The 138863-nt window shown below is 46.4% G+C and overlaps 2 protein-coding genes across 8 annotated transcripts; one reads left to right on the forward strand and one right to left on the reverse strand.

Moving 5' to 3' along the window:
• The first annotated feature begins 23432 nt into the window (after positions 1 to 23432).
• Arhgap17 (Rho GTPase activating protein 17) lies at positions 23433 to 75332 on the forward strand. 2 transcript variants are annotated; one of them, XM_059267275.1, is made up of 20 exons: positions 23433 to 23468; positions 27339 to 27443; positions 31133 to 31206; positions 32824 to 32935; positions 33149 to 33225; positions 35397 to 35508; positions 39778 to 39846; positions 40003 to 40084; positions 45408 to 45535; positions 46952 to 47063; positions 47825 to 47906; positions 49976 to 50056; positions 52832 to 52945; positions 56340 to 56431; positions 57621 to 57777; positions 59300 to 59533; positions 62563 to 62732; positions 67943 to 68425; positions 71018 to 71066; positions 74480 to 74592. In XM_059267275.1, the coding sequence occupies exons 2-19, from the start codon at positions 27369 to 27371 to the stop codon at positions 71023 to 71025; spliced, it is 2262 nt and encodes a 753-aa protein (XP_059123258.1). In that variant the 5' UTR covers positions 23433 to 23468; positions 27339 to 27368; the 3' UTR covers positions 71026 to 71066; positions 74480 to 74592. The 2 variants fall into 2 exon arrangements, with proteins under 2 accessions (XP_059123258.1, XP_059123265.1); XM_059267282.1 differs by lacking the exons at positions 67943 to 68425; positions 71018 to 71066 and having other exon boundaries at positions 74480 to 75332.
• A 4092-nt stretch (positions 75333 to 79424) lies between these two features.
• On the reverse strand, positions 79425 to 120783 carry Slc5a11 (solute carrier family 5 member 11). Of its 6 annotated transcripts, XM_059251182.1 has the most exons (15): positions 120655 to 120783; positions 118178 to 118249; positions 115971 to 116075; positions 114452 to 114511; positions 107428 to 107532; positions 105993 to 106098; positions 102250 to 102330; positions 95401 to 95606; positions 92635 to 92770; positions 87245 to 87352; positions 86808 to 86958; positions 84032 to 84200; positions 81995 to 82210; positions 81222 to 81390; positions 79425 to 79628 (listed from the first exon to the last, which is right to left on the reverse strand). In XM_059251182.1, exons 1-15 carry the CDS (start codon positions 120781 to 120783, stop codon positions 79426 to 79428), a joined length of 2016 nt encoding a protein of 671 aa, XP_059107165.1. In that variant the 3' UTR covers position 79425. The 6 variants fall into 6 exon arrangements, with proteins under 6 accessions (XP_059107165.1, XP_059107177.1, XP_059107171.1 ...); XM_059251194.1 differs by lacking the exon at positions 107428 to 107532; XM_059251188.1 differs by lacking the exon at positions 102250 to 102330.
• Positions 120784 to 138863: the final 18080 nt, after the last annotated feature.

A 138863-nucleotide genomic window follows, 5' to 3' on the forward strand; every position in this document is an offset into this window, starting at 1 on the left:
TAATTAATGCTATGTTGAATGCTAGTTGGGAAAAACAGTAGCCACAATCGATGGCTAATACCCTCATATATGGAGCTCTCAATTGAAAGAACACTGGCCTAATGAGCAAATAAACAGAAGGTTCATAGCTGCATACAGATGACTAGGACTGGATCAAACTCTTTCTCTCTCTCTCTCTCTCTCTCTCTCTCTCTCTCTCTCTCTCTCTCTCTGTCTCTGTCTCTGTCTCTGTCTCTGTCTCTCTCTCCTTTTTGTTGTTTGTTTCCTTGAGATGGTCTTGCTCTGGGTGGCTTAAGTGTGGTTGTGTGGTCTTGGCTGGCCTCAAATTCACAGAGCTCTGTCCACCTCCTGTCTCCCAAGTGCTAGATTAAAGGCATGGCCACTGTGCCTGCTGTGCCTTTCAGAAACGCAAAGCTTCAGTTTTCACCTGTAAAATTGGCCAAGTTCAAAGTAATGGTATGCTGCTGTCGTGGGATGGGGGCGGTGAGAAGCTGTGTCATACACTGTTGGTGGGAAGCTTCACTCTGATCCTTTGTCTGCTCTGACCACAGTCTGTCCCTTCTCAGAGTCCCCTTCCCAGGCGGTTCCCTCTGAGCTTCTTGTGTGTCCTGAGTCAGTCACGCTATTTCCTCTTGAACATCACTTTCAAGACTCCGTCCAGCCAGCCTTCGTCTCTCACCTCTTCTGCAGAGTGCCCGCCTCTGGCATCTCTCCTGTACCTGGGATGTGGAGGGTAGCCAGAAAGACAGTCCAACCGTGCAGGTTGGGGCTGCCAAAAACCTCACCGCCTGCAGCTCTACTGCCTCCCCATCCTTGGCTTCGTGCCCAGTCCGTTTTCCCCAGTGCCTTTGCCAAACTTTCACTTTCTCACAGCTGCTCCACCCTCCCCAGGCACACCCGCTCCCCTTGGGTTACCTTCCCAATTTCCAGAGAAAACTGGAAGTCCCACTGTTGGTCTCAGGGTCTGGTTGATCAGACTCTGTTCTCGTCATTTGGGCAGGTGTGTCTTTATCCTCCCGCCTCCCGAGGTACTGACTCACTCTTCTGCGCAGCCCCCCTCCTACAGAACTCTGTCTTCTCAGTGGATGACAGTTCTTCCCGCCCTTCTTGGTACTGACTTCATCTTGGCCTGCATCTTGAGCTCTGATACCCATTTGGCTTATTTTTGTATCCACAGGATCGAACAAATACTGTTTTAATGAGTGAATCCCAAACCAAGTGGAATTAAAATTTTGTTTTGATTTGTTTGTTTGTTTTGATTTTTCCATATAGAACTCACTCTGTAGACCAGGCTGGCCTCAAACTCAACAGAGATCCACCTGCCTCTGTCTCCTGAGTGCTGGGATTAAAGGCCTGATTGATGTGTTTTGTGTAGTGTAGTGTAGTGTAGTGTAGTGTAGTGTAGTGGATAGTCGGTCCAGCTTTTTGACCTGGAAGTACCACCCCTATTGAGGCTTCAATAACTGTCACGCCTACAAGGCGGAGCCAAGAGAGGACCCAATATTCCTGGTGGTCTAGTGGTTAGGATTCAGTGCTCTCACCGCCACGGCCCGGCTAGCTCAGTCGGTAGAGCATGAGACTCTTAATTTCAGTGTTGTGGGTTCGAGCCCCAGGTTGGGCACCAGATATTGGTTTAAATATTAAGACAACTCCATGTAGTTAAAAGGGAGGTTTATTTTGGGGGGTAACTTACAAGTGAAGGGATAGGTAACAGGGTCTGGGAAAGGTGAAGTGCAGTCCAACGGTGTTCTCTGGAGAACTCTGCTCGGTCTACTTCCAACATCCAGGATCCAGGAACCAGGAACCAACAGAGCTGGCCCATCCAGATCTCGGGTCTTCAGGGGTCCTCTCTCAGCTCCACCTTGTAGGTGTAACAGTTACTGAAGCCTCAGTGGGGGTAGTACTTCCAGGTCAAAGCTGGAACAGCTACCCACTACAGTTTTGTTTTCGAGACAGGGTCTTGCTATGTAGCTCTGGCTGTGTTGGGACTCATTATATAGACCAGGCTGGCTGGAACTCACAGAGATCTGCCTGCCTCTGCCTCCCAGGTGCTGGGATTAAAGGTGTGCACCACTACATCCAGCTCTGTAGCCTGATCTTTTGGAGGCATTTTCTCAGTTGAGGTTCCCTCCTCTCAGATGACCCTAGCTTTTGTCAAGTTGACATAATACTCTCCAGCACAGCCTCCAATATGTGATTCCTGCTCATATCTTCCACACAGTTGCCTGGAAGAACTTTCTGGAAAATCAGCTATAGTAGTGATAGCTAATACTTAATAGATTTTTACTAGATGTTAGCACTGTTCCAAATATTAGTCATGTACCAACTTGTTTTAGACTCAACAGTCCTGGGAAATGATTGCCGTCACCCCTTTTTATTGGTAAGACAGAAGCACAGGTCACAGACCTGGTCCATTTGTTCCAGAATCTAGAGCCTTGATTACTTTATGTTGCAACAAAACAAAAACGGTTGTTGTTGTTGTTGTTTTTGTGTTTTCTGGGAAGTAGGCACTTTGCCTATGTACCTACTTGAATCTTTCAATTCTGTAAGATAGATGTTCATTCTTCATTTTCTAGTAAGCACAGGCACAGAGATACCAAGTAATATGCTCCTGGTTGCTCAGGTCTTTGGTGGTGGTTGAACTTGGCTCCAGGCTTAACTCTTAGATATATCTCAACCCTACAGTGCCAGTACATTGTTGGGGGCTCGGGGGAGCTGCAGATGCACTTATGGGTGTTTTAGGTTCCATCTTCAGAGTTTTGAAGGAGATGTAAGAGTTCAGGGGCTGGTGGGAAGGAGAGTTCCTGCTTAACATGATCAAGGACCAGCACTGTACCAGAACATTTGAAGATGTTCTCATGATTGCAAGAGAAAACTGTTATCTTATTTGTATAGCATCCAAATAACTCATGCTGGAATGCTACATTTCCCCAGTAATCCTGGAGGCCAAGCACTCTGCCCCCCCCCCCAGTTTATTAATTGACTTCATGGACTGATTTTTGTTTTTGTTTTTGTTTTTTTTGTTTTGTAACAGGGTCTCTAAGTAGCCCTGGTTATCCTGAAACTCACTATGTCACAATGTAGACCATGCTGGCCTTGAACTCACAGAAATCCACCTACCTCTGCCTCCCAAGCATTGAGATTAAAGGTGTGCACCACCACTCCCAGCTATAAATGTATTTTTGACAAAGTCTTAGGCGTATAATGACCACAGTAGCATGTTGCATCTGCACAGTACATTGTCTTTCTGTCTTTATCAGTGCATCTCTGAAACCCAGTGAGGAGAGGAGTGTAGGGCATTGGGGAACATGTTAGTTTAGTAGTTCTCAACCTCCCTAATGCTGCGACCCTTTAATATAGCTCCTCATGTTGTGGTGACCCCAACCATAAAATTATTTTTGTTGCTACTTCATAACTGTAATTTTGCTACTGTTATGAACTGTAATATAGATATCTGTGTTTTCTGGTAGACTTAGGCGACCCCTTTGAAAGAGTTGTTTGACCACCAAAGGGGATGACAATCACTGTGTTAGTTTATGATGATTGGCTAAACATATTTATTTTTTTCTCCCCTGTTAAAAATCTATTAAATGTTATAAAAGATATTTTTTTAAGTTATAGAAAGAAAAAGGAGTGGAAGCCGTTTAGCAGAAGTCCCAGGTGTGCCTATTTAGAATGGGTCACTGGACAAGGAAATCAAGTACAGAGTGTTCATTCATTCTTGGTCCAGATCAGGACAGTAGGACATTAGACATACTTCAGAAATACCCTTATACCCAAGCTTTAACAAAAAGTGGGCAACTAAACAGAATGCAAATTAAAAACTACCCCACTGTTACCTGTTCAGAAGAGGAAATGGAATGTGGACAGAAAATGAAGCAAGTGTTTATATCCTCTCATTTCCCAGGATCCAGGGCTCCCGGATTTGCATAACCCCAACAGCCAGGCCACTGCAGTTACCTCGACCCACAGACAGACACCTCCTTTCTGAATATTGTCATGCTGAGGGCAGTTTTGGCCCCCTTTCCTCCCAGAGATGTTTGGGAATATCTGCAGACATTCTTTATGTGACTACTGTGGGGGAAGGAGAGAATAGAACACATTGTCACTCATTTCTCTGTGGGTAGAGGCCAGGATGCTGTGACATATTCCACAGTGCTCAGGTCAGCCCCCACAGGAAGGAATTACCTAGATCGAAATGTCAGCAGTGTCAGGTTTGAGAAACACTAAAATTCTAAAGAGCCTAGCTGGCTAGCAGCCCGAGCTTCTCTACCTCCCAAGACCTCAGAGACCAGAGAAGGTCAAGTCTTGAGAGTTGAAAATTGGTAATCTTTCAAAAGCCATACCATGCGAAACTCCTGGAAGGTAGATAAAGTCTTTAGACTGTTTCATTGTTCCTTGCGTATCTGCTTGCTTGTTGGCCCTGAAGTGTGATAGCAAGGGTGACTGCCTGAACAGAAGTACCCACTTTGGAACTCCCTCCCTTCCCCTCCCACTCTCGTCTTTCTGTCCCGGAGTCTACGTGCAGCCTCTGTGGAGCTGGCTTGTGCTTTAAGAGCTCTTTGCCATCCTTCCCTAAGAGCCTTTCCCACCCAGAGTAGGTCCCTGTCAGTGCGCTCTTCCTGGCTCCTCTTCATTGGCCTTTCTCTCCCCACTCCAGGGGTTAATGGGGGCTCTCGGAGATGGCCTTCTGGCCTTTGTCTCTTTAAATATGGTGTTTTTGTCCAGTTATTCAGGATGCTGTTCTGTTGTCCCTTGGTCTTGGGGTTTCTGCAAGATAGCCATTATTCTCTTTCTTGTTCCCTGTGTGTCCTTCCCCCTTCTGTCTGCTTTGAAGATTTACTCCAGGTCTTTGATTTCAATAACAGTTTTTATAATACTGACATTTTTTCTTTATATTTATCCAGCTTAGGTTCTCTGGTCTTGTTGGATCTTTAGGTTAATATCCTTCACTTATTTTAAAAGATTTGTCTACTTGTGTCTGTCTGTCTGTCTGTCTGTCTTGTGGTTGTGTTTGGGTGGGGGGTGTCAGAGAGGGTATCAGGTGCCCTCTATCACTCTCTACCTATCCATTTGAGGCAGGGTCTCTCCCTGAACCTGGCCCTGTGTTTCCTTTGTGAGGCTGGAAGTCAGCAAGCCCCAGTGATCCTTCTTTGCTCCCACTCAGAGTTGGGATGACAAGCCTAAATGGGACACCCAGCTTGTTACTGGGTGTTGACACCTGAGCTCCACTCCTCATAATTGTGCAGCAGATACTCTTAGCCACTGTGCATCTCTCCAGCCTCTCCTTAGCTACTTTAGAAAATGCTTTAGAGAACGTTTCTTCTGTCCCTGTGCCCTCATTTCCCTACCAGGGATTAATGGTAGACTTGATTTTGTCCTATAGATCCTGGGCACTTTGTTCTACTTTTTTCTCCCTAGGGTTTTGTTGGGAGAATTCCTGTACATTTCCAGATCCCTCATCTGCTCATGTGTTTTGTTCATCTTCTTACTAACCCCTTTTATGTATTTATCATATTATTTTAAAGTTCCTGCATGATAATTGCAGCCAGTACCTTTGCTGTCTCTGAGTCCAGTTCTGTTGACTGTCATACCGTCTTCTGGGTTTTTTCCCTGTGGTTGTTTGTGACCAGATTCCAGCTGTGTATGGAAAGTGGGAATGACATGCCCCTTCTAGGCTGTCAGTGTCTTCATTTAGCTTGCAGTTGTTTGGGTCTTGCTTTGTTGTTGCTTTGCATAGTCTCCCTATGCTTTGGGCAGTCTTGTGTGTCCTTGCTCTGCTGTCTTACCCTGGAGTTGAGCAGGCCTTGCGTCCATCACTGAGAGCGCTCTCAGCCCTGCTGCCCTTGTGCAGTAGAGGACTGCTGCCTGATACTCGCTTTAAGGTCCAGAGCCCCACGGTGTTTCTCTCAGGTTTCCCACTGTTCTTCAGCAGGCTCTGCATTCCATTGTCTCAGTTGGCCTCATGAACTGATGTATGGTAACGCTGCAAGTCCCCCAGCAGTCTGTTGCAGCTACCTCTGCACAGGACACGGCCAGGATAGGAGCTCTCTCTGAGTTTTCCTGTCTTGCTCTCTGACTTTGGCAGCCCCATGCACCTCAGCTTAGGTACCAGCTGTGGCACTTATACTATCCATTGTTCACGTTTCCAGCTCTCCCATTAGATTGGACCTCAGAAGTCACTTCTTTCAGAAAACCTTTTTTGACATCTGGGATCTGTGTTCAAGGTTCCTTCTATTTTCTAATTTTCTCTGCAAGTGGTTTTGATTTTTTATTTTATTTTTTATCGACAGAGAATTGAGCCTAGGGCCTGTGTATGCTAGGCAAGTACTCTGCCCCTGTGTGACATCCCCTGTTCTATAGGTTAATTAACTTTTCTGTGCCTCGGTGTCTCATCTGGGAACTGAGTATAGTAATAGTGTCACTCTCAAGACTATCCTGAGGCATAACAGGTGAGTATATTAGATGGTTAAGAGCATCACTCTGCAGTGATGATATCCAGAGTCAGAACCCATTGGTGAAACCTGGGCAGGCCACCTCTCTGTGCCTCTGTGCCTATAGGTAAGTTTTCTTACCTATAGAGTGAGAAGAATAATACCTACATCACAGAGTTATTTTGGGCTTAACAGAATTATTTCCACCAGAGCACCTAGGTCACATGGAGCCCACAAGAATGGGCCCAGTAGATAGCTGTCATGGTGGAGAGAATCCAGGGTGCCATGACCTTCCCTGTGGGAGTGTTCATTGCCTGGAAGAAAATCGTTCATTTTCCTCGACAGTGCTCGCACTCTGGTAGGACAGGAGCCATATCTCTTACTCATGGCTCATGGAAGGGAACTAAACAAATATTTATTCAGTGACTGAATCATGAGAGGGTTGTGGTGAATGTGCATGACAGCAGCTGTGGTTGAATCCACAGCCCACTCGTTTCCATTAAGTTACTCTGTGGGTCCTTTTGAGAAAAAAATCCCACATGTTTGAAATGAGTTTTCTATTTTGAATGTCTACAGAATTCTTCATCCACCAAGTGCTCCCTGAACTTTAGAAAAATCGAGTCAAGATTTATAGTATTCCACACCCAGAATTTCCCCATCATCCCTCCAGAGCAGCCTCACCCCGATTTTCCAAGTGAACAGATTTTCCTTTCATTTTGTGAGCATGTTCATCTTGGAACTTTCTGGGCTACTTCTGTGACTTGTTGTTATTGTAGAAACCTAGGTGAGTTCAGTTATTCAGGTTCTCAGTACTGCTCACATCTTGAAACTGTTTGTAGTTGGTCCTGCATTTTCAAAGCAGGTTTGGATATTCTCTTTTTGACTATTTGATTGTAGTCTCTTAAAGTTTGTGTGGGAGTGATCATGCAAATATAAATAAAATGAGAGGCTGGAAGGTGAAGGGCTATATTTTTAGACCATATGCTTAGTTTGTGGTGGAGTCATCAGCAGAATCTGTCATGAGAATAGAAGAGGAACCCAACTTTGTGTTATGCTGAGGTCCCTTCTTTCTGAGGTGCAGAGGCTGGTCACGTGGTATGATTCTAGTGGGTGTCTGCCTCAGCAAGTGAGGATTGGGCTGTAAAGGTTCTTATCACTTTAGTAGTGTATTGGGTGTTCTCATAAAAGATGATAATGTATAAATGTCATATGTTAAGTTTTTAAACTTCTTTTTGTAGTGCTGGGGTAGATAGGAGGACCTTGTATATGCTAGCCAAGTGTTCTACCACTGAGCCATACCCGGCTCCTGAGACCTTTCTGAATGTTAATATTGGCAGTCTGATAGTAAACGGGGAGCTCTCTTGATAGGAATTCTAAGTTTAAGTGGGGTGTGGGGCTTTTTATTGTTTAAACAAAGAGTTTCATATCTCAGGCTGGCCTTGAACTTCTGATGTCCCCACCTATTCCTCCCACATCCTGTGATTACTGGCATGCACTATCACATTTGGTTTGTGTACTGCTTAGAGCAGTGGTTCTCAACCTTCCTAATGCTGCAACCCTTTAATACAGTTCCTCATGTTCTGGTCACCTCCAACCATAACATTGGTTTTGTTGCTACTTCATTACTAATTTTGCTACTGTTATGAATCCTAATGTAAATAGCTGTGTTTTCTGATATTCTTAGGCAACCCCTGTGAAAGGATTGTTTGACTCCCCCATTGTTGTGACCCACAGATTGAGAACCTCTGGCTTAAAGACTCAAGTCTAATGCTTTATGTGTATTAGGTCAGAACTCTGCCAGCTGAATTACACCCTTAGCCCAGGAATCCCAGTTCCGAAGCCATGAGTTTTTAGTCCCCCCACCCCACCCCCATGACTTTTTAGTCCCCCCACCCCACCCCCGTCTTTCTGAAGGGTTTCTTGGGTGAGTAGTTTGCAGCCAGTGATTTGCTGTACTAACTAGACTGTTGAAATAGCTGCTTAGTTGGCACTGGGTCAGTGTTCTTGAATCTGCCTCGAGAGCTGCAGAGGCCTAGTAGTCTCCTACCTCTGTTCTTGTATGCCACAGTCAGAAATTTTGTTTTTATTCAAAAGCTCAAAACCTGGTTCCTTAGAAGACAAGGCTTTTGTAGCCAGAGCCCTGCTCTGCACTGCTGAGTCCTACCTTCCACAGGGCTTTGCCCACGATGCCCTTTCCTAGCGCCATCTGAAGTCTGCAGGGATTGCCTCAGAAGCCTGTCCCGTCCACACAGACCATTACTCTCCTGTGAATGGGGTTGTTTGTTGACATTTCTGTCTTTCTCCTGAACTTCTCGAGGGTGGGGACTGACTCACTTCTGTCTTTTTCCCCCTCTCCAGTTTTTGACATTTACTGTCCTCCATAAATACTGGGTGAATGAATGGGGATCTAAGATCTGAATGCCTTAGGGCAAGTTCATTCTGGGCCTGGTGCTTCCAGGAAGAGTCTGGCTCTAACCCTGTGAACACTTACCTGGGAACTGCCGCCTCCAGCCGATGTTACTCAGCAGCTTAAGATGTTGAGGCTTTAATGGAGGACTGCACTGCACCTCCAGTCCTTCCTCTCCATGTCCTGGTTATTGTGTGCCAGTGGTTCCTGTGGTGGCTTCCATTCCACAGGCATCATCACACCCACCCCTCTGTTTCCCTTGAAAGCTGGTCTGCCCTTGCCCTCTGTTAGAGCTTGTCTTTTGTTCCTAGGAGACCGTTTGCACAGCACCTTCTTCCCGAGAGAAACTCGAATGGCTCAGTAACTTGAGAAGGGTCATCTTTGAGTAAGATGTGGTTTTTAATCTGAAGGGTGTTCAAATTTGTTGTACCCCTCTGGATAGCTGACAGTCCCATGACAATGCCAGGGACCATTGTAAATGACATACGTAATCACAAAGATGGTGTTGGGCTGGAGAAAAGGCTCAGTGTTCAAGAGCACTGGCTGCTTTTCCAGAGGACCTGGGTTCAATTCCCAGCACTCATATGGGGGCTCACAACCATCCTTAACTCCAGTTCCAGGAGATCCAGTGCCCGCTAATGGCTCTGCAGGTACCAGGCACACACATTGTATTATATATAATACATATAGTCACAACACCCACACACATAAAATAAAAATAAATATGAAAAAAACCAGAAAGGTTGTGTTTCTAAATAACCAGTATGATGCTATTTTGTTTCTATCTTGGAGTAATGATGACTACCATTTTAACAGTGGAATGGACACTCACACAAAGTCAAGGGTATCTGGCCCCTCAGATCTAGTTCCTGGTTCCTGTCACATGCTGAATCCCTTCCTTCCCTGAAATGAAACTCAGACTCTGGCGTAGCCAGATTCTTATCACTGGGTGACTTCCTGGAAGAGAAGAAGGCAAGAGTAGTCCAGCCATGAGTCACACATTTGAGATGTACTCCGGGAAGCACTGAGCTGGGAAGAGTATGCTCTCTACCCAGTGTATGGGAGGCTCTAGGCTGGCTCTGTACCTGTAGCTATCCTCTGCAGGGTCCCGCTGCTCTGTCCTCAGGACTCTGCTCTCCCTTGAGACTTCTACTACAGTGTCTCCCCGTGCCAGCTGTGCTGGGGGACCAGCTGCAGAGCTTTTTCTTTAAAGGAAAGGAACAGGGGAGGCAGAGGGCTGTAGAGAAGACACCTGACATTGACTTCTGGCCTCCACATGTGCTCAAAGTGCTGTACACAAGTGCATGTGTGCACATGTGCACATGTATACATACCGTGAACATTTAAAAGGAGGAGGCAGGTAGGATATGCTGCTAATTTTCGGTGGTTCTGTGTTGGGTCCAGGCATGGGGATATTGAGCCATGTTTCCCTTAAGGGCAGGTTCACATCTCAGAAGTGTAGTGTGATTTCATCTTTGTGGAATCATTATGAGCATACTTACACATCTAGTTGGTGTACCTGCTGTGTACCTGGGCTGTGTGGTATGGTCTGTTCTTTTGTTGTACAGCATATCCTATGAGATTAAGTCAATCCCAAGAGAAAATTATCAGAGTGAGAGTCAGTAAATTTGAGATACAGGAGGCTGCTGCCATAGTAAATGAAGAAGTTGTTCTTTTCTTTCCTTTTCTTTTTGTTCTTTTCCTTCCTTCCTTCCTTCCTTCCTTCCTTCCTTCCTTCCTTCCCTCCCTCCCTCCCTCCCTCCCTCCTTCTCTTCTTCTTCTTCTTCTCTCTCTCTCTCTCTGTCTCTCTCTGTCTGTCTGTCTGTCTCTCTCTCTCTCTCTTTCTTTTTTTTTTGGATAGGGTCTCTCTATTATGTAGTCCTGACTATTATAGCACTCACTCTATAGCCCAGGCTATCTTCAAACTCAGAGATCCACCTGCCTCTGCCTCTGAGTGCTGGGATTAAAGGTGTGTACCACCGTGCCTGGCTTAAGAAGTACATTCTAAAATAACAATGAAAATGTAGTTGTGATGATTAGCTTTAATTATAAGAATTATCATAACTTGGCATAAGCTAGGGTCACCTAGGAGAAGAATCTCAATGAGGGATTGTCTGCATTGCTTGGCTTGTGGGCGTTTCTGTAGAGTGTTGTCCTAAATTAATTAGTGTGGGAAGACCGAGCCCAGTGAGGGCGGCACCATTCCATTGGTTTGGGATCCCTGGCTGTGTAAGGATAGAGAAATAGAGCTGAGTGCAGGCAAGCCAGTGAGCATGTGTACATCCGTTTCTTTCTGCTCTTGACTGTGTGTGTTACATGGTTAACTGCCTTGAGTTCCTCTCAGTGATGGACTGTAACCCGGAATTGTAAGCTGATACAAACCTCTGACCTCCTGTCCTTGAGTTGCTTTTTATCCCAGTACAGAAGGGAAACTAGAACAACAGTAAATCCATCAAGTGGTGAGTGCCCTCCTTCATCAAGTCCTGTGCCCTGGACATAATTGCCTGGGCTCTCTTTTCCTGTGCTTGGCAGCAAGGATGTGTTTGCAGCAGCATCTCTACAAATATGTGAGAAATGCTCCCACAGTGCACTGTTCTCAGTGATGGGCTTTTAGCTCGTCTTCTGGGACTCCTTCCCTCTGCATGAGGTTGGTCCATCAGCGGTTGCAGTGCCATTAGGAGCCACACGGTTGTATAGGGATCCTAACAGCCGCTTGTTATACATGCCCAACTCTGAATTCTAGTAAATTTTCCATCACCCTGAGTAAGATCCCTCATGCCCTTTGAGAGTGAAACCTGATAACCATTCCACCCAGCCAACTGCTAATCCACTTACTGCTCCTGTCAGTGGCCTTTTCTGGCCATTTTCAAAGTGCCAGGAGTGGTAACAATTCAGGTGTGGAGCCACTGTGTTTCTCTTTAGTTTTTCATCTCTATTCTCTGGGGCTGGGGTGGCTCACTAAAAACAGTAGACCCCTCCAACGGCTGCCATTTACATCAGCTGTGTGCTAAAGCTTTGTGAGCTGAATTGGGAACTCACTGGTCATCTATAATGTGATTTCTGTGGAAACTCACTTTCCAAAGTCAAGATATACCAGCACCGAGTTAGCTGCTTAGGAGTGGACAGCTGAACACTTAAATTTGTGGTCTTTTGGCTGTGTGTGTGTGTGTGTTTGTGTGTAGACCCTAGAGCCTCTCATATCTCTTCTATACTAGGTAATTGCTCAGCTACTAAGAGACTGCTGGAGACTTTCTGTGTGGTTTTCGGTTCCTCCTGGCCTCTTGTTGCCTTACATAGTAGTAAATAGGTCCCCTTCCTGTAACATCACCCGTAGGCTATGGTGGCCGTGTTCTGTCGGCCTTGCAGCATCCTGTATGTTTCTCACCTGTTCTGACTGCTAGAAGAAAAGTTGCAATCTGAAAATCTTGTCCAGGGCCAGGCGAGTGACACAAACTGCTGACATGGGCTAGGGAATGAGGTACTTGGGGAGTCCTCTAGGACACCACCAAGGAAAGTGCAGTGTGCTGGTGGCAGAGAAGATACCCTGGACCTTGCCATAGGCAAGAAGTTTTGGTGGAGCTTTGAGACTTAGGCCACATGGTTAGAGTAGAGCTAGCAAATAGATTCCATTTCATGTGCCAGAGGGGAAAAGGCCAGCGAGCAAACAGAAAGCTGTGGACACGCTCACATATGTAAGAGAACGATAAAATGTCACTGTTGGGCTTAGTCATTCACTGAGATTCAAATAATAGTCTGAAAAGATTGTTAGGGTTGATAAGGCTTTGTGTCTTTTAAAGTAAAAAGTAAAATAGTTTAACTCCAGTGTAGAGAAGCTGACCAAACAGTATGCCTTGGATTCAGAGTTTAGAAGTGTTAGCTCTCTGCCCATGCCATCGCTTACATCCTTTCTGTATGCTCTTCCCCAGGAGAAGCACCTTCCTCTTTACACCCCATGCATGGGAGCTCCCTGCCCCCCCATATAACCCCTTAGAGTTCTGCAAACTCAGGACTTTGAAATACTTAGTGGATGTATAACAAATTGTTTGATGCTTAAAGTAGGACAGGGGCTTTTATTTTTAAAAATCCAATTAAGTAGATTTCAGATTCCTCTTAGCAGCTCAAGAAGACAGCAGAGCTGGTGAGGGAAAACAGTGAGAACTTAGCCCGCGCCTGCAGCTCTCTGGGTTTTGGAAGGATTTGTAACAGAAGATGATAATGTTGCACAAACTTGAATTTCTAGGGACTGAAACCCACTTTATGTGCAATTGTCCTGTGATTTCACTGTCTGTCATGATGTGTGCAGTGTCCAGCTGTGGAGAGCACTGGGATGCCTTGATCGGCTAGAGCTTCCTTGTTCTTCACAGATAACCAGAATTAAAATCAGTGTGTTAACAATTATTTCAACATTCTGTGGTAGTTCTTTTTCATTACACATCAAAGTGGATGTGTGGACAGGACTGTGATCTTACATCTGAGCATATATACTGAAGGCAGCTGTGTGGTCTCGGGGACAATGGGACGACCTTGATGTTTGGTGTTAGTATTGGTACCCCATCCGTATACTTGCTTACCCCAGTTAGCACATCAAGGCTGGAAATATGAGCCTCGACTCTGAAAAGAGTCAATTTGGAGAAGTCTTGCCAGTGAAATCCATGTGTTGTTATCTATGGTTACTTTTGGCAGCGCTGAGCAACTGTAGCACAGTGTGGTCTGCAGGCCTGGAACATTTCTTTCTTGGTCTTTCCAGAAGAAAATGAGCTGAGTCCTTCTTCATATAGAGAGCTGTCCTGGTTTGTTAATAAATAGAGAGAAAACAGTTTACTGTCTCTGTGCTGAAGGATGGGGAGGTGGAATGAGGAGAGACCTACTTCCTCATTCCATTTTGTCACCACTGTCTCCAGCCCTGAGCTGTGCCTCTGCTTTGGGGCTGTGTTAGAAGTTCAGTCACCGCCGTTCATCGTAGTTAGTAGGCACGTCTTGAATATAATGCAGAATATTGAGAAAGAAAGTAGAACTGAGACTAGCCCCATATACCAGTCCACAGAGTGATGCCAAGAAAGCTAGCTTTCAAGGTCTCTGCTGAGCCCAGTCAAAGTTGCTGTGTGGACCAGGTTGGCATGTGCTTTCTGTAAATGCCCTGATAGTGAGTACCTGGAGCCCTGATGACACACTAACTCAGCTCTGCCCCAGCAGCCATAGGTAGTATAAAGCAGGGAGGCCTGGCAGTGCTCCAGTAGACTTTATTTATAGACCATGTTTATTTGTCCTAGCCTCATTTCTGTTGCTGTGATAAAAACACCCTGACCAAAAGCAGATTGATGGAGGAAAGGGTTTATTTGTTTTGTAATTCCAGGTCCTAGTCCATCCTTGAGGAGAAAAAAAGCTGCGAGCTTAAGCAGATGATCACCTCACATCCACAGTCAAGAGCAGAGATACACGGGTGCCCCATGTTGTCTGCTTATTGCTGTTTCTTTTGCTCTTGGCTTGCTTTTCCCCTTACATTGTTCAGGATCCCCTGCCTAGGGAATGGTGCTGCCCACAATGGGCTGGGTCCTTCTGTATCAACCAACAATCAAAGCAATCTCCCACAGACATGCCCACAAGCCTCCCTATCTAGACATGATTGAGGCGTTCTTCTCAGATGATTTCAAGTTGTGGCAAGTTGAAGTTTAACACCATCACACATATACAGACACACACACAATCATGCATGCTGACATTTGAATTTCAAGTACTATAAAACCTTTACCTCCTCCTCCTCCTCCTCCCTATTTAAAAATACAAACTTTCTTAGCTTTTCTGACTGGCTTTGGCATGCAGATGTAGCTTGCTGAACTCTGGAATAAACAAACCACTATCTAAGACTTGAGGATGAGGTGCGCTGGGTTTAATTTGAATCTCTGCCTCTAATGCTGTGGCTGTAGGCAAGTTACTTCCAGAGCCTCACTTTGCTCATCCTGAAATGGAGGTAGTAGTAGCTGCCACCTCATAGAGTTGTAAGAATTGAGTGAGAGACCAGAGGTGGGGCAGCTCATCAGGGCCTAAGATACACCCAGGAGATTAGCTGTGATGTCTCAGCCACCAGTGGGGCTCTTACAGGTGTCCTACAGCCTTTGTAGAGCTCTTTGTGATATGGAGGTTGATACTCTGGACCTGACTTAAGTCACAGTCAGGTAGACTCCACAGAAAGGTGGAGGACTTGGAAAACACTGCCTTAATTTCATTCAGTGACGATCAGTGCATCTCAACAGGTGATAGCACATGTAGGCATTTACACGCTAGGCCATGAAAACAATGAGGTAGGGCTGAGGGTTCTGACCCGTGAGAATGCTCCTCAGCTGTGTCTGCCTGTTGGGACCTATGTGGGTAGGTGTCATATAGGCGTGATTCCATATTTGTGTGAGTGTGTCATTGAAATCAGGTTCTTCAGCCTTGGCACTGGCCATAAGTAGGATCTGTGGTGGCAAAAGGATGCTTGCTGTCTCGACGGGCGTCCACACCATCATCTCCAGAACCTGTGCATGTGTGACTTGGTTAGAGCAGAAGGGAGCCAAGGCTGTCCACATATGGAGGGGCAATTATACTGGGTTTACAGGTGAACCCATTGTCATCACGAGGGTCTGTAACTATGGAAGGAGGAGGTCACTGACAGTTCTGTGTAGGAGGCTGTGACTGGGAAGAAAAGCACAGAGTACACATTGCATGTTGCTGGCCTGAACAGTACAGGAAAAGGGCCAAGGAATGTGGGTGGCTTCCAGGAGCTGGAAAGGGAAGGAAGTGGATTCTCCTCTGAGTGTCCAGAAAAGAGCCTAGCAGTGCTAACACCTGGATTTCTGCCCAGTGAGCCCTACTTTGAACTTTTGACCTTCAGAATTACAAGATAATACATGTGTATTTTTAAGCTACTCAGTTTGTGGCAGTCTGTCCCAGCAGCAGTGGGGAACTGATGCAAGCTGGTGACTCTGACCCTGGTTCTCTGCACTGATTAGCAGAAAGCAGCTTGCTGGGAAGATTGGCCAACACATCTTCCACTCTCCAGACACCAGTTGCAACCTCCCAGCACGAGCTCAAACTAGATGCCCTCAGGGTGTTAGGGTGGTGGTAAGGTGACAGTCACTTCTGGTTGGGAATCACTAGTTTAAGTTTAGAGCAACACAGGGAAGGATAGATATAATCTTAATACAGCTGGGGCTGGCATTAAACTTGCTATTAGCTGAAGATGACCCTGAACTCCTGATCTCCTGCCTCCCCAGTGTGAGCACTGGATTCAGGCCTGCAGTACCATCCTCATTTCTTTGCTCCTAATTTTTTAAACAGATTTACTTTGAAAAATAATTCCGGGGCTGGAGAGAAGGCTCAGAGGTTAAGAGCATTGGCTGCTCTTCCAGAGGTCCTGAGTTCAATTCCCAGCAACCACATGGTGGCTCACAACCACTTGTAATGAGATCTGGTGCCCTCTTCTGGCCTGCAGTCATACATGCTGTATACATAATAAATAAATCTTTTTTTTTTTTTTTAAAAGAAAGAAAGAAAGAAAAAAAAAAAAAAAAACAAAAGAAAAAGAATGCCCTGTTTGGGTTTTAGTCATTGTGGGTTTTACTGGGGAAGGCAGTCCTCTACTCTATGTCTGCTTTTCTGCCTAGTTCCATTGGAATCTTTTTATTGCCTCCTTTGAAGTAGAAGTTTGTTTTTGGCAGAACCCATGCATCATCCAGTGAGGATCCCTCAGCCCCTGCTGTGTGGCAGGTAAATTCTGCACTCGGGGCAGCACGGGAGGAGTGACTGCTGCTCTCAGAGACCGTATGCCTCAGGCAGGTCAGCAGTGCTCAGGGCTTGGAAGCTCACAAGTGTGCACATCCGGGTCACTCGCCGTGACTAGGAAGCCTGTGGTTCCCATAACAGATGTTCAAGCAAGTGTTTGTGTAGTGGTGCACATCGCAGGAGACAAGGGCAGTTTACAACAGTGGCATTTGGTGTGTGGGTGTCACCAGACATCAGTCCATGATTGCACATGAGTATTGTCAAACCAGCTAGAAGGTGTTTATGCACCACTCTGAGCATTTTCTGTTTTTGTAAGTTGAATGCTTCAGTTTGGAAATACTCATGTTTTTCTCTTTGCCCAGGAAGTGGGCTGAGTAAAGCTTGCTGTTGGCCATAACTGGAGGGCTGAATGTTCCCAGACCTGATCCAGGGACTGGAAAGCATGTGAAGGCACACACAACACTACTCTGAGACCTTGAGAGTTCTATAGGGAGAAATCCTAAGACTTTAGAAAAACTATGGGAAAAATCCTGCCTGGGGAGGTAGTAGTTTAGAGTGATGTACGGTGGCTCAGCAGATCAGAGCACGTACTGAACAAACATGACCTTAGTTTGAATATCCTCAGCAGCCACATAAAAGTCTGTAACTCCCAAAAGGGGGCACAGAGACTAACAGATTCCTGGAGCTTAATTGCCACCCAACCAGAACTGTGACCTCTAGGTCTCATTGATAGAAGACACCTGATGTCCTTTTCTAGCCTCCCTATACACACATGTATGCGCTCATGCATATAACACACACACAAATTAAAAAAAAGAAAAAGAAAAAAAATCCTCTGTGTGGAATAAGCTGTATGTGAATGCCTTGTGAGACGGCAGAGTGGCCTGCATAGGAAAAAACAAGCCTCAGAGTAGCATGGCGAGTGGGAAGTTCCTTCCTGAGTGTTATTGTTTCCAGTTACAGACAGGAAACTTTGGAGTATTTTCAAGCACAGAACATTGGACACAAAGAGGCTCTGACAGTACAGAGTTGAAGTCTGTAGCAAGATGTCTGGCTCAAAACTCTTGCTTAGCAAACGTCTTGTACAATTGGCTTGTTTTGTACAGTTGTTTTTTATTCCCACCTTTAGATGTATTAGTTCAATCCATTGTTCCCAATCTTTGTTCTAACAAGTTAAAAATAATGACAACCAGTCAGAGTTTACACAATTCACATTTACCTTGTGAGAAAGCACTATAGTCAATAAATATAGTACACCTTAGGAAATCTTGCAAATTTTTATAGCTGGTTTTCTTCCTTACTGATTGTGCACTTTGGCCGGGATTCTGAATAATTGCTGGCCTTCCCCAGGTAAGAATTTTACATCTCTGGTAAAGATGAATGCCTTAAGTAATTGTTCCTAAAAACAGAAAGGAGACTGTTAGGAAATAGGAAGGGACCACCAAGAAGGGCTGGAGAATATGCATTGAGTAGTGTAAGTAAAATTGAAGTCTTTCATACACATGTTGGACAGTGTCACCAATACACACTAATGAAAAACAATTGAGCGTAGAGCCTTGGACCATCGTCACCTTGAAGAGGGCAGACTGGCTCATTGGACCATTTTTCGTGGTGAGGACACTAGTGATTCTCAACTGAAGTAGAGCTAGCGCAGGCCAGCAGAGAATCACTGTGTGGAGGAAGCTGTTCATTTGCCAATTACACTCCACAAACAAGATAAGCAATTTAAAATGTTTCCTAATTTCTAGGTCGTTTTTAATAATTTCAGTGAATTCTAGTATCTGACTAAGATCCACATTGATTCATTTTCTAAAAGTAATTTTGTAAATGTAGTAAGAAGTATCCACAAAGACAAAAACAGGCAGATTCATTTTTAAACAGTTTGTTGTTAACTCTTTAACATAATACATGCATGGTATTTCTCAGCTTCCAATACTTTACAGATCAAGTGTCCTTAAATTCAGTCATTTGTTTTTAAATTATTTTATTTTATGTATGTGAATGTTTTGCCTGTATTTATATCTGTATACCATGTGCTTATCTGGTGCCTTACCTGATGCCTGAGGAAGCCAGAAGAGGGCATTGGATCTCCTGGAACTGGAGTTATAGACAGTTATGTGGGCGCTAGAAATTGAACTTAGGCCCTCTGGAAGAACAGCCAGTGTTCTAAACCTCTGAGCCATCTCTGCCATTCCATCTCTAAATTTAAAGCAAATGATCCTAATATTGTAGATTTCCTTTCTATTTTGGGTACTTTGAGGGCTTGAGTATTTTGTTACTCTGTTAGCTTCTGTAGATACTGATAGTTGCACCCATTGCCTTAAGCAACAGGTAATTCTAACGATACAAAGCTCACCATATAAAAAAAAGTAACACAATGGTTGGTTGGTTGGTTGGTTGGTTGGTTTGGTTTTGGTTTGTTTTTTTGTTTGTTTGTTTGTTTTTGTTTTTTGTTTTTTGAGACAGGGTTTGCACCTTTCCTGGAACTCACTCTGTAGCCCAGGCTGGCCTCGAACTCACAGAGATCCGCCTGCTTGTGCCTCCCGAGTGCTGGGATTAAAGGCGCTACCACCACCCAGCAACACACTGTTTTTAAAATATTGGGTGGATGAGCTGTTGAGGTGGTTCAGTCTTGAAAGCTCTTGCTGTGCAAGCCTGAGGATCTACATTTGATTTCCCGAGCACCCACAGAAAAAGCCACATGTGGTGGTTCACGTCAGTGTTGAGGAGGTGGAGATTGCTGACCGGCCTAGCAGAATTGGAGAGCTCTGATCCAAAACAATAAGGTGGAGGTCAAAGAAGACACCTGACCTCAACCTCTGCCTCTCCACCATTTGGGTGAGGGTTATAGTTTATTGATAAATTGTTTGCCTAATTGCAAAGCCCCGAGCCTGATCTTCAACACAACGAGAGAGAGAGAGAGAGAGAGAGAGAGAGAGAGAGAGAAAACTATGTAAGCATGTAATTGTAAGAGAGAAAGACTTGTCACCAAATACAGTAGGTTCTCCCTCTACTTTTCTAGAGGGTCTCCAGCCCCAGAAGCAGCTAGTAAGGAATTATAGCCATTTTATGACAGTGACTTCTATTTGTGTTTATAAACAGTATGTATAAACTGCTATTCATTGATTAGAGGACTCTTGTAGACCCTCTCCCTACTTCTGCTCCGCCATTCTCCCAGTACAGTCATTGTATAGTTTTTGGCTATATTGCTATTTGATATTTGAATTATTAGAATTAATCATTTGTAGCTCAGTATAGTAGTGTATTGTGACTATCTTCCTAATGGGCCTTTTATTTTTAGGGTTTTTTTTTAAAGTTATTACTTGCTTTGTGTTTATGTTTGCTTAATTTTATTTGTCATTATTGTAGAGACCTACAGAGGTTTCCTAGTGAGAACTTACTCAGGGTCTGAGAATCTGAGCTTGCTTTACGAGGCAGGGCTGTATAAGGGGATGATTTGACCACGGGTGTGGTTACCAGGTGTTTGGAAGGGTCTACACTTGGTTGTGTGGTGTGCTTTGATCTAGCAAGGGGGAGGTCTTTTGCCCCGCTCCTTGGCATTGTTATAAAAAGGCCTTTTGAAGAAGGGACCATTGGGTTTTGATCCAGGTCCTCCCGAAGCTATCCTGTGTTTCTTTCTCCTCTTCACTATCTTTCTATCTAAAAGTTTCTTATCCCTCTCTCCTCCTCATAGGTACTATGCTTATAAATACATAAATCTTAAAAACCTAGATCTCCAAAATTTAAAAAAGACCAGTATGATAGTATACCTCTATAGTCCCAACACTTGGGAGGTAGAAGCAGGAGCACTAGAAAGAAGTTCAAGATCATACTAACTGCATAATGAGGCCAGCCTGGGCTACGTAAGATTCTGCTTCAAAAAACAATACCAAAACAAATTTAAAAATAAAAAATTACAAGCAACCAAAAATTTAAAAAGGAATAATTTGAATTGTTTGTGGTGATTGTATTATATTTATTTTTCTGTTTTTGTACTTTCAGTCCTAGGGGTTGAACCCAGGGCCTTGTGTATGCCAGGCTTTATCTAAGCTGTACCAGCCCTCATGTTTGATTTCAAGTCTACCCACAGGAGGTCACTGAACAAGGAAGTGGAGAAAACCACACACAGTGGACCAGCTAAAGCATCCCTCTAAGTTACTTCGAACGCCCACAGTGGGATTAGAACAAGTTTCACTCTGCTTATTTATTATGTGTTAGATGTTTGTTTTGTAAAACAACAGATTTGCTCTTCTCGCTTTTACTCTCTTCTTTTAGATTTGTGAGAATGTTTAATAGGCCTTGGGACTAAGCAGCTTCAGAATTGAAGTAGGTTCAGACCGAAGCTTACAGGGCCCTGTACAGATTTCTGGGTCCTGATGAGAGAGGAAAAAGGAAAAGTTATACAATCCAGGATGGTCTTTTACTAAAGGAAGGACGAGGCTGTTGGCAAGAGATGGGTCTCATGCCAGGTGCTCTCCCTCAAGACTAACCTCAGGCCTCTTTTGAAGTACATGCTTGATCCCCTAGTGTGTGTATGGGGGCTGTTGCACTTCCCTGGCTGGGATGATTACCAGTGTTGGCATTTCAACAAAGTCCAAGCCACTCAAGCCAAGGCTAAGAGTGCTGACTGCTGCTCTGGACCTCCTTCATGGAGTTCAGAGCTCCACTTCTGCTCACTGGGCCTTTGGCTCTCTCTCCAGCCTTTGCTCCTCTGGTCCAGGGAGGCATTTGAATCAGGACAGAGTTCTGGTGACGTGCAGAATGTGGTAAGTGAGCCACTCCTCTAGGCCTCTCTAGGTTAACTGGGGCACTGCATCACACCTGGTGCTGGGATCTTCTGTAGCAGTGCCCATTGCAGTAAACATGCCACCGGCCCCAGCGTAGGCTGGAGGGGCACTGATACTTCTCTCCTTTGCTCACACATGGGGCTGCTCTGAGTTATGTTTTTAGGTCGTTCTAATGGTCTCCCTCACTTTTTGACCAGTTTTTCCTTCTTTTATATTTGGTGAAGACTAAGATTATGCAGCCCTACATTCTGCCATGGTTTATTAAAAAGTCATTTCTGCCTGGTGGTGGTGGCGCACACTTTTAATCCCAGCACTTGGGAGGCAGAGCCAGGTGGATCTCTGAGTTCAAGGCCGGCCTGGTCTACAGAGTGAGATCCAGGACAGGCACCAAAACTACACAGAGAAACCCTGTCTTGGAAAAGCAAAAAAAAAAAGTCATTTCTGCAAGGTATGTGGTACACGCCTTTAGCCCCAGCATTTGGGAGTCAGGATCTCTAAATATGAGGCCAGCCAGGTCTACATAGTTAAGTTCTAGGCCAGTGTTCCATAGTGAGACCCTGTCTTGAAAGTCAGGGAGGGCCTCCAGTTTCTAGTTCATTGAGCCTCTTCTAAACTCCCCTAACTATTCAGAATTTTCTTTTTCCTTGAAACTCTCCTTGTTCATTTTTAATGGAAATTTGATAGGTATTGCAAACAATTTCTCAAATCATTAATTGAAGCACAATCCCAAAATAATACTTTAGACTCTAGTAATTTCAGGTTTTATATGTCAATAAGCAGCCCTGTGAACTGCAAACAGAAGCATTCTCTGCTTGTGACAAAGTACTGGCAAGGACTTTGAGGAAAGAGTGGCTGGTGAGATGGCTCAGTGGGTAAGGTGCTTGCCAAGGGATTGTGAGGACTAGACTTGAGGCCCCCAGCCATCAGGCAAAAAAACTGGTGAGTGTGGTAGCCTGATGTGGCATCCTCAGGACAAGACTCCTTGCTAGATTAACTGGATCCGTAAGCTCTGGGTTCAAGTGGGAGACACTGCTTCAGTATATAAGGTGGAGAACAATGGAGGAAGACACTAGGCATCGACCCCTGGCTTCCACATGCATGTGTACCTGTGCACACATGTGCTTCCATACACTTGGGAACATGGACACATATACACATATTTTGGCTCCTGGCTTCATAGGTTTAAGTCCTTGGTTGCTTGGCTCTGTTGCTTTGGGCCTGTGGTGGCACAAAATATCATGGGAATACAGGCAAGACCTGCTCACTGCATGATGTCAAAACAAAACAAAACCATAAACAAGAGAGACGGGAAAGGGCTGGGATCCCCAAATCTTACCCAAGGGCTGCCCAGTGACCTAGCTTCTCCATCTAGGCCAGATCTACTAAGAGTTACCTTCCTAAAAATGGCAGCCAGCCTTTAGCAATTGGGTCTCTGGGTAGTTTTCTTCAGCTTTGGACTCCAGCAGCCTAGGCATGCCTTCTTCTGATAGCTGGTAGCATCCCATTCTCTGAAGTTCTTCAAATCTAGTAGTTGCTCTGAGCACTGCAGAGAGAACCCTGGCAACTAGCTTTCTTTCCCTTTGAAATTAAAGGAAGAACATTTGCTACTGTGGTGTGTGAGGCCCAAGCTTTGGAGATTTAGGACAGACTTTTCTCATAGGGCTGGCTGTGAAAACTTAGATATGATCATTTTAGTTCCTGAAGTTGAGCCGTCAGAAGATGGTTCTCAAAGCACCGCCTGTGTGGACTTCCATAATGCAGGATCGCACTCTGGCCACACAGAGTCAGTCTAGAATCTGTGTGACCAGCCCTGGAGAAAGGCTGTGAGTGACTCTCCACAGCAGGCTGAGGGCCGCTGCCCCACACCATGGCCTCTTGTGTTGGATTGCTGTTCAGTCTTTTTGTTTGGTTTCGCTTAAGTTGCCCTCTGATGTAAATTTCCTCCTGCCTGTTCGGTTGGAAATCCCCAGTTATCCATATTTAAGTTTCACGGGTTACTTTTCCTGCACTTCTAATTCTGAATTTCATTTTTCCCATAGAGCTGAAAAAACAGAAGTCCTCAGTGAAGATCTGCTACAGGTAACAAAATACATTTTTTCCCCTCCGGACTAGGGATCACATCCCAGGCCATATGCATGCATGCATGCTGGGCAAGCGCTCTACCACAGAGCTACACCACTAGCTGTTTTCTTTTTTAAGACAGGGTCTCACTGCTTGGCCCAGACTGGCCTTTAACTTACTCTGTGCCCTTCCAGGCCTTGAACTGGAGTCCTCCTGCCTTAGCCTCTGATGAGGTCTGTACCTCCAGGCCTGTCAATATAAAGTTGTCTTAAAACCGTCTCTTTAAAGACATGAAATGAAAACAAATGGTAGATCTAGGACTGGCAGTGTGACTCTGGTAAAGCACTTCTTAGCATGCCCAAGCCCTGGGTTCCCAACCTAACAAAGGAGATAGTTCGAAGGGAGGACTTGGGGGCCGGGGGTGACATAGACATGATGAGACTTGGCACTTGTGAGGCCTTTCACTTCTTCTTTCTAGGTGGAAGAGAATAACTAATTAGCATGGGGTTGAGTAGAGACAGAGAAACATGGGGTGGGATGGTGAGAGGAAGGGGATCCGAAACCCTCGGTCATGTTGTGGAGTTCACATGGGGCTAGTCCTGCTCCCAAGTGCCAGGTGTTGGGATGGGCTGGGGCCCGGTCAGTCCACTGGCATGGTGGCCTGGCCACAGGCCTTGGGCAGGCTGCCACCCTGATCCACTACTGTGATGTTTCCCCTGATGGGACAGGTCCTGCTCACTGCTGGAGGCCCCAGTGGCTCCAACCTAGAGCTTTGACGAGTCTCTCTTGTTCATGCTGTTTCTCCCCATCTCTGGGCTGCTTGGGTCTTGGGAGCTTAGGCTTGTGTTGATATGGCCAGATCTAGCATAATCACCTGGAGGTCTGGGACACTTGGTGTTGTCAGCTCAGACCTTCCTTCTTTTTCCTGTCAGGAGACTTTGGCCAGGGCCACTGTATTCCGTCTGTCAAGAAATTTTCCTGACTTTGGTCTTGGAGAAGACACTGGGGCCTTTCATGCTTCATCTCTGTTCACATCTCCCCAACTACAGAAGGCTCAGGGTGGGCGAGCCTCGGCTGCCTGGAGTCTGTGTTAAGCTGTTTGTCCTGTCTGCTTGCCTTGTGGTTCCTTAGCTTACACAGCAGTCTGTCTACTCAAGTGAGGTTCTAAAGACCAAGAGTCTGGCCCCAGAAGACTGTCTATCCATTCCCATGGAGAAAAGGAGCTGGGATAAGTCAGAAAGGGAGCTGGGATAAGTCAGAAAGGGCTTCCACCACAGCCTGTCAAACATCTCAAATTGTGTCAGCCACCTGCAGGTAGAATATAGTCATTTTGGTTTCCATGGACAGATTAATTCTGGATGTCCTCATACAAAACTATGCAACATTTGAATTTCGCTTGTACACATCCTTTTGATGGCATCCTTATTTATTTATTCACTTACAGTAGGCAAGTACTCGGCCACTTAGCCTCATCCCAGCCTTGTCTGTACTTTAAATCCCTCTTGGTTACTCACAGAGCCTTAAACGATGTTAGTACTGTGTACATAGTTCTTATGCTGTGTTGTTTAGAGAACAGCAGCAAAAGTACACACATGATCTTGCAAAAAAATTTTTTTCTTTGAATGTTATTTAATCCATGGTGTTAAATCCATGGATGTGGAGGGCCACTTGAGCTGGGTTTTGGTGCTGGGAATTGAACCTAGAGCAGTCTAAGCCTGTGTTTTCCCTCTAGCCTGGTACATTTTTAAAAGCTCTTTTTTTTTTTTTTTTAAGGCAGGGAGGCTCTAAGTTCAAGGCCAGCCTCTGCTATATAGTCAGACCTTGTCTCAGAAAACAAAACAAGAAAGATTTGTTAAAGAATTACATTCTTGACAGTTCTTAGTTTTGGACATGTATCTTAAATTCATTTTCTGACTTCCTGAAGTACTGTTTGTGTTGGCCAAGTTTTATCTAGGTTTTCATGCTATCCTGCCCCAGTAATATACATGATCTCATTTAATCCTTGAAGTTCTGAGATTAGGCCCTTGTAGCTGAAGGAGGACCAAGGCCTGATGGCACTCAGGGGTAGCTGTCCAGTATTGTTTGTGGGCTGTGAAAGCTTTGCCCCCTCTGAAACACACTGGTTTGATAACATAGACTGTTCTTTGTTGTCTGTTGTTAAGTGCTACAGATGTTTTCTCTCTCTCTTTTCTGCTGTTTTTAATTTGAAGGAGAAAAACAAACCAACAAAAAAAAAAAAACCCAATGGTTTCCAGTGCTAACTCTACTACCAGGTCTGCCTCCAGTTGGCCCTGTGGCCTAGGGTTGAGTTAGTCCCCCAGTGTCTAAGTTTCCACCATTGTCCAGTGAGGATGTTGACAGTCTCTGCCCCATGGGTTAATGAGAGGACTAAGGAGAAAATGAACCAAACGGTGGGGAGCCCTGACATTGGAGCCTGAGAGAGGGGGTTTGATTTTGCTCTGTTCGATACTCCAGGCCACCAGCAATGTATTGCCAGCCTGCCTCTGAGGTAACACTGCCTTCTTCCCCCATCTGTCTGCCAGAACTGCCTTTTATTTTAGTAGTATGGTGGTGTCCCAGGAGGCTGTGAATCTCAGCAGGCAGAGACTGGAATGTATTCCCTGTTGCTTTTCTAATACCAGGCACAGGAGAGTACTAGGTACTTGTCCACCATAGTCAAAAGTAGAAACCTTCCGATCCTGTGGCAGCCACTGGACCAGGCACGTGGGGGAGACCAGTGAACAAAACAGACAGGATTCCTGTCCTCATGGCGTTGACATGTTGGTAAAAAGGTCCAGGGGTCCAGTGATTCATTTGCTCTTGTGGCAGATGGAAACTGCTAGGTTTCTGATGCTCTGACCTGTGGCCACTGTAGATGGGGCGGTGCTATGGCACGTGCTCCTGAATGTCAACTTGTCTACAGGTCACAGTCCTGATGAATGGGGCTTGGACCTGAAGAGAAGCTAATAGTGTCCAGGTACCTTTGAGAAACAGGCACAAAGCAGACTAGGGATCCAAATGTATTCTGCTTTGAATTTGCTGACTTTTCATTAGAATAGAAAGCGTCCCTGAGGCTTGCTCTCACTCTTCATGAGTCATCAGAACACACATTTTTGGCATTCCTTCCTGTAACAAGCAGCCCTCTTTGCCATAAACAGCTATATCCCAGCAGTCTTATTTTCAGAGGCTATTCAAGATGTGTGGGTCCCTGGATCAGTATTTCCTACTGCTGGGTGTCCATTCTGCTGAGGGGGTCCCTTTAAAACAGAAACCAAAACCTATCTGAAACCTAATGTGGAAGAAGATTTTGGATACTGCTCTTGTTTTGGTTGTGCTACATGGATTTTGGGTCTGCTGCCCTGTGGGAAAAACCCCATTGCCCATGCTTCTGGTGCTGCTATTGACTTTTCCCATGTGACTGTAAATAGGAGTTTGTCTGATTGGACCAGAACTTTGATGGTGCTCTGGCCGGGAAACTGACTGCCACTACTTGGCCTCGTAGACATAGTCATGATTGTCTTTTTAGCCTGAGGAGATTCAGCTTTGGAGGGGTCTAGAACATTTAAGTATAAGGAAATCAGCTCTGTGCTTTCCTGGAGATATTGACATCTTGAGGAGTGGAGTGCTCCTTGCGTCTAATAGGTAGAGGCCAGAGATGCTGCTGAACACACCACAGCGTACAGGACAGCCTCCTGCAACCCACGACGATATATCAAGTGTCAGCAGCGAGAACCGTGGTGTGAGTGAATAGGAGCTGTCTGTCAACACCCAAGAGCTGTGAAGTTTCACTGCAGCTTGCTTTTCCTACCTCCATGCACATACCAAACGTGGAAGAAACTAGATTTCTCCTTAAGACCTTTAAATGGCTGTTTGTCTCTGCCTTGACAGATCGAACGGCGCCTGGACACTGTGCGGTCAATGTGCCACCATTCGCATAAGCGTTTGATAGCATGCTTCCAGGGTCAGCATGGCACCGATGCCGAGAGGAGACATGTGAGTATTAGATGCTTCGGGAGCCGCATTCAAATGACAGTTCAGTGACACACCAGGAAGCCCGCGTTTGTGGCTTTGTTAGTCACCAGACATCACAGAAGGAAGAGCTCGGCTGCAAATATCTGTGTCACCCTTCTTTTGTTTCCCACGGCTACTTACAGGGCGCAAGGTTTTCCCTGGCTTGCACAACAGTTAGGATTCTGCCATTATGTAAATTGAGTGGACATTTGCATACACTTGTGGGTCCAGGAATGCTTGCTTTGGTCCTGCCTCCCAGAGACAGACTGAGTCATTGCTTCTGTCCCCACTGCTCCTCTTCCAGCCTGGCTTCTGCACCACAGACCTTCCATCCTTGTCTCCACCCCCCTGTAGCTGCCTTGCTAGTCAGCCCTGTGACTCTCGTTGTGGATATCTTTAAATTCCTCATCCCTACCTGCTCTGTAAGGTGAGACCTGGTTATCATGAATACCTGAACTGAACTGTGTGGGCTGTCATCCTGGTTCCCTTCTGAACCATATTTCCTGCCTCCAGTTTTCATCCTTTCCAGTCAGTCTTCAGTCTGATTATCAGAGTCAGTTGCCAAGGTGGGAAGATGCTGAATATTCTGTGGTGCTGGTAGCATACCTGGACACATGGAGGTGCCCAGAAAACTAGTGGGACCTCTTAAGGGGGTCTGCTGGTTACCATTGCCTAGAGTACAATCCAGACTCTTTGGCATGACTTAAACTCTTTGTATTCTAATCCCATTTTGCCTCACAGCTTCTTCGTTCCTTGCTTCTTCTCATTCCCACTGCAGTCCAGCCACATCATACCCAGCAGTCCTGAAATAAATCTATGTCCTTTACACAGCCATGTCCCATCTTTTTCTGTTGTCTGCCCAACTGTCACTCCTATTCATTAAAAACAAACTGAATTTTTTTTTTTAATCAAATACCTGCTGTGTTCGAGTGCTAGAGATACAAAATGGATAAATGCTCATGGTCTATTTGAGTGATGGATGCCACCATTGAGTAACTGTGAAACAACATAGTGAATAAAATGTGCATAGGATGCTATGGGAGGGCTGAGAGGAGAGAGCAGAGGAAGTAGTCAGGTGGGCTTCTTGGAGGGCTGGGTGCCTGGCTGTGAAGAGGAGACTTACTGGTGGTAGTGGGAACATGCCGGCAGTGGGAGCAAGGGGCTGCAGCCTCATTTCTGAAATGTCTCGTACCTTAGTGTTTTTTCACAACCTCAAGCAAATGTGCCAAGAAAAGGCTCTTTGAAGAGTCAAGAAGAGTTGCCATGACAGTGGTGAGAAAAAATAGGAATCCTCAGGAGAGCATAAACCATGGAGAGGGGCTCCAGGAAACAGATACAACTCCCGAGGGCACAGAAAGAGCTCCACCCCATGGGAAAAGACAAAGGATGGGAAGAGAGATGGAGAGCAGCTTCCTCAGCTCTGTGAGCCTCCGTGGACAGCAGAACTCACGAAGTGAGCCTGTAGGAGCGCCCAGCTGGCCTTCCTGTGCAGTTGGCACATATGTCACCAGTGGAGAGCTTTTCAGTCCCCTCTGGTGACAGAGGAGCTGTTCACCCCTGGGAAGCCTGGTTCTTCTCTGGAGTTTCAGTGTGGATAGATGCTTTCATTAATAAGATGATTCGTCCAGCAGAATTTCCTTGTTTACGTATTCCAGGAAACAGGATCTTGGCTGTAGAGTTAGGGACCATGAATGACATTTACAAAATAGGTTCTTCGTAATTTTTCCCTCCACAGACCCATGGAGTTCTAGAATTGCACGAAGTCTGCCTCTTGATTACTACATTTATCTTATGTTTCATCTCTTTATGAAAAGAGCTCACCTAAACCATGAATTATCCTTAGTTATGCTCATATCTTTCTGTTCTGAGCGCATGGCAGCCAATAGTTGTCTCTTTGTGGTTGCTGGGAATCAAACCCAGGTCCTCTGGAAGAGCAACAAGTGCTTTTAACTGCTGAGACATCTCTCCAGCCAGCGCATGGATAGATAAACTTCAATTCAGAATGCACAAAAGAACATGAGTGAAGTTTGTCCCAGTCTGGTTCCCTCCCTCCCCTACCAGAACCACCACTATTGGATAGCTGTCTAGAAGTACTCCCAAATGGCACAAGCAAATGCATGCAGGAAAGCAGGCAATAGGCACTCTCTGACGTGTGTCCTTTTCCCTGGGAAGACAGAATGAGATGGCTTTGCAGAGTGAAAGCATCATTTTGCAAGCACCATGTTGTTAGAAGCAGCCTCTCTGTTACTTTCCAGGCCTCTTCTACATGTACTCTGAGATAACACCAGCCAGACTGGGGCTCCTGTTGCTGATCACTACTGAGGTCTGCACTTGTGCCCTCTGTGAGGCTCCAGGCTAGCCACTTCTCTGGGCCTGAGTTCCCTGGTCAGATGATCCTGCTGCTGATAAAGAACAGATCTCTGATAGGAAAGTGATTGGCTTTGTGCTTAGAAACACCACAAAGGTTGTTCAGATATTTTTAGATATTTAAAGCTGAGTTTTAGGACTGTCACCAAATCAAGACCCAGATTAAGAATGTTCTAGCCTAAGTTTTGCAGTTGAGCATTTTATTACATTTACTTGTGATGATATTTAGAGAACAAGGTCTGTTCATAGAACACAATCTGAAACTCTGGAATCTGGGGGCTTAGAGCTCTACCTCGGCTGGTAGAGTGCTAGCCTGGCATGCATGAAGCCCTGGTTTCGGTCCCCAGCACCACGAAGACTGGGTGTGGCAGTACTTACCTGTAATTATAGCATCCCGGGATCAGAAGTTGAAAGTCATCCTTGGCTACATAGTGAGTTCAAGGCCAGCTCAGGATCTAGGAAACCCTGTCTCAAAAACAAACAAGGACTGGCAAGATGGCTCAGCTGGTAAAGGTGCTTGCTATCCTTGATGGCCTGAGTTCAGTTCCAGGAGCCCACAAGGTAGAAGGAGAGAACAGACTCTGTCTTCTGACTTCCACATTGGCATTGGTGCAGGGTTTTTTTTTGTTTTGTTTTGTTTTGTTTTTTGTGGGGGTTTTTTTTTGTTTTGTTTTTTGGTTTTTTCGAGACAGGGTTTCTCTGTGTAGTTTTGGTGCCTGTCCTGGATTTCACTCTGTAGACAGGCTGGCCTCGAACTCACAGAGATCTACCTGGTTCTGCCTCCTGAGTGCTGGGATTAAAGGCATGTGCCACCGCCACCTGGCGAATTATTTTTTAATAATTTTAACTTTTAATTAAAAAATTAAAATCTGAATCCAAAATGCCTTGAAATCAAAACCTTTATGAGTACAGACTTTGGACCATTTCACATTTTAGATTTTCAAGTTGGGGATGTTTAGCCAGTAAAAGCAGTGCACATATTCCAAAGTCTAAACATTTGAAACACATGTTGGTCTCAAGATTTCAGATAAGTGATACTCAGTCTCTATGCACCTGATTAATTAGTAACAGTAATAGCAGCAGCAACAGTAGCAGCTACTGAGCCCCTGGTGAGCACACCCCATGAGGGGGCACTCCCCATGTGCTGAACACACCCTGTGTGCCAGGCACCTAAGTTAATTTAGTTCAAGGACAGCTCTCTTCCTTGTGCAGGTTGCCTGGAGGGCAGGGGTACCAAGAGTGACCCGAAGCAGCCTAGTGAGAACAAAACATCAGATAAAAACCCACCTTGTTTTGCCTTACAGAAAAAGCTTCCTCTGACAGCGCTCGCCCAAAACATGCAGGAGGCTTCAGCCCAGCTCGAAGAGTCTCTCTTGGGGTAAGAGCGGTGCTTCTGGGGACCCTTGGCCTGGAGGTGGGGAGGTGGGCAGCTGTTGTGTCTGGCAGCCACCATAGGAATTGGGAACACAGCAGTGGGGGCTCTTTCGTCGGGGAGCAGGTGGGGTGCTGGGGAAGTCTTTCTCTACTAGGAGCTTGGGGGGAATTGGGTGAAAAAGGAGCCATACCCAAGGGGTCAGGATTGTTCCCCGGTGCTTGCACATGAACTTGTGCACTTGCCCATGCCAGTGTAGGCTCAGTGTTAGAACCTACAAGTCCTTCTCAGTCCTTCAGACTCACTCACTTTCACTATGGCCATCAAAACACAGAAGGTGGTGGTGGTCTCAAAGGAATGACTTTCCTGAATTATTTGGTTGTTTTAACTTCAAAATGTTATACCTAGTTTATTTTTATACTAAATATACTTTTATTTTTAATCGACATATAGCTAATTGTATACTTATGGGTTATGGTGGTATGATGTATAATCATTATATCTGGATAATTGGAATGCTTATCACCACATGCACACGCACGCACATGTCTGTGTGTGCATGTGTGTTTAGAACATTTTAAGTCTTTTGAAATTAAAGCCTGTGCAGGTTTCCATCTTTGCTTCCTGTACTATGATTTCCTCACAGCAGTGATGCTGTGTACAAGCCCAGTGCTGAATTCTCCCCAAGTCCTAGTTCACTTAGCCTTTAGAACAGCCTAAGAGGTAGGCAGTACTAATGCTTCCATTTTACAGATGAAGGACGCTGACAAGAGAAGGGTAGGGAGACTGCCTGAGACCACACAGCTGCAGAGTACAAAGCCTGTATTCAAACTGTTGAGCTTGGCTATGATACCACAGCCACCTCTCACCACACCACACCCTTTCTGTTGCCGAATGAGCTCCCTAGAGAGCTGGAGGGGCATGGTGCAGAAGAAAGGCAAGAGGGAGGACTGGGCCACTGGGGTGACATCAACTGTGTATTTAAGGAAAACAAAAAGAAGTAGTGATGTTTGAGTGGCACCGTGTTCTTGGCCCGTGGGGTCAGCCATTTCATGTGCAGTTGAGAACCTTGTCTTTGGGTGGTGTTGGGGAGGAAGCCACATCTGTACTTGGGTAAGCTGAAGACCAAGTTTTGGTGTTAGCTCTAGAGGAAGCATTGCTAAGGCTAGACTCAATAACAGACCCAGAACCACACAGAGTGAGTGACCTTTTGCACATGTTAAAAATTTTCAGGGTATTTTTGAGAACACTCATTTCATCTGACTTGAGAGCCTACTTCTTTGAGTAGTAACCTCACTGTTCATACTTTCTCTCCCTCCACATTAAGTCCATGCCAGAGCTAGTCCCTCCCTCCCTCCCTCCAGCCTCCTGTTCTCAGGTTGGAACCTAGGGCCTCCTACACTCTAGACAAGAACTGCATCAGTTAGCCACCTTCAGTCTCAGTTCATTTCCTTTGAAAGCACAAAGCTGGCCTTGTATTTTAGGTGACAGTGTACATGCGTACATTGTAAAGGCTTTACTGGGAAGTGCTCTGCTGTGTTCCTGTCACAGAGCAGAATACAGCCACATGACAGACCTGCTTTAATGAGTGCATGGTTGTTGTTTGGTATCTTGTCCCTAAAGGAAGATGCTGGAGACCTGTGGGGATGCTGAGAATCAGCTGGCTCTTGAGCTCTCACAGCACGAAGTCTTTGTGGAGAAGGAGATAGTAGACCCTCTCTACAGCATAGCAGAGGTGGGTTCTTGTGCTGCCTAGCAGGGTGGGGATCAGATAGTAAACGGTTAGTGTGGGCCTAAAATTTTAAGTCATTAGCAGCTTTAATGTAGAACTTTGGGAAAGTAGGGGAAGTTTGTATCTAAAAGAAAACCTTTGTAAAGAGGTTATTGCTCTTGGAAGAATTCAGCTAAAATCCCCAGGTGTATCTATGTGGTCTGTTCTTCCTTCCAGGTGGAGATTCCCAACATCCAAAAGCAAAGGAAACAGCTTGCTAGACTGGTGTTGGACTGGGATTCAGTCAGAGCGAGGTAAGGTGATGCTGTCAGGGTAGTGATGAGTGCAGCAGAAGTCTGTCCTGTGATCAGCATTCAAGCCTGTCAGACAGATACCTCAGTCACTGACCAGGTCACAGCCTCTTCCAAGTGTGGCAATGGGGATGTTGTTAGAACATCCTGAACTAAGTGTATTAACAGGAAAAGGCCTGGGGCTGACACTTCCAAGATCACAGCTCTCAAGACATTGGAGTTGAGGGATAATAGACCTGTGATCCTGACAGCTCCTGAGAGCCTCCCCAGGTCTTAAACCTCCATGATCAAGAAGGGAAGGACTCACTGAATGCTGTGAGTTATGGTGGCTCTGGGCGGGGGTGAAGGGGTCTCTGGCAGCAGTGCCTCAGAGAGCAGCTCCTGCTCTGGAGTCTGTGGCTGTGCTGTGCTGCATTTCTTTGTTTCTCAGACATCTCTGAATCAGGACCCACTGATGGGGTGTGGGTGAAGGAGAAAAAAATGTCATAAACCGGTGGTTCACTGTGTCTGGTTTAATAAATGATAAGATGTGTAGTTGTCAAGTGTCACTTCCCACGTGGCAGGTGTCAATCCATCTGTTACTAATTTGATTCCCTACCAGTCCTCCATTTCCTCCTCTTTATTTTCAGCAAATATTGCTTGCTTCCCACTTAGTGCAGAGGCCCCTTGTAACTGCTGGAAAGACTAGGATGGGTCTGATACAAACATCCTCTGTTTCTGTGAAGGGGACTGTTTCACAGAGAAGCTGGGACCAACACAAGCTGTCTGTATGGTTTACTCCATGCCCTAGAGATAGCAGGTGACAGGACCAGTGCTCTGACGGAGAGTTCTGCTGTGTCCTTGTCGTGTATACATGTGTGTCTAGGTCCCTGCATGATGGTGAGACCAGGAGTATGCCCCCTACCTACATTTTTGCTCAGAAGAAAGAATGTCTGCTACTTAATTAAGTGAGGTTGTGTGTACCCTTCACTGTGTTTGACTAAGCAAAATAGAGGGGTTTATTTGTCAGGGCATCAACATCTCAAGCACATGTGCCCTAGGATATCCAACCCTGATTCTTATGTCCATAGTCATACTCACTTAGTTAACTCAAGTGGGTATTGGAGAAACTGAAGTGGCTGAGTATCCCTTACTTGCCTTTACTTGTTCCTGTGGCTCTGCGGTTTTAAAATGGGATCTTAATGCAGTGAGCCTCTGTGATACGTGTTCTGCAAATGATTGTGCCTATTCCTCCTTTTTGTTTTGTTTTTGATGTGCTGGGATTAAAGGTGTGCCACCATGCCCGGCTGCTTGTCCCTTCTTTTACTCCCTGTATTAGTTCTGCAAGGTAGACAGTGTCCATCAGCTTCACCTAACAGACCAGACAACCCAGGCAGAGGTTAGACTTCAGGTCACACAGCTCCATAAGCTGGAACTGCTCCTCAAACAGCACTCCAAATTCTGTGCTTTTCTCAAAGCCAGCACTGGCCGTTTTGCTTCTGTAGACAAGGAAAGCTTTCTGTGCATCATCCTGGCAATGAGGAGTAGGTACAATATGGCATTGGCAGGGCAGGGCAGCAGACCAAGAAGCTTAATAAATTGTTAGTGTCTGTTTTCATGCTGTGTGTGCATACTATCGATATTTAAATTCAGAGGGTCAAAGCATATTTGAAAACCAGAGATAATGGTATAGATCCATTATTCACATCTGCCCCTCTGCTATTACTATGTGTGTCTGAAATGCTTTCATAGCCGCAGGGTTGAAGTTCTAGCTTTTATTGCTAAAAACAATTACAGGTCTCATGATAGAAAGGTGCATTATAAGGCATCCTCAAGAGCAGGGACTTGGTCTCAGAATATAGGGAACATTCCAGATGTGCTTCATGGCAAGGACTCAATGATTGGGCCCTGCACAAAAGAAGTTCCACAGATTGTGTTCCAGCAGTGGCGCTGTGTGACACAGAGTATGCTTGGTTAGGCCACTCCTCAGCACTGCAGGAGTCCCGCCTTGTGGAGAAGCTAGCACCTGTTTTCCCTGCTGCTGTTCTAGAGGCTAAATGTAAGAAGGAGGAAGGCTGCCTGAGTTAGCTTCCATCGCAGGGGAGTCAGGCTGGGGGAAAGGTCTTCTCTTCAAGGCCTGACTCCTGTTTGAATTTGCACAGCTCCTTCTCAGTCTGACTCTTCCTGTTTTGCAGGTGGAACCAAGCACACAAGTCTTCAGGAACCAACTTTCAGGGGCTTCCATCCAAAATAGACACCCTAAAGGAAGAGATGGATGAAGCTGGGAATAAAGTCGAACAGTGCAAGGTATGGGAATTCCCTTGTTGGGGTAGACCTTTAGCTGCTTCTTGTTTTCTATAAATGATGGGCAAAATGTCATGTTATAAATTCTTCAGTGTTTTACTTAGTTCATATCAGAATACTATGAATGGTACTGAAGAGTAGTTTTTATTTTGTTATTATTTTTATTTGTTCTTCTCTCATACATTATATCCTGACCACAGTTTAGGTTTTTTTTAGTTTTTATTTTCTAATACTATATATTATTTTATAATCAAAAAATACATTTTTAAAAATCCAGTTGGGGTCTGGAGAGATGCGCAGTGGTTAAAGAGTACCTATTGCTCTTGCTGAGGACCTGAATTCTGTTCCTAGCACCCACATGGTGACTCACAACCACCTGCCACTCCCTCTCTAGGGAGTAGCACCCTCTTCTGGCCTCTGCAGACACCTGCACTCAAATGCTCATACCCATACACAGCACATTCACATAGCTAACATAAGTATAAATAAATAAAATAAATCTTAGCAATGCAAGTGGGATGTTTAAGGAAAACTTGACTGGGCTTATTTAAAATAGCCAGTTGAGAGAGAGGGAAAGAAACTCAATCTAATATAAAGTTATAATTAAAATGACAGATGGTGGTATAAAGACAGAGCAGTATAATAGTATAGATTTTCTAATATAAACACGACATCTATTATATAGTAAATTGGTCATATTTACTTTAGTAAAGGAAGGATTTTGTTTGTTTGTTTTTAGGCAGGGTCTCACTATGTAGCCCTGACTGTTCTAGAAATCACTATGTAGATCATACTGGCTTCAACTCACAGAGATCCCTGCCTGCCTCTTATTCCCAAATGCTAGGATTAAAGGCATGGGTCACTATTCCAGGGAGGAAGGATTTTTTTTTTTAATGTTTCTATAACAATTGGTTTGTAATTTGGGAGAATAATAATTTTTTCTCACAAAGAAGTAATTCCAAAAATACTTTCAAAAGTTCCATACTGATTAGATTATTAAGTGATATTTTTTTCCTCATGTCTAACCATGTAAATAAACACTCATTCAAATGCTTTTAGAGGCACTAAAGAAATCAGTCATTGGTGATTCTTGGGATCTTCATTTTTTTTTTTTTCCTGCTGTTGCTTGTCTTTTTCCACAAATGATCATTTCCTCATAGATTGTGTTGGGACTCTTACATTTTGGTTTGTTCAGGCCATGTTATAATCCCTCCCTTAAGATAGCAATTATTGCTGGGTGGTAGTGGTCATGTCTTTAATCCCAGCACTTGGGAGACAGAGACAGGTAGTTCTCTGCGAGTTCAAGGCCAAACTGGTCTACAGAGCGAGTTCCAGGACAGCCAGGGCTACACAGAGAAACCCTGTCTTTAAAAAAAAAAAAAAAAGATAGCAGTTATTGATCTCTAAACTGTTAAATACTGACTATAGTAGGTAAAAATGAAAATGTACCCCACAGAGTTGCACCGTAGTTAAAAGGATCATATTAAGCTTAGTAGGTAGAATACTGACCTGGCATGCGCAGAGCTCTGGGTTCTGTCCCAGAACCACACAAAGTGGAGTAGTAATCCTAACACTTGAGAAGTAGAAGCAAAAGGATCAGAAGTTCAAGGTCATCTTGGCTACAAGCTTGAGAACAGCGTAGGTTACACGAGACTAACTCAGAGAGAAAGAAACAAAAAAAGAATGTGAAAAAAAAGTCATATTCAAGTGACACTGCTAAGAGTGTGATATGTTCAGAGGGACATGGATCCACCAGCTTACCAGTAGAGAAAGGCATTGTCTCTGGGGTCTGGGAACTGGGGTGAGTGTCTCATAGGCATTGATCTTTCCTAGACTCAGCCCAGACCACAGACACTGCTCAGTTCTCTCCATGTGCTGATGAGTGAACTTACTGTAATCCTCCCCTTTGTTGGAATATATATAATTCTTTAGAAATACTGTTCTTAAGCAAACTGGACATGACACAAGTCTTTTAATTGCAGCACTCTGGAAACAGAGGCAGAGGCAGGTGGATCTCTGAGTTTGAGGCCAGCCTGACCTACATAGTGAGTTCCAAGACAGCTAAGCTATGTAGTGAGACCCTGTTTCAAAAAAGAAAAGATAGACTGTTGTTATGCCTGATGGGTGTGCAGTTCTTCCTTAACTCATCAGGCTCCATGCTTAACAGTTTTCTGACCCTTGAGCCAAATGACTGCTACATTCCAGCATGGTGTCCCCAGCTTTAGTTTGTGTTTAGCATTTGACTGTTTATTTTTCTTTCCTCCTCTTTCTGGTTAGGAGCAAGGTGAGGTCTCAGGACATCTACTTTCTTGCTTTGTAATTTATTCTAAAGGGATATTTGTTGCTCCTAATGTGCATTTTTGAATAAGAGAGCCCTCATATTATTTTGTGTACCTTGATGGGAAAAATAGAAGATAGTGCATTAAAAAGTTCACTTAAGGCCGGGCGGTGGTGGCACACGCCTTTAATCCCAGCAGCACTCAGGAGGCAGAGCCAGGCAGATCTCTTGAGTTCGAGGCCAGCCTGGTCTACAGAGCAAGATCCAGGACAGGCACCAAAGCTACACAGAGAAACCTTGTCTCAAAAAAACAAACAAAACAAAACAAAACAAAACAAAAAAGCTTACTCAACCTATATGTATAGTTTTCTAATATATGTGTTTCCAACATATATGTAAAATGTTTATAGACACATGTTTAGAAACATTAGAAATATATATTCAAATGCCAAATCTGTCCTTTAAATTTCTGTCCTGTAATCCCAGCTACTTGAGAGGCTAAGACAAAATGATTATAAGTTCAGGGCCAGTCTGGCTATAGAAAGTACTCAGGGCCAGCTAGGACTTCTGTGACTTTCTGTCTAAAAATAAAAAGTAGAAATCAGGTTTAGTGATAGAGAGCTTACCTAGAATGTACAAGGTCTGAGCCTCAATCCAGTGCTGCAAGTTAATAAAAATAGCAGCAGTTTTTACATAAGTGATTAATTTACATTACTTCACATATTAAAAAGGGTCACTACAGCCGGGCAGTGGTGGCGCACGCCTTTAATCCCAGCACTCGGGAGGCAGAGCCAGGCGGATCTCTGTGAGTTCGAGGCCAGCCTGGGCTACCAAGTGAGTTCCAGGAAAAGGCGCAAAGCTACACAAAGAAACCCTGTCTCGGGGGGGGGGGGGGGGGGGGGGGGAAAGGGTCACTACAGAGTGAAGTTCTTCCATTTCTCTTTCTCTTTGCCCAGCATCTACCGCCGCTGACACAGAACTACTGTTTCTAGTATCTTGGTTTTTTCATACATATTTTTATATTTATATGACAATAGAAGTATGACCTTTTCCCCCTTTCTGTTACCCAGACCCCAAATGGTAATAAATGCGAAATTATGCTCAGTACTTTGGCTCTCTAAAAGGTGTACCAGCAAATATCTTGGTAACTTATTTTCTTTTCTTATTTGAGTGATAAAATCCTCTGACAAAAGCAACTTAGGGGAGAAAGAACTTGTTCTGGCTAACACTTGAAGGTACCACTGATCCCATCACAGCCACAGTTAGGAAGCAGTGATGAATGCATGCTGCTGCCTAGCTAACCGTTTTATACAGTCTAGGACCCAAACCTCAAACATGGTGCCGCCCACTTTTAGGGTAGGTCTTCCCACCGCAACCTGATTAACATAATTCTTTGCAGGCATTCCTTCAGGGGTGGTGGGTTGGTGGTGCTTGGATGCCTGTCTCTTACAGGTTTCTGGATCCTGCCACATTGACAGTTAGCACTAACCCTAACACTTGGATTTCCTTCCATGCCAATCTGGAACATTTTTCCGATTCTTTTTTCTTTCCTTTTTTGTGAGTGTGTGGTGAGTTTGTTGAGTGTGGGTGAGGTTGGTGGGGGGCGTCAGAGAACAGTCTTAGTTGTTAGTTCTTGCCTTCCATTGTGTCTGAGGCAGGCTCTGTTTACAACTGTGTAACCCAAGCTAGTTGGCCCACAAGCTCCGGAGAGTCTCCTGTCTGGGCCACTATCTCACTGTGGGAGTGCCGGAATTACAGATGCATGCCTAGTGCCCAACTGCACTCAGGTTCTCAGACTCGGGAGGCAAGTGCTTTATCAGCTAGCCATCTCACCACCTGGAAGTTCTTTCTGTGTGCCGTGCACAGTTGTAACTCGGTCAGTAGACATCTCACCTGTGGCTGTTTTCATCCCCTTTGTTTGATCTAAGAAATCCCAGAGGTTGTGCTCAGGTGCCAGTTTCTTTACTGACGTTAGTGACACATCTTCTCCCCAGGATCAGCTCGCAGCAGATATGTACAACTTCATGGCCAAAGAAGGGGAGTACGGCAAATTCTTTGTGACGGTAAGTCCCTTCCCTTGACTGGATGTTAACTTGTTATAAAAGTTGAATCATTTAAGCTTTATGGAAAGAGTTCATTTTCAGTTTTGCTCAACCATTGTGTCTGTGTCCATCCAATGCTAACGTTACTTTTGTTTTTGAATGTGGGTCTGTTCTCAGTTATTAGAAGCCCAAGCAGATTACCATAGAAAAGCATTAGCAGTCTTAGAAAAGGCCCTTCCCGAAATGCGCGCCCATCAAGGTAATGTAACCTGCGTGTCTGCTGATACCTCCACTCGCTCTGCCCCTGCCTCTGTTCTTCTTCACCCTGCCTCTGCATGCCTCTCCTTGAGATGAAGCCTCTCTGCCTAGCATTTCCCAGCATAATTTCATTCTTGCTGCATTCTCTAATTTCTTCCAAACCCAAATTAACACACTAACGAAGCGTTGCACTTCCAACACCTTCCGTTGAAGACAAACAGCCTCTCTGCTTCTTGTATAGGTTTGAAAACCTCTGCCATCTGATTACCCTTTCCAATCCTGTATTTGTTCCATAGGGAGCATCCATCCGTTTTAGAACAGGTATTCCAGACTTACCGAGGAAGACTTTGACAGGCCAGTCACTGTGATCAGATCACAAGGCCATGGCTGTTGGAAAGGTTCTTTCTTCCACTTCTCTCTCTCTTACCAGCTCTGATATTTTGTCTGCTCTGCTGAAGCACGCTCCCTGGTGTGGAGTTCTGAGTTGGATGTGTTGGCTCTGGATGTGCCAGATCTTGCTGTTACTTCTTGCTGATGTACCGTTAGAATCAGCAGCTACAGGCAAAGTTGTCGAGGCAGGAAGTGTTCTGTCATCTTTGAGTTGTACAGCACTTGTCCCTTGGTGTCCATGAGGGGATTGGCTCTCCAGAACAAAAGTCCCATTTGCAAACACCCTCCACACACACACCCCATATTTTTTTAATCTCTAGATAACTTACAGCGTCTGTTATAATAATGCAGTGCTACATAAAAACAGTTGTTATCCTGTGTTGTTTGAAAAATAACAAGAAAATGAGTACTTACTCAGTACAGATCAGCCTTTTCCAGTGTCTTTTTCTTTCTTTCTTTTCTCTCTTTTTCCCTTGTAGTGCTGGGATGGAACAAAAGGTCATGTATATTTGAGGCAAGTGCTCTGTGCCCACAACCTTTCCAAATACTTTTGGTCTGCAGTTGTTGACTCTGTTCGCTCACAGTTACAGAGAGCTGATTCTAGTTTTGTTTGGTACATAGAGCTGACATTTGTACATCCCCTGTGGAGCCATTGAGCTTGTACTGCAAGGGGACCTGGCCAGGTGCTGAGTGTGGCAAACGTGACTGGACAAGGTGGGCAAATGGGAGGTGTTCACTCATGTGTGGGCAGCTGGGCCCCTAGGGAATGCCAAGTCTTCACCTGAGTTTCAGGAAGCCCTGATGAGTTATTCTGTGTGCCTGGATGCTTTGCACTGTAGAGTTAAGAGCTCCTCTAGCCTGACTGAGTGCATGGGGTCTTGAGCAATCCCAAGTGCAGTGCAGTGTGTCTCCTCCCCTGGCTGTTCCTTTCAGGACAGGCTGCCTGTGTTTCCTAAATCACCCAGTTTCCCAGTCCTGGACAATGTATTGAGTCTCAGCAGCAAGGCTCGTCTTTCCAAGAGACAGACTCAAGTTCAGAGCATTGAGAACATGTCTTTGTGAGATGTCCACTGCTGGTTGGGCCCTACATGGGATAAGATGTAGGTGTCACTCTAGCCTTTGAATGGGGAAAGCTCTGTTGGGAAGAGTTGAGTATTAACAGAAGCAAGAAAGTTGGATTTCTTAGTCATCCCCATTCGGTGTTCTTAGAGAAATATTCAGAAAGTCAGGGGAGCAGAGAAGAGCTCAGGATGTAAGAGGGAAAGCTGGAGTGTGACTAGCATCACTCGGAAGAGGTGTGCTCTGTCTTTTTCAGTCACTCGCTCACGGGCTGCAGTCTGGCCCCCTCACCTCCACCTGTCTTTGTACCTACTTTCTTTTAGCCCGTCTTTTCTTCAGTAGCCTTCTCTCAGAAAGACGTAGCATATCTTTAGGAAAAAAAATCATGCAATGGGATCTTCCTGCCCCCATACCTGGAGGACTCCAATATCTACTTCACTGTTCACCTTCCTACCCATAACCCTTTGCAGTTTCACTTCTGTGCCCACTCCACCATTAAAGGAAATTACAGTTCCCCAAGGAGCAGCGACCTTTTCCCCAAATCTTGGTGTTTGACACAGCCCAGGTCAGCACTGTCTGAGGACCCCTTCTTTCTGATTTCACTCTTCCTTCATGGTTAGGATTCCACATGTCTTTGATTCTGTTCCACCCGGCAGTCAGCCTTTTCGGAGGTCCCTTCTCATTCTTCTGTTCCTCTCTCATTCTCCCCTCTCCTCCTTTTTCTCTAGAAATCCTTCATCTTGACAGCCCCCCCACCCCCCAGCCCCCACCCCCAGCTGCACTATACCATCAGTTAGTTCCTTGGATCTGTGCTCCCTTGCATTCAACAGACCTTAGCACCCGAGACCTCCTACGCCAGCTGTCTTTCCCCCCTTGTCCTCCATTACTGCCCTTTTTTAAACTCAGCAACTGTGAAAGCTGGGAGCCATCACTCTGTCCCCTTGCATACCTGTGACCAGTTCTGGGGGTTGACACCAAGTGCCACCCTCCTGTCCCACCAGCCCCTGCACTCTCATTTCCCTGTGTCTCAGTGCTGTTCCCAGCCAGCTCCCTCACGTGTGCTTGTCTGCTTCCTGACGCCCATCAGCCCCTGCCTCACTCACTTCCTCTGAGGAGCCTTCTCTAACCACTGCGGCCAGCGCTGAGCACCTTGTCTCTGAATTGCTGCGGTCACATTGATGGTCTATACTGGAAGTCGCAAACAGCCATAGCTCATTCCCATTTATTTAAAAATTAGTTGCCACCATTAGGTAAAAAACCAGATTATTTTTAGCAGTCCTGACCTCTTAGCTTCTCTTGGACATTTCAAAAGTCTCAGCACACCGTGCTTTCCCCTGTGGAAACCTCTGTCAAGCTCTCAGAGTGGCTGCAGCCATAAACTCTCCATCCTGACCCACAGACCTGTTCTACCTCTCACCCCCAACAACTGCGTTTGCGACCCTTGTCTATACCATTGATTGCCACATCTTAGCAATATGTCCTGTCTGTAACGGCTGTTACATGTGTGTGTCTTATGTGTCCTTCACAGTCTAGTTGTTCTTACTGTGAAAGTGGGGAGTCCTCGTGAATTGTGTGTGTCTGCTGCAGTACTTGACACATAGTAGGCCTGTTTGTTGAAGGCCGGGTCTTGAGCTGGAACTTGCCTTTGGAGTTGTATCTAGGTCAGAAGTTCTCACTTGTTCCCTCTGCTGCTGACACTCCAAAGTAGGTGGGAAGCCATACTCTGCTCAGTGTTTACCACAACATTCCAAGAGAGGACTGGAGTGTGGCCATCTCTCAGTGTTATGGGGGTCTCAGTTCTTGTCTTCTCAAAGGAAAGTGAATCATGAAAAGATGAAGCAGAAGCTTATTTGGGAGGACAAGCACTCCAAAGAGAGCCTGCAGTGCAAAGGCAGGGAGCAACATGGTGGGCCCCATGTTATTGGCTTTGAAGTTTTTAAATGTTAGGAAGTAGGTGGCACACTGGTGGGGAAAGACAGCCCTTTTCTCATCCCAGACCATGGTGGATTGGGCCTCCCTTTTAGGGTTCTTTGTGTGATCCGCTGGACAACTTCACAGAGGGGCAGAGATGCAGACCCTTTGTCGGTGCGTGCATGTAGGAGAATGGCCCCCTCCTAGTGTTGCATGTAGCAGTAATGACCCATGTGCAGCCTCAAGGACATGTCACCACGGGGCATTCTGACTGACAGGAGACACAGCCACCAAATGCTGCTGCAGTTCTCTTGGTTACCTCATCCCTAACTCCCTTTTAGATTGTTCAAGGTCCGTGGTTGAACTCAAGACTGTCAGTTAAGATATTCTGCTATTTTAAAAATGGAGATTTTTTAGTGTGAGGGCCGGGACCATAGTTTTACAATAGACTACAGAGGCAGGAAACAGGACTTGGGCAGGATGTTGAGCTCCTTCCTCCCAGCCTGTGTCTATCTCCTGTTGACATCAGCATCCAGGGTTGGACATGTTGTAGAGGTGATTACAGGTGTCATATGCAAAACTCCCAAGTGCCTCGCGTGTATCCACTAAGAGAGTGGTCACATGACCATTTGGAGCCTGATTGGCCATCATTGCTTCAGGTAAAAGGGACAGAGTAGTCTCGGTAAGATCGAGACTTCTAAAGAACTGTCACAGAGCTCTGTCTTGTGGCACAGGACAGGCCCTCTAGATACTTTTTCTGTTAGAAAGTTCCCTGGGCCAGGGCTAGGACCTGGCGAACAGCGAGGAGCTGAGAGTGGCCTATACCTTGGTCTGTGTTTTTATCCACTGCCTTCTGTCTCCATCCCTTTCTCTCATTTTTCCTCACTTCTTCTTGCTGTCATTTTAAACTTTTAAACATTTTTTAGGCCTGTGCATCTGTGGCGTTTTGTTTTTCTCCCTTCCTCTCTACGAGGGTGTAAGGGGCCCCGTCCCATGCATGGAGGTGAGAGAAAAGTCACTGGACAGTCCTGTCCAGATCTGGCCCTCCAGTGGCAGGGTGGTGATGGGAAGGCATGCAGCAGAGGCTGGGAGGAATGTGTACTCTTCCTTAGCTCACAGGATCATATGTTGGTTCTTTCTTTGGTGTCTGTGTGCTTTCCAGGCAGCACTAGATCTCTGCAGTGCCCACGGTGGGCCAGGCCAGCTAAGCACCTCATACTCTAGTTCAGCACGTCCATGTTCCAAATTCTTCTCTGACTGCTTCATTGTGCATGTTTCCATGGAGCTGCCTCCGATCTGTAATGTCTGAAGTAAGGCCTGTGACCCAAAAGTCATAAAATACCGTTGTCACCATCAGCACAGCCTTCAGCCCACGCTGCTTGGGAACCACATACACCAAAGTTTTTCTTCTCAGAGATTTTGAAACTTGATGAGATTGGTGGAGAGTACTGCATGTCACAGCGTGTTACCTACTTTGAGTTCATCTTGACCTTTTTTGGTCTTGTCTGATAAACATGGCACCCCTCTTGGGAATGCTAAGGGTTATCCTTTCACATGATGGAGTTTCTTTCTTGAGGCCAGCACTGCTGTGCATAGCTAGAGTAAATTTCTTTTCAGTAAAGACAGTGTGCTCAGATGTAGCCTGCATTGTAATGCAAGGCCTCTGGCTCCACATGTATTGATGGTACGTGGTGCAGATCCAAGGCCACCATAAGTATCTCCCCTAGACAAGTCGTGCCGTAGAACATGCTAGGAGCCTCTGTCCCCCAGTGATTGTCCCAGCCTGACACATGGTCTGTGCTCCCATAGTTGGTAAATGACAAAAGCTTCGCAATTTCTGGGTGTTTCTCCTCTCCCCAAGCCCCAGCCACCAGTCTACAAGGGAGCCCTTTGGTGCCATGGAAGGAAAATCCCCAGAGATTCATGAGGTGGCCAGAGGTCTTACCAACTATTTCCTGCTCTAGATAAGTGGGCAGAGAAACCAGCCTTCGGGACACCCCTGGAGGAACACCTGAAGAGGAGTGGGCGTGAGATTGCTCTCCCTATTGAGGCCTGCGTCATGTTGTTGCTGGAGACTGGCATGAAGGAGGAGGTGAGGGGCACCCAGGTCCCACCTGCCAAATCATTTGACCCTCTTCTGTCCAGATCACCCCCGATACACACACACACACTTTTATTCTATAGCCACTGTGGAGGTATAGACCATTGGCTTTCAAACCTTTGTCCCCATGATCCATATTTCCCAGTGAGTCCCAGGACCCTTATTTAGTAAATGAAATGGGCCTCCCAGAACAGGTGCACTTGTTCTGCTTGCCGTGCACTCTGACCTTTCACCGTCCTGCCTCTTTCCTTTCCATCTCTGCTTATGATTTGAGACAATGCTCTGGTGGCTGAGAACATCCGTGACCTCTTGTTTATGACAGTTTTGCATTCGTGTGTGCTGTGCAGTGGTTCTAAAGGGTATATTATGTATTGTATTTTATGTGATCCATACCAGAAATACTGGCATGAACCAAGCAGGGCAGCTCTTGTTTCTCCTCTTACATAGAGGGAAGCATGCAAGGAGTTCATGCCAGGGCAGAGCTAGATTTAAAATGCAAAATTCTTTGTCTTTTAAAGGATCTTTTGTTAACCATGTGGTGGTGGCGCACACCTTTAATACCAGCACTTGGGAGGCAGAGGCAGGTAGATCTGTGAGTTCGAGGCCAGCCTGGTCTCTTATAGAGTGAGTTCCAGATAGCCAGGGCTACACAGAGAAACCCTGTCATTAAAAAAAAGAATCTTTTATTGAAGTCTCACATGCATACAGAAGAACAGAGGCTCTGTAGGTGAACAACACAGTGATTTTTCACAGATAAAACCTTGGTGTCTAATCTGGCCCAAATTAAGACCGTCCTGGAAGCTCTCATGATGACTTCTGGTACCTAACATCAACTTTGAAAAGCCCCAGTCCATGCTTCTCAAAGGGGCCTGCTTTTGCTCTCCAGGAGAGTGGCGACACTTTTGATTGTCATCAACACCTACCACCACTACCTGCTCATTCCCGGTGAAGAATCACTGGGTGTATAAAGTGTTGAGAAGCCTGCTGACTTATTGCTTAAGTCCAAGTCTCTTAAATCCTGGTCCACTATCCTTTATACACCTACCTGTCTTGGTTGGTTCTCTATGTGTTTTTCTTTAAAAAAAGTCACAATTAGGTCAGTGAAAGTTACATGCAGTCTGGTCTGTTTTTACTGATGTCATTTAAAAAAAATAACTAAAAACTAAATTTATAAGATATGTAGTAGTCAGTAGTCAGTACTGTGAAAATAGAAAAGCTTTTCCATAGATCAAGAACTAGCATTAAGAAGGTCTGTGTTCTGCCTGTCACCATACACTAGGCACACACAGCGCTCTTCATTCCTTGGAATGGTCTTGTAAGATGGGGAGTGTAGCTGCTCTCATAAGCAAGTTCCCCAGGGTGAGACTCAGCTCTGACTTGATGCTGCTGGCTTTTTATTGTCTTTAGGGCCTTTTTCGGATTGGGGCTGGAGCCTCCAAATTAAAGAAGTTGAAAGCTGCTCTGGACTGCTCCACATCTCACCTGGATGAATTCTATTCAGATCCTCATGCTGTAGCAGGTGAGCTCCAAGGACTGTCTGCAAACCCAGCTGTCCTCAGTGGTGAGCAAGTCCTAGTTAGCTCACAAGCTGAAGGAACAGTTGTCGCTTGAGGAGTGATTGATCAAATGAAAGGACCCCCCATGAAATCTCGTAACATGCACCGTGTGTGTGTGTGTGTGTGTGTGTGTGTGTGTGTGTGTGTGTGTGTGTGCGCACATGTGCTGCAAGCCACAGGAAAATGTAATGGAGACCCATGTACGCCTTTTCGCTTCTTTCTGGGTTCTCTTCTCCCCCTCACTCCCTATTACTAAGCAAAGGTGAAGAAGATAGCTGACACACACAGCACCTTCTTTGGAATGCCAGGGATTGTCTTTCTTTTATGTGATCGAGTCTCTTTCTTATCTTCTACCCACGAGGCCAGCACTGCTTTGCATGGCCAGAGTAAATTTCTTTTCGGTTAAGACAGTGTGCTCAGATGTAGCTTGTATTTATTTTGAAGATGTATTTCTTCCTTCCTGTCACACTCATGACCTACGTTTGCCTGGAGAAATTTTGTATGTTAATAGAATTACCTTAAAGCGAATTTTATTTTCCATTGCTCTCTTGGTGTATTTTTGCAAGGAACTGAATTTCTTTTGCAAGGTTTCATTCTCTAAGCCCTGCTGCCAAATTATGATTTGTTTTGTGCAGCTTGGAGGACTGTACATGAGGTACTTTTGTTTGCAGAGCGACGCAGCTTTGGCGTCCACTGCATACTCAGAATGTGTTCATGGTTTCAGGTGCTTTGAAGTCCTATTTGCGGGAATTGCCTGAGCCCTTGATGACTTTCAGTCTGTATGAAGAATGGACACAAGTTGCAAGGTAAGTTTAGAGTGTTCAGAGTTTGGAAAGTTCAAAGCAGCAATGAACCACTGTGCCCCATTTGTAAGTCCTTGTATTCTAGGAATCATGGGACACTGAAATAGCATGCATAAGGATGTGTCCCTGTTCTGCCTGCATCCAGAGTGAACACACTCAGTATTGCTAGGATAAAAACCTCCTGGACTATGCTTTTGTTTGAACTGGTATGGCTTCACCCACGTTAATGAACTGCTGATCTCAAACCCCTTTATAGTGGAAACAGTTCTGCAATTGGGGTCATGCATTAGAGGGCAGCTGTCTGTGCTCCTGGCCGTTTGCAGGCTCAGTGGTTCAGCAATGGAATGGGAGCCTTACTTAATAACTTGCATTAAAACAGTGTCCACTGCGTGCTAAGCTTTGCCCCACTCCCTCCTGCCATTCTTAATAAGCATCAAGCATCCAGAATAGGCACATGTTATCTTCATTGTATAGATAGAGAAACTGGGGCTTCGGAAGGAGCTGGGCCAAGAAATTGTCAGGGCTGGCATCCAAGATGGAGACCTATCTGCCCAAAGGCTCCACCCATTCTATGATCTTGTCCTCCACCCTCGGCTTCAACCCTCCTCGTAACAGGACAGTGTATTTCAAATGCTCTCAGCATCTTGGCCAGCCAGGTGATCTCCTTCTTACCTTTTACTTCCTCTCTTAATTGCCTAATTTTTCAGTCTGAGGAAGGAAGAACTGGTCTCACCTCCACTCCTGCCCCTCCCCCTTGGCTCACCCTGTCACTTTCCTACCGAGCTGACCACCAGTAGATAGAGCCATTTGTGCTGAAGCTGTGTGGCTTCTCAGGAATCTGCAATCACTGTGGACCAAGACACTTTCTCCCTGATAAACCGTGAGGTTTTAAGTTCAAGGACAAGCTCTTAGTCTGTCTTGGGACTGAGTTAAATGAATCAGCGGTCACATGAATGGGGTTTCTTGTATCAGGTAGTCTCCTCACTTCAACTCTTCTAGGTTCCTAGACTCAAATTCTTCCTTAGGAGGAGGTGTCTGTCTACTGCACATAGATACTGTAGTTGAAAAAAGCCATCCTTTTGGCTTGGTGCCTGGCCTCTCCAGTGTAATCAGGTGACTCCCTGTTCTGGAACTCATTAGCATCATGGGCACCTGCTACACTCTTTCTAGAGGACGGAATGGTTGCTCTGTGGGTTCTTTCCTTCCTCTCTCGTGTTTATGGAAGTTTGTCCATCAAAGTTGTGTGGAGCCAGAGCTCTTGTACCTGCTCCACATGGGAATTAGCCCCAGCCTGGAGCTTTGGAGCAGAGTTGACAGCAAGAGAGACCTGAGGTTTGGGCTCCTGGGAGCTTGGGAGTTGATCTGTGGCCAGGCTGCCTTTATGTTAAGGAAAGCTAGGCTTCATAATGCTGCTAATTAACATAAACATGCCTACACAGAATTTCAGTGGCATCTGCTTGTGCCAAGCCTGGGGCATGGTGATCTCACAGGATTTGCCTCTAGCCTTGAGGTCATTCAACAGAATCAGCATTCTTCCCTGTCCTGCAAAACTTGGTGAGATGAAGTACCTGCTCCCAGTCAAATAGCATGGAACTGGGATTAGACTCCAGATCTGCTGATTTCCCAGATCGTTGCTGTCTTGCAGTTTTGAAAACAGACAAGCTTCACTTGATAAAGAACATGCATTAGCTTTCTGCTATAAGAAATATGTGACATAATCAGCTTAAAGGAGGGCAGGTTTGCTGTGGTTCTTGGTTCCAAGGTTCAGTTCCTGTTGCTTCAGGCTTATGGCTACGCCTTATGTTCTGGTGGTAGAAGCATGTTCGCCTCATGCTGGGAAGTAGAGAGCAGGTGGGGACTGGGTCCTAACACCTTCCTCCAGGATCCAAGTCTTCCAACTGCACTCTACTTCAGGAAGGTACCAACATCTCCTGCTAGCACCACAGACTGACAACCAAGCCTTTAGCACAGGTACCTCTAAGAGACATTTCAAATCTGAGTTATAATAACACATTAATATGGGTACTAATAATGTGTCCATTTATAAATTCTTGTGTATATTTCTTTCCTAGTGTGCAGGATCAAGACAAAAAACTTCAATATTTATGGACAACATGTCAGAAGTTGCCACCACAAAATTTTGTTAACTTTAGGTATGTGTATGAGTTTGCTTTTCTGTTGCTGTGAAAAACATCGTAATCAAAAGCTACTTGGGGTGGGAAGGGGTTTGTCTTTAAGGTTACAACCCATCATTGAGGGAAGCCAAGGCAGGACGCAGGGCAGGAACTTGGAGGCACAAACTGAAGGAGGGACTGTGGGAGACACTGTTTTATGCTTACTCCAGCCTTACTACTTAGCTATCACAGCCTGGGCCACCCTGCCCAAGGATGGCACTATCTGCATGCAGTAGGCTGGGCCTCCTACATCAGTCATTAATCAAGAAAAAGCACTGGAGACATGCCCACAGGCCAGTCCGCTACATGCTTTTCCTCAGTGTTACATCTTCCCAGGTGTGTCAGGTTGACATCAAATTAGCCATCAGAGTGTCTGTGATTCTGTAAATGAAGCTTCAGTGATGCTGGAGTGGATATGTTTCTTCTGAGGTGACTCTACCTCAAGCGTGCTTGGCACATTCAGAAGGCTTTGCAGAATAATACAGAGCTGCTGGGATGGGGTGGGTGTGCATGCACTGCTGTGCACTAGCGTTTGGGTGATGTTGATATGCAGGTGGTCTGATGGTGTGGACACTGCAGCTGTTAGCAGAAGCATTGCTGTAAGAACCTTCCGTAGCTGTATGTTGTGTTTGCAGTCCGAGCTGCCCTATGTAAGTGCACGGTTACTCGGTAGTTACTGTTTCTGTGCCCTTTCATAGGAAGTAGTGCTCCAGTCACTGTACAGTGGAGAGTACATTTCATTATGCTAGTAATTGATGTCTCTAAGAGAACTTCCCATGATAAACTTCTGGGACTGCAGTTTTCCCTTGGACTTCTATAGCTCGGCAGAGGTGTAGAGGAAAGGGAGCGCCAGGGAATTGTCTGTTAAAACCAAGCAAAGGGTCCAGCAAGATGGCTCCATGAGTAAAGGCCCTTGCTGCTGAGCCTCACAGGCTGAGTTCCTGGAACCCACAAGAAAGAGGGAGAGAACTGACTCCCGCAAGATGTGTCCTTCTGTCCTCTCTCACTCTCCCACTCCTCTTCCTCTAATACACAGGAATAAATGTTACTCAAACTTAAAAACAAACCTTTCAAATCAGACATTTTTTCTTTTTTTTTTTTTTTTTTTTTTGGTTTTTCGAGACAGGGTTTCTCTGTGTAGCTTTGCGCCTTTCCTGGAACTCACTTGGTAGCCCAGGCTGGCCTCGAACTCACAGAGATCCACCTGGCTCTGCCTCCCGAGTGCTGGGATTAAAGGCGTGCGCCACCACCGCCCGGCCAGACATTTTTTCTTAAGAGATTTGTTTAAAATCCATTTTGCAGGTGATTTGTGTGAAATGTTACCTGACTTAAGCTTGATCTTGGTCTTTGTCTCAGCTGCATCTGATACTCCCTGTCCACATCTGAAGGGTTGGTTTGCCTTGTGAGCTGGTGGTATCTGTAACGTCCCTTGTTGATAAGTGTAACAGACCTGGCTCAGAAATGGCAGACAATGGGAGTCTCTTCGGGGTGATGTGGGAACTCAGTTACAGTCCTTAGCGTGTTGGGGTTTGACCTTTTGGATTATTTCTTTTTCTCTGTAACTTTTACTAATTGTGGGTTTTTTTCTTTGTTTGTTGTTTTTTTTTATATAATAATGAAGGACATCCTTATGATTCTAAGTTCAAAAATATACATTGAAAAATCTCTTGTCCCTAGCCACCTAGTTCTTCTGAGATACAGAATCTACAATTTCTTCAGTATCTGTTCATTCTACAAGAGCCTCTGTGTGCATGTGTGTGTGTGTGCCCATGTGCAAGTACATTCATAATGCATATTTTTTCTCTCATTGCCCACTTTTTTTAAAAAAAAAAAATTTATTTATTTATTATGTATACAACATGTTTGCCTGCAGGCCAGAAGAGGGCACCAGATCTCATTACAGATGGTTGTGAGCCACCATGTGGTTGCTGGGAATTGAACTCAGGACCTCTGGAAGGACAGCCAGTGCTCTTAACCTCTGAGCCATCTCTCAAGCCCCTCATTGCCCACTTTTTAAAAATAACATTTTCTTATTTGAGAATTTCATATACGTATACAATGCATTGTGGCTATACTCACCATGTCCTGCCTCCCCCTTCCCCTGAACCTCCTTGTTTTTAGCCTGGAGGATAGTATACATTGTGCATGCCATCTCTCCTTTGCCTGCTTTGCTCCATATCTTCGTTTAATACATCTTGTAGATTTTTCGGTATCACTACATGATTTTTGTGGTTGTATGTATAGGACATTACTGTAGATCAACATAGCTATACTTTACCTGACCTGTTCCTTGTTAATAGATAGCTGGTTTGTTCATACTGTTTCATTTTTATACTAAACGTATAACAGCATTTGTCTATGTAGTAAATTGGATATTTTCATAATTAAAATGAGGGTTTTCAACTATAGTTTCATTTTTTTAAAAACAATTTTTATTAAATATACATTAAGCCCACTATTGATCACAGTGTAATTAATGTAGGAGTAAAGGAAATAGATTATAAAGGAAAATTAAATTAGAAATAGATATGGTGAAATCGGTGTGATGGTGTTGGACCTGTTTTCTCCTTCCAAGCCTTCAGTAATCTGTCTATAATACAGTGCACAAGAAGTGTGAGCAGCACCGTCCGTGAGCCGGGCCCCAGGTCGGCAGCAGCCTGTAGTAAGGGCCTGAGTCATCTGTGCCAGGCACACAGCAGGGCAGGGACACTCGCAGTGTCCGACGATGCGCCTGCTCTTCTGTTTGTCTCCTAGGTATTTAATCAAGTTTCTTGCAAAGCTTGCCCAGACCAGTGATGTAAATAAAATGACTCCTAGCAACATTGCCATTGTGCTGGGCCCTAACCTGTTGTGGGCCAAACAAGAAGGGTAAGTGATTCTTCTCTACCTCATGCTTAAGTTTCTCCTTCCTGGCAATTAGCATGGGGAGTGATGGCATTCAGGAGACACACTCTCGGACTGCAAGTGACTTCAGTCCCTCATGGGCTCATGTTTTAAACATTTGTTTCCCAGCTCATGGCATTGTTTGTGGGGTTGTAGAGCTATTGAGAAATGGGGCCTGGCTGGTGTAGGTAGGTCTGTAGGGGTTGCCTTTGAAGGTAACGCCTGGCCCCTGGTTTCTAGGAGCCTGCTGGATCACCTCCATATGAACATCTTCCACAAAACAATTCTGCTGCCATAGTTCTTTCACCTTGGTATGATGGAAACCATGAGCCAAAACAAACCTCTGCTTCCTTAAGTCATTTTGTCCTAGCAGTGTAAAAGTAACTGATACAGTCCTAAGCAGAGTGACTTCACAGGGTTGCATTTAGGAAGCTTTGGCTGGCATTGATCAGTGTGGGTTAAGTAGAAGAGGTGGGCACAAGGGATCAACTGGAGAGCGGTCATCATCTGAGCATGGTCTCTGTCCTCACACATTATCTTTTGCAGTAAATGCTGTTCTCAGATCCGTAGATGAGGATGCTGAGTCTGAAAAGAATCAGTAATGTGCCCAGGGCTGTAGGGCAGGGCAGTGGTGGGGTCCAAACGCTGGTCACAGGGTCTGTATCCTTACCTCTCACTGCCTCATTGCTGCTGGCCAACTTTGCAAAGACATAATTCAAATCAGTCATTCACTTGCTCAGTATGCCCAGTCTGGTTTCAAAAAATAGTTATAAGCATACAGGGTAATAAAACAAAATTATGCATAAATAGGAAGACAGGATAACTGCATAGATCATATAGCAAATAAACCCTGACCAAAGACACCATCATAGAAAGTGATGTAAATGTTTAACTCCCGGGACAAGAATATCAAACTTCAAAAAGCAGTGTAGCTCAGCTGGTTAAAAATCAGTACATTTAACAGTAATAGACACAGCTCTCTAACACCCAGAAACTTGTCAGAAAACACCATAGACAAAAGCTAGGAAGGAGATGCTCCAAAAATCTGCAAAAGGCCTGAAAGAAAGCTTTGTGAATAATCAGCAGTTCTCTTTAAAAAGAATTGTTGGAATAGAACACACATGGACACTTCCCCCAGTCCGGTGTAGCACTTCAGCATGAAGTCTGATCAGAATCCTCACATGAGGAAGGGTAGAAGGGTAATTTGCCAGCAGAGCTTGCATTATGCTGGAATTCAAAAGGATCTGTATGTTTTGCTTGGTTAGAAAATACATAATAATGTCTGATGGGGACCAAGGTCAAAATGACATTAAGACAGGAGAGGTTGGTTTGAGGCAGTCAGACCTGAGAATCAAGGATCCTAGGAATCCAGTAGGAAGGATTTGTTTAGGCTCACGGTCTCAGAGGTATCAGCTGGCTCCATGGCTGTGAGCATCTAATAAGGCAGCCCCTCATGGCAGCAGGAGTGTGTGGCACAAAGTGTGCCTACTTTGTGCTGGCCAGGAAGCAGAGCTCAAACCAGAGAGGGAAGGGCCAGAAATCTTTAAAGGCACTGTTGGTAAAATTCCTTCCCAGAGGTGTAAAGCAGTGTCTGTCCCTTCTCCCAAGGTCCCAGCAACAAACTGAGGCATGACTCTGCCACAATTCACTCTGGGGAACCAATGAGTTATTGGCTTCCTTACAGAGCCTAGGTGGGGTGTGGTGATACTGTGTTCCCCAAAATACTGTGCACCCTAATAAACTTATCTGGGGTCAGAGAACAGAACAGCCACTGGATATAGAGGCAAAAAAAAAAAAAAATGGTGGCACACACGCCTTTAATCCTGTCACTTGGGAGGCAGAGATCCATCTGGATCTCTGTGAGTTTAAAGCCACACTGGAAACAGCCAGGCATGGTGACTCACGCCTTTAATCCCACGAAGTGAGCCTTTAATCCCAGGAAGTGATGGCAGAAAGCAGAAAGGTATATAAGGCGTGAAAACCAGGAACTAGCTGGTTAAGCTTTTAGGCTTTTGAGCATCAGTTCAGCTGAGACCCATTCTGGATGAGGACTCAGAGGCTTCCAGTCTGAGGAACCAGGATCAGCTGAGGAATTGGTGAGGTGAGGTGGCTGTGGCCTGTTCTTCTCTGATCTTCCAGCATTCACCCTCATACTTGGCTCTCAGGTTTGATTTTATTAATAAGACTCTTTAAGATTCATGCTACAGTGGGGGTTACTTGTAGGGGTGTGGGCACTTCCCCCCACTCTGCTGCACCTGGAAAGCCTTACCCTTCAGAAATAAGGGCTCCTGCCATAGCCGCATAGTTGGAGCTCCAGTGCTCATCTTCAGCCTATATATACTCCATCTCCCACCCCCACTCCAGGCCACTTCAGGTAGACCCAGGTGGGTCAGGAGCAGTGGGATACTCAGGTGAGTGTCTCATGCCTTGATCCACCCCTCTGTGCAGGGGTAGACATCATCAACACACCCAGTTAGGTTGATCTTTTGCCAAGGTGGAGGTGGGGGAGCAGCTGAACTCCTCAAGATGTTGCTTGGCTCAGAAGATAGTAACTCATGACGCATACACTCCAGTGACCAACTTCCTCCATGCCCCAACTCCTAACGATACCATCAAATTATGAATCCATTCATTAGATCAGAGCCCTTATTTTCCAGTCCCTCTCTAAGATTGGATCCACTACTTGGGAACCAGCCCTTAAACACTTGGGGACACTTCATGTCTAAACTACAACTTAACATGTGAAAATCAGTTTAGGTCTGTTGAGAACCTAAAGCTTTGTGGGTGCATAGTAATCATCAGGCACATTGCAAGCTGCTCGCTTTGGTGGCTCGGTGGTCAGTTTGATGGCAGTGATAGTGATTGTATTTTTTTTTTCTTTTTCTGAAGCCCTGGTAGCAAACCCTTTCAGCTTCTGGACTGTCTGTCACCTTGGAACCAGAGCATATATATGTATGTCACCCTGCCATGGGAAGGCAGGGATTTTGAGGATACTTAAAATCCATGCACTTGGTGACATCATGGGCAGCAATAGTTTGGGGTAATCTTGGGTCTACCTACCAACTGTGCTGCTGATACAGTGTGGAAATGCAAGCCCTATTCCAATCAACTTGAAGCCCATCTTTGTGTTGGTGCCCAGGTGCCCAGGCGTCAGACATGATGATGGTTATCACAATTTGCTGGGGAAGGATTGATAGTAATTGGGTAAATTTTCCTCTTGGGCCATTCCAGGCAAACTCATAGGATAGGCCCTATGGGTTTAAATTGTGTATCTGTATGTAAATATTTTATCTGCCAGCAATCTTTGAGATCCCTGGCAGTTTGCAGAAAATGTGAGACTGTCAAGGTGGAACATTTTAATTGTGTGAACTTCTTGCAGAACACTGGCTGAAATAGCAGCTGCCACATCTGTCCACGTAGTCGCGGTGATTGAACCTATCATCCAGCATGCAGATTGGTTCTTCCCTGGAGGTAATCATGGTGCCAGTCTCATGGGTTGCTAAAGCTGTGTGACAGTAGTATACCCCATTTTTAAAAAGAAGAAAATATGTTGATGATTATGTAATTGGTTTCACTTTCTCATACTTCCCTTTAGATTTCATTCATGTGCATTTATATTTTGATATAATGATAATTATATTCTTTTCCATTTCCCCTAGTTTCACTAAAACATATTCAGACAGTATATATTGAATGCTCACTAGTTACTATGATTGTATACTGTGTTCTCTGAAGGAACTTGGCTTCCCTGAGAAGGCAGCCACACAAACGGATCAAATAAACTTATAGCGTAGCAAATTAGGATATTAGAGAGAGAAAGGTTTGACAAACTCGGATGCTGAGAAGAGGGAGCCAAGATCTGTGTTCAGGAGTGACGCTGACCGCACAGAGGCCCTTCCTCAGTGGGGTTTCTTCCTGACTATCTGCATCGTTGTTTGGTTTGTGCAAAGACAAACTAAAGCAGGCAAGGCTAGGGCTGGTCGGAGCTGGTTTGTGCAGTCAGAGAGTCAGGGTTTCGTTCTGTAGCTGGTGGAATTTCCAGTTTCTCTTGTTGCGCTCCTGGATCCACAGAGGTTCTCATGGCTTCCTCTTCAGGAACTGGTTGCACATGTGTTGAGTCCACATGTCCCAGCCCTGCTTTTCTTAGTGCAGCCCAACTGCCCAGTCCACTACAGTGTGAGCTCCTGCTGCCAGGCTGGGCTCAGTTCTTCTCTTCTGTCTTCCTGTTCTGAGAATTGTTTGTTGCTGTTGCTCAGTGAAGATGGGTAGGAGACTGAAGATTGGCGTGTGCCTGGGATTTCCTTCAAGAAAATGATTCTTGCAAAAAAGAAAAAAAATTGCTATAGGCAGTGAGCCTTTGATGATGCTTTTCATCTCTATTTTATATCAAGAGTTTTGATTTCCGTCATTTTTTAAATGATTCAGTAAGTTCTCCATGCTCCTTGTCCCTTTCTCAAGTCTTAGATTTCTCTTAAGAGCAGTAGAGCTGTGTGCTCATCTGGCCTTTTTTGGCTTGCCTCCCACTGGGGTCACAGGATCCGTTCTTCAGATGAAAGTGCTTGAGCTGCCCTTGTGGAATATGAAGGCTGTCTTTCCACTGGAGTATTGGAGAGCTCCCCTTGTGTACCAATCTCAAATTTATTTATTTCTCTTATGACAGAGATAGAATTCAATGTATCAGAAGCATTTGTTCCTCTTGCTACCCCAAATTCTAATCACTCAACCCACACTGGAAATGACTCTGACTCGGGGACTCTGGAGAGGAAGCGACCTGCCAGCATGGCAGTGATGGAAGGGGACTTAGTCAAGAAGGAGAGGTATGTGTAGAATGGTTACTTCCACAGAAGTAGTAGACCATGGATCTGGTACTGGCTTAATGGCCCCCATGTAATCCTGCCTTACAGAGTCTAGATCATTCAGAAACCAGACTGTCAGTCTCTGACCACAAAGTGTGTGTGTGTGTGGGGGGGGGGGAGATAAAGAGTCTGTTAGCATCCAAGCCTGTGCATCAGGCTTTACTTGACACGCTTATGTGCCCCGCAGTAGAATGACATCACACATACTAAATTCACCTAAATGATTTGAGTGTTAGGAAACAAGAGAAAAGACACATAATTAACACGTGGATTTTTGGCTAAGGATCATATAAGGACAACCACATTTCCCAGTGAGCTGTGAAGAAACATATTTTTGGCATTACTTGGCCTTACTACATTTGCTAACTGCTGAATCCAACATTTAGGTGAAGAAGCCCCAGAATTTGACAGTTCTGGAGGAGGGAAAAATGTATGTTTTAAACTTAGAGGCAGCATGTTTCCATCCTATTGTCTATGGGCAATTTATGAGATGTTCAGTGCTAATTTAGGCCATGTATAATTCTTACCTTTAGAGGGCAACGTATCCTTGTGTGAGGCAACTTACAGTAGCTCCACATAAGAGCTGTGTGAAGCAACATGCTGTCCTCATACAATGGCAGAGTTGGCAGGCTCAGTCTCACAGTGGGCTTCTCTTGTTCAGGTTTACTTCTCTAGTCTCTCCCTCTGAAATACACTGTCATCCTTTATCATTGAGTTCTGATACCTGAGCATCATCCAGGTCCTTACCATTCTTCCCTGGTGGCCTATTAGAAGAGTTAGTCCTTTGAATTTAAGTTACAACATATGGTATTACAAGTCTCACTAGCCCATGACACACAATTCTCAGCAGTCTTCTCTGTATATTCTCCAGTAAATTAATGGAGTCCAGTATCTTAATGTTCCAGACTTCATTAAAAAAGAAAAAAGGTTCTGAAGTAAGTCCATGCAGAAATGGTCTTGATGAAGAGTGTCTTCCTCCCGCCCCATCCTCCAGGTGCCACCCTCCCAAAAGCAACTCTTTTTTCCAGCCGTATGTAACTCTCAGCTGTGTCCTCATGTGCACACACAAATGTTTCTCTGTTCCATGCAAGTTGAGAGGCAGTGCGGTGTGATCTTGCCAGCACTGGTATGCTTCTGGGCTTGGTTTCCACCTCCTTCCCACACACAGGTTTGAGATGGGAATCAGGTACTAGGGCAATCGACACAGAACATCGTGTCACTCAACATGAGGCCTGCCTGTTCGCTTTCAGCTACACACACCAACCTGATGAGTGTGAGGTGTTGGCTTTGCTAAGGTTTAAAACTAGATCCGGGCGCTCGCTTTGGTAACTGGGATGACCACTGACACAACCTTGCCACTTAACTGCATGCTGGGCAACGTGGGTGGCTGTCCCGTTTGTGGTTTTAACCTGTGAGGACCAGAGGGCTTCCGTCTCTTTAACTGGCTTGCGTGGTGTGTTGACTGTTTCTTCTCTCTGTGTAGCTTTGGTGTGAAGCTTATGGACTTCCAGGCCCACCGGCGGGGTGGCACTCTAAATAGAAAGCACGCGTCCCCTGCTTTCCAGCCGCCACTCCCGCCCACAGATGGCAACGCCTTGGCTCCAGCAGGCCCAGAGCCTCCTTCTCAGAGCTCTAGGGCTGACAGCAGCTCAGGGGGTGGGCCTGTCCCCTCTTCTGCGGGCATATTGGAGCAGGGGCTGAGCCCAGGTGACAGCAGGTAAGGAGCCCACTTCTGCTGGCAGTCAAGGCTAGATGCCCCTACCTTCTTCCAGGTGGCAATCTTTGGCATGGCAGCCATGCCCAAAGAATGTGGTGGCAGAGAGTGAGTCAGATTTGCTTTCACACCATTGGTTAGGGGAGAGAAAAGACTGCAGATTGCTTGTTTGCTTCTCTGTTTTCAGAAGAAGCAACACTTGTGTGTGTGCTTTGATGCTGGAAAGTAGAGACTAACCGGTGTCTAACGGTGTGCTCAGCCTATTCGGTGTGTAACTGTCAGTGTCCACCTCCCCTTTGCCTCTTGTCGTTCCGTGTGCTAGCTAGGAAGCATTTGAAAGCAGTGAGCTAGCCGAGTCACAGCTTCTTGGCATTTGTCATCCATTCGCTCATTCAGTAATTACATTCAGTTGCACAGTTTCACCAGTGGCTGCTGTTGCACCAGGCCACCAGCACACTGGGTGACTAAGTGTCCCTCCACCACTCAGGGCTTTCAGTTTTATGGGGAGCTGACACATGGGTTCAAGGAAGAAAATAAGGTGGCGTGTTTTCTTAAAAGGCCTGTTCCGTCACTTGAACTTTTGACAAGCCACTGGGAGTCACCTTCAAGAGAAGATGCCTTCAGATTGGAGATTTTCATTCTGTTGGTGTTCGGTTCTCTGTGCCGATCAGGCAGCGGCCACAGTTTTCTCTCGTTCAGAACTCATGGTGCTGTAGAAGATGAGCCGTGCCAGAGAGTGCTTAAGTTTTAATTGTCATTGTTTTAATCCTCTTCGGCCAGCCACACAGTGCCATACGATCATATATGAGATAAAGTTAATGTGCACAAAACAAAACCTATTTACCCATGCATAGTTTACCATACTCAGATGGATTGTCCTTGGAGAACTCTCATTGCATCTTTTTGGTTGAGGGAAGTGAAGTTGTTAACAAGATAGAACTCGTCTGGTCTTGGTGGTGCGGCCCATAATCCCAAGGTACTCGAGAAGCAGAAGGCTCACAAGTTCAGGGCCAGTCTGGGTAATAGTGAGACCTTGTCTCAAAGTAAAAAACTAAAACTCGGGGCTGAGGCTGTAACTCAGGGCAGAGCACTGACCAGAAGTAAGACGTATGGTATGGCAGAAGATGCCAGAGAGAAAGAAGCACAAGGCAGGACTCTCTTCTCTTCCGATAGCTGGACTCAGTGCTGTTGTGCATCCCTGAGTCCTCCTTGATCCCCGTAATTTAGGGAAGTTCATCTTCAGTCAGGAGATCGGAGGCTTTGCCCTTGGCCAGGTTGTATGCATTGCTCTAGGTGCCATGTTGGCCTGTTAGTGGCCACTCTTCCATACATGGCTTGGTTTTACGGTAAATATTTTTCTGTTTATGTGAGAAAGAAAGTATAAGCAAATGCACATATTTTCTTTTTTTTTTTTTTTTTTTTTTCTTTTCGAGACAGGGTTTCTCTGTGTAGCTTTGCGCCTTTCCTGGAACTCGCTTTGGAGACCAGGCTGGCCTCGAACTCACAAAGATCCGCCTGCCTCTGCCTCCCGAGTGCTGGGATTAAAGGCGTGCGCCACCACCGCCCGGCCTTTTTGTTTTTTTTTTTTTTTTTTTTTTAAATGCACATATTTTCATTTCCTCGTGACAGTCAGTTTATATAACCAAAGCTAACTATTTAAGGAAGTAGTTAGTCTTCGCTGCAGAAAGAGGAATGGAGTGTCAGCCGTCAGTCTCCCTTTTGTTTTTATGCTTGAGATATTTTTGTGCACACTTCACACTGCCCTTTGGTGAACTTGACAGAATGATTGTAATATTTGGTATAGAGAGTTGTGAGCCAGGAAGTAGGAAGTAGGAAGCCTGAAGCCTGAGTCGGCTCGTCCCCTGCTGCTGTCAGCTTTAAGACTGAGTCATCAAGCAGGTCTTCTCAGAATTTCTCTTTCCTTGATCCAGATAGCTGATGCTAGTTAGGCCCTTCTTAATCGGAGTGTTACTTTGCATTGTTAGGTTTTTTTGTTTGTTTGTTTTTTGGGTTTTTTTTGTTGTTGTTGTTTTGTTTTGTTTTGTTTTTTTGTTTTTCGAGACAGGGTTTCCCCATGTAGCTTTGTGCCTTTCCTGGAACTCACTTGCTAGCCCAGGCTGGCCTTGAACTCACGGAGATCCACCTGGCTCTGCCTCCCAAGTGCTGGGATTAAAGGCGTGTGCTACCAACGCCCGGCGCATTGTTAGTTTTGTATAGTAGCTAGCAAAAATCTCCAAGCCTTGTTTTCTTAAAATAATGTCCAGTTTAAGTACATGCAAAACAGAACTGGAGGTTTCTTGTGGATGCGCTGAAATGACTGGCCTTCATTTCTGTGGCAGAGTAGCTGAAACTGAGTCTGTTGCAGGGACTCTCAAAATGTCTTGTCTCTGAGTAAATATCAGCTCACTAGCCCAATACAAACTATTTAAAATTTCAAATAACCCCCATCTCCCTGGGTTCTGGTATCCACAGGTCCAGCTGACTGTGGTCCAGAGAATTTTTAAAAACTCTTTCTTTAGGGCTGGAGAGATGGTTCAGTGGTTAGAAATACTTGGTGCTCTCCCAAAGGACCAGAGTTCAGTTCCCAGCACCCACAGGCTTACAACCACCTGTAACTCTAGTCTCTAGCTTCTATGAGTACCTGCACACACACACACACACACACACACACACACACACACACACACACACACACACCCTTCAAAACAAAACAAAACAAAAACAAACCACTGCATTGCACACTTTTTGATTGCCATTCTCCAGACTATACCCGTATCCAGCATTCCCATAGCTCCTCCACTGTATTGGTTATTATGAGAGTTGACTTAATGTATACAGAAGGGTGTTGACAGTTAGGTTCTAATGCCATTTTACATACGGGGCTTGAGCAACCTTGACTTTTGGTATCCATAAGAAGTCCTGGAACTTCCCACCCCCAAATCCCATACCAAGGAACAACTGTATTTTATGGAATGCTTAGCGTTTATACCAGGGAATGCCTGAAATCTTAACTTCACCTCTACCTCTCTCAGTCCTCCAAAACCCAAAGACACTGTGTCTGCAGCTGTCCCTGCACCAGGAAGAAACAACAACCAGGTGACCACAGGCCCAAGCCAGGCCCAGGCAGGTGGCAGCTCCCATCAGCTCTCAGTGGGCACACCTCACAGTGCAGCTGGTCCCAGCCCTCACACTCTGCGTCGAGGTAAGTGACCTGTACTCCTTGTACTTGGGGAGGGTGTAAGAACTTCCTGCAGGTACTCCAAAGAATCAGTTATGAAAGCTCTTAGAAATCTTTTTCATGACTGTTACCAAATAATAAGCAGGCAAATTAGTCATTAAAAGGAAAAAACATCGGAAGAAACTGAAAAAAAAATAGGGAAAAGAAAGCAGGAACTATAAAGCTTAGCAGCAGAAAGAAGGCTCTGCAGAGTCACTCCTGGATTTCTCGGGATTTGGTGTCCCAAGCTGTGCTGTGTTTGGGAACTACCGCAGCCTCTCTGCTACTGACCCTTGTGAGCCGGAGCTTCAGGGCTCAGGGTTTTCTGGTTCTGGAGTAACATCATCTCACCAGTTCCCACCTGTCTCCTTTGCCCTCCTCAACCCAGCAGCCAGGGCCATTGCTTTGAAACACAAAGAAGCTGTGCCACCAGATCCATCTCTGCACAGGCACAAGTCGTTCTCCCGTGCCACTGTTTGGGGGGGGGGGGGGGTGTTGTTTGGCCGGAGCACTTTTCTTCTTCAGTTCTCTCTGAGCCCCGTGCCACAGGGCACATGTGGAGGTCAGAAGACAGCCTTGGGTGTTGGTCCTTGCCTTCCTCCTGTTTGAGACAGGGTCTCCTGTTTTTCCACTGTGTACACTGGGCCAGCTGCATGGGAACGTGTGGGGATTCTCTCGTCTCCATCTCCCGTCCCTCCAGTGGAGCCGGCATCACAGGCGTGTGCTACTGTTGCCTGGCAGAGCAAGTGCTTTACCTGCCTGAGGCGTTGTCCTAGGGACTGAGCGTTTGTCTTAGCCTGAATCTTTAAATCTTGTTTAGTTTATCACTCTCTCAGATCTTAGTGAGCTCAGGTCTTAGCTGTCTCATGCCCCTCAGCATCCTCCCCTCATGTGCCTGCCACAGAGATGGCACTCAGTAAGCTCATGTGGTCTGGGCTCTGGGTGCCTCCTAGGTCTAGAAAAACTGGGACTAATTTTATCCCTACCTTAGTCACTGTTCTGTTGCTGTGAGGAGACACCATGGTCAAGGCAATTCTTAGAGAAGAAAGCGTTGAACTGAGGGCTGGCTTACAGTTTTAGAGGGTTAGTCCATTATCATCATGGCAGGAAGCAGGCGGGCCTGGTGCTGGAGCAGTAGCTGAGAGCGTTACATCCTGATCTACAGGCAGCAGACACATGGAGAGACACTGGGCCTGAGGTGGGTTTTTGAAACCTCAAAACCTACCCCCAGTGACAAACCTCCTCCAACAAGGCCACACCTCCTAATTCTTCAAACAGTTCCACTAACTGGTGACTAAACATTCTGAACACATGAGCCTGTGGGAACCTCTCTCATTCAAAACACCACAGTCCCTGACTCTGAACCTTTGTTGATGTCTGGAGCTGGTTTTGGTTGTCACAAAAGGAGAGAGGTAACAACCATTTAGGGGACAAAGGCCAGGGATGCTACTGAGCAACCAGAGTGTGCAGGCTTCTGAACTAATTTGCAGCTTCTCTGTTAGTGGTATTAAAGTGGAGAAACCATAGACTAGAGAGGGACGTGTTCCAACAAAGATGTACCAGGGAAGCCACACCTCTTACTCCAGGTCAAGCCAGTTAAATTCCATGTTGACCAGGTTACCCTTTGTTCCCAAGCAGTGCTTCCTAGAGTGTGGAAGATCCTCACCTCACAGGATCCTGTGATTCTGGTTACAAGAAACTGAATTTATCATAGCAAGGGGCACTTGTGTGAAGCGTATGTTTCTGAGTTTTTTGTTGTTTTTTTTTTAACATCTCTCTGAAATTAGTACTAGGGAAAGATAGTCCTTTACCGTTGGAAAACCTTCATGTAGCAAGGATGAGGAGGATATAGGCATGATACAGCAGAGAAGTCACACCTCAGGGCCACCAGGATAACTGGGTGTTAGGACTAAGACTGTCTGACTTATAAAGAGAAAAGATTTCTTTGGGTTTATAGTCCTGGAAGCTGGAAATCCAAGGGTAACGTGGTGCCAGTCTCTGCTCAGCCTAAGGTGAGGGCCGTGTGCAAAGCAGAAGGGCAGGGGGCTTCAGAAGAGAGCCATGGAGCCAGACTGCTACCTTAGTGCACCTATTCCTTCCAGAAAGGCAAGAACCCATTCATGAGGCTCCTCCTCAGGTCTCCCACTCGGCCTTGCCTCCCACCATTGCTACCGCGAGTTGAGATACCAACACACAGACTGGGAGCAGAGTCTGAAGTCATAGCGTAGACTTCTTGCACATGTGCTCACGGGAGTATGCATATTGGCCCTCGGGGAGAGGCGGGTTAAGAGAAGAGAGGAACTGCCATACTTCCAGAGAAATTGCAGCCCTTTGTCCAGGATCAAGCCCCTAGAGCAATGCATGACAACGTGAGAGCCTCTTCTCTTGCTAGATCTCAGTTCTTCGGTTGATGACTTGAGTGTGTGTGTTCAGCATGGAAGGTGCTCACTCTCCGGCATGTGGGCTGCAAGGGCTCCAGGAACAGCAGCCAGGCCACTCTGCTTCTTGCTCTGCTCCCTTTCTTTCTGGCCACGCTCTTGCCATTTGATTCTCACATTCAAGGAAGGGTAAGCACATGCCTCTGGCACCGTTCTGTACTGGAGAACACAAGAGGCACAGGACTGACTGCTTGGGAGAGGCATCCAGACTAGTAAGAAGGTGAACAGGTTGGGAAGGGTTGGAATGTTTCCCACCACAAAGCCAGTTGAACTCTGACGCAGGGCAACTGAGCGGTAGAGCTGCTTGGGGTGAGATGGGGAGGGGACAGGCAGTTCACAGGCAGTGTCGTCAGAAAAGCTGACTAGACCATTGCAGTGACCCATGGAAGCTGGCAGTGGCCTCAGGAGAGGAATGCGGGAGGTCTGGCCTGTGTCTTTGATGCCACCTTTAATGCAAGGCCATTGTAGAAGAGGGAAAAGGCCCTGGACTCCAGTGTGTTCCGGCTTTAGCCTAAAGGTACACACTGGTTACAGGATGCTAACTCGACCTTTCCTAGTGGATCTTGCATATATATAGGAGAAATAAAAATACAGAGAGGGGCAAGATATAGGAGGATCAAAAGTAGAGGAGCATTACAAGTATTAAATTCATTGTTGGTTTTTTGAGACAGGGTCTTGCTGTGTAGCCCAAGCTAGCCTCACACACTAAAGTGCTCCAGCCTCGGCCTCCTGAGTGCTGGGATTACAGATTTGTGCTACTCTCCCTCCCCAACCTGTAACATTGTGTATCTATCTATACACTCCACAAGTGTTAATATACATTAATGCATCTTTGGGGCAGGAAGGCAAGCTCAGTACTGGTGTGGCTACAGGCCCCCACTTCATCCTGACTACCCCCCTGTCCTCCACAAGTGTTGATATACATTAATGCATCTTTGGGGCAGGAAAGCAAGCTCGGTACTGGTGTGGCTACAGGCCCCCACTTCATCCTGACTGCCCCCCTGTCCTGTCCTTCCGTCCTTCCCATAGGCCTCCCTGCCTGAGCTCAGGTGTAGCTCTGCCTTCAGAGAGTTGGCTGCACAGCACCAGGCCTGCCCACAGGACACCTCAGCACCCAGCACCTCCACATGGTCCCAGACAAGACCCTTTTTCCCCAGCCCTGCCTTGGGCCCTACTGCCCTGTACACCGTTGTCAGGCTTCCTCTCCTGCGTCTCCTGCATGTAAATGTCAGGCATGACAGGTTCGTCAGTGTGAGTTTACAGTGAGTACTGCTTAGAGCAGAAAACCAGGCCTTTTTTCTTCTTCTTCTCATTGCTTACATAAACCAGAGTATGGCTGATACTCCAGAGAGCTTTTCCTTTGTAAGATGGTGGGTTGTTTCTGTGGGGGAAGGTCTCCTGAGTGGCTAGGCTCAGAGTTCTAGGCCAGTTTAGCAGAGCAGGCACCACTTGGATTCTGGGCCCTGTAAATAGGAAGAGAAGCAGTATGGGAAAGAAGAGGAAAAAGAATCCAGGGAGGCCGCATGACATAGGTTTGAATCTGTTCCATCACTTACTAGGTACATGGTTGCTTAGAAAATAACCTGCCTGCTCTGGGCTTCCTTTTTCCACTCTGGGCCAGTCCCACTGTGAGCTACTGGGATGCACATGAGATGTGCATGAAAGGCCTGGTGCACAGGAGTGTGCCAGCCCCACAGTGAGCTAGTGAGATGACAGGAGATGTTTGTGTGCACAGGAGTGGGCCAGCCCCACAGTGAGCTAGTGAGATGACGTGAGATATGTGTGCGCACAGGAGTGGGCCAGCCCCACAGTGAGCTAGTGAGATGACGTGAGATGTGTGTGCGCACAGGAGTGGCACCTTCCTCTGCTTCCTTCTCCCTATCTTGGTGTTACCAGTGTGACCTCAGGAGAAGTAGAAATGTGTTCAGGGTTCTCCACTCTGCCCCTCCCTCTCTTTCTTACCGCCCCATTCTCTTCAGATCTCAGCTGGCCTCAGAGTAGGGATTTGATTCAGCTCATGTTAGGGACACAGCTGCTGCTGTGGCCCTCCTCCCCACACCCCCTTGGCCCCTGTAGAAGATCCTTGGGCAGAGTTCTGAGTGTGGTGGGCTGCCTTTCTGTTCTTCCCTCCTGGTTTGTTCCCACACTGAAGTCATGAGGGGACTCTGGAGACAGGGCTCCCGAGGGGCCCACAGTTTGCTATTTTGTATGGGTGTATAGCCTAAAAACTAAGTTTTCAGTTTTCTTACTTTTGAACTCGTAAAATGACTGGTCACTAAAGACCTATACGTATATCATGCCCTTAGCTTTTTACATAAATCCCTTGTGCTGGACTAGTTTAAGTCTACAGAGAAGTTCTGTTCCCACTTACGATTGGCCTTGTTACCCCCGTTGTTACTGTCTGACATCACACTGCATTTGTCACAACGGAGACCAATGACAGTAGTCACTAACTGCACGCTGGGTTCAGGTTTTCTATTTGTTCATAGTGGCCATCTTCCATTCCAGTTCCCGCCCAAGAGACTTCCTTGGCACAGAGGTCTTCCAGGCTCCAGTGTTCTCCAGGCTGGGAAGGGCTCAGTTTTTACTTGTGTTTCTGTAGCTGTTAGTTGTACATGGGGTGGGGTGGGGGGCGACTGGTCTGGGGCTTGGGGGCTCACACAGCAATCCCCCTCTTGGCACATCCCAGGTGGGGGCATGAGGTCCTGCTGAGCCGCACCCCCTCCTTACTGACCCTGTTCTCACTCTTCTGTGCAGCTGTGAAGAAACCTGCCCCGGCACCCCCCAAACCAGGAAACCCACCTCCTGGCCACCCTGGGGGTCAGAGCTCTCCTGGCACAGGCACATCCCCAAAGCCGAGCACACGCAGCCCTTCGCCACCCGTGCCCCAGGCCCCAGGCATGCGCCGCTGCTCCAGCAGCCTGCCTCCCATCCAGGCGCCCAGCCACCCACCACCACAGCCCCCCACACAGCCCCGGCTGGGCGAGCAGGGACCAGAGCCGGGCCCCACGCCACCGCAGACCCCCACACCACCCAGCACCCCACCCTTGGCCAAGCAGAATCCATCGCACAGTGAGACTACACAGCTGCATGGAACCCTCCCAAGGCCGCGACCGGTGCCCAAGCCTCGCAACCGGCCAAGCGTGCCGCCACCCCCGCATCCGCCTGGCACCCACGCGGGGGATGGCAGCCTCGCGCCTTCGGCGCCCACAGCGCCTACAGCCTCCAGAATCGTCACTGGTGAGTATCAAGGGGTCCAGTGTTCCCTCAGGCTTCTCTGGAGGGCAGTTATCTCCTGCACAGCTTTTATGCCAAGACAGCAGAGATGAATATCCGTGGCACAGATCATAAAGCTTGCAGTTTTCTTCTGGGTGTAAGATTTATCTTCATTCACATACTGGAAAGTCTAATGCATTTAAGTCCAGGTAGAGGGTATCATACGACATTGGCGTGAAGTTCATAGTAAGTTCCTTCTTGGTAGCCCATACTTGGCGACAAGATTATCAGGAGCCTCATCTACAAAGCAAGTCCCGGGCCATCCTGAACTTACTATTCTAAAACTAAAAAAGGCACATACTAAGTGCAGAATTTCAGAAGCAGGTATAATAGAAAGCACCATATATGCTAAATCAAATGCTCCGGAAAAGCAGATCTCCCAAGCAGATCACACCACTGTGCTCAAATGGCTTGGCAGGGATAAGCAGAGATTTTCCTGTCATCCCCTTTAATCTGCCCTAGGCATTGGGTTGATGATACAGACTGTAGTACTACCTTATGGGATGCTTTTATAGATATCCTATAAAACATGATCATTTTATTTAACTATATCAAGAATATTTCTACACCAGGTACTGGACTTCACTATTTAGTTTGAAACGGAATGGGTTCTTTAGTGTTTGTAATGGTCATTTGGGCTGTGCATCACTTCTTAACAGCAGCTTGCTTTTAATTACAGCAGCCTAGCTGTGGGTTGTCCTGTATGAAAGCGTGCTAGTAGAAGCCACTGAACTGTACCTCTGGTTCTCCAGCCTTCACAAGTGGACTTCTCGACAGATGATGACCCAACACTGTACCCAAAATAATGAGTTAACTGACTCCGGAACATAATGCTTAGTTTAACCCACGTGTTACCAGTAGTTAATAACTGTTCCTGTGACAGCAGGATGTTTATTTGATTAGCACGAAGCCACATTGGTTTGTTTGCTGTTTGTCTCCCACTAGATGCCCTTCCTAGTGCCCTCACAGGTGGGGAAGGTTTCCAGAACTAAGGTCTGTAACCCCTCAGCAGCTTCAACTGCAGCTGCAAACGCTCCCGCTTAGCCATGTTGTGTGTGTGTGCTTTTGACTTTGTGCTCAGGGTGGCCATTTGAGTCCATGCCGTGGCCATCAGTCAGCTGTCCATTCTGTAGCAGAGAGTTATGCCTTTGGTCCCATCCACAGCACTTGAGCTTTGGCTTTCCCCAAATCTAAGAGGTGGCTCTCACCAGGCAGAGGTCGCGGTTTGAAGCCCTCAGTAAGATGCTGTGTTGCTCCGTTTTTTGTCTGGTGAGCCCCTCCCTGGGTTGTGCTCTTCCAGCACCACTTCCCTGTCACTGGCTTATCAACATCCAGCAGGAGGACCAGGGTACCATCAGCACAGGCAGTTGTGCATCCCTGTGTTTTGTGCTTGAATTTTTAATTTTGTATCTTAAATGCAAGGTAACTGCATGGAGCTTCTTAATTGATGTCTAAAATTCTCAGCCCCTCCAAACTTCCCCAAATAATCCTCCTCTGAACTCCCTTTAAGCCCCTTTGCGTTCCAGCGTGCTTACATTTGCTTTCCTAAGCTGTACGGGCATTTAAAACAGGAGGCTCCTCTGAACATACCTCTGGGCATGTACTGGGCCAGCAGAAGGCTCCTGTGTGGTAGGGTTGCTTTAATCAGAGCCCTTAGCCTTTTGTAGGATACATACTGTATGTGTTCACGGCTTAGTTCAAGTTGGAATGATGGAGGAGGATATAGGCATCCATCCGCTTTCCTCAGGATCTGGTGATTAATCCAGTAGTTGAGTGACTAAACTTTAGTTAAGGCTGAGCCTTTTAACACTTTAATACTTACAACACCCAAATTCTACTCAGTCCTGTCCTTTTTAGCTAGACTAGAAAGAAGATTGCAAACCAGGATTATGCCTGTTCGTAATACCATAGTCACCTGTGGTGTTGTATGCCAAGATTGCTTTAATTGATTTATCAGTCAGTTAGATAGGTGGAATTTTACATTTAAAAATGATCTAAAGTGTTACCTATCTTTTTTAATTTTAATTTTAATTTCTTTGCTATAAATTTTCTTAGCACAAGAAATACAAGGTCCCTGTAACTTCCTTTGTATTACTGTAGCATTAACCTAAAGTATCTTAACATCCCCTGGCCTACCCTTGGAAATGTACACAAGGCCAGCATTTGGAATCTAGGAATCCCTTAGCATTGACCATGCTGTTAGTGACTCTTCCTGGATATAGCCAATGGTTTTCAAGAAAAAGGAAAGAGCAGCACAGTCTTTTGTTATGCTTTAGCTTGGAGAACTTTGGAAAGATTCCTGAAAACATCTCACCCATTTGGATTATTTAATTGTAAAGAGCTGGAGTAAGGTTTAAGGGATTAAGGTGAATGCTTGTGGGCAGAGCACGCTGCCAAGATGACTTGGTAGTCCTCTCCCCAAAGTTCAGTATCAGAGCTCTGGAGAAGGGAAGGATTCTGAGTCATTCTAAATGTCAAATTCTCATTATAACTCTGCAAAGCAGGAGGATTTTAGCAAAGAGTATTCTAATTTATACATTTTATTAAATAATTTAGATGTATGACCTGCCATATTCAGTAAGAACTGAAATTGGAATGTTTAATGGTAAGGAAAAGGCAACTGATTGGCCAAAGCATTTTTGCTACTGTATGATCATATTTGTGCACTAATGGCTGTCACTAACCAGTCACCCTAACCCTGCCTGCCTGCATCCCTACTAATAGTGCATGCACTAAGGAGGGCTGGCCTTATCCATGCTTGCTGTCCATTGTTCTAAGTACTAAATGTGTTCACAGACTTGTAACAGGTGGTCACTGGGCTGGCCTCATCACTCCTTCATTGCATTCCTTCCTCTGTCCAGCAGGCTTGAGATGTAGTAGACAGAGCATGTGCTGTAGAGTTGGAGACATTCTTGGGAAGGCGCAACCTGGTTGATGTGTTAAGTGCCAGCATTGGGCACAAAGTGGTAAAGGAATTTAATTAGATGGAATAAGAAAGGCTCAAACAGCCCATAATAGACAGTGGGTGGGCGAATGGTAGTTATCTATTGTCATGTCACATGCCAGACTAGGCCTTCGAGGACCCAGAGAGCCAGAGGTCAGGGGTGCCACCTGGTGTTAAGGTCTTTATTATAGTTGTGGAAGTCTGCGTACAGCCTGCCTTTAAAGGATGTCTCGTTTTGTTTTCTGAAGACAGCGTGGCCATGATCTCATTTGCCCTGTAGGGTTTCATCCCAGCATTGTGATTTCTTTCCCTTTACATCTCGTGCCATTGCCCACATAGTAACATAGTACTATTTCATCAACCACGTGTGTTGTTACTACTTGTAGCTGAACATTTGTGGGGCTTCTGCTTCCAATTGCAGTTTAGTCTGTAGATGGCATATTCATGGGAATTTAGGTATTCAGGAGATTGAGTATAGTCTCCCCTTTGACTAGAACCAGTGTTTCTCAACCTATGAGTCACGACCCCCAAACAACCATCGGAAAACACAGAGATTTACATGACGACTCATACCAGTAGCAAAATTACAGTTATGAAGTATCAATGAAATAATGTTATGGTCGGGGGTCATACAACATGGGAACGGTATTAAAGGGTCACAGCACTAGGAAGGCTGAGGGCCACTGGGCTGGAGTATTAAGAGGCTGACTGTTGTTCGCAGACCAGAGCTTGCTAAGGGATAAGATCCAGGCTGTCAGAGCTGAGGACAGAGACTGGCCAGTGGCAGCGGTGTTTGAGGCTTCACTTGCCATTGCGTTGCTTTCCAGGGTGTTTGGATCTGATACTTGTACGAGTCATTATCAAAATAGCATTTTTGAAGAAAAGGGTTACAGCCTAAAGCACATAATCAAATTTATTGGAGTGAAAATTCTTCTAGATCCATACCCTAAACTGTAGAGTGCCAGTCCTGCCCCTTGGAGGGCCTGTCTCCCATATAAAGACACTCATTCAACAAAAGGGTTCCATTTGTTGGGGCCCCAAGTCCATCATTCTGTCTTCACTGTGCCTTGGGGCCAAGGCCTGTTACCTGATGCTCTCTTCTGATTTTCTTGTTATTTTTTAAATTATCTGTAATACGAACTTAACACCAAGTAATGAACTTATAGACCAGCCTTTCTTGGAATACAGATAACATATAAATTCATACCTAGAGATGTGTAGAAGCATTAAAAGGGGGGGAAAGACTGTGGGTGTCTTCTAAAGTGACCCTTTTCTTGGCTGCAATGAACTGGGTGTTCAAGACTTCAGCCCATGTCTCCTCAGATAAAATCTTCTCCTTCAGGACCCTCATGGAAGAGTAACAGAGTCCTTGGGGAGGTAGAGAAACATAATGTCCACAGAGCCCAGACATCCTGACTCATGCTGGCTTGTCACCTTGATAGAGTGGTGTCCCTGTGCACCTCCCTTTGTCTGATGGATGAGAAGAGAGAGCCAGATTGTCCTCTAGGAAGGCTTGATGGCTGGCACTCAAGTAGAGATGCTGAGAAGCAGGAATCTGGTTGGGATGTCTTTGCATTCTGCATGCTCCACCAGCTCGTGTCTGTTCCTTGGGCTTTGTGAACTCTCTGGACTGGCGGTACCATCTATGGTAGGAGAAGCGGGGAAGAGACTGAATTTGCGATGGTTTTCTTGTTTGCTGCTGCCTTTGAGTCATGGCTGAGGCTGTGACAAGGGAGGGTTGGAAAGATGTTTGCACCAGCCCACTATTTATCTGCCCATCAGCTACCCAGCTACAAGGTTTATAGTGTCTGCTTTGTGCCAGTCAGGGCGGTAAACACTGAACAAGACAGATATGCCCTTGCCCTGGGTGAGCCACAGGTCTGAGACATCCTTAATTCTGTGCACACAGAATGCTCTTGATGTATCTCTGAACCATGAGATTCAGACCCATTCAGTTGGTTTTCTAGTTACTATAAAACCTGAACTGTCCAAAATGGCACTGAGCCCCTGGACCCTTTAACTCCTTGGCACCTCTATAATCTAGGAATTTCCCCCAGTTATGGTGCAGAGACAAGTCTTTTGATCCAGGAGTCACTGAGAGAAAAAGAATGTACTCCCAGGAAAAAGTAGACCGTAGCTCAAAACTATAGGGACAGAGGCTAGGAGGGGCTTTCAGGGAAGGGGCAGGAACCAGTCTCCTGGCTTACCTATGGGTTTCATCAAGGCTCTGTCTGTCTCATTCACTATTATATCCTCAGCAGGCAGAGCAGGACCTGGCATGTGGTAATCTGGAAGAGAGCTGTGGTGAATGAAGGGGTCTTGTGAGCATGGAATGGGAGGGGCAGTGGCTTAAGGACCATATATTTGCCATCTTACTGAAGGAATTTTCAGTCAACAGAAGAAAACATGAAAAGAGATTTCAGTGTATTAGTATTGGAAGAAATAGATTTAGAGATTTGGTGGCCCACTTAAGTTGTCAATAAGGGGTGAGTGTGCCCCATGAGGGACACTTAACAGTGCCTGGAGACATTTCAGGTTGTCACTCTGGGGGTCAGTAGTCTGTATGCCACTGGCATCTGGTGGGCAAAAGCCAGGGATTCTTCTCAACATCCTGCAGTGCACAGGATGGTCCTGCATCTCAGAATGACTCAGTCCAAGCTTGGACTAGGTAGAGGCTGAGGTCGCAATTTTATCTCCAGGAGGAAACCCCTGTAGTCTCAGAAGTGAGTTCTCCCAGGGCGCTCTTCCCCTCAACTTAGATGTTGTTAGGAACCCATAGTTGGTGATTAGAGGTCTAGGTGAAAGTGGGTTTCCTTTACTCAGAGCAAGCGTGTTTCAAGGGTCGCATCACTGCGGGCGCCCAGGCAGGCTGTCAGGAGTACCAGTCGGCTAGAGTAGGCAACTGTGTCTAGGGTCTCAAGGGCTTGACTTCTCGTGGCTGCCGAAGCCTCTCTCAAGGGACGGTGTTTATTCATGGGCTGACTCAGACCCTCCAGCCTCTCTCTCTCTGTGCCTTTGGTGGCCTCTTGGACCTGACCCTCACTGATACCATGTTTCTTCATGTTTTTGTCCAGACACCAATTCTAGGGTTTCAGAATCACTTCGCAACATCTTTCCTGAAATACATTCAGACTTGGCAAGCAAAGAAGTGCCTGGCCACATTCTGCTGGACATAGACAATGACACAGAAAGTACCGCATTGTGAAAAGAGCCACTCGCCAGCCTTTGGCCCTCCGTCCCGGTGAGCGGAACTGGGTCAGGCAAGCCTCTGTCCCTGCAGACCAAACAGTGAAAAGCTTTCAGTGGGGGAAGGAAGGTCTGACTCCACAGGACTAGACTCCCACGGCCCAAGGAGAAGGTAAAGGGCCGGTACTCAAAGCTGAATGACCTGGGTCGTGAAGAAGTTGGCTTGCTTTATATATGGACGAAAATCATGCCAAAAATGATAGAACAAAGAAATACCTACAGCGGAAAGAGTATTATTACTGCTGAGAAATATATGGGAAGCCTTTGCCCATGCTGTTAACACAGACAGCAACTTGGAGTGACTAAGAAGAGACTTACCTATCTATTTAATAAAACACATTAATTATGCAAGTTACCTGCTTCCTGCTACTTGGACTTTGGTCATCACGCACCAGAGGGAGCTTCTGTTCCTTCAGACTTGCTGCAGAATCCTTTTGTATTAAGTCCAGTCTGTGTCTCCTCCAACCCCAAAACCTCAAGCATTGATGGTGACTGCTGGCTCTGTCGCCCTCAAACTGGATGTGAGTCGTGCCTTGTGGACTGCCAGACTGTGGAGAGAAATATACTGTTCTTTTTTAAAAAACAAAACAAAACAATGTAATTGCTACTTGATAAAAGTTGAATGTTATTCTAGTTTCGTGTTTAATTTGAATTAAATATATTCTGTGGTTTATATGAAAACCTGCTAATTCTTGGAGGTAAACTTTGGCGTGTGTGTGTGTGTGTGTGTGTGTGTGTGTGTGTGTGTGTGTGTGTGTTGCTCCCATGCGTCTGTATGGATTTGAAAGAATAGACACTAGCATGATAGTTTCAGCACTACGGAAGAGAGAGTTAAAAGTTTGAGGCCAGCCTGGGTTACATAGCAAGACTGGGGGTGGGAGTGGGGAACCAGGTATGGTGGTACATGCCTGTTATCCCAGCATTTGGGAGATTCAGACAGAAGGCTCAGGTGTTCAAGGTCATCCATCCTCAACTACAGAAATGAGTTGTAGGCCAATATGCACTACATGAGACCCTGTCTCAAAAAGGTGAAAGAATAGAGACAAAAGTCACATTGGTGGGAAAGACTGCCAAGACCCAGCTGCCTGGTTGTCCCGTAGCAACCTTCCATGGTTAAGACTGCATTGGGGTCCCAGAGTCTTGACGTCTCTTTCTGAGTCCAGACAGACTTGGACTCAGAGAAGTTGGGCACCTTTCTCAGGAGGCAGAAGTAGCATGATCTGGCTGATTCTGAGCCCTCCCCAGACTTGAGAGTTGACTATAAGAGCTGCCCAGTTATAATGAAGGACTTGGAAGGTCCCCTCCATGAGCTCTGACTACAGGTTACTACACTGGCGCAGACATAGTTGTAGCACGAAGCTTAACAGGTCTTATTAATAAAAACAAATCTGAGGCCAGGTGTGGGGTGAACACTGGAAGATCAGAGAAGCAGAACAAGCCACAGCTTCCTCACCTCACCAATGCCTCAGTGTGTCTTATTTCCTCAGACGGAAAGCCTTTGAGTCCTCATCCAAGTAGATCTCAGCTGAACTGCTGCTCAAAGCCTAAAAGCTTAACCTGCCCTAGTTCCTGGTCCTCACGCCTTATATACCTTTCTGCTTTCTGCTATCACTTCCTGGGATTAAAGGCGTGAGTCACCATGCCTGGCTGTTTCCAGTGTGGCTTTGAACTCACGGAGATCCAGATGTATCTCTGCTCCCAAGTGATAGGATTAAAGGGATGTGTGCCACTATTTTCTGGCCTCTGTATCTAGTGGCTGTTCTGTTCTCTGACTCCAGAGAAGTTTATTAGGGTGTACAATATTTTGGGGAACACAATATCACCACCATGTGTTCCATGGTATAAGGGACCTGGGCAGGAGTGAGAAGACAGGCTGGCTAAAGGTGATAGGTGGTAGCTAGAAGGTATGGAAGTAGGTTACATTGTGTTCTTGAGGTTGCCACCCACTCACCTAGCAGATGCTATTCTAGACATCAGTATGACACCCTCTGCCTTCATGCAATCAATGTTCACTGCATTTGAGCAGCTAAATATTTGTGTGTGTGTGTGTGTGTGTGTGTGTGTGTGTGTGTGTGTGATGGCTGCTCATGTATGTAGATGTGCATCCAGAGGCCAATATCAGGTGTCTTCTTCAATTGCTTTTCCATCTTATGTTTTGAGATAAAGTTTCTCACTGAACCTGAAACTCACTGACTGGACTAGGCTGGTTGGTCACCAAGCCCCAAGGATCCTCCTGTCTGCCTCTGTAGCTGACATACAGCGATTATAGATGCACACCTGGCTTTTAAGGTGGGTGCTGGGACTGTGATCTCAGGTCCTCGTGTTTTATACAGAAGAGCTCTGCTGACTAAGCTCTCTTCCCAAGCCCTTGGTATATTTTGAATGCACATGCCATGGGAGGGCGCTGAGTAAGGAAGGCTTTCTAGAAGTGATGTCTGTACGTGTCTAAATCCTAGAGTAGGATTTAGGTAGAAGAGAAAGGAGGGATTGTTGTATTGGATGTGGGTTTACGTGGGTCCGTGGAAAGAAGACACAAAGGCACTCTAAGGATAATTTTTAGCTTTTTTCCAGCTGCAGAGGGATCAGCCTCTGGCAGACTGACTTACTGGCTTAGCAAAGGGCCTTTTTATTGTTATACAGTTCGCACCTTTAGCAAATCAATTTCCATATACCAATACCTCTTATCTAAGCTCCCCAAAGAGACAATGCCAAATGCAAATTCTCAGGAGACATCTCAGTTTGCCAGTCCTCCACGAACGGAGTTCTACATAGGCTTTGCACCCTTAGGAAACTCCCAGACAAGATTTCTATATTTCAGACGGAAGGTACCAGAGACAAAAGGTAGCAGTCACAAAAGGCAGACTAAAGCTAGGTGCTAACACTCGGGAATCAAGGCAGCTGCGTAACTCTGCAGGAACTCCCCTGACAAGGGGTAGTGGAAGCTGCTGAGATAAGGGTGTGGTCAAAGACCTATTTACTCAATATTTGATCACCCTCCTGAGGCCCGTTATACCATCTACAGTAGATACAGAGGAGAGTGTGAGTGTGGCTCTGCTTAGACTACCAAAGGAGAGTAATAAGAATTGAAACTGGTCAAGCAGATTTGCCCTCTGCCTGAGGCAGCACTGTGGACAAGAGAGGTGCGGTGGCCTGTCAGCAGGCTGGTGACAGCAATTCAGGAGAACGATGTGACAGCTGTGATAACTGTCCCCCCACCCCCACCCCCACCCCTAGGAAACTTATTTTGACTCCAACCAGAGGCAGTAGAGGTCTCTGGGGTCAGGATTGCAGTGAGTACAGGACTCTAGTGGAAGTCCTTGTGCCCCCATTCCCTCCTTTGGCTCCTGGAGAGGAAGACTTACTCTTTTCTGTGGACTTAACCCTTGAGCCCTTTTGCCTCCCAAGTCATTTTGGGCTCTTGCCAGGATCCAGCTTTATGGGTCTGGCTAGGAATTGTGTAAGCAACAAGCTCACCACGTGCCCTTCTGGGAGGGCTTAGGGAGCCTTTTGTCCAGACCACGACTGTTGTTTGGATTAATGTTAAAGGTACACACTGACTAATAACTCCCATTGGGCCAGCTGGTCCCTGTCGCCATGGCTATCACCTAGAAACTCACTGGATAAGTAGGTGGCCAAGTGACTCCTGTTTTCCTTTGAAATCCCTGGAAATTAGAGTCTCAGGAGAGTTGGGTGGGGCCTGTAAATAGCTCCACCCATCGTCTCTTTATATTAGGTCTGGACAGCTTGTGTCCAGGGATACCTCAGAGGTGGCATTGCTCTTAGCTGTCCTGTACACAGCAAATGCCAATCTGAATCATTCCATCAGGGCCCAGAAGAAAGAAGCTGCAGGAGAAGGCCCCACACAGACCCAGGTCCTGGACATTCCAGGCCCCCAACCAGAGGCTTCATGCAGGTGGATCTTTCCAGCTGTCTGGTAAGAAGGCTCTTCCTGTGGAATTAAGAAGCCAACTTTTCAAAGCCAGAATGTTTGAGAAAGAGTTATTTTTATTTTTGTACATGTGTGTGTTCGTGTGTGTGTGTGTGTGTGTGTGTGTGTGTGTGTGCACATACATGCAAATGCATTGGAGTGGCCACACAAAGGTGTTGGATCCCTAGAGCTGGAGTTACTAGGGGATCCTGGGAACCAATCTGGTCCTCTGTAGGAGCAGCAAAGACCTCCTAACTTCTGAGACATCCCTCCAGCCACTAAGCTAAAATTCAAGAAGTGCACACAGTTACCTCATCTTTTTTTCCTTTTCTTTTCTTTTCTTTATATATATATATTTTGAGGCAGGGTTTCATGTAGCCCAGGCAGGCTGACCTTGACCCTAAACTCCTGTTCCTTTTGCCTCTACCTCCTAGGTGCTGGGATTACAGATGTGCACCACTGTTCAGGTGTTTTTTGTTTTTGTTTTGTTTCTTGTTTGAGACAGAGTCTTTCTATGTAGCCCAAACTGACCTCAAACTTGGAATCCTAATTCAGAAAGGGCTGGGATTACAGACACGTGCCACCACGCAGCCCCTGAGGTTTCAGGGCACTGCACACAGGTGTGTTTCCCACAAACTCTAAGCAGGACGAGTACCACAGTGAGAAAAGCTCCAGGGCCAGCCGTCCCTTTCAAGAAGACAATGCCGATAGGGTCGTCAGCAATACCTCTGAGGCTTTATGGCAAACAAACACAGGCTTTATTATCATTTTGTTTTCTATTGTTAAAAAAAAATAACAAGGCACTGAAAACACACAGAGAGCTTGGATTCCCCGGACTCCCCCGTGTTAAGCAAAGTAGCCCCAGAGGAAGATGGCGCAGCTGACGCACACAAGGCAGTTGATGTCCAGCACGGTTTTCACCAGGGGATTTTCCTCCAAGGAAACTATGACAGGTTCTGCTTTGCTTGGGGGCTCCTCTTTGTCCTTTTCCATTCCACAGAGCCACAGCATAGCCTTCAGCACCTTGGACTGTTTGCGGGACACATCCTCTAGAAAGAACCCAGCAAAGGAAGGTCACAAGGGAGCTGCCTGTCCTCAGGAGGAAGAAGAGGATCGACAACATGTGTTCATGCACTGAGATATGGAATCCATGTTCTTCTGCTGGAAGGCATGGTCAGCCTTCCGTATTTGGAGGTTTAACCGAACATGAGCAGGAGAATTCAGAGGAGTACAGACTTGTTCATCATCCATCCCTAAACAATACAGCATAGCTTCCACAGCACTGACCTTGTATGGGGTGTTTAGAGATGAGTTCAAGTACACAGGATGTACACATGGTATATGCAAATGCTGTGGCATTTGTGGGTGCACGTGTGTGTGAGTGTATACGTATTGCCTGCACGTGAGCCAGAGGACAACCTCCTATGTCATTCTTGTGGAGTTGGGTTCCTTTCTGTTTTCTGAGACACCTTTTCACTGGCCCGGAACTCAGCAAGTATGTTAGGCTGACTGGCAGATGAGCCCCACTGATTTTTTTTTTTTGGAGGGGGGACTGGCTCCACCTTCCAGGTGCACATGCCACCATGACCCTGTAGTTTGTTTGTTTGTTTTTCAACATGAGTTTGGGGCATCAAATTCAGATCTTGATGCTTTCAAGGCAAGCACTTTACTGACATCTATCTTCCCAGCCCCTGCTTTGCCGTTCCATACAAGGGGCTTGATCATCACAGATCTGAGGACCCCTGTGGTCCTGGGATCAGATTCTCCCAGGCACTGAGGAACAACTAAATCCATTAGTACCTGAAGTCTAGAAGATTATCACTGTCTTCAGATGAAGAAATCAAGGCTCACACTAACTTTAGCAAAGCCACATGGCAGGTAGTGGCCAAGATGGGCTTAGGACCTAGCTCTGTTCCTCTCTGTATCACAATGCCTTGGGAGAGGATGAAGAATTAGGGCACTTTTGTGCAATGCTATTTCTCTCTGTGGAGCTCATGCTGCACACCCAGAAGCTTACACCTGAGTGAGGGGAAGTTTGTTTACACGTAGAAAATGATGACAGTGTCTTCACCTCTGCAAAGAAAATCTATGACCTGGAGTATCCTGTTTTCTAAGCTGAGTGGCCGAGCATGCATAAGGCCCTTGGTTCAATCCCTAGCATTGGAAGAAAAAAAAGAAAAGTTCAAGAAAAAAATATCTGTGGAGTTTCTTACCTTGAGTTGACATAGGTTAGTATCCATGATATTTTTTTTAATGATAACCTGAATCTTCATACCATGGAGATAACTTTACCGTGTCAACGTGGAAGCCTGGTGTCGCCAGATTTTCCCATGGTTCAAGAGATGGAAATTTAGGATCTTATGTGAAATCTCCACATTTTAAAATGTTAACTCACATTTTATAAGTGAGCTAAACTGAAATAAGTGATTTGAAGATTACTGTAGTCTCCAGCCTATGGTGTAGGTTTTCGTGAAGTCTTGTTAGGCTCTGGGTTTGCTGTTCATGTGTCTCTGGGGAGTCCCCTCTGGTGGGTGGGGAAGGCCAGGCATCAGAGCCAGGGGATGCTGAAATTCTGACATAATCTTCCCTGAACGCATAATGGTTCCTAAGCTCTACTATAACCGAGACCAGAGGCAACTCACGGCTATGGGCTTTGCTCTTATTTTCTTGAATTGTCTCCAACTGGATGCTGGTGCTGGCGGCCTCTGTAGTCCCATTCTGAGGAAGGGTTGTAGTCAGGGGGTTTGCCAGTGGCACTGGGTCCTTCTGGACCACAGGCTCATGACGAGTAAACCAAGTCAGGCGGCTGACCTGAGAAGCAGAGGCAATGTGAAACTCAGATAGAAGCTGCCATTTTTCCTCCCTTCCCCCAACCCAGCATCCACCTCAGCCTTCATGTTGGACACCGACTGCTCATGGTGTGCCTTCTCCTCCAAGCAGCTTCAATTCCCTCCACTCCTCAGAGCCAATGGTTGCACCTTTTTCTTGCTCCCTTGTCCTCTGATAGCCCTCCTCTCGTTGGTATCTGACTGTCCTAGCCCCAGGGTACTGTGTGAGCCATAGACTGGCCCCCTCAGCTTAGCCTTTCTTCTGGTTCAAGAACAAGGTTGCTCCTGATCTGATTGGAGCTGCTAAGAACCAGGATCAGGACTGCTTATGGCTTTACTTAATGGCAGCTTAAAAAAAAAAAAAAAAAAAAAAAGGTAGGGGGCACAGCCCTAGGAACTCCTTGGCCTGAGAATTGAAGCCAAAATGAGAATTGGAGTCTGATGATCTTTTCTGAGTTCTGCATCGACATGTCCCCAAAACCCCACTCTGGACTTTCTGAACATTCAATTATCTTGCTTAAGCCCGGAGTCCCCATTCTGTCACTTTTGGTGTGTCTCAGAGGCTGTGCCTGTCAACCCAAATGTACCATCTCTTTGGAGGGTGTCTCTGTGAACCAGCTCACGGTGATCACAGTGACAAGGGTGGCAGAAGACAGAATCATGGAGAAGTAGAGATAGTGGACATCCTTCACCACAGCTGGGCGCTCATCCGGTTGGTCACACCGAGGCTGCACGTAGATAAAGTCCAGGACCAGCCTGACCAATCCTAGCAGCAGGCCCAAGATCAGACCTGAGAAGGCACCCTACAAATCAGAGTAAAGCCATCTTAGGGACGCCAAGGGCACCAAAACTTCAAGAAGCCATTTCAAGATCTTGTCTTTCTTATGATGCTCACTATATTGCAAAGATGTGGAGCTATATACCTGTTCATCTTCTACAAATACAGTCAGCCTTAGGTATCCTAAAGGGTCAGGACCCATAGATAACAAAGTCCACAGCTGCTCAAGTCCCTTGTATAGAATGGCATAGTGTTTGCATGTGGCCTATGTGTATCCACTTACATAATTTAAATCGTCTTTAGATACATATAATTTACATATAATACCCAGTGCAATGTGAATATTATGTAAAAAGTCAGTGCACTATATTATTTAGAGCAGTGGTTCTCAACCTTCCTAATACTGTGACCCTTTAATATAATTCCTCATGCTGTGGTGACCATAAAATTATTTTCATTGCTACTTCATAATCATTTTTGCTATTATTATGAATTTTAATGTAAATATCTGTTTTCTGATGGTCTTGGGCAACCCCTGTGAAATGGTCATTTGACTCCCAAAGGGGTCATCACCCATAGGTTGAGAACCATTAATTTAGAGGTTAATATCAGAAAAAAATATGTCTGTACTTGCTCAGTAGGGACACAACTTTTTTTCCTTTCAAATATTTTTACTCCGCTGTTGGTTGAATCTGGTTGAACTCACAGATGAAGATGCCCAACTATAATGAACTGATTACATATGACACACTCACTCCTTTCTAACTTGGCTTCTCTAGTACTGGCAAGAGTGTGTCATGAAGCCAAGTATGGTGGTTAAAACCTGTAACACCCATACTCAGGAAGATTGTGAGTTGGAGGTCAACCTGAGTGTGGTAGTTTTGTCAACTTGACATAACTTAGACTCACTTGAGAAAAGAGGCTCAGTGAGGAACTGTCTTGACCAGGTTTGTCTGTGGGTCTCTCTATAGGATTGTCTTGAGGTAGGAAGACTCATCTTGAAAGTGCAGCACATTCCTTGGTCTGGGGCCCTGGGCTGTATTAGAGCAGGGGGCTAGCTGGACACTCAGCATGTGTGCATCATCCTCTCTGTGGTGGTTTGAATGAAAATGACCCCATAGGCTCGTAGGGAGTGGCACTATTGGGAGGTGTAGCCTTGGAGTAAGTGTGGCATTGTTGGAGGAAGTGTGTCACTGGGGGCGGGCTTTGAAGTCTCAGATGCTCAAGCCAGGCCCAGTGTCTCACAGTCTCTTCCTGCTGCCTGCAGATTCGGATATAGAACTCTCAACTACTTCTCCAGCACCATGTCTGCCTGTGTGCCGCCATGCTTCCCACCAAGATGATAATGGACTAAACCTCTGAACTGTAAGCCAGTCCCCAATGAAATGTTTTCCTTTATAAGAGTTGCTGTGGTCATGGTGTCTCTTCACACCAGTAGAAAACCTCAGACACTTCTTACTCATGATTGGATGTGATGTGACTACCTGCTTCAAGCACTTACTACCTTGACTGTACCGTAGTACTGGACCGTGACCTGGAACTGCAAGCTCATACTCTTTCTCCTCTAAGTTGCTTTTTTGCCAGGATGTTTTAACACAGAAATAGAAATGTTCTACGTAGGAAGGCCCTGACTCAAAACAACAAAACACGTGAGGACACATCTGAGAATGCCTATCACATCTTTTCAAAAGCCTGAGACGGCCCCTTCCTGCGTGTTCCCACACAGAGCTCGTTCTCTCTAGTGACACTGGAGTCTAGCCCACACAGGCAGACCCCTGCCAGACCATCTCCCGCCATTTCTCCCAGTGTTCATTGGCAGCACCTGGGTATTGTATTGCAGATTTACCTTTTCATTGGTACGCTTCCAGAAACATCCCATAATGAAGACCACAGCCACTGGTGGCTGTAGGTAAGAGCTGATGGATTGGATGTAGATGAAAAGCTGGCCTCCTTGGCTGGCCTGCACCACAGGGATCCAGAGGATGGAGACCAACACCAGCACAAGCACAAACACCCTGTGAGGAGAGAGGGCAACACAGCTGTCTCCTCTGAACACCTGCTTTCCACCCTTTATTGTGCGGCTTCACTGAGCTGTAAGTTACATGAGACCCATCCGTCCTGAGTGTACAATCCAGTATCCATCACCGAATCTGCAGAGTCACGCAACCCAAACGACCATCGACATTGAGCACACCCATCATGCCGAAATGTTCCCTCCCAGCATTTACAGTTTATTCCTGCTGCCCCTGAGTAGTCACGAATGTGCTTGCCCACTCTGTGTTCACCTTTCCTGGAGCTCCCTACAAATGCTCTCTGCCATACAGAATGTGACCTTCAGCTGCTGACTCAGCTGCATATTGGTCTTTGAGGTCCATATAAGGGGTAACACATATCCATATTTCATACTCCCTTCCTTTTCTGAGACAGGGACTGTCTGTGTAGCTCAGGCTGACTTTGAATATATGATCCTCCTGCCTCTGCCTCCCAAGAGCTGGGATTACATGCATGTGCTAACTCACCAGGATATTTCATTGATTTTTTTTTTTAAATTATTGGGGCTGAGGAGATGGCTTGGTGGTTAAAACACTGACTGCTCTTCCAGAGGACCTGGGTTCAAGTTCCAGCTCCCACATGGCAGTTCACAACTGTTTGTACCTACAATTCCAGGGGATCCAATGCCCTCTTCTGGCCTCCAAGGGCATCAGGCACACACATGGTGCACAGACATACATGCAGACCAAACAGTCATACACAGTAAATAAATCTTTAAAATTCTTATTTTGAGCCAGGCATTGGTGGCACACTCTTTAATCCCAGCACTCAGGAGGCAGAGGCAAAAAACAACAACAACAACAACAAAAATCTTACTTTGTAGGGGGCACTCAGGGTGCATGGCCCTCACGTGGAGGTCAGAGAACTTATGGGTTCTCTTCTTCCACCAGGTGGTGCCTGGGAATCAAACTCAGGTCATCGAACTTGGTAGTAAACATCCTCACCAGCTGAGCCAGCTCACCGGACCATTTCATCGCTTCTGAAAAGTGCTGTATCATGAACACACTGTTTCTTCCCATTGCTTGTCTTCCATCAGTTGATGACAGAATTTCTGCCCCCTTCTTTGCAACTGTAAACGACTTGTATAAACATCTGTATGCAGGTCTTTGGACATATGTTCTCATTTCTAGGAGTGTAAACTGTTGAATCATATCGTAAGTTTATGCCTAACGTTTTGAGGAACTGTAGGACTGTTTTTAAATAAAATCATTCATAGTCCCATCTTTACTGTATAGGAGTTCTAGTCTCTCCACTTTCTTGTATCTTTTTGTTTAATTTTTTTTTTTTAAACAGGCCTCACTATGTATCTTAGACGGGCCTAGAACCTGCTATGTAGTCCAGGCTGGTTTCACACTCAGTCTTCCTGCATCAGCTTCCCAAGCGCTGGGGTGATAGGCATGCACCACTGTGCTTGGCTGTTACTGGCATTCTAGTGGGGTGAAGTGGTACCTCATGTAATAAATGATGCTGAGCATCTTGTCACGGGCTTGCAGCCATTTCTACATCTTCATTGGTGAAATGTCCGTTCCGCTGTTTTGGTGGTTGGTCACATTATGTTCCAAGAGTTCTTTATGTTTTCTAGATTATACATTCTTAAGCATGTAATGTAGGCTGCAAATAATTTCTCCAATCTGTGGTGCATCTTTAGATCTCTTTAACGGTGTCTTCTCAAGTGGTCAAGTGCAGCGCATCTGGCTTTTTTTTAGTGGGTTAACATTCAGGGTCATGTCTAAGCACTCTTTCCCTGGACGATGGCTGAGACATCCCTCTACATGCATCTTTTTGAGTGACAGGGCCCCAAGGAGCAGCTTTTTTATGTCTATTTTTCATCATATTTTCATGACGCTCATTTCTGCTCTCCTACTAGACTTCAGGACTTTGCAGGAGTCTTGGAATAGAAATCAGTCCCCCACACTCCAGAAATCTGCCCCCCCCCCGCCCCCATCTTACCCAGATACCTCCTACCATCCCCCAGATCCCAACCCAGATTGGTACTTCCCATCTGAATGTCTAGGTCTCCTGATTCCCAGTTGGAACACTCATCGGGGCTTTAATTGCCTGCTTGACTTTTCCTCCCCCCACCTCCAGCACCATGCTAACAGACGCACTTCTTTTAGTGCTGTGTTCCACTACCAGCGGACTGATTTTAAATACTGGAATCTTTTTAAAGTACTGGTTTATTGTTTGTTTGTTTGTTTGTTTGTTTTTGGTTTTTCGAGACAGGGTTTCTCTGTGTAGTTTTGCACTTTCCTGGATCTTGCTCTGTAGACCAGGCTGGCCTCGAACTCACAGAGATCCGCCTGGCTCTGCCTCCCGAGTGCTGGGATTAAAGGCGTGCACCACCGCCGCCCGGCTCTAAAGTACTGTTTTAAGTCCTGGAACACAGCAGGTGTTCACAGGACATCTCTTGAATGAGTGACTAACTCATGCAGAGTGTCTGCTCCTCGTTGTCAACAGCAGAGGCTGAGCAAGCTTGGGCACATTGGCTTTGCCTGTCTGTGAGCTCAATTCCCTCCTTGCTAGGTGTCCGGGCTTTTCACTTCCCAGAGTCCTACTCTCTATGGCCTTACCTGCCCACAATCATGAGCTCCCTTTCAGATGCCCGTGGCCGGATGTGGGTCCACAGGTCCATGGTGAAGATGGTGCTGGCGCTGTTAAAGATGGAGGTGAGGGAGGACATGAGAGCCGCCACCATCACAGCCATCATGAGCCCACGAAGTCCTGGGGGCAGAAGGGAGGTCTATAGGCCTTGGGCTTTCTCCTGACAGCTTCTGCCTTCTCTTGTGACCCTGTCACCCCAGGCCTGAAGCTAGCTGATCCCGATGGTTCAGCTCTGAGGTAGACCCCCTGGTGGGGTAGTCAGACAAGACTTTGTGGGCCTCCTAAATTCTGGCCTTTGGGGTGCCCATAGCTCTTACATCTTGTCCCTACCTCAGCTCAGCACCCAGGCACTATCCTCTTTTCTAGGTGGTCCAGGAGACTAAGTATAGGGGTGAGGGGACATTACCTGTGGGCAAAAGTTCCAGCACAAGTTTAGGATATGCGATGTCTGAACAGCCAGAGGGATTGCTACAGACCTGCTGGCAGATGTCGGGATGAGCACAGGCCACTTGATCTATGGAGGAAATGTAAGCCCAGAGTGAGGCAGACAGGTCCTGAGCCCGGGCCTGGCTACAGTTGTGCCAGAACCAGACTGGCACCAAAAGAAGGGTCTATGAGCTTATAGCTGAGAGAAATAGAAAAGAGCCTCAACTCCATGCCCCTTCAGCTTTCTGCTCCTGCTGCCCGTCTGTAGAACGGGGTGATGACATAACTACCTCGTAACATTAGCATGACTGCTGTCTGAAACTGCACTGCTGAGAAACTGTTCCATAAGGTTAGAACGACGGGGCTGGCAAGATGCTTGGTCAGTGCTGACAGGGCTGACAACCTGTTTGATCCCCAGATCCCAAGTAGTGGAAGGAGAGAACCAAAGCCCATGTGTGGTCTCTGACCTCTACACGAATTCCATGATGCATGCACACGTGTGCATGTACACACACACACACACACACACACACACACACACACACACACACACTTGCCCCCACTCCACCCCCCACATAAACACAGTTCAGAAGTTAAATGAAGGGCCAGCAAGCCCGATGACCTTAGTTCAATCCAAATGTGCAATATTATAGAAGGAGAGAACTGACTGCTGCAAATTGTCCTCTGACCTCACACAGGTGACATGGCACACTTGCATGCCTATGTGTGCACAGACACACACACACACACACACACACACACACACACACACACACACACACACACAAATAATGATTAAAAATAGGTCAATAGCACCAGGCAGTGATGGCGTATGCCTTTAATTCCAGCACTCAGGAGACAGAGGCAGGTGGATCTCTGTGAGTTTGAGGCCAGCCTGGTCTACAGAGCAAGTTCCAGGACAGCCAGAGCTACACAGAGAAACCCTGTCTTGAAAAACCTAATAATACTAATACTACTGCTAATAATAATGTCAATGGAAAAAAAGAGTATGACAATTGGCTGAGATAAGGCACATTAAAACTTCAGCACCCAGCCAGGTGGTGCTGGCGCACGCCTTTAATCCCAGCACTCGGGAGGCAGAGCCAGGCAGATCTCTGTGAGTTCGAGGCCAGCCTGGGCTACCAAGTGAGTTCCAGGAAAGGCGCAAAGCTACATGGAGAAACTCTGTCTCGAAAAACAAAACAAAACAAAACAAAACAAAAAAAAAAAAAAAAAAAAACCTTCAGCACCCGAGTGTGATCATACATGACATAGTAAAAACACATCACCATTCTCATTGGACCCCAAAGAGAGCTGTGACACCTAATAGCCAGTCATGGGTAGAGTCCTACCTCAGACTTCATCTTCTCAGCTGCTATGGGGACAGTGATTCACAGTGATCTACAGTGAAGTCCCTCCATGATACTTTTTAAAAAATGCTTAACTTTTTTCTTCTTGGCATTGGATCCAGAACTCAGGGCTTTGTGCACACTGGGCACCCACTCCACTGCTACTGAGATGCACGCCGGCCCTGTCAGTACTTTCAACCCCCCACCCCCCACCTCCCACAGCTGTTCTAGGGTTCTGGTGCCACCCACTGCTCATGTTAGATTCAAGCTCATTGTGAGTTTCAAACCCTGAGGATCTTTTCTCTCTTAGAAAAAATACTGTATTTTCAAATTATATGTCCATGTATGTGTCTGTGTATGGTCTTGTGTTCATGAATGCAAGTGTCCACAGAGGCCAGAAAGGGGCATTGGGTGCCCTGGAGCTGGAGTTACAACAGGCAGTTGTGAGCTGCCCAGCCTGGGAACTGGGAACTGAACTCAAGTCCTCTGGAAATGCATTAAGATCTTCGGTAGGAACCACCTCTCCAACCCCTTCTTTCTGCATCTTTTTTCAGTTCTTTCCTCTCCCCAGCAGTTCTCTGATCTCTCCAGTGTGAAGTCGCCCACCCATCCTGGTTTTCTAGTCTCTCCAGTGTGAAGTCACCTACCCATCCTGGTTCTCTGGCTCGTCTCCACAGTGCACCTCTGCTGTTGCTAGGGTGTGGTTTGGGTTCATGTGTTGGGCGTTTTGGTCCTTAGTGTGGCAATATTGGGAGGTGGTGGGGGCCCTTTAAGAGGCGGAGCTTAGTAGGAGGTCCTGAGGTCATTGAGGGTGTGTCCCTCAGAAGGGGTTAAGACTGGGCTCAGGAGATGGCTCAGTCAGTCAAATGCTTGCTGAACAAGCTTGGGAACCAGAGTTGAGCTCCCAGCACCCATGTGAAAAGCTTGACACCGTGGGGCACACTGGTAATGCCAGCATAGGAGTGAGGGGTAGGAAAGCAGATAGGAGGATCCCTGGAGCTCACTGGCCAGCCATCCTAGCCAATCAGTGAGCTCCAGGTTCACTGAGAGGCCCCGTCTCTACTAAAATAAGATAGCTGAGGAAGACACTCAGTGTCATCTTTCGGCTGCCACATGTACATGCACACATATGTACATGTACCTACACACACGCAAAAAAATATACACCCATATGCCACATACATACACATCCCACCCCTCAGAAAAATCAAGGGCTTTTGAGGAAACCAGCGGATAAGAAAACACTCAACATTCTCACTGCTGGAGCCCAGAAGCCTCCCATTGCTGAAGTTTAAACCTGTGTGCCTCACTCTGTTCTGGTGAAGCTCCCCTTCTTCATGCAGACTGAGAAGGAGCAGAGTCTTCTCAAAGATATTTAACCATTAACTACAAAGGGTTTTTCCTGCTAAGAATGCAACCTTCAAACATGGGACACCTGACGGAGCAAAGTTTACACGTTCAGTGAAGAACACAGTGTTCTTCCTAGAGTATGTTTGGGGCCAGGGAAGTGGCCTGTTGGGAAAGCGCTTGCTTCACAAGCATGAGGACTGAGTTCGGGTGCCCAGCACCCATATGAGGCTGAGCACAGTGCAGGTCTGTAATCCAAGAGCCGAGGAGGCAGAGACAGGCAGATCCCTGGGGTTCAGTGTCCCCCTAGTCCAGCTGAATCAGTGAGCTCCAGGGTCAGTAAGACCACTTCAGAAAGTAAGGTAGAGAGTGCTAGAGATCAACCATTGCTGCACACACGCATGCACCCACACCCACACCCACCCACACACACACACACACACACACACACACACACTGAAAGAGAGACAGAGACAGAGACAGAGAAAGAGACAGAGAGAGAGAAAGAGAGAGAGAGAGAGATTGTTCACCTTGGTGAAATTAGTTGGTTCAACTAAGTTTTTGTTTTGTTTTTGTTTTTCAAGACAGGATTTCTCTGTGTAGTTTTGGTGCCTTTCCTGGAGCTCACTCTGTAGCCCAGGCTGGCCTCGAACTCACAGAGATCTGCCTGCCTCTGCCTCCAGTGTGCTGGGATTAAAGATGTGCGCCACCACCGCCCAGCCTTTCAACTAAGTTTTAATTGACTCCAGCAGCCCTGTGATAATTAACACACCATTCAATAACATTGTTACCTGTTAATTAACCGAGAATTTATATGTAACAAGTTTGCTTGATGCAGACCTCATCCCCACCCATCTTACAGATGAGGAAACAAAGGAAAGAGAGGTGAAATGATGTATTCAAGGCCTGCGTGGCAGAGCTGAGGCTCAAGCACAGGTAGTCTAGAACAGAGCCCACAATCAGCACCTGTCTGTCCTCTAGAACAGAGTCCACCACCAGCACCTGTCTGTCCTCTAGAACAGAGTCCACCACCAGCACCTGTCTGTCCTCTAGAACAGAGCCCACCACCAGCACCTGTCTGTCCTCTAGAACAGAGCCCACTACCAGCACCTGTCTGTCCTCTAGAACAGAGCCCACCACAAGCACCTGTCTGTCCTCTAGAACAGAGCCCACCATCAGCACCTCACTTGCCCTTAGCAGGCACGCAGTCAGTGTGGTCCCTTTAAACCACGCCTGTTGTTATCTGTCAGGCTTTACAGCAGTCACGTGCTTTTCCATCAAGTCACCAAGAAGCCAAGATCTCAGATCTTGCCCCCTCACGCTTTTCCCAAGCTTTGTGCCCCCTGCATGGAGGCACGACCCATGATCCCCATCTGGGCTAAAGAGGCAAGCTTTTAGAATTCAACACCATGGTTGGTGTCCTTCCCCCAACTCCCCCTTAATTCCTAAAGATTCTGAATGATTTCCACCTAACTGGACTGGCTAATAAATGGTCATTCACCCTACTCTTTTTTTTTTTTTTTTTTGAGACAGGGTTTCTCTATGTAGTTCTGGCTGTCCTAGAACTCATTCTATAGACCAGGCTGGCCTCAAACTCACAGAGATCCACCTGCCTCTGCCTCCAGAGTGCTGGGATTAAAGGTGTGAGCCACCACTGCCCGGCCATCCTACTCTTTCTTTGCATCTATAACTTGGTGGTTCTCAACCTTCCTAACGCTGTGACCCTTTAATACAATTCCTCATGTTGTGGCGACCACCACCACAAAATTTTCATTTCTACTTCATAACTGTAACTTTGCTAATGTTATCAGTCATAATGTCACATAATCTGATACACAACCCTAGTGGGGTCATGACCCACATGTTGAGAACCACTAGTGTAACCTGTAGAGATGAGGAACAAGAGGATGCTTTCTGGGAGGATCTGATTTATGGTCTTGGTGCTTACAGAGGAATGCTCACTGCTTAAAGAAGAAACAGGTTTGTTCTGTGCAGATCACCAGCTCCTGACACCAGAGACTCCTGGTCACATCACCTACTAAGTATTGTTTATGTATAAGTAGAAACCTCTTGACTGCGTTGAAAGAGAAAAAAGCTAGCCAAACATGGTGGTGCACACCTGTAATCCCAGCATTTGAGAGGCAGACATGGGAGCATCATAAGTTCAAGCCCAGCCTAGGCCACATAAGCTCCTGCCTCTGTGTGTGTGTGTGTGTGTGTGTGTGTGTGTGTGTGTGTGTGTGTGTGTGTGTGTGCCCACGCTCCTGTAGAGTTATTTATGTCCCCTGATATTTCCTGTCACAGGAGGGGTTCCATTAGGCCAAAGTTACCAGAACACTGAGCTTGAGCCCTAAAGCATGGGCACATGACTTGTCTTGTGGGAGTAAGCGTGTGGAACCACAGAACTTTGGACTAGTTTGTGGTTTGAAGATACAGTGGAAGACTCCCAGGAAGCATCCACTCCCTCATCTTGGAATACCAGTGGGTCTTGTCTGCTGAGTCAGTGCTGGACAGCAGCATGAAGTGAATAGATGGATGGGAACCCTCCATCTAGTCACCAGGCCGGGACTCTAGTCCTACTCTTGTGGGACAGTGAGTGACACATTGAGAACATTACCTAGAGCCTGAGACTTGCGGACAGACAGACGACCTTTGCCCCCAGCAACCTGCTCACCTGGAAAGAGGACTCTGCTGACCATACCAGGGAACACCATTAGGAAAAGAGGAAGCACTTTCAGGTACGCTGCCATCAGGGAACCTCCTTTGGCATGAGACAGGTTCTTGGCAGCCAGGCTCCGCTGAACAATCACCTGGAGCAGAGTGAAGGGGGTTGGAAGCTGAGGATGGTTTGCTCTCTGGCCCTGTGGAGCTTCGCAGTAGCCCTGATGGAACTGAGGCCTGGGTCTGCCTGCCTTGCTTATAAGAAAGCATTTCTCCTCACCTTTATCCCAGGTCCAACTGGGGTGGCCATCACTGTCCCCTCCCTATTATATACAGACCCTGTCAGGTACAGTTCACTCCAGAATTAATCCACTTCTTTGGCTACCAGAGTTAGGTAAACGCATGTACTGAAGACAATCCAGTTTAATCTCTCAGTAGAACAACTTCTTATTTAAAAAAAAAAAAGGCAAAGGAGGGGATGGAGAGATGGCTTAGCGGTTAAGAGTGCTGGCTTCTTTTTAGAGGAACCATGGTTGGTTCCTAGCACTCACTTGCTGGCTCACAACCATCTGTAACTCTGGTCCCTGGGGATCTGACACCTTCTCACGTCTACAGGTACCCAGGTACACACAGTACACAGACATACATCCCGGCAAACATACATAGACATAAAATAAAAGTGAAGAAATGTTTAGAAGGGCAAAGGAAAGAGGTGACCTGCAAGGAGAGCCTCCGGTGGGGTTGCTAACGGTGGAGGTGACATGGACTGGCAGTCTGCACCCTGACGTCACATAGTAAGGCTCTCTGAGAATGAAGTGACCTCAGAAAACAGAGAGGCAGAGAAAGAGAAAGAGAAAGGGTTTCCAATGGTGTGGGATGAGTCCTTCCATTTAGCTCTGGCTACAGAATGCACTTTAGAGGTGGAGATAGCCAGCCTGGGTTCAAATCCTGTCTCCTCACTGACTGGCTGTGTGAACCTGAGCACCAGGTGTCACCTCTAGCCTTAGTATTCTCATTGACCAAATGGGGCTAATACTAGGCTTGTTTTGAAATTAAGTAAAGCGGGCCGGGTGGTGGTGACAGCAGCGCACGTCTTTAATCCCAGCACTCGGGAGGCAGAGGCAGACAGATCTCTGTGAGTCTGAGGCCAACCTGGGTTACAGAGTGAGTTCCAGGAGTTCCAGGAAAGGCACAAAGCTACACAGAGAAACCCTGTCTCGAAAAACAAAACAAAACAAAATAAAAAAAAGAAATTAAATAAAGCAGAAGCATTTGGAATACTTAGGATAGCGTCTAACACATAGTAATTTCTTATAGATAATAATTGCCATAATTTGTCTCTAGCTTTCTAGGCATGGAAGGGCTTTTTTTTTTAATGTCCTTTTGTGTTAAAAGTATTATTTTCCTTACTAAATTTAGTCTTCACTCAATTAACACCCTTAATAAGAAGGATGTCTGATGGGGGAATGCCTTTTTGTATGCTGTGAAAATATGTTGCTCTGATTGGTTGATAAATAAAGCTATTTGGCCAATGGTGAGGCAGAATAGGGATAGGTGGGACATTCTAACTAGAGAGGAGGAAGGAGAAAGGCAGAACAGAGGAGACCCTGCCAGCTGCAGCCACGAGAAGCAAGATGTGAAGATAATGGTAAACCATGAGCCACGTGGCAAAGTATAGATTTATAGAAATGGGTTAATTTAAGATGTAAGATCTAGCTATCGAGAAGCCTGAGCCAGTAGGCCATACAGTTCGCAATTAATATAAGCCTCTGTCTGTTCATCTGGGTCTGAGCAGTTGTAGGACCATGAAGCTGTAGGAGGTGGGCGGGCACAGGAAAACTTTCAGCTACAGATGTCCAGAGATGGGGTTTATTAACCTCTGTACCACTCCCCTGAGTTCTGTTAGATTTCACAGTACACTGTGGACAAATTTGAGGCAAAAAAGATGCCACTTTGAGGCCTATTTCTCTGAAGAGCCTGAACCTCATCAGACAACTTCCAGAGGTTTCACAGTTAAATACAGAATGTTCTCTAAAGATACAACTGCAGAAATAGTGACAGATATTGAGCCCGGGGACAAGTGTTGGGACTCAAGGGATTCATTCACTCAGAACTCACAAAAACCCTGGTAATGACGGGGACATTAGCAGTCTGTGACTTTCAGATTCTGAAAATGATAGAAATTGTAGCAATTGAGTGGTTCTTCTGTTTTTGTTTGTGGGAGGTGGGGGAAGGGGGTCAGAGAGCAACTTTGGTCAGGTCCCTCCTCAGCCGCTTTTTCTTGCAACCCTATTTTAAATTGCATTTCCCTCACTCTCGGACTTCTGCCTTGCTCTCATTTTTAAAAGGTGACACCCTTTAATGTCTCACAGGAAATGCTTATTTATCATCTCTCTGTCTCCCCCAGGCAGTAGCAGGGTAGCTCCATATGGGCTCCAGATTCCTCAAGTGCCCAGAGGCACGTCTGGGGTGTCTGCTGAACAAATGACGTGCGTTGCAAATCATGCAATGAAATGTATCATCTTTTTCATATGATTGAGTTTATGACTAGCTCTTCCCAGGCAAGCAGGGTATGTTAAGTTCCCCCCTTTGCAAAAATCAGCAGCTCCAGACTCACCATTAGCATTTGCAAGAGTAAGAAGCAAAACATCAGGCTGAGTAGAGGAGAGGATGGAAGGAATGGAGGGGATGGGGACAGAGGAACACACACAGCAAAGTCACTCCACTGAAGTCAGCCAGCCTGGCAAAGAAGCATCGGGGAGTCAGTTAGCTCCCATACCTGATCTGTGCACCAGTACCAGAGAGATGGGACGGACATTCCAAACAGGATCCCAGGCCAGGGGAGGTCAGAGGTCACTGGGTCTCGGAAGATGTGGAAGGCATCTTCTCGGGGCAGCCCACAGCTGCTGTTCTCACTCCGGTTACTAGCCAGGGCTGAGAAGTACTGGTCCTTCAGGCCTTCCATCCCACCAACAGCTGCAAAACCTAGGGTGCAGAGGAAGTCTAGGGTTGCCAGGAGTTCGTGGAGCCTGCAGCAAGGTAGAGGCAGATGATGGCCTAGTTGGGGCAGAGCTACTGAGGAACAGTGTCCCCTTAAGGGTTTTTAACCTCTGTCCTTTTTCTCTTGGGCCTTTGATAGCTACTGTAGATGGTGTCTCAGAATAACTTCTCTCTGAAATTTATTTATTTACAAGCAGAGACTTGGGTGTGTGGCTGTATTAATGTGCACATGCCACAGTGTGTGTCAAGGTTAGATCGGAGGGCAACTTGTGGGAGTCAATACTCCTTCCACTGTGAATTCCAGAGATTGAGCTCAGGTCATCAGGCTTGGCAGCAAGTGTCTTTGTGAATCATCTCACTGACTCTGACTACCAACTCTAAATGCATAATATAAAGCACAGAGGATTGTGTATATGTGTGTGTATGTATGTATGTGTGTGTGTGTGTATGTGTGTGTGTAGAAAGCAATTATCAAACTACAAAAATGTAACACAATAATTTATTGGCTCCATTAAATAATTGGTCTAATGACAAATAATAAAACAGTAGATCTTAGACTGGTTTAGTTATGAAACTATACACACACACACACACACACACACACACACACACACACACACACGGAGGTATTCAGATCACAGTGGGCTGGGGAGATGGCTCAGAGGATGAAGTCCTTGCTTCACAAACATGAGGACAAAAACAGGTAGAAAGGGATTGAGGAAGACACCTAACATCAACTTCTGACCTCCACATGCATGCTCATAAGCAAGCACACCCATAGACATGTACACATACACCACACACACACACACACACACACACACACACACACACACACACACACACACACACATACACAGAGGCGTGCATGCAGGCAAAACACCCACACACATAAAAGAGATTAAAATTTTTTTGAGAACAGATAGATCACAGCAGCTAGAACAGTTGGGTATAGAATTGGAACAGGAGTGGGATCAAGCTTCCTAAAGTTAACACTGAATCACTTGGTGATTATTGAAGTACAGACTATGGGCCAGAGGGAAGGCTGGGACCTGGGATTCTGTCTGATTATTGAAGTGAGGACTCTGATTCAGCAGATCTGGCTGGCAGCTGGAATTCCTTTTATGAGCTCCGGGGTGACACTGAGGTTGCTGGCCATGGACAACACTGAGTAGCAATAGTGTAGGCACTATCAGGGTACCAAATGAAGTTCCACTTTGATAAGGAATAATGGTTTTGAATTTTAGTTTTAATCAACTCAACTCCTTTCCTGGTCATTTTTCCAGGTCTTTAAAGAGCCAATCATATTAGTATCTGTAAATAACTTTACTCGTTGATTTCAATAGGTATCTTATATTTTATATGTCACAAAGTAATGAGAACATTCCTTTTCCTAGGATGGCTTCTAGTGTCAAGTTGTCTGGCTTCTTCTTTAGGAATAAGACTATCAAGGTTTCCTGTTTTATCCTGAGTCAAATTTAATGTCACACTCTGTATTTGAGCAAGGCATGGTGTCTGTCTCTTGCCCTGGCTGTTTTCGATCATATGCCTGCTTCCTGACTGCAATGATGAAAACCTGTGCTCCACAAGGCTTTCCCCACAATAACAAACTGAAATCTCTGAAACTGTAAGCCAGATCTGTGAAACAAATCTTTCCTGTTTCTAAGTTGTTCATGTCAGGCATGCCACAGGAAAGCTAACACAGACATTAAAGAAAAAAGAGGAAGAAGAAAAAAACTTCTGGAAAAGCAGACCCTATCACAGCACAGGTAATGCCCAAGACATCTGAAGCTGAAGGTCCACAAAAGGCAACCAGAGCAATCACTGAAAAATCTAAACTCCAGCTCGGCCCCTGACCAGATTGACCTCTCCATTAGCAACTTGGCTAAAGAGCTATGCTTGTATCTGAACATAAATTCAATTTACCCCAATCTCACTGTCTTATATATTATATCCAACATGGAAGACAATTATGAGTTACCCAAGAAAGAAAGAAAAATGACCTACCGTTATGAAACAAAGTGATAAAGGCAAACTGATAGGTGACCCAGATGTTGCAACTGTCAGACAGGAAATGAAAAATAACTGATTAATAGGTTATAGGCTGTAGTGGGAACATGGGCAATATTCATGACTAGATTGACGATCTCAGCAAAGAGATACACAAGGCAGGACTGAATGGGACTGGGGGCGCAGTTCAGTGGTAGAGTGCATGCTTAGCGAGCGTGAGGAGGTGGGTTTGCTCCCCCAATAACCGAAAAGTGAATGAGAAGTGAATGAGAAGGGGGAGAGAGGAAAAGGTGAAAGGATATAGTGGAGATTGTAACAGAAATGACAAATCTCTCATCAGTCAGCCCATCAACAGACAACACAGCCAAAGAAGCCATCAGCAAGCTGGAAAACAGGTGAATAGAAATAACTCATTCCAAAATACAAAAGAAAAGAGGCCATGAGATGGTGTCATATGGGGGATTTGGTGACACTGGAGTTCCAAGAGTAAAAGACACTAGCCAGGTGTGGTGATGCATGCCTCTAATCCTAGCACTTGAGAGACAGAGGCAGGAGGATCTCTGTGAGATGGAAGCCAGCCTGGTCTACATAGAAAGCCCGTGACAGCCCCAACTACACAGAGAGAGACCTTGTCTCAAAAAAAAATGCAAGAAACAAACAAACAACAACAAACAAAAAACAACAAAATGAAAGACTAAAAACACATTGATGGGAGGTGGAGATGAAGAAGAAGAGAGGAAGCAAGAAGAGAGGTGAGAAATTATTATTCTCAAAATGGCCATTAAATCACAATTCCCAAAATCTCAGGACTCTCAATCAGGATAAACACAACCCCCATTTTCATCTATCATACTAGAAATGCTGGGAATGAAAGGGAAAGGAACCGGGCACAGTGACTCCTGCCTATTGTCCCTGTACTGGTGTGTGTGTTGGGTGGGGGGACTAAAAGGAGGAGGGTCAGACATTCAGAGACAGCCTCAGCTACGCTGTGAGAAAAGGCAAAAGGTGTTAAACATTAAAAGATAAAAAAAGATGAGGCAGAAACATTTCCGTCAAGGCAAATGTAGGGGGTTGGACTCATGGCACACAGAGGAATGAAAGTAAGAATCTCAGACCTCCCCACTCTGGTACAGGAGTCAGTAGAGGCTCCTCCAGTGTACTGGGAAATCAAACCACAGCCGAGGTTATTGTATACAGTAAAGGCATTTTTCAAAAGTAATCAATAAACAGGGATGTTTTCAGAGAGACGAAAATTTACTACAGGAGGGAGAGAAAATAGAAGTGAAGAATTTTTTTTCTCACAAGAATGCAGAACAGCCTGGCTAAAAGCTAGCAAGTGGTTTTTGTTGTTTGAATCATGACACAAATGTATGACTCCATGGTTATTTCTTTGAAATCTCATTTAAAAGTCAAAAGTGACATCTGTCCAAAACACAGACATGTGCCCTACGAAATGCTAAAAGCAAAACGTGCCTTTAGTATCCACTCCCAGATGTCTCCACAAATGTCAGCAGTTTCACTTCCAGCGGCAAGATGATTGAGGTTTGAAGTCTGAAGCCACTTACCTAGCTAGATTTGAGGCCTAGCTTTGTGTTTGTTTTAATTTATTATGTCTATTTATGTTGCCCAGGCTGACCTTGAACGCATGGATTCTCAAGTACCTGGACTGCATGTGTGCATCGCCACACCTGACTGCACATGTGCATCGCCACACCTGACTGCACCTGTGCATCGCCACACCTGATTGCACCTGTGCATCACCACACCTGACTGCATGTGTGCATCACCATACCTGACTGCATGTGTGCATCTCCACACCTGACTGCACGTGTGCATCCCCACACCTGACTGCACCTGTGCATCACCACACCTGACTGCACCTGTGCATCACCACACCTGACTGCATGTGTGCATCACCACACCTGACTGCACCTGTGCATCACCACACCTGACTGCACGTGTGCATCCCCACACCTGACTGCACCTGTGCATCACCACGCCTGACTGCACCTGTGCATCACCACACCTGACTGAATGTTTGCATCACCAGACCTGACTGCACCTGTGCATCACCACACCTGACTGAATGTTTTCATCACCACACCTGACTGCACCTGTGCATCACCACACCTGACTGCACCTGTGCATCACCATACCTGACTGCATGTGTGCATCTCCATACCTGACTGCATGTGTGCATCCCCACACCTGACTGCACCTGTGCATCACCACACCTGACTGCACCTATGCATCACCACACCTGACTGCACCTGTGCATCACCACACCTGACTGCACCTGTGCATCACCACACCTGACTGAATGTTTGCATCACCAGACCTGACTGCACCTGTGCATCACCACACCTGACTGCACCTGTGCATCACCACACCTGACTGCACCTGTGCATCCCCACACCTGACTGCATGTGTGCATCACCAGACCTGACTGCACCTGTGCATCACCACACCTGACTGAATGTTTTCATCACCACACCTGACTGCACTTGTGCATCACCACACCTGACTGCACCTGTGCATCACCAGACCTGACTGCACCTGTGCATCACCACACCTGACTGCACCTGTGCATCACCACACCTGACTGCACCTGTGCATCACCACACCTGACTGCACCTATGCATCACCACACCTGACTGCACCTGTGCATCACCACGCCTGACTGCACCTGTGCATCACCACACCTGACTGCACCTGTGCATCACCACACCTGACTGAATGTTTGCATCACCAGACCTGACTGCACCTGTGCATCACCACACCTGACTGAATGTTTTCATCACCACACCTGACTGCACCTGTGCATCACCACACCTGACTGCACCTGTGCATCACCACACCTGACTGCACCTGTGCATCACCACACCTGACTGCACCTGTGCATCACCACACCTGACTGCACCTGTGCATCACCACGCCTGACTGCACCTGTGCATCACCACACCTGACTGAATGTTTGCATCACCAGACCTGACTGCACCTGTGCATCACCACACCTGACTGAATGTTTTCATCACCACACCTGACTGCATGTGTGCATCACCACACCTGACTGCACCTGTGCATCACCACACCTGACTGCACCTGTGCATCACCACACCTGACTGCACCTGTGCATCACCACACCTGGCTGCCATCTTACTCTACCAGCCATGCTGTTTAGCAATTATCACCTTGAGTTTTGCAATCTAAAAGAGTAACAGGTTAGGGAGAAGGCTCAGTAGCTAAGGCACTTGCCATGCAAGTATGAGGACCAGAGCTTGGATGCCCAGAACCCATGGATGAACTAGTTGGGTTTCACAATCCACCTGTAACGTCAGCATGTAATAAGCAGAGACTGAATCTCTGTAGCAGGCTGACTAGCCATACTAGAATTGATGAGTTCATGTGAAGAGATGTAGACACAAGATATTCAATGTCAACCTTAGACTTCTACATGCAAGTACATACACCCCCACATGTGCCCACACACAAGCAAATATGCATATATAAGTGCATGCAACACACACATACACACACACACACACACACACAAACAGAGAGAGAGAGAGAGAATAACCAAGATTCCTGATGTCACTGTCCTGAGCTTTACATGGACATGTATCTAAATGTCACATGCTTTAGCATGTCATGTAAGACGGTGGTGGCACTGGGTGCAGAGTACATGAAAACACTGTTCTGCTGTTATAAGTCTTTGGTGTCTAAATAATCTCAAAAGGTCAAAAACATCACTGACTGTTAAAGTTATCCCTCCCTCCGTTTCATATATAAATGATTTATGCCAACATTTATTCATACCAGTATCAGAAAATATCAATTTTCACTTTGAAAATTAGTAAACCCATTGGTTATCCAATGCAAAGTGGTCATCCCTGAAATCATATATACACAAGCAATGAAAACAGACTTAGCAGGTTGTATTTATATATATATATATATATATATATGTGTGTGTGTGTGTGTGTGTGTGTGTGTGTGTGTGTGTGTGTGTGTGTGTAACAATAATAAAGAAAAAGGTGCCAGGCGGTGGTGGCGCACGCCTTTAATCCCAGCACTTGGGAGGCAGAGCCAGGAGAATCTCTGTGAGTTCGAGGCCAGCCTGGTCTACAGAGTGAGATCCAGGATGGGCACCAAAACTACACAGAGAAACCCTGTCTTGAAAAACCAAAAAAGAAAAAGGGACCATAAATTTGAAAGGGAGTCGGGAGGGGCATATAGGAGGGGTTTGAGAGAGGAAAGGGAAGGGGGACGTGATGTAATTATATTTTAATTTAAATTTTAAAAAAAGGAAATTAGTAAATTCCAGGGCTGGGGGTATGGCTATAACCCCAGAGCATGGGGAAGGAGGAGACAAGCAACTCCAGAGTGCACCAGCCAGTGTAGGCCAATCAGTGAGCTCCGGACTCAGTGAGAGACTTTGTCTCCAAACATTAAGGTGGATAGTAACTAAAGAACTCTGATGCCGCACATGCAAATGATCTCTCTCACTCTCCCACATACCCCCACTGGAACAGGAGGGACCAGGTAGTAAGTAACTAAGCATGCGTCCTGATCCCTGAGTCTGCTTATCAAAATGACGAAAGCAGCAGTCTCCACTTACTGTAGCCCATCAGGATGAATGCCCCTATGAGCATGATCCCAGTCTGCAGCGCATCTGTGTAGATAACAGCAGCCAGACCACCTGGAGGGGGGAGCACAGAGTAGGGTCAGGTCACGCGGGAGGATTGCTCTGAGTTGGAGGGAGCCTAGAAGGTGGAAATCCCGTAGAGTTCTGAGAACTGAGGAGTCGCCCAGATGGCTACCTCAGCTGTTCCCTGTGCGCTCTGAACACGTAACAGCACTGCTTTGCTGCCCCTTCATGGGGAGCTGAAGTTGATTTCTCTACTTCTGTGGTATAGGCCTGGTCCTGTGACTCACGTGATCAAAAGAATAGGTGGACATGCTTGTACGTAGCTCCAGGCCTTCCCTCAGGGAGCTCTGGGACTTTGTTACCCTAAGAACAGCATGCTTCAAGAAACCTCAGAAACTGTGGTACCATGTGCCTGGAATCCTAGAATGTGGAAAGTGGAGATGGGAGAGGCGGGAGTACTGTGCTTGCTCATGGCCAGGCTAGGAAACATAAGACCACGTCTTCAAACAAATCTAAGGTAGCTAGCTGGAAGGAACTGGGGGGCGGAGAGAGCACTTGCCAAGCCTTAGGTTCAATCCCCAGCCCCACTTAACTCATTGGAAGGGAAACTGCTCCCCACAGCCCAAGCTAACTACCTACCACACCAGGGAGGCCATCTGTTTCAGCCAGCTGTTCCAGCTGCCACTGAACTATAGTTCCACAAAGCCAGGTGAGACCATCAAATCAGCCATCCAGGCAACCCACAGACTATGGGGATTAACCGGCCATTGTTTAAGCCCCTCACTATGTGGATACCTTGTTACATGGCATGTGGGTAGCTTGTTACACAGCAGTTCCTCACTGATACAGGAAGTGGTACTTGGACTACAGGCCTAACTCTGAATAGTTTCCTTTTTTACTAAAAAAAAAAAAAAAAAAAAAATTTAGATTAACATGCCAAATATTAGGTTTGACTATGGAATATTCAAATAGAATTAATTCTTAATTCTCCTCTCCCTCCCCCACCCACATCACCCTGGCCCCCTGTTAGCCACAGCTTCTTTTCTGCTTTCGTGTCCCATGTCCCTGTTGCCTTCCTTCTTCCTTACTTTAGCTTTTCCTACATGAATACCTTCAACATTTGTGATGATTATTTTATAAGAATTATACTTTATTTTAAAATATTGAATTTCATTTATTTGTGTGTGCATGTACGTGTGGAGGTCAGAAGACAGCTTGAGGGACTCAGTATCTTCTTCCACCAGGTGGGGTCCAGGGCTTGGACTCACTCTGACAGATTTGATGGCAAGCGCCTTTCGCCCAGAGGCATCTCTCTGGTCCAACACCCTTATTTTTAAGGTTGGAAGAAGAATGTGAGTTCTAGGTATCCAGAACACCACCCAGGCTTCTTTAACGCCATCATGGCTACCTAAGAGGATCCTCGTTGAATTTACCCTCCCAAAACATCTTTGTGGTGTTTGCAAGTCCATCGACATGGACAGAGTACAGGTCCCAGCCTCTCCCCAGTGTCTCCCTCCGTATGGGAAAGGAACACTGACCTGATACAAACGTGTTTACATGAGGGCAACTGCTATGCAATTAAGAAAAACATGGAGCCAGGTGTGCAGTAGCCAGGCGGTGGTGGTGCACACCTGTAATCCCAGCACTCAGGAGGCAGAGGTAGGTGGATCTCTGTAAGTTCCAGGACAGCCTGGTCTACAAAGTGAGTTCCAGCACAGCCAGGGCTGTTACACAGAGAAACCTTGTCTCAAAAAAAGAAAAAAGAGAAAGAAAGGAAGGAAAGAAGGAAGGGAGGAAGGAGCGAAAGAAGAGAAAGAAAGAAAAACATGTAGAAGGATATGGTATCCTTAACGTCCCCTTCCTGGTCAGCAATAATGGAGCCCTCTTTCAAGTGACAGGGGACCTGGCTTACAATCCCACCCTAGTTCTCTGATGTTCCTACAATGAGCCAGAAGTCTTAAAAACCCACAATTTGGTACCACTGAGCCCATCTTACTTCTATATCAAGACTTACTGAATACTGCCCACTTACCAGGCACTGTGGCACAATTAAAGACAATTAAAGATTTCATTTAATTGGTCACTGAATATCTAGAGAGCATGCTACCATGCTCTATGTGCCCACCAAGTGGCGTGTCCCTGCCCTCTTAGAACCTCCAGCCTCACAGAGGACAGACTCCTCGAAACAAGGAACTGGCCATGGCAATTAGCTCCCTCTTCTGCTCCTGCTCTGGGCACATGCCTTCCAGGAGGCTTTCTGTACCAGGGGCCTCTCTGTGTGTTGGATTGTGTTCCCTCCCTGATTAGAGTCTCCAGTGGTGTTCTGTATCACTTGGAGCAAAATCCAGGATCCTCTCATTGCCTCCATAGCTCTGGCCCCTTCCCTGCCTCCTAGCTGGATCCTATTCAGAGCAATTGCAGTTAGGTTCTGAGGAAACCCTTTAGTAGCGCCCCCTAGAGTTCAATGGATACAAGGCACATTGTCATTGTCACTGACCCCCTTGCTAGTCCATTGCTGGGGGAAGTGTGCTTTCATTCCATAGGCCTTAGAATTGTCTTTCCCTCTGCTTGGAATTCTCCACACTTCTCATGTCACTTGAATTTGGTTGAAAGACAAATATTGCCTTTGTCTATATTTTTAAAAAAGCCTTCCCTTCATTGGTTCCCAGCTTCTCGGTTCACCCTTGATAGCATTCATCAAGTATAATAATATACTCTGGCATTACCAATTGATTTCCTTGTCCATTTGTTTCCTCATAGCCACTAGAGTATGTGTGTGTGTGTGTGTTTGCGTGTATGTGCACATGTACATACAACAGTTTTGGGTTTTGTAATTAGTTTGGTTCTGGTGGTTTTCTTTTTGTTGGGAGAGGGTGTTAAGAAATAGGGTTTCTCTGTATAGTCCAAGCTGGCCTTAAACTCAACATTCTCCTGCCTCAGGCCCCCAAGTTCTGGGATTATAGGCATGAGCCAACACACCCAGCTTTACAGTAGAGACTGTCTTCCTGGTTCCTTTCCATACCATTTTCTCTGGTGCCACGCACATAGTAGGTGATCCACATGCGTGAATATGTGTATATGCATGTACATTTGTGGAATGAATTATACCAAGGGGTGGCAGAGAAGTGCAAAGCTAAACAGGTGACTATTAAAAAAAAAACCAACTACTTGAAAGCCTACTATGTGGTAGGCATTTTCTTGAACACAAATCTAAGAGAAAAAAAAAACAAAGCTGCCTGAACTTAGGCGTCAAAATCAGCTGTTTATTGCCCAGCTTTGTATCGTGCATGTGGACTCACATGCTTAGCACTTAGTAGGTTCTCAACTAGTCCTTCTGGAATATGAGAATAGGAAAACATAGTGTAGCTGTGGGATGTTTTGCTTGTTTGTTGAAACAGGGTCTCACTACATAGCCCAAGCTGGGCTCAAATGCAGAATCCTCCTGCCTCAGCCTCCTGAGTGTTGGGATGATGGGCATGAACCCCCTCGTCTGGCTTCTGTGTGGTACACTTAAGTAATCCCTTTTCTTATTAATCCCTTTTCTTTCCTTTGGATAAGGCTTTTAAAAATGTCATTGTTCAGGCTAGTGGGGTGAGATTCAGTGAGTAGATGGCCTTAGCAAACTAAAACACCAGGAGTTGTGCCAGAAAAAAGTGGGTTGGCCCATCGCCCTGCCCGCCAACTCTCTGAGCATCACCCATGTCCCATGATACCTGCAACGGTGTACAGAGCTGTGATGGCCAGCAGACCCACTATGGCCAGGTACAGATCCAGGTTCAGGGACTGCTGAATGAAGATGGCACCTGCATACATGTCTACCTGTAGGATGAGAAGTCAATGGGTGAGTGGATGGGAGGGTGGACTAGAGAAGGGATGGGGGAGAGACTAAATGGACAGATGGGGGAGGGAGTGAATAGGTAGACACATGAAGTCGTGGGTGGGTGGATGGATGGATGGATGGATGGATGAGTGGATGGGGGAGGGAGTGGGTAGATGATGGGCCAAGGAATGGATGAGTGGATGGAGGAGGGAGTGAATAGATGATGGCATTCACAACAACTCCCCAGGGGCAGGCTCCCTCCCAGACTCTACAAATACAGAAGAGCTACACACATTAATTTCCTCAGCCATCTAATCCTAAACTGGGGGACTCGAAATGAAGCCCCGTGGGCAGCTAAGTTTGAGAGCCCTGCCCTGCGCTCTGGCAACAACCTCATGGCCTTCTCGCTTCTGCTGTGGGTCTTCCTACCCGCTCTCCTCCACACTGCAGCCTTTGCTCCACCCAGGATGGTATCATCCTTACCCCATTAAAGCTCCTGTGTGGCTTTCACCTCATCCACCGTAGGGCTGGGGAGAGCTTACACCAGACCCTTCAAAGTTGGCAAGCTGTTAATCTCATGTTCTTTCTTCACTCTGTGTTTCTAGGGCTCAGGCTTTCAGAAACAGTCCATCTCCCCATATATTACGTTTTTATGCATCTTCCAGCTTCGGCTGGTGGTGGTCCAGCCATCTGGAGTGGCAATGCCCCTATTTCCAACTGGTGGATTCCTTCAAAGATGACACTCACCCCCCTACCAGGCTATAAGTAAGCATCCTAGAAGGAGTGCCTTGAGTCTGCAGCAAGGACAGTCAGTTGCTGCTGTTTGCACCAAATGGAATTTCTTCTGCCCCTGCCCCATGTGGGACTAGATCATTGCCACCCCCAGAGCCATGCCTGGTGAGCAACCCGTGCTTGGAGGTAACAGTGCATCTGCTCTTTGCCACCTTCCTGCCGATCAGCCCATCCAAAGGTCAGGGTGAGGCAGGCCCTGGCTGCCCTCAATACATCTGATTACTATCTGACCGCACCCTTGTTTTTGGAGGTAGGTCACAGTCCTACCCAAGAGCAGGGGCGTGGGGGTGGTTCTTGGATCTCTATTCAGTGACCCCATCATTATGCTGACATGTCACCAAACTAGCTTTGGCAGGCATAGGGAGGGATCCCTTGCCTCTCTCTGCCTGTCCTTTCTACGTGCTTCTTTTGCCCATCTTAACCTCCTTCCCTCCACTTCCCTCTAACATCAAACCTGCCCCAGGGGAGGAGAAGGAGATGTGAGGTAACTCTTCACAGTACTCTAGGAGGGTGGCCAGGCCATGTGTCTGCCTTACTGAGATCTTGGTGAAGATGTAGATGAACAGATAGAGCACAGCCAGGGTGATGGAGATCCTGTTGCCCCCGAAGCGCCTCCTTAGGTATTCTGGCATCGTGGTTACCTGGAGGTTGAAACAGTTTTATCGAACCCAACTGACTGTGGGCATTTGCCTCCTCCGCCTGGCCACCAACCCTGGCCCCCTCGTCCATCCCCACAAAGTCAGATGAGCAGAGCATCATCTTGGGCTTCTCCACAGGAGACTTTAAGGAGGAAGAGGACTTGGGGAGAGGGTGGACTGGGTTCTATACAGGGCTGTGTACCTAACTATTGTTTCAGGTTTATTTATTTATTTGTGTGTGTGTGTGTGTGTGTGTGTGTGTGTGTGTGTGTGTGATCAGTGCATACCACAGCACAAGTGTGGAAGTCAGAGGACAGCTTGCAGGAGTTGACTCTCCTTCCACCATGTAGGCCTGGGGCTCAAACTCAGGTTGTCAGGCTTGGCAGCAAACACCTTTCCCGGCTAAGCCACTTCAACCCCACCCCAACTACTGTGTTTCTAAACATGAGGCGGAGTTGTCCATCCTAGTTTTGCTGTATGCTGGATTTCTTTAACGTAGTGTTTTCTATTTAAGCGAACTTGCCTTTTTACTTAAATAATTTTATCCAACAAAATGATACTTTTTTTTTAAAGCAGTTCTGAGAATTGGATTCTGGGCCTCTTGCATGTTAGGTAAGTGTTCTTCCCCTGAGCTAATGCTAACACTTGAAAATGAATTACTACTGTAAGTAGAAATCAGTCCCAAATTTAAGGGAACCCAGAAAAACGAATATAGGAACAACAGAGAAGTGAAGTAGATCATCTGTTCCCTTTTAGCAACTTCCTGTTGCTGAGAGCCGCTCATGGGGCCAGAGGGAAGCCACCCGTGAGCAGATGGGCAACACTAACTGGACACAGCAGGGTATTAGGAGAAGGGGACAGCAGCAGCACACAATTGTAAGGGGACACATTGGGGCCACCCAGGGTGGGGAATTGGGGGAATAAATGTATTCACACATGAAACTGTCAAAGAACAACTTTTGATTTTAGAAGAGAGGAGCAAGAGGAACATTGCTAAAGTGCTGAGGGCATCCAAGCTGCACACGAGACTTTGCCCTTTGTCCCATGATAAGATGAAATGCACAGTGATTACATGTCAGATAAGAGCAAAATAAAACTCACTGCAAAAATTAAGGGGAAAAACCACCAAGCAAGGTGGTATATGCTGGTAATCCCATCATTCAGGAGGCTGAGGCTGTAGGACTAAGAGTTTAAGGTTGTACAGTAAGAACTTGTTGCCGGAAAAACAATGAATGTTCTCTCTCAACCACTCTGGGACCTCTGACCAGCTGATGTTCTCCCACAAGGTCCCCAGTGTCAGGTGGGCAAGGATGGGGTGACGATACTCATGGGTACATGTCTACATTTGGAAGGGGGCATGCTGTGCTGTGGTTGGGACTCACAGCGTCTTCCAAAAACTCACATGTGGCCGGGCGGTGGTGGCGCACGCCTTTAATCCCAGCACTCGGGAGGCAGAGGCAGGTGGATCTCTGTGAGTTCGAGGCCAGCTTGGGCTACCAAGTGAGATCCAGGAAAGGCGCAAAGCTACACAGAGAAACCCTGTCTCGAAAAACCGAAAAAAAAAAACAAAAAAACAAAAAAAAAAAACAAAAAAAAAAAACCTCACATGTGGAAGGCTTGGTCCCAGTTGATGGATCCAGTCAGAGAAATGATTGGATCCTGGGGGCTGTGACCTAGCAATGGGTTCATAACTTGATGACATTATCATAAGGTGGTGGGAGCTAGGAAGAATGCCTGGTTGGAGGAGTAGGTCACTGAAGACTCGCCTTGGGGGATAGATCTTGTCACCAGCCCCTTCCTGTCTCTCTGCTTCCTGGGTGCCATGAAGTGAGTCGCCTTCTCTACCACCTTTTCCCTCCATGATGTTTCTGCCCTGCCCTGGGTCTAAAAGCAAGGGAGCCTGCGGACAAGAGATTGAAATCTCTGGAAATGTGAAAATGAACCCTCCCCTTCTCTCAAGTATGATGTCCAAGTGATGATAGATGATTAACATGGGCTGAGTGGCCAGACCTGCTTCAAGAATAACAAGTCCTTGCAGTGATCCCAGCATTTGGGAGACCGAGGCAGGAGCATTATCAGTTTGAAGCCAGCCTGGGCTACCTGGTAAAAACCTGTCCCAAAAAAAGTTAAACTAGTAAGTTAATAGTAGAATCTGACTGGATGTTCTAGTGTTTCGGGTAAGATGAATTGAATGTTGATGCATGTTTGAATTTTTCATATTAAAATATTGGCAAAAAATAAACATAGCAATAGCTATTTTTAATAGGGTCAATAAAGCTGCTTTATCCATCTCTTCTCCTCAAAAGGCAAGGATGTCCTGCATGCGTCCTCTGATTTGCTGAATGGCAAGCTCAGCAGGAAGTTTGCAGAAGTATTTTATACTGAGCTCTGTCAGGAATGGTGCGAGGAGGGTTGAAGCCAGCCTTGTACACTGTGGGACTCGGGACCTAATCAGAGAGTACAATGGGCACTCCAGTCCATTCAGATAAACGTGCCGAAAAGATACTCTGGGCGAGCACTATCTAATCTGTGAATGACAAGACAACTGCCATCTGGGCTTGCTTCCTGAGCTAGACTCTTCTCATTGGCTGCTGGCTTTGACTCTCAGTTGACCCTGGGGTCAATCCAGGATAGCTGCTACAGGAAACTTCTAGTTATTAAAAGACAGGAGAAGAGGAGGAAGGAGTGGAGGAGGAGGGAGAAGGGAACAAAGGAGACCTTGCTTCGTTAGCACACTACACAAAAAGCTTTCCGATCTCAAAGGTAGCCCTTATTCCTAAGTCCAAGCCACTCAGGAAATGGCCTATTGAGTCAGAAAGTCAAGACCACAATACTCCTCTGACTACAGACTCAAACCACAGCTGGCTTCAGTGAGGAAGGCCCAGGGGACCACATCCCTCTTGCTGGTGCTGGCTGAATGGGCAGAAGAAGTAAATACAGCAGCCTGAGACGGTAGCATATACCTATAATCCTGGTAGGAAGATCACAAATTCAAGATCAGCGTGGGCCACATATTGAGACTGTTCCAAAAGCTGACTGAAACAAGATGAATTGAACAAAAGACGGCCGCTCTTAGAGATTCCTACTCCAGCTCCCAGGGCTCTGGCTGATGGTGGCTCTGCATTACACACACACACACACACACACACATTCTCCATTGATGGTAGAAGCTTTGGAGGGGGTCCCAGAGACTGTGTCCTCTCTCCAGATCAGATCCAGTCTGCCCCTCATCCATGCCCATGGGAACCCCCTCACTACTCCTGTGAAATCAAGGACACCTGCATGAAGCTGAATGCATGGCTCTTCACTAGATGAACGCACAGAGGAAATGTCACAAGAGCACTTCGGTTGCTTGGCGGGCACCTGAGAACTACGACTCAATCTCCATGTCCATAAGCAAAGCTAGGCTCTAAGGATGAGAAGTATTTGAGCTGTCCTCTAACATGGTAAGTATACAGTAACATCTAAGGGGAGGTCTCAGTCTGTAAAATACAGTGGCATCGAAGGGCTGGGGAGGTACTCAGTCTATCTTGCTGTGCTAGTATGAGGACCAGAGTTCGATCCTCAGAACCCGTGTACAAACTGGATGTGGCAACACACTTAGCAATCCCAGTCCTGAGGAGGCAGAGACAGGAGATCCCAGCCAGTCAGCCCTAGTCGAACTGGTGAGCCCCAGATCCCAGTGAAAGTTCCTCTCTTAAAAAATAAGGTGGTGTTGGCTCCTGAGAAACAACGCTTAAGGCTGAACTCTGGCCTGAATGTGCATAAGCATGCATATCCACCCACATACATGTGCACACACATATATGCACATACAAATAATAAATAAATAATCAATTCTCAATGGATAACAGCAAGTGGGGAAGTTCTAGAAGATATTATAGAAAAATATCTTAATGACCTTGGAGTAGGTAAAGATTTTTGTTGTTATCATATGAGAGAAGGTTTATATACTCTACAGCCCAAGCTAGCCTGGAACTCATGTAACTTAGGCTTGCCTCAAACTCGTGGCAATCCTCCTGCCTTAGCCTCCTGAATGCTATAATATAACAGGTATGAACCATCACACCTAACTAGGAAAAGACATTTTTAAACAAGACATTGAAATGAAAGGTGATAAATGGGACTATGGTAAGATGGAAATCTGTTTATGGAGAAGCTCCAGTAATGAAATAAATGGCTAGGTGTAACAGTGATAGAATATCTCCCTGGCCTGTACAAGGCCAGACTCCATCCCTGGTGTCTCACACACACACACACACACACACACACACACACACACACACACACACACGGGAAAGGGGTGCAAAAAAGGCCAGCCTCTGAATAGAAAAGATGTTTGCAACTCTTAAGCACCCCAACAGCTTATTTCTAGAACTGACTTTGTAAACTGTAGAATTTATAAGTCAATAAAACAAGTGATACAGCTTAATAGCATAAAAATGGGCAAATGTCCTAGATGACTACAGTGGCTTCCTTCACTCCAGGTGATCAACTTATGAAGGCTCACAGTGTAATCTGGATCCACGTGCTCATGGTTTTGATGTTGTCCCTGTCCTTTTAGACTTGCGGCAGCACCATGGTGGGAGCCCGTGGCCCAGCAAAAGTACCCTCTTCACTTCCAGGAAGCCAAGGAGAAGAAAAGGCCGAGAACATGGTCCTGCAGTCCTCTCCAAGGGCTTTACATATTAAACCCTCCTGTAATGGCACCTCACTGGAGATCTGGGTAACACTTTGACCTCCAGGGGACATTCTAGACCTAGACTGTAGCTACCAGCTGCTCCTTCGGAGATGACATTCAAATGGCCAGAAAGCCATGTGAACTGGCAATAAAAAGTTCAGAGATGGGACTGGAGAGATGGCTGTGTGATTAAGAACCATTACTGCTCCTGCAGCAAGTCACATCGAGTGACTCATGACCACCTGTCACTCCAACTGACTCCTTCTGGCCTCCATGGGCATGGGCACTGTACACACACACACACACACACACACACACACACACACACACACACCGCACAGAATTTTTGATATCAGGCAAATACCAAGTGTTGGCAAGGATGTTAAGCACTGGACAACTTGGGCTCCCAAACACTTCGAGGCATGGGGAGTGAAACTCCTCTACGAAAAAGATTGGCAGCATCATGTGAATTTAAGATTCTCCCCCTCAGCATGTATTTTTGTACATCAAGACTTGTATCAGCCAGGAGTAGAGGAACCTACCTGCAATGCCAGTACTCAGGAGGCTGAGGCAGGAGGATTGTGAGTGGAAGGCTAGCCTCAGCAAGATCTTGTCTCAAAATAACATGTAAGAAGGTGTCATTAAGCAGCGCTGTCCCAATAGAATAAACTAAACGCCCACACGTGGCAGAAGGATTAATGGCAGGAGCTGGAGCCCACCCTACCCCACAGTGCTTAGGGCAGTGGCCTCTCATCCCACTCACTATGTAGCTGAGGGTGGCTACACACTTCCTAATTCTGCCCACACACAGCTTGAAGGAGTGAAAGCAACTGATTGAAACTCCGTTTTGCAAGGCGCATAACTGAAACTGTTAACACTAAGCCAGGAGGTGAGTGCCCATGATGAGAGGAGAAGAAAGCATCGAGAAGAGAGGCAGGCTTCCATCCCGATGTGGGTGTTCCTTTTACAACAGTCTGCTAAGTGAAACATTTGTGCTTTACGGCTCTACTGGATGTTTCCTGCCAGCCTGCCTTTACTTCTAACCAAAGCAAACTGGATGGTGGTTTATGCTCTCAGTCCCATGGCACTCACCCAGCATGGGCTCACCCTCTCCTGTGAATACTTGGAAGATGCTGCCCAAAGGATGTCTTAAAAAAGTCCCAGGAATTTTATTTGATTTGTCCTTATTTTGTGGTGCTGTGCATGGAACCCAGGGCCTGGTGTTGGGGCTAGCAAGGTACCATTGGCCTGCACCAGTCTTTACTTCATCTTGTTATAGAACAGTATGATTATTGCCCAGCTCTGTTCACATTGTTCCTTTTCTTGGCCTTATGTACCATGGAAAGGATGGCCCCTCTTGGTTGGAAGGCACTGTGGCTACTGATGATTTCTCTACTACAAACATCTATAGCAGCCCGAGTTACCTCAGATCTTTGTGGCTTTTCTCAACCTCACCCCACTCCCCACAGCCAACCCCTCAGCAGGTGAGTTTTCTGTTTGCCAGAGAAAATGGGATCCATCCGCTGAGAACACCTGTCAATCCCCTTCAGCCCCGAAGAACAACCTGCATCTCATACCCCTTCTTCTCCCCCAAGTCTGATCAGCTAAACTTATTGCTTAGTAGTGGGTAAAGGTGTTTGCAGCCCAAAATACAACAACCCAAGTTCAATCCCCATAACCCACGGAAAGAAAGAGAACCAGTTCCTGAAAGTTATCCTCTGACCTCTACAACCTCTCTGGCACACATGCACCCACACTTACACACACACACACACACACACACACACACACACACACAAGTTGGTATCTTGTCTGTGCAACACTCTGTTGATATTCCATCTTAGTCAGAAATAGCTCAGTTATAGATTTGAGTGTAAAAGGAAAGGGACCACTGTGTCACATACATGCACACGGATATATATGTGTGCGTGCATTTTAGCTAAAAGCAACACGTTATGGCTTATGCATGTAAGGGATTACATGGTTTATCTTTGTGTTCTGTCATTGAAAAGATGTTTCTGAGGCCAGCCTCTGAGTACCCCGTGTGTGCAGTGGATATTGGGTACCATTCAGATCTGTGTGGGATGGGGTTCCTTTCTTCTTTCTCACCTGTGTACCATCTGTCCCCAGTGCCGGGTGACTTAGCGGCTGTCTGTTGACTATCCACATGTGGGAGAGGATACGGGCTAGCCTTCCCAAGGGTGCTCGCATGCCATATTGCCCGCCCCCCTTCACACTCACCTGGCCAGCAATGTAGATGGGAAGGAAGATCCAGGCTAGCATCAGCACAGAAAACAAGCCCTGCCCAAAAAAACACAATCAGAGCTGCTTTGCCCACATGATGGAGCCAGTCCCCTGTGCCTTTGCTCCACCCTTGCTAAGGTGGTTCACTTTCCCTGGCCTTTATATCTCCATGTTTAAAATGATGAGAGATTAACAGCATAGGGCAGGGTGCCTGAGGTCTCAGCTTCTTGGAGGCTGAGATGGGGTCATTTGAGCCAAGGAGTCTGAGACCAGTCTGAGCAACATAGTGAGACCCTCAAAACAAAATGAAACAGAAACTCTCAATGAGAGAGAGAGAGAGAGAGAGAGAGAGAGAGAGAGAGAGAGAGAGAGAGAGAGAAGAGGATTAAGTAGGAGAAAAGAAAATGAGAATAAAGACTTGGAGACATCTAATTCTGTCTCCTAAATACCACACTGTCTTCTTTGGTCCATTCTGCACCCACCTCCTCTTCCCCTGCAGTGGTGGGCTATACCAACAGGGAGCTGAGGATTCTGGGAGAGTTACCACAGGTCTCAAGAGCCATCTTCTTTTATGGGTTAGACATAAGAGGACTTCACTAGATTGCTTCAGGAGAATCAATCAGCCCAACGGTACTGAATGAGCAATTAATTAATCCATACCAGCCTCTCTTCCGCACCCTTCACAATTAGGAGTTTAATCAATCCTCACACACGGATGTTACATGGCAGGGACCATGATTACCCCTAATGTACACAGGAGATCCAGAAAAGTCAAGTAACTTGACCAAGGTCACACTGCTTGCAAGCATGAATGCTGAGGCCACCTGGTTCTAGCCTGTAGGTTCTAGCCTGAGGTGTATGTAACATAGGTGTCTTGCAGGACAAGCACTTTAAAAGTGTTCATGAACTGGCTGTTCTTCCAGAGGTCCTGGGTTCAAGTCCCAGCACCCATACGGTGGCTCACAACCATCTGTAATGAGATCTGGCTCCCTCTTCTGGCCTGCAGGGATACATGCAGACAGAATACTGTATACATAATAAATAAATAAATCTTTTTTAAAAAAAGTGTTCATGGTTATGAATGACACAAACACCCACAGGAGAAGCTGCTCTGAGGTGCTTGCTATGGAGAAGAATGCATCTCTGTGTCTCTAGGGACATGAAGGCCACACATCACTGAACATTCTATTTTAGTAATGGCCAACGGATGCTTAAAATATATATATATATATATATATATAGCTATATCTTCTGTCATCTGCCACCTGCCATTTTCTACTTATACAAGGAAGCATCCTGAGCCCTCCCCCTCGTGATTTTGAGGGTTGTGGCCCTATGGGTCCCCACCAAGCAGATACGGGGACACCCAAGTAATTTTTGTTGGTTAGGAGCACCTTTGAAGCCTGTTTGCTTAACTAAAACCACATTTCACTTTTAAAGTGCCAAGCATTCCCACACCTCCCCCGGGTTCTACTGCAGAACAAAGGAGAGATGTCTGTATCATGGCAAAACTCACGTTAAGCTCATAGGCGGCGACAGAAATGCCCACAGCAGCACCGGACCCTGCTAGGCCAATGAAGTGTCCGCTTCCGACATTGCTGGCGAACAAGGATGCACCCACCTGTAGGAAAATGAATGGGAAGGGTCCTGAAGCTGGGCCTGGGAAATTGTCCCTATTCCCAGTTTGGACCACTCTTCAAAGGGACCAAGACAAGCGGGGAAATAGAGAATGTGGGACCATTCTATCCTACATGCCATATTTGTGCAGTACACAGCTTGAACAACGGTCTGTAGCATCAGTGGTGGACAGGATTACAGGTAAATACTTCATGATGCAAACCAGCTCTGATGTCCAACTCAACTGCTGCAAGCCGCAGGAAAATGTAATGGAATCCAGCTACTATCACAAAAGCTACTACTTGGAAAGGTCAAGGACTTTTTGGAAGGTCAAGCCATGGCTTAAGAAGTCTTGGTGATATTTTAGCTTTTGTATATATATTAGCCGATTCCTGCAATGATTTCCTTGTATGCTGTCTGTGTATGCTTCCAAGCACTACTACAGTGTATTTTATCTAAAATACCTATCAAGCATCTAAGGCCAAAAGATCTCCTGAATTAAGGTAAACTAAGCTCACACCTTCCTTTCTTATACAGCCCTAGTGGTATTTATACTAACATTATAGACTCCTAACATTTACCTAACCACCTCTAGGAATTTATGTAGTTTGAGCACATAAATTCCCTTTTCTGATATATTAACAGATTTTAGCTCTTAGTTGACTTCCTCCCTTACCACTCCCCTTTTGGGTTGTAAAAGAAAGCCTGATGGTCACTGCCTGAGGAAAACTCTTGTCTGCCTTTATGACTATAAGAATTCAAGCCTGGTGACCTTGCTTTGGCTAGAGCACTGCTATTGCGTGGGTATATAACTGTAAACCTCAGAGACTGAGAGAGGATTTTGACTGGAGAACTAGATGGAGAACTGGAAGAATAAGATGGAAGATGAGGAAGAGCCAGATGAGGACGAATGAGATGAGAAAGACCAAGATGGGGCAGAACTAAGATGAGAGAATTAAGATAGAACTTAGAGGGGACAGCAGATAAATGTAGAGAGAAATCAGGCAAGAAAGGAGCTAGGCATGAGAACAGAACTGAAGCTGTGTAGATAGAATTTTATCCCAGAAGAATAAAGTAGATGGACTGAGAGCTCGGTGTACTTAGATTCTTTCCCCAAAAATAATTTGCACAGTTCATAGCTTCTTTTCTGGGCCCCTGGGAAGAAGATTATTAAGGCTGGACCATAATAATTTGAGACTCAACAAAGTGTGTGTGTGTGTGTGTGTGTGTGTGTGTGTGTGTGTGTGTTTGACAGACAATGTCTATAGATCCACTTTAAAGGACTAGCTAATTGGACTGTTGTATTTGTTATCTGTACTTGGTCCCAGGAACAGGCTCATATTTTCATTCAGACTTTAGCAGCTCAGCATGTACTCCCCAGGGCAGGTGCTGAGCATGACAGTGAGGCTTGAGCCCAGGCAGTACAGCAGTCTACCCTAGCTGTGGTGACTGGTACAGTGATGAACCTGAGATGCCGTCAGAGATAAAACATTTTCCACGGATACTGCCAGAGAGGCCGATGCTCTTCCCATGCTAGCCTGGAACTGGGGAGGGTGAACACATGCTAGCCTGGAACTAGAGAGGGTGAACAGTCTGGAATGTTGTTTTCCCTCTTGTTGTCATGAAGTTGAAAGTGTTTGGCTATTGAGATCTTACAGGGGAGAAGCCTAGACACATAAGTGACAGCGAAGTTGACAGGTGATGGATGGACTGATGGATGGATAGATGCATGACAGATAGAGTGTTGATAGATAAAGGTAGATGAGATCAACAGATGGTGGAGGGATATTTTGAGAAACTAGGTCATCAGGTCTTAGTAATATTGATAAGTTGGGCCTCTGCAACCATCCTATAAGTGAGCTGACAGATTCTTTTTGTGTAAATCAATTTGAATTGGAGCAAGGCTTTCTTTAGTTCTCACTCCACCTTGAAGACAACATGGAGCAAACAGTGTCAGAGCTTGAAGAGCCTTGGAGAAATGACGTAATAACGTATTTGTTGGCAGTGCTGGAGTGGGAACCAAAGTCTTGTGCTCACTAGGCACACATCTACCACAGAATTCCACCCCAGCCTGAGAAATGATGGACTGAACCAGAGACTACCTACCGGCCACCACACCATGTCACCTCCAGCCAGGAAGTAACCTTTCACTGTATCTCGCTTGGTCCTCACTGTGGACTGTAAGAAAGAAGAGGGCTGATGAGGAGAACGTCAGCGCTCAGGCATCTGAAGAGGCAGAGGCTGTGAGCCGGGAGGCCTCGTTTGGACTGAGATTCATTTTGTCTGACTGAAACTTTGATGTGAACATCTTTAAAGCAGACCTCCTCTCTGGCCAGTCCCTGTCAGTCCCCTCTTCACAGGTTTGGGATAACCTACATGGTCCTCTAGACATCTGAGCTGCAGCTCTGTGGCTTGCTAATGGCCGCTCATAATGGATTCATTGTTTTCAATGTTCTAGAAACTGTTCCTATGAGATATTTTACAAGCACCAGCTCAGATACATTTAAAACAATTGCATTTTAAATTAATTAATTAACAACTGTAATTTAAAATTACAGGTTTTTAAAAATAATTTATTTATTTTTATTTTATGTGCATTGGTATTTTGCCTGCATGTATATCTGTGTGAGGGTGTCAGATTTTGGAGTTATAGACAGTTGTTAGCTGCCGTGTGGGTGCTGGGAATTGAACCCGAGTCCTCTGGAAGACCAGTCGGTGCTCTTAACCACTGAGCCATCTCTCCAGCCCCTAAAATTACAGTTTTTAATTACATTTTTTTAATTTTAAATTTTTCCTTTTTTTTTTTTTTTTTTGTCGGAGCTGAGGACCAAACCCAGGGCCTTGCACTTGCTAGGCAAGCGCTCTACCACTGAGCTAAATCCCCAACCCCTATGTAGCACTGGTTGGCCTGGAACTCACTATGTAGACCAGGCTGGCATAACTCAGAGGTCTGGCTGCCAAGATTCAAGGCATGTACCACACATAGCCAATAACAGCAGCTTCTTTTAATCCCCACTCGCCCCTATGATGTTGCTGTTTGGGGGCTGGTATCACAGTTGAAACGACCAAGGCTCAAGCCCCCATCTATCCGTGCTGCTGAAACAACCCAGAGATAGGGATCTGTCAACATCAAAATGTCTGTCTCAAGGTTCTGGAGAGCTGGGGGTCGAAGGTCAAGGTGCCAGCAGCCTCAACCTGTGGAGAGGGCTTGTCTCTCTAGAGAGAGCCTCCTCTGGGTCCTCCTTCATGTGATGGGAGGAAGAGGCACAGAAAAGCCTGGCTAGTACCCTGTCTCTTTTCTAAGGCTGCCACCCTCCTGACAACCACTTCCTGAAGGCTCTGCTTCTTACTGCCACTACACAGAGATTAAATTCCAACATGAGAGGCTCATGTAGCCTAGGCTTGGCCTCAAACTCCCATGCAGCTGAAGGTGACCTTGAACTCCTGATCCTCCTGCTTGCATCTCCAAGTGTCAGCATTATAGTTGTGCATCACTGTGCCCAGTTTATGCTGCACTGGGGATAGATCCTAGGGCCTCACGCATGCTAGGTAAACACTCTACCAACTGAGCTAGCCTATAAGTAATTATTTTTTATTTAAAAATTTTAATTACAGTTATTAATGTGTTAATTTGTGCTTGTGTATGTGTGTGTGTGCATGTGTACACTAATGTTTGCTCTGGCTGGGCGTGGTATCACACACCTGTGATCCCAGCATTCAAGAGGCTGAGGCAGGAGGATCAAAAATCTGAAGCTAGACTGGGCTACATAGCAAGACCTTCTATCCAAAGTACATGTAATTTGTTCTGATTTGCTTTTAAACCTGGAAGAATACATTAATGAATAGTATATATATATAATCTAAATTCTTTAGGCCTAGGTTTTCTTTGTCTGTAAAATGGGTACAAGATCTTCCTTAAGGGACTGGAGAGATGGCTAAGTGGTTAAGAGTGCATACGGCTCTTGCAGTTCCCAGCACCCATATCAGGTGGCCCACAACCATGTGTAACTCTAGCTCAGGAGACCCACACCCTCTTCTGACTTCTGTGGGTATACACACACACACACACACACACACATACACACACACACACACAGTAAGAAAAATACTGCTTTTTCAAAAAGAGATCTTTCTTGCAAATTACATGAAATAACATAAGTAATACATGCATTGACTTATTGTCCAACACAGTCAACACACAGTAGCATTTAAGAAAAAAAAATCCAGAGTCTCCCCTATTCTAGCCAAGTGTGCTCTACCACTGACGTGAACTCCAGGCTCTCCACATAGTTTGGGGAGCTTTTTTTGGTTTTTTGTTTTTGTGTTTTTGTTTTTGTTTTGTTTTGTTTTGTTTTGAGACAGGGTTTCACTGTGTATCCCTGTCTGGTCTGGAACTTGCTATGTAGGCCTATCTGGCCTTAAATTCACGGAGATCACTTGCCTCCACATATTTTAAGTCCTAATTGCTGTAGTTCATTTCTTCCTCTCTTGGTATCTTGTTTTCCCAAAGGATAGGGTTTAGTCTAGAGTTTTGACCAGAGATTCCCTCCTCGCCCCATCTCTCACCTTATCTCCTGGCTTACCCATAATCCAACAGCTAGGACAAAGAGGAAGTACAGAACCAAGACAGCAATGTCCCAGGGCTCCAGGCTCTTCTGGGGGAAAGCCTCCAGGGCATCAGACTGTGGAGGGCTGATGGTGCCGCTCTCCATGGTGCTGAATGAACTTCCCAGTCCTGGGGAGAGCAGAGCAATGTTAGAGTCCAGATCCCACAACCTCTTTCCTCACTCCATCTAGGCTTCCCCCGATGGAGCAGCAGCAGCAACAACAAAGACCTGCCTGGATGAAGGCGTGCTGGAGACAGCTTCAGGAAGTCAAGTCCAGCCTTCCGACCTTGACCCTCTTACCACCCTTCCATTCGCTCGTTCACCCACCCAGAAAATACAAAGAAGGCGCTCACATCTCTGCAATGGATTTGTTGGTTTTCATTTTAACAATTCAACTACTTGTTCATCAAAATATAAAGAACAAACAATTGGAAGAGTACAGACAACACGGGACATGTTAGTAATCCCAGCACTCTGGAGGCTGAGTTGGAAGGATCACTGAGTGTGAGGCTAACCTGGGCTACATAGCAAGATGCTGTCAAAAAGAGAATAGGGTACATAAAGTTCCAGCACACTTTCTGTCCTAGTCTGATTTCTGTTGCTATGGCAAACACCATAACCAAGGGCAACTTAGAAAAGAGTCTTACATGCCGAGGAAAGAAAAATCAGGAGCTCAATACGGGAACTGAAGTAGAGACCAGGAGGAACACTGCTTACTGGCTTGCTTCCTCCCAGGCTCATATTGAGCTACCGTTCCTATATGCCCAGGCCTACCTCCCAGGGGACTGCCCACAGTAGACTGGGCCTTCCCACAGCAATCAGCAATTAAGAAAATGTCTTGCAGACATGACCACAGGCTAATCCGATGGAGATAATTCCTTCATTGAAATTCCATCTTTCTAGGTATCTTAGTTTGCTTTCTGTAGCTGTAATAAACACCATGACCAAATGCAGCTTGGTAAGGAAAGGGTTGATTTGGCTTACACTTCCATGTCACAGCCCATCATTGAGGGAAGTCAGGCCAGGAGCTCATGCAAGAACCTGGAGGCCGGAGCTGTTACAGAGGCCATAGAGTTGTGCTGCTTACTGGCTTGCTCAGCCTGCTTTCTTATACTACCCAGGACCACTTACCTAGGGGTGGCACTGCCCACAGTGATCTGTACCCTTCCACATCAATCAGGAAAATATCCCACAGACTTGCCCCCAGGTCAATCTAATGAAGGCAATTCCTCAACTGAAAGTCTCTTCCTAGATGTGTCTGTGTGTTGAATTGACAGAAGAAGAGGAGGAGGAGGAGGAGGAGGAGGAGGAAGAGGAAGAAAGAAGAAGAAGAAGAAGAAGAAGAGGGCTAGAGAGATGGCTCAAAGGTTAAAAGCACTGGTTGTTCTTCCAGCGGTCCTGAGTTCAATTCCCAGCAACCACATGGTGGCTCACAACCATCTATAATTCGATCTGGTGCCCTCTTCTGGCCTGCAGGCATGCATGTAGGCAGAACATTGTATACATAATAAATCTTTTTATTTATCACTGGCAATTGGTGGCGCACACCTTTAATCCCAACACTCAGAAGCAGAGGCAGGTGGATCTCTATGAGTTCGAGGCCAGACTGGTCTACTGAGAGAGTGCTAGGACAGATACCAAAACTACAGAGAAACCCTGTCTCGAAAAACCAAAAAAAGAAAGAAAACAAAAGGCAAAAGAAAGAAAGAAAGAAAGAAAGAAAGAAAGAAAGAAAGAAAGAAAGAAAGAAACCATTTCTATGGAGATTACACTTGGACCATGGACATTTTAAGAGAGTCTTGTGACAGGCAGAATAAATGGCCCCAAAGGTATGTATATCTAATCTCCAAAACCTGTGATCATGTGGTGTTCACAGAAAGAAACAAGATGGCTAGCCAGCTGACCTTAAAATAGGCTAGTGCGTGGCTCAGCTGGGAGCATCTACTGCAATCACAAATGACACCGGATCAGAAGGGCCAGAGAGGTGACAGTGTTAGAAGGTCCAGCTCAGCATTGCTGGCTTTGAACTGGGGATGGCGGTGTCCTGAACCAAGGAAGGCAAGTGGCTTCCAGAAGCCACTAAAACAAATGAACGGACTGGTGGGACCTCCAGGATGAGTTCAGCTCCGCTGAGGCCTGTGTGTGTGGTAGAGGATAGGCAAGCTGTGCTGTTGAGTGCCTGTGCGTGTGGTAGAAGGTGTGCAAGCTGTGGATGTGCCTGGATGTGTGCCGCTGCACAGGTCTGCGGGGGTATGCAGAGGTCAATATCAGGTGTCTTTATTTTCCAGCACTCCACCTTATTTTTTGAGATAAGGTCTCTCATTGAACCTGGAGCTCACCCAGTGCCTAGACTGGCTGCCCAGCAAGCCCCAGGGATCTGTCTGTCTCCGTCTCTGTCCTTCTCAGAGCTGGGATTACAGGCATGCACCACCCAGCTTTATACAGGGGCACTGGGGCTCTGAACTAAGGTCCTCATGCTTGCACAGCAAGTCCTTTACCCACTGAACTATCGCCCCGGCCATTTGCTGACACCTAGATTTGAGCATCGAGCACTTTAAACTCCAGGTAAGAATGTGTTGTTTTAGCCACCTAGTCTGGGATAATTGGCTGCAGCAGTGATGAGAAACTAGCAAAGTCCCTTAGGTGGTTCTGCCGGGGGCATGGGCATGGTTATACTATTCCCTGTCAGCTGTGGAGTCAGGAATGGTCATCCCCCACCATCAACAGTGTGCAGCCCAAGGCTGGGACAAATCCCCCAGAGACAGCAAAACTCTGTGATGGTCTGTGTGGTACAAATGCAGAGACTCAGACAAACCAGATCTTTAAAGAATTCAAGCTCTCGAGGGGCAGTGTTAGCCCATGCCTTTAATTCCAGCACTCAGGAGGCAGAAGCAGGCGGATTTCTTTGAGTTTGAGGCCAACCTGGTCTACAGAGTGAGTTCCAGGACAGCCAGGGCTACACAGAGAAACCCTGTCTCAAAAAAAAAAAAAAAAAAAAAAAGTCGGGCGGTGGTGGCGCACGCCTTTAATCCCAGCACTCGGGAGGCAGAGTCAGGCGGATCTCTGTGAGTTCGAGGCCAGCCTGGGCTACCAAGTGAGTTCCAGGAAAAGGCGCAAAGCTACACAGAGAAACCCTGTCTCGAAAAACTAAAAAAAATAAAATAAATAAAAAAAAAAAAATTCAAGCTCTCGGGCTGGGAGTGGTCAGTCAATAAAGTGCTTTCCGCATAAACATGAGGACCTGAGTTTGAAGTAGGGCATAGTGATACAATCTTGTCATCTTGGCTCTTGGAAGGCAGAGACAGGAGGTATCTCCAGGGCTTGCTTGCCAGTCAGGCTAGTCTAATTGGTGAGCCACGGGTCCCAGTGAGACACCATCTCAAAAAAGCAAGGTGGACGGTTCTTGAGGGTAAGACTTCTGAAGTTGATCCAAATTGACTTGTAGCATCCACTTTCATATACACACACATGCACACATACTCACACACATGAACTTATATGTGCACCAAGGGGGGGAGGAGGGAGGGAAGGAGGGAGGGAGAAAGAGAGAAAGAAAGAAAGAAAGAAAGAAAGAAAGAAAGAAAGAAAGAGAGAGAGAGAGAGAGAGAGAGAGGAAGGAAGGAAGGAAGGAAGGAAAGAAAGAAAGAAAGAAAGAAAGAAAGAAAGAAAGAAAGAAAGAAAGAGAGAAAGAGAGAAAGGAAGGAAGGAAAGGAAGAAAGAAAGAAAGAAAGAAAGAAAGAAAGAAAGAAAGAAAGAAAGAAAGAAAATGATTAAACTTATAACTAAAGTATCACTATGGTATACCATGCTTCTAATTTAAGAGTCTTAGGAAAATTATTTTAGACAATACTGTGAATATTAAAAAACAAGTACACAGTAGTGGCTCATGCCTTTAATCCCAGCAGTTGGGAGGCAGAAGGATCTCTGAGAGTTCGAGGCTAGCCTGTTCTATGTAATGAGTTCCAGGACAGCCAGGACTATGTAGAGAGATCTGTCTCAGAAAAAAATAACAACAAAACAAAACAAGTACACAAGTGTCTTTCATAAACTGGAGAAGGTTCTAGATAGTGCAAGCATGTCTTTTGCCCCCATGACTGTCTGGGATGTCTGGAAACCTTAGCTATGAAGTAGTTCTGCACATGGCAACATGTGTTGCATCTGGTCTCTACATACTAGGTGTTAGGATTCTGCCACTCCTCCAGCTATAGGACCACACATGCACAGTTCAGTAGCTAAGCAAGGGGTCTTAGGTCATCAGTGCACTGCATGATTATGCAATCTGCACATGCATGGCTGGCATAGCTCCATAAGCCCACATGCGCATGTGCAGGGAAATCATTAAAAAGCCGGTCACAGACTCCTCCCTTCTCTTTTGTTCTCTCCTCCTCCCCCCTCTCTCCCTGCTCCTCACGTGTCTTTTATAGGCCTGGTCACTCTCTTCTGTTCCCCCACCCACCCCCAATAAAGCTCTGATACTGGGTTTTGTCGTACCTTGTGACCTTTCTCGCATGATAACAAGCGCCACATTGAAAACCAACACCAGGTGTCCAGTGGTATAAATGGTCACAATCAAAATGCTCTCTCACATCCTGAAAGACCTATATCTCTAGTGCACACCTTTGCTCCAGGCTAAAGAATGCCAAAGAATTTCTAATAGAAAAATGGAGGGCCTGGGAATGTGGCCCGGGGGTGGAGCACTTGCCTCGTGTGCCCGAGACCCTAGGTTCCATTCCCAGCACTGCAGTATAACGCTGATGGTGATAATAGGAAAATAATGTGGGCAGTCAAGAGTGAAGAGATAGGCTCAAGTAGCAGCCCGAGGTGGGCAGGAAGGTGAGTGTCAAGGTCATGACTCTGCCTGGGCAATGCACAGAGTGGGTTAGAAGACTGGTGGGTCTGTTATTGTAGCCATAACAAAACACCTTAGCCTGGATACATTTTTAAAGGTTTGTTTTAGGTGTACATGCTCGTGCCTGAGTGTATGTGTGTGCACCATGGGCATGCAGGTGTCTACAGAGCCAGAAGGTGTCAGATCCGTTGGAACAGGAGTTACAAGTGGTGGTGAGCTGCTTGATATGGGTGTTCAGAACTGAACCCAGGTCCTTTGCAAGAGCAGCCAGTGTTCTTAACGACAGAGTCATCAGCCCTTGGAAATATTTATCAATAGCATGACTCTGTTGACCACAGTTCTAGAGGCCGAGAAGCCCCAGACCAAGGTGATGACAGATTTGCTATCTGGCAAAGGCTGATCCTTATTAAATGCTTTTTCTGCATCCTCCCAGGGTGGAAGGAGCAAGCGGCCTCCAGCAAACTTCTCTTATATAAGGGAACTAGCCCTGTTTATGAGGGTTTTGCTATATGACCTAAGCATCTCTCAATGGCCCCACATCTTAGCACTGGGGTTTGGGTTGTGACCTATGGACTCTTTTTGTTGTTGTTGTTTGTTTTTCAAGACAGGGTTTCTCTGTGTAACAGCCTTGGCTGTCCTGGAACTTGCTCTGTAGACCAGGCAGGCCTCGAACCCACAGAGATCCTCCTGCCTCTGCCTCCGGAGCGCAAGGATTAAAGGCCTGTGCCACCGCTGCCCAGCATGACCTATGAACTCTTAGGGAGACACACACATTCTAACCAAGCACAGGGAGAGGAGTAGAGGAATTATTTGGAATTTGCTGATAAGACTTGTTAAATAGGACAAGGAGACTCATCCTGCTTCTGGTAGGAGCTGCACAGAGTCCAGAGCCTGGTCACCTGAGCAGGATATACCTGTTGCATAGAGCTGGTTTTCTCTTTCTCAGTGCTATTGACTTTTTGGGTAGTTTGTTTGTTTTGCTTAGACTTTTAGAAAGGGTCTAAGCATCTCAGCAGGGTGTTCTTGGTCTTTAGAGCTGGCTTTCTCTTTCTCAATGCTATTGACTTTTTTGAGTGGTTTGTTTGTTTTGCTTGGACTCTTAGAATGGACCCTGCTATATAGTACACCCTAAATTATTGTGTAGCCCAGGCTGGCTCTAAATCTACTGTGATCCTGAATCAGCATGCCCAGTCTACTATTGACATGTTAGCCTGGCTGGTTTATTTATGTGTTGTATATGTCTGTATCACACCTGTGTGTACTGGTACACGTGTCTATGCATGTGTGGAGTTACAGGCCTTTGTAGGAATGACTTGTCACAAGAGTGCTGGAAGCCAAACTCCGATCCTCATGATTGTTCAGCAAGCACTCTTAACCACTGAGCCATCTCTCCAGACCTAATTCACTTTTTTTTTTTTTTTTTTTTAGCAGAATGGGCATCACTATGACATTCTCACCCACACATATTGTTGTACCTTGCTCATATCACCTGGCCACCCTCATCCCTCATACTGGCTTCCTTCTTTCCCTCAACTTTCCCCTTTCCTGTCACATAGAAAATCTTGATTCCACATGAAAGAAAACGTGTAACATTTTGTCTTTCATCCCCCATTACTCTCTTTTTTTCTCCCCCCCCCTTTGACCTCCTCTTCCCTCTTACAGTCCCCCCCCTTCTATGTTCATGTCACATTAATATTTATGAAGTTTGGTTTCTGTGTGAGAAAATGTGCAATGATCACCCTCTGAGTATGGTTTATTTTGCTTAACATGATGATTTCCAATTCCATCCATTGTCCTGCCAATCTTACTGTTTCATTCTTCTTATGGCTAGGTAAAATTTCGCTTCCTCTTTTTGATGATTTATTTATGCATCTATGTCTGTGTGTCTTCCTGTGGGCATGTGCACATGCGTGCAGGTGCCCTCAGAGGCTAGAATAGGGAGTCAAATCCTGGAGCTGAGGTTACAGGTTACGGTTGTGAGCTGTTCAATATGGGTGCTGGGAACTGAACACAGAGCCCCTGGAAGTACATGCTCAGTCATCTCTCCAGCCCCCAAATTCCACTGTCTTTATATCTTCTTCTGTTGATGGACATCTAGGCTAGCTCCTGAGATGGCTTTTGAAAACAATAAGTGTAGCATGCTTGTGAATCTGTGGAATGCTGACTTTGAGCCTTTGAGTATATGCCAGGGGTGGAGCACATGGTAGTTCTACTTTCTTTTCTTGTTTTTTCGAGACAGGGTTTCTCTGGGTAGCCCTGGCTATCCTGTAGACCAGGCTGGCCTCGAACTACTTTTCATTTTCTGAGGAACCATTGTGTTGACACCCAAAGTGGCTACCCCAGTTTGCACTGCCGCCAACAGCGATCTGAGTTCCTCTTTGCAGCATCCCACCAGCGTTTGTGGGCACTTGTTTTATTTGGACAGGTGGGATGGAATCTCAAATGAGTTTTGATTTTTATTTCCTTCTAGTTGAAGGATGTTGGCCATTTACTCAAATATTTATTGGTCACTTATATTTCTGTTTTAGGGAACTGTCCACTCAGCTCACTTTGCCTGTTCATTGACTGGATGATCATGGCAATTTGGTGTTTAATCTTTGCAGCTCTTTATATATTCTGGATATTAATCCCCTGCCATTTCTTCCCATTCTCTGGGCTGTCTCTTCTCTCTAGTGGTTTTCTTTGCTTTGCAGAAGCTTTTTAACTCCACGCAATCCCACTTATTGACCCCTCTTGTTAGCCTGTATCGCGGGAGTGCTTTTGAAAAGGCCTTGCCTGCTCCTGCCTCTTGGGTGTTTTGCTCCAGGAGGTTCAGAGCTTCATGCCTTACATTCAGGTCTTTGACCAATTTTTAAACTGATTTTGTAGAAGGGCCCCAAAACAGCTTGACCACACAGCTGCCCTGATGGGCTTTGAGGCCCAGACACAGCTTCTGGCAGGCAACCTATGGACCCAGGAAGAGCTATAAGTTGACCCCACCCAGTGGGGCCTGCATCTAAGAGGAAATACCTGACATTCCAAACAGACAAATGTCATCCAGTCAGGGTCCCGAACCCTGAAAATCCCCTCACCCCAACCTCTGCTATGTGATAAAAACCTCATCCTGCCTGGGCTCTGGGCTCTCTGCTCTCACCCCTGAGTCAGACAGAGAGACTAAGCGCAGAGATTGAAGATAATAAAGGTTCTTGGCTTTTACATGCGAGATTTGGTCTCTGTGGTGGTCTTTTGGGGGTCCCCGAGATCTGGGTATAACAATTTTTGTCTAAGGTAAGAGATAGGGATCTTGTTTGGCCAGGAAGTCATTTTGAATGTCATAGGCATTATGGGATGCTCAGCAGCATCTCTGGTCTGTATCCACTACATGCCCGGAGCATCCTCCAAGTTGTGAGAGCCAAAATGGTCCCTCAATTGTAGAACCTGGCGTGGGCTGCATGGTGAGCATTGCTGCTTGACAAAGTTCCAGCATTTCAACATTGCAGGCCACACTTCTCCAGCACTTTTTTAACTTTCATTTTTAATGATTTTCAATATTAATGCCTTTCCCTTTGGGAAATTTTGTGTGGGCTTTGGTAAAGGAGAAAAATGTGTACAATGGTAGCCTCTCTAAACAAAATAACTCTTTGGAAAAAAATCCCCACCACCGTGGAACCAGGAATCCCATTGTGCCCTCCTAATTACACCAGGAACAGGGAAGTTATTTACTAGACACACCTGACTCCAAGGATGAAATGCCTGCAATTCAGATCCCGAGCCTGAGGCCAGTAAGGGCAAGAGTTCAGTTAATAAGCATAGAGAGATCAGAATGGTGCAGTATAATGGGGAAAGAGTAAGACATCAGGACCTTCCCTTTTGGGAGCCTATGAGGGGAAGAGGCCCATCTAGTAAGACTAAGAAATTGTAATATATTGCCTGCTCCCCAGAAGTCCTTTTCCCAGGGTCAGGCATTTTGATAAGGGCTTCCATTCCTTTGGGGGCTTGAGGAAAGTTCCTGCTTGATTAAGCAGTCTTCTCCTTATCTCTAGCAAAAGGAACTTGTGGCCCTTCATTAACATACTGGTGCCTGTTGTCAGTGTCAATGCTAGATTCCTCGAACCCTGACCTCAAACTACACACCAGCTCACATGCCCCTTGTCTCCCGCTTAATCCTCTAGGTACAACAACAGAGTATAAAAAGTGTAGTCTTTTTTCAACTAAACACTGCTGGCAGCCATCCCAATTCACCCTCAAATTGTGTGGTCTCCCGCCTACTCCTCCCCACCACCCACCACCACCCCAACTTCACACATCCGCTTTGGGACCTGAACCCCCAATGAACCCCCAATCCCCTTACTCCCCCAACACACCCCAGCCGAAGTAGGTCTCCTGCAAGAACCCACACAGGAGATGCTGCCTCCAGGGTCCTCCAGGCCCTGCAAGGCCCCTCTCGGCCAGCCCTGGCTGTCTCTCCCTAGGCAGGACCTTGCTTTTAGTCGCGATGCAGTGATATTCCCAGCTTTTCAGACCTAGGACAGGAGGCCCCCTCCAAGGAAGAGAAGACAAGAGCAAGTGAGATTTAAGCTCTTGTGGTGAAGAAGGAAGCAAGGAGGGGAGGAAGAATTGGAGAGACGGGCTTTGTGTCCTAACACAGAAGGAAGGAGCAGGCACACGCCCATCCAGTTCTGCCCTCCCGAGGCCCAGCGAGGTCAGGATTTTACTTTACAATCCCTGGCTCCTGTCGAATGGGATGATGATACCTAAGCTGTGGTATTAAGAGAAGCAGAGATAAGGTTCAGAGCTGGGGTAGGGCCTTGGTAGGTTCCAGCTCTGAAAGAGGCTCCGGGAGGAGGGAGCTCCACGGACTTTGGGAGTTAGTTATCTCAAGGGTCAAAACCCCACTGTCCTTAAAGGTGAGGAAGTTGTCAGCCCTAAAGATGTAGCATCCTGTCTGAAGTCACACAGCCAATGACTGGGCCTGGAACCCAGCTCGGCTGACCCGCTGCTTCAGAAACAGGGAACCCTGGGTAAGCACAGGATGCAACTTCAGGTGGAGATAGTTGCTGTACCTGGGACAGGGGTAGATGGATCTAGAAAACCGAAGGTCTGGGAAGGAAGGGAAGCGAGAAGGGAGGAGGGTCAGCAGCTTTCTGCTGCAGCCCTCAGGGCCATCGGTGTCCCCAGCCCCACCCCCAGGCCCCTTCCCGCCCATTGCCTGCCAGGCACTGAGGGGGCCTGCAGATAAACAAGTCTTTCATCACTGCAGGGGAGGCTGGCACAGCTTCTAAGTGATTCAGAGACCTTGGAGCTGGGAGACTGCATCTTCATGGTGGGGACAGGAGATGGACCACAGATGCTGGGAACCCAGACCTGCAGCTTCCCCGCACCTTCCCTGACGGTCAACACACCTTACCGCTCTGACCTCACTGTGACCTCACTGTGACCTCACTGTGACCTCACTGTGACGACTAGCATAGGTGCAACGTGTGTCACAGTCAAAGCCATAGGTGCTACTGGAACGTCGGACAGAAGGTCGGACGTCTCCCTGTAGCCCCTGTCCCTCCTTACTTCCTTTCGCTCTGCTCTTTTCCCACAAACACTCATTAGGTGCCACTGGGTGTCTTATTTGCGCCAGGACTTGGACTCAGTAAGGTATTCGTTAGGCACCAGCTATGTGGCAGGCTCCATGGACATGCAGTAAGACATTCAAAGTGTTTTATCTACTTTATTTCACGTGTGCGTGCTGGGATGCATGTATGTGCATATGTGCACCATGTATGTTCATGAGGTCAGAAGGGAGTGCTGCTGGATCCTCTGGCACCAGGGTTATAGAATGTTATGAACCACTGTGTGGTACCAGGAACCAAACCCAAGTCCTCTGAAAGAGCAGAAAGGGCTCTTAACCACTGAGCCGTCTCTCCAGCCCCTCAGTAAGACATTTAGTGGGTACCAGCCGTGTGCCAGGTTCTGGGCTAGGCCCCGGAAGTTCAATGGCACGTTCATTAGATATCATCTGTGTGCCAGGCTCTCCATAGTGAGCTCTACCAGACTTCGGGGCCCAGTGGAACAAGTACTTCTTAGGTACCAGCTGTGTGCCAAGCTCTGGACACCTAGGGAGGCAGCCTTGCCTCCATCCCCACGGGTTTTCACCCCAGGCCCTGGCCGTGCTGTGGCTACCCAGACCACTAAGGAAGTAAAATGACCTCCATCCAGCTCCTTTTGCACAGAGCACCATGGTGATTTGATCCCAGCCTGCCTTAGAGGGCCAAGTGATGGGTGGGCCCTGAGGTCCTCTTCTCAGAGCCCCTGCCAGCTCCCTTCCTGAGGGGTGGGGTGAGGGCAGCGAGTTCTGACAAAGGCTTTCTTTGCTAGCGGAACAGGCTGCCCTTGAGGTTGCCTGGTGGCCAGAGCACAAAAGGAAGCTCAGTTGAACAGGGACAGCTCTCACCCTTCCCTTCTGCCCTTCTACTCAATGCTTGTGCTAGGGGAGATGTGAAAATTTTCCACACCACAGTGCGGCGAGGGCAAACAAAAGCAAACCAGGAAACTAGACTAAGAGGTCAGGGCCGCGGGAGCCAACTGCGTTCGCTCCGTTTCTTGTCTCAGCCTGGGCCCTCTGTGTGCCTGCTGACGAGGGTCACATGTTTCATCATTTACGTGTGTTCCAAACTTTTCACAATGGGTGAAAAAGAAGTGTTAGCCATGTCCCAGGGCTCGCAGCTTACTGCCTTCCTTGTGTGTTAGAGACACTCTGGACATCAAGTGTCAAGCTCGATACTTCTGCCAAGTTTCCCAGAAAGAAAGAAAAAAAAACACATGAGGCAGAAAGTGGTTCCCTTGCATCAAGAAAAAAAACGACAACTACCATTTAATTACAAATTTTAACCATGGGCAAAAGACTCCCTGGGAAATAGATGCGTCATTGTAAACCAAGTGTGCAGACTTCAGAACCTCGGAGGCCTGGCTCAGATCTCTCCTCTGCTTCCTCTAGCTGAGATCTAGAGCAATAAGCTCTCCGAGGCTGTTTCCCCATCTACAACATGAGATCAACTGTCAGGTGTCCATCACAGTAAACAAGTGAGCTGTGCCACGTAGTTGGGAACAGGACGTTTGATACGTTGGCATTCTTCAAATACACGCAGTAGGGGGAGAAAGGAGAGTGTGAACTTTGTGGTCAGGGAGACTTGCCGCTTACGGTGTGAATCTCATTTGCAACTCAGCATCGTAAGGTCAGGCCTCTGATTAACCCCACTGAACAGGTAAAGCCAAGGCCTGAGCCGAGGCCATGACACTGGTAAATGACTGAACTAGGCCCCAGCCTGGGTTCAATCCCTCAGCCCCTACCCCACTGTAACACAGGAACCCTTGGCAGGAGAATGTCAGATGTGGCACCAAGCCTTGACCTGAAGTCGCTCACAACCTCCTCCTTCCTCACTGCTGTGGAGGAACCTGTCACTTCAAAGCCACAAGCTGGCCTGGTCTAGGGCAGTTGGTGGTAGACCAGCCTAGCTAGGGAGAGAGAGGCCTCTGCAAAGCCAAGAAGACTGAGAAGGCCTAGGGCTGATGCAAGAGGGGGCTCACTGGCCTCTGTGGCTTCTGGCCTCTGTGGCTTCCGCCTCGATGCTTGACAGAGGACTGTGGAAAGGGCTGATGGGTAGACTGAGACTTTGGGCTGGCTCATCCCAGCCCATTAGGAAAAACCACAGTTCTGGTGGTGGGGGAAGAATTTCTAAGCATGGCAGAGCAAGGCGGTTTTCCCTAATAGGCCACAGAGGGTAACAAATGAGAGTGCAGGGAACTAGTCTTCCCATCCACCCATCCCATTCAGGAATGGCCCTGTCCTGAAATACCAGAGTGGAAGTCACAAGATCATCTATTTAGCCCAGGCGTGTTCATTCAAATGCCACCATGACATTTTGCATGCATGCCTACAGATATCCAAAGTTAGCATGTACAGGCCAAAGACCAAACTCTTCATCAGAAATGCAGGTGCCTCTGCCACTTTGGCCATGTCATTAACCACTCACACCCAAAGCCCAAAGCATCCTTAAGTCCTTAAATCCGTCCATGGATCCAGCCATCCACCAGTCTGTTCATCCATCCTGCATGTATCTACCCCCCCCAAGAATCTATCTGTCCATCCATCCATCCACCACCCATCCATCCACCACCCATCCATCCATTCACCCACCCACCCATTCAACTATCCATCCATCCACCCATCCATCCATTCACCCATTCACCCATCCACCCACCCATCCATATATCCATTCATCCATCTGTACATCCATCCATCCAACAAGTGACATATGAGCATCTTGGTGTGCCAAGCACTGTGTCTAAGAACCAAAGATGTCATGGCATACAAACATTGATCAAATAATTTATGTCCTTCTCAACTCCCTGAATCTATCCAACTCTAGTTCTGTTCTCTTCTCCTTCCAAAACATACCTTTAACCTGTTCATTTCCCTTAAATCGCCAACGTCCTGCTACCTTCACCCATGTCCAGCCCACAGTAAGGAGTTACGCTCTTCCTACCCACTGCTAATTTAGATTCCTTTAACCTCTCCCTTCTATGGAAGCCAAAGAGTATTTGAACACAAATCAGATCACTTGCTTGCTTCTGTCTATTCCTTGAAAGCTATCTCTGACCTCGGGGTCTTTGGCTCCCATTCACTCTGTCTGATACACTTTCCCCTAGTTTCACAAAACCTTCCTCATTACTTAGATGCCAACTGACATACATCCCATCTGCCTTCTCCTGGCCTCAGCTTAAGTCAGACCCCCAAGTTACTTCCTTTCATATCAAATGTGATTTACTCTGTGGTTTAATGAAGCCTGGCACACGGTTTGTAGGACTCGCCTGTAACTCCTTGTCTCACAGTACTGTAAGCACCAGGAAAGCAGGGATAATTTGTCTGTCTCATCTCGTGCCCCCAAAGCAGACACTCCGTAAACTCTGGTCTTGCAAACAAATATCCCACCAAGGGCAGCATTTCTCAAAGTCAGAGGTTCACAGTCGTCTATCAACCATTCCCCAGAGCTGACCAGCTCATAGCTACAGGGGGCTGGGTCTCAGCTTTGCCCTACGCTCTGTCACCTTGAGCAAGTTGTTCAAGGGCTTTAGGGCATGCCTGTGCATCCACCCTCCCTGACAGCTGTGCAGTTGGAAGAGGTCCCAGAAGTGCAGGTGGGCTGTGCAGGTAGGCCATGGCTTTGCCTTGCTCATTTGCAGCAGTAATACATCCTTCTAGCTTCCTGTGGCTGCTCTGGCTCCTTTCCCTTTCCTTAACTCTGGGAAGCCTGCTCTGCCACACCTGGGAGGCACTGACCTCCAGGCTGACCTCCAAATCCTCATTTGACAGATAAGGAACCCGGGGCTCCCATCCCCCAATGTCCCTGAACTTGATGAGGTAGAAGAACTGAGATGCCCTGGCCTATACTGTCAGCTGCCGACACCCCCAAACTACCCTCTGTAGGCCAAGAGCAAACCAACTTTCTCTGATTCCCATGAAGTTCACAGATGGGATCTCTGTGAGAGTGGTTGTCCAGTCCTCAGACCCAAAGGACTTCCCAGCTTGAAGAGTGGGCATCTTGGGGAAGAGGGGTCTTACCTTCTTCTGGATGCAGACCCTACCGCCCTAGGTTCTCAGGGACTGTGAGGAGGGACACCCCTGGGATTTCCTGTCCTTTGCGGCAGAGGGTAGCGGTGGTTCTGACTTCCTGCTGAGAAAGTTCCACACAGGTCAAACTCCAAACTCCAGCCTCGGCTGCAGCAGCAGTTTAAAGGAAGCCTGGATGATCTCCCCAGAACCCTTGAACTCTGAGCAGGCCCCTGCGAGGAAAGGGGCCTGCCCTGCTCTCACTGGGCCTTGGCCAGTGCCCTCACCTGGCAGGGGGCCCATGGCCTGGAGAGGCAGGGGAGACTAGAGCCTGGGCACTGGGCTGCTTTGCTCACCCACTCTCCCGCCTCCCCTCCACTCTGGGAGTAGGCAGCCTTAGGACAGACAGCTGGAGGAGCAGGGGGAGGAGGGGGGGTGCAGGAGACAAAAGGGACATGCCCAGAAGGACTTTTCCAGCCCCAACCACCGCCAGTAGCAGCCAGCGCAGCAGTAACTGCGCTTCTCCGGCTCTTCAGACCAAAGCAGGGCAGGCCCACAGCATCTGGACAAACCGTCAGGAGGTACTGAGCCACGCACAGAGCTCACATAGGAGGCAGTACTCCAGGGTAGTCAGGGGAAGAGCTGCAAGGCTTCCAGCTGCTCGGGGCTGCAAACATTTTCATTTCATTACCAGCATTTGCAGACTGCTATGCATAATCTTCACTGTCAGTGTTACCGGATTAAAAACCACCTAGGAGACACCTGCCAGTGTGTCCGCCTGGATGTTTCCAGAGAGGTGTAACCCGGGAAACCGACCCTGAATGTGGACAGCACCCTCCTATGGGACGAGTTAAAAGGAAAGCAGGAGAGGAGGGCTGTGCAAGCCCGGGGACCTGAGTTCGGATCCCCAGCTTCCATGTAAAGAACTGGGCATCACGCGCACGTCTGTAATCCCAGCACTGGGGACAAGCAGATCGCAGGGCTCACTGGCCAGCCTGTCTACCAGTCAATGAGCTCCAGGTTCAGTGACTCTGCCTCAAAAATCAGGTAGCAGAAGGGTGTGGTGGTGCACGCTTTTAATCCCAACACCGGGGAGGCAGAGACAGGCGGATCTCTGTGAGTTTGAATCCAGCCTCGTCTATAGAGTGAGTTCCAGGACAGCCAGGGCTACATAGTGAGACCCTGTTTTGAAAAATATCATCATCATCATCATCATCATCATCATCATCATCATCATCATAATGTAGTAAATGATAGAGGAAGGTACCTGACTTCAACCTCTGGCTTCCACACATGTACAAGGGTGAGTGTACCCACACACATTGTACAACACACACACATACACACACACACACACACACACACACACACACACATACACACACACACACAAAGTGAGCTGAGCACATTCATTCATCCTTCTCTGCCTCCTGACTGTGGTTGCCACACAGCTAGGGTCTGTCTCATGCTGCTGCTGCTGCTTTGTAGCTAGATCCACTTCATCACCACAGCTGAATTTGCTTTTGCCAGGTACATTTGGCACAGCACCCCAAAACGTAGCTTGAGACTCCAGCCTGAATATCCCACCTTTCTAGAATAATACAAATTGCTGGCCACAGCAGGCATACATCACAAGACAGTCACAGCTAGAGTGCATTTGTGGCTACATTCTCTCTCCGTCCCTGCCCCGGCACAGAGTAGCCCTAAGGCAAAAGAAACGCAAGCTTATGTCTGTCCACACCAGGTTCTGTCTAAGTGCTTGGTGTGTGTGTGGACATTTCCAATAGACTCCGAGGCAGGTCCTGTTAGTGTGCCCATTTTCCTGGCCATAGGGAAAGCTGAGGATCCAGCTAGTCCAAGTGGCAGAGCTAAGGTGTAAACGCAGACCAAGGAATTCTAGAGTCTTCAGAGGGCCGAGGCAGTGGCCTGGAGACGGGTGCAGCTGGATCTGGCACTATGCACTGGTCCGGAGGGCAGAGACCAATGAAAAAGATTGAAAGAGAGAAAGGAGCAGCTGAGACTGGAGGTCAGGGACCTGTGATTGGTGGCTGGAGGACACAGCACCAGGGACAGAAGTGAGGTTGTTGTGGATGACACGTGGCAGCCCCAATCCAGTCCTAATTTCTTTGAGCACATCTTGTGGAGGGAAGGGAGGTTCTAAGAGCTTTCAGAGAAAGCCTGTTTATCTAGCAAAGCAGGACATGGGGAGCTGCCACCCAACTACAGAGCGCGTATTCCCGTGGGAGGGACAGCCACGCCTCCAAGGCGTCACCATTAAGGCACCTTTTAGGAATGTTCTACAAAGCTCATGATTGTCACATGTGAGGGCCAGAGGTGTCCTGTTCGGCTATGGCTGTCACCTCTGACAGTTGCTCTGACTGCCAGACGTCACTGCCTTTACCCAGTATGATAAAGAATAGCCGTTTAAGAGAACTATTGGGGTTTGTGATCCACACTCCCCGGCCCCACTTCTGTGGCTTTTCTTTTATTTTTTTTTTTTATTTTTTGTTCATTTTATATCTTTTAGTTAATAGCTTTCACTGAGGCATCTTTGTATATGTATGCTGTACTTTAATTCACCAATCCCCCTCATCTTCCCCGGTCTCCATCCCTCCCTTCCCTCTTGTGGAGGGAAGGGAGGTTCTAAGAGCTTTCAGAGAAAGGAAGGGAACACATGTTCCCTTCCCTACATGCCCCACATACTTTCTTCCATTTTAAAAATTAAGACAGCATGCAAAGCAATGGGCTTCACAATGGTGTTTCCATACCTGCGTCACTGTACTCATCTAAGTCATCCTTTGCCTGCTTCTAGCTGGTTCTTTTCCTTCTCCCAAATCTGTAATGTGTGGCCTCTTGCCCGCTCTTCCTTCCCTCCACCTCCTTTAAAGAACTCTTCTCCAGAGCCCCCCATTCCCAGTCTCTAGACCCCCCCACACACATATGTAAGTTTAAACCCATGTTCCACATGCGAGAAGAAACCTGTGTGTGCAGTACCTGTCTTTGCCTCCATCACCCGCTCTTGCTCCTCCCTCCTGCCCCTCCATAGAATGAATGTGTCTGTCCCCCAGATGGTTCCTTCTACTTCCTTGTCATATACAAAGGTACATATTATATATATATATATATATATATATATATATATATATATATATATATATATATATATATATATATTTAATCTGAATTCCACTTATGAGAGAAAACCTGGTTGTTTGTCTTTCTGAGTCTGGCTTATTGTACTTAACATAATGTCCAGGTATGTTACCCACAGAACTGTCTAGATGTCCCTCACAGGTGAACGTATCTCCCGGGATACAGCTGTTCCACCCTGAGATACCCCTCAAGAGGCATGAAAACCAGCCTCCTGCAAACACCCCCACACAGCAGTCCTGGAACAGGAGAGCAGGTAAGCGGCTCACTTTTCCAAACAGCTACATAGGGGGAGCCAACTGGGCTGGGTGGAGCCCACGGCAGAACACTGGCCCTGCATTCCATCCGCAGCACAGCAAAGCAAACGACAACAAACCAGGAACAAGCCAATGTAGACTCACAATGTCTGCAGCGAGTTTCAAAAGTGAAAGAGCACACACCTGATGCCCCAGTGACTGGAAGCTCAAAGGCTGGAAAGACCGCATTATAGTGTGGGATGGAGACAGTGGAAGAATCGGAGCAAATATATATAGATATAAATACAATATATATATATAGAGAGGGGAATTTATTGGAATGACTTACAGGCTGCAGTCCTGCACGACAATG

This window comes from Peromyscus eremicus, chromosome 1 (genome assembly GCF_949786415.1).
Source record: "Peromyscus eremicus chromosome 1, PerEre_H2_v1, whole genome shotgun sequence".
Taxonomy (NCBI): Eukaryota; Metazoa; Chordata; class Mammalia; order Rodentia; family Cricetidae; genus Peromyscus; species Peromyscus eremicus.

What these genes read in the sequence shown, in the direction of transcription:
- Arhgap17 (XM_059267275.1), top strand. Translation starts at nt 27,369, where the DNA reads ATGTGCCACCATTCGCATAAGCGTTTGATAGCATGCTTCCAGGGTCAG. An exon ending in CGAAATGCGCGCCCATCAAG is followed by an intron (nt 40,085 to 45,407) that starts GTAATGTAACCT and finishes TTCCTGCTCTAG; the next exon opens with ATAAGTGGGCAGAGAAACCA. An exon ending in AGATTGGTTCTTCCCTGGAG is followed by an intron (nt 56,432 to 57,620) that starts GTAATCATGGTG and finishes CTCTTATGACAG; the next exon opens with AGATAGAATTCAATGTATCA.
- Slc5a11 (XM_059251182.1), bottom strand. Translation starts at nt 120,783, where the DNA reads ATGGAGAGCGGCACCATCAGCCCTCCACAGTCTGATGCCCTGGAGGCT. An exon ending in CCATCTACATTGCTGGCCAG is followed by an intron (nt 107,533 to 114,451) that starts GTGAGTGTGAAG and finishes TTCAACCTCCAG; the next exon opens with GTAACCACGATGCCAGAATA. An exon ending in ATTCATCCTGATGGGCTACA is followed by an intron (nt 95,607 to 102,249) that starts GTAAGTGGAGAC and finishes TCTGCACCCTAG; the next exon opens with GTTTTGCAGCTGTTGGTGGG.